This window comes from Elgaria multicarinata, chromosome 3 (genome assembly GCF_023053635.1).
Source record: "Elgaria multicarinata webbii isolate HBS135686 ecotype San Diego chromosome 3, rElgMul1.1.pri, whole genome shotgun sequence".
Taxonomy (NCBI): domain Eukaryota; kingdom Metazoa; phylum Chordata; class Lepidosauria; order Squamata; family Anguidae; genus Elgaria; species Elgaria multicarinata.
Genome location: NC_086173.1, coordinates 147,363,070 through 147,494,196, shown reverse-complemented (window position 1 = coordinate 147,494,196; position 131,127 = coordinate 147,363,070). Strand labels below are relative to the sequence as shown.

The window sequence follows — 131,127 nt, the reverse complement described above, 5'->3', positions numbered from 1 at the left end:
AACAACACGTGTAAAGGACCAGCGCTTGGGGCAGGTGTGATGCGGGGGGGGGGGAAGCAGGTTCACCCCACCCCACGGATCCATGAGCGTGTGGGGCGTCCGACGTCAGCCGTCCACATACTGCACGTTGTCGGCACTTAGCCATCCCCCCACCCACCGCCGTGTCTCTCTCTCGCTCTCTCTCGCTCTCGCTCTCTCTCTCACACACACACACCCCTGTCTAGGACTGCAGGCGAGCTTCTGAAACAACAGCAACAACAATTTTCTGATTTTCTTCCTGATTTTCTCCCACGATTTAAGCCCTCAGAAAATATGGGGCAGGCATTGCTTGGGATGGCGGCTTATGGGAAACGAGGAAGAGCGCAAAATGGGATCCGGGCACGCTTTCAACACACACACACACCCCACGCTCCCCGCAGAGGGAACCGGGAGACATTTGGTGGGGTAGGGAATCTGCCCTGCGAAAAAGTTCCCAGATCAGAAAGAAGTGCCCATAAAACCCATGCACGCTGGCTGGGGCGATCGAGCTCCCCTTGACTGCTGAGAAACTTACTTCTGAGTAGGCTTGCGTTGAGAGCCCTGCTGAGGCGAGGTAATCCTAGAAGAAACTTCGTTAAGATGTGCTCCCCGTCCGTCCTCTCTTCACGTCCTTTTCTGTGTTCTTTCTTTCGTTCTGTCTTTCTGTCTTTCCCTCCTTCCTTCCTTCCTTCCTATAGCTGAAGCTCTCTGGGTGGTTCACAAAAATTAAAACCACAAGGTATAGCGTAAGATAAAATATGGGAGTTTAAAACCACAATATAAAAGCACAGCCAGAACAAAACCTAGCTGCAATGTAGAGATTTAAAACAACAGAGCTAAGAGAATAGGGTGTTAAAATGCTAAAATGCCTGAGAAAATTAAAAGGTCTTCCCTTGCAGGAGTTCATTGCACAGGGAGCGGGGAGATGATCTTAGGGCCAGGCAAGTACATGTGGGAGGACACGGTCCTTCAGATAACCTGGCCCCAAGTTTGGAGCTTTGAATATTAATACCAGCACTAAAAAGAGCTGATTTCCCCCCCCCCCCCCCAGGTTCGTCCATTGCTGGGTAGGTCATTGGCCAAAAGCGAGAAAAGGATGTCAGACAGCAACATAAAAGTAAGGGACTCAAGAGGTGTTGCTGCAGAGACCTGGTGGCAGGAGTACACCAGAGGTCATGGGTCCCATCCAGCTGACTGCTGACGTTTTTGACAGCGAGTGAAAGTTTTGCTATAATTTCCCCTCTTTAATAGAATTTATTAATTTTTTGAAAATAATTATATAAAATTGTACAGTGGTAAAACTAAATTTACTCTTCTAAAAGTCCTCTGTTTTCATTGTGCTTTGTTCGTCACATTCAGCTCAGTGGTGTTTTTTTAAAGTGCAAAAAAAGTTTGCTATTTTTTAAAAAAGGATTCTTTCCCAAGAATTGTGTTATACTTCATAGTATTAGAAACTAACCTAGCTATTATTATTATTCTTGCAATTTTGTTTGTTGTGCTTTGCTTGTTTGTGCAATAAAAAAGAAAATGAAGAGAAGGAAAGGAAAGGAAAAGAAGAAAAGGAAAACTAAGAAGGTTGTGGTATTTAAAAGTATATTGAAAATGGAAGGAGAAGTGTTCTGAGAGATAATGGTGACATTTTAAAATGCAATATTACATATATCCAAAAGGTACACAGCATTCTGCCATTTTTCATAATGCTTTACGTTGTTGTGAAATTGATTTGTAGGTCTTTATAACTTCTTGAAGAAGAAAGCAGAGTGGCTGGAAACAAGTGGGATATTTAAGGGAATATTTTGTTAAAGTTGTTATAAGCAATCTGGGGTCTCTCCCTTTGTTGTTGTGGCATCAAAGTGCAGTATCTGAGGCAGTAATCCTGTATACACCAGTTGCTGGGGAACATGGGTGGAAGAGTGCTGTTGCAAAGTGTCCTGCTTGTACGTTTCTGGTCAACAGCTGGTTGGCCATGGTGTGAACAGAGTGCTGGACTAGATGGACCCTTGCTCTGAGCCAGCAGGGCTCTTCTTATGTTCTTATGCAGTTCTTCTCGCTTTGAGGTACTACATTTGGGGACCGTGGAACAGAAGAAAACATCTACTCTAAGCCGGACTTATTCTGGATCCAACCTATAGTGCTCTTCATGGTTTTAATTCTTGTGAACCGCCCAGAGAGTTTCGGCTATTGGGCGGTATAAAAATGTAATAAATAAATAAAATAGTGGACATTTTGGGATTTTTCCCCCGAGTTTATTTCTGGATTATTTATTTATGAAACGCTTTTTAAGATTTAACTGTGCTTAAAATGCACATTTGCACCTGAACAGCATATTTATTCTTTCCTATAGATAGCATACAGAGTTTTGTTTTGTGGGGGGGAGGTGAGAGAGGATTGCTCTTAACTATCAAGATAGGTAGAAACAATTGTAAAGCATGGCATTGTGGTGGAGACAAGAGAGAACAGCATAAGGTGAATTTTCCTGAGTCATAAGTGCGGTGGTGGGGACATGAATCAGGTGCCCTCTCCAGACGGGAGACAGAAGGCGGAGGGAGACACAGAATAGTCTATATAAGACGAGCAGGAATGTATCAGTGATTTGCTTGCTTTTCGATGGCATGGATGCTAGGTACACATACACTCCTTCCCTTCCTAAGCTGGTGCACCAGTTGCAGGGGAACTTGGGAGGGAGGGTGCTGTTGCACCCATATCCTGCTTGTTGGGTTTCCTGTGTGCAATTGGTGTGCAAACAGAATGCTGGACTAGATGGACCCTTGGTCTGATCTAGCATGGCTCTTATTTTCTCATGTTCTTAAATGTTTGTGGATTCACTGAAAGTAAGATATCTAAATACTTTGAAAGAGCAATTTATACCCTGGTGCTCCAGAAAGAGATGCAGAGCTATATAAAAAATGTAACAATTGTGGGCATATCTGTCTCTTTTGTCTCTTTTTATACATGGAGATTGTATGTGACTTATAAGACTCCCCTTGTATTTCTTCATTTATACCCTTAGCCTCAACTGGTTCAAGTTCTACATGTAATTTAAATTTATTTATTTACTTTAAAAATATTTTAGGGTAAATTATGTCTTTATCCCTACAATGAGGATGGGGTGACCTTTTTCAGATCATCCCCCACCCACCCCATGCACACATATTCTGTTTATATAGAGAGGGTAAAATATTGACAGATCAGTATGCTATGCTAATGAACACCAAGCTGGATCCTACCATACCTGTCCTTGATCTAGCTTCTCATGGGGAGAAAAGCTGAAGACATCCTCCAGGTGTCATCCACTCCAAGGGTGTCCTGCCTTTCAGGCAGTTTCATTCTTATGGCCATCATTCCATCTTCTTCAACACTGTAGACCTCCAAAAGCTCACTCCAAAAGGAAAGAGAAGGACTTCATGCTCAGATTGGCCTGACAGGGAGGGCGAGGAATGTTCTTCCCAAATACCCCTTCCTCCCAGCTCCCTTCTACTTATGAGATGGCTGAGGAGTGAGTGTGCAAGTGTCCTGTCTTTCGTTGTACAATCATCTCTCCAGCAATCTGTAGACCCCTTGGCTTTCCACATTTCTATTAAAGCCCAGTGGAGGGCATCATGAGGTAATTCCTCCTGGAGGGCTTTTTCAAATGAGGAAGCACAGGCAGCTATGCTCCAAGCCCTGTCAATGGTGAGCGCTGGGGCGACACAGGCTCTGAACACCAGACCCTGCCGAGGCTACTCCCTGCTCAAGCCAAGCACCACCGCTTGATACGCCTGAGGCAAGGGATAAAAACCACCTTCCTCCAAACTATGTGGAGAAAGGGGTTAAAATGGAGAAGGATTTTAATATATATAATACGCTGTGAGTTATATCTGCTTAGGTGAATGATTGTCAGAGTGGGTGCTGAATGTGTAAACTTAAGATGATAAATGCCAAACAGACACGTGGGATTTTTGTGGTAGTTTTAAAAACAAAACAATCAAAATTTATTTTTAAAAGTTCACAAGCTTTGTTTCCAATAACAACATTTAAAAACCTTTTTGAAACCTTTCATACAATCCGGTCACTCATTCACATTCGCGCTTTCCTTTTTCTCACACAATCACTCTTGAACTTTCTTTATTCTCAGTATTGATTAATATACATCCACTACGTGCACACCACACTCTAAAGACATCACTCACTACACTGACTCTCAAATTTCCCAGAACTTAAGTACCATAAACACAGAGAGCACTACAGACTCTAAGAGTACCTAACAAGTCTCCCTGAAAAAGGTTTCTTGAAAAGATCTCTCCATCCCCTCAGTCCTTCCCTTATATATCACTCCTCCCCCCTCCCAAGACATTCTAACTCCACCCACTCAGGCCAACATTCTAAAAACCACAGACTTACAAACTGCAGACATACATTTGGAATTGATTTGTGGGGTGTAACGCCACAAGCGCTACCTGTGAGGAATGGTTAGACAATTTCTCCACTCCTGGCAGAAGTTTTGTGAAAATTGTTTTCCCAAATTCTCTGCCCACAAATGGAGAGGTGAAGGTAAAGAGGCCATCTGTGCACAGTTTTTGCATTTACTGTCCATCCACAAACCAACAGACTCTCCCAAGAGTAACACTTCAGATGCCAACATAATGCTTTCTCCATTTGTTATTCATTTTATTATATATATTTATTACCCACCTCTCTCTTTGGATCAAGGCAGGGAACAACATTAGTACAACAATACAATATAAATCAAATACATAAAATTAATTAAAAGAGCATATAAAACCAATACAAAATAGCAATCAACACATCTTAAAAATTCTTGGTTTAAAATTCATCTGGGTAGGGCTGCCAGAAAAGGCTGATCTTACATATACATTACATGCATATAAATATATATTCAGAACTAGAACACTGTTCCCAGCATTCAGTTGGCCTCAATGTGTAATTTGAAGACACATGATATGGGCACTTTGGTGAACCTAAGCAGGTCTGGAGCTGGTGAATGTCTCAATGGGAGACTTCCTGAGAGCTGTGTTGCCTTTTGCCTGGGCAACAGCCTTATAAGGCTTCCATTAGTGCATGACATTCACAGTGCCCCCCCCCCCCTCTCTCTCTCTCTCTCTCTCACACACACACACACACACACACACTCACACACACACATACACACTGAAGTGCAATGGTTCTCCTGCAATGAACTGTTAAAAATATGATTTTTCAAGGGAACAGTTAAAGCAGCCATTCAAAGCAAAGAGCAACTGAGAAGGTGCGTATTCAGAAGATGCACAATCCATTCAAGTGCAAATCTCCCCAACAGTTTTCTTTTGTGTGTTCTAAAGCAGGCCTAACACAGCCTTAGGGTCTTCCCAATCAGACGGAAAGAAATAGTCAGGGACTATAAAGTTAGGCAGCCCAGTCAATACACACATAATGTGGCTCTAAGCAAAGCCAAAAAACACAAACCAGACACGCAACATTGGACAACTGTGCAAGTGCTGCTTACTTAGGCACTTATCTGGATCCGACTGAAATGGATCCAGATAATCAGTCTCATCCAAGAGTGTCTGGAGCTGGCCTGCAACCACCCTCTCAAAGACCTTGCCCAGGAATGGAATATGTGCCACTGGCCTATAATTATTAAGATTTTCCAGATCGACTCAGATTTCCCCCCTGGACCCAGCTATATGGAGAACCTGGTGAAATTCCCTCTTCATCGCAACAGTTAAAGCTGCAGGAGCTATACTAGATTGACCAGATTTAAAAGAGGGCAGGGCACCTGCAGCTTTAACTGCTGTGATGAAGAGGGAATTTCACCAGGTTCTCCATATATGCAAATGACACCTGCTGAAATTTCCCTTTCAATACAACTGTTAAAGATACAGGAGCCCTGTCCTCCTTTTCACATGGTCACCCTAAGATAGGAGGCTCAAAAGATAAAAGCGACAGTGAGAAATCAGCGATTTAAGGGAGAGGGCCATACAGCCCCCATGCAAAGACAGCAGATACACGAAAGGGCCCAATCAAAGCTTCCCCAAGATCGTCCCCTTTCGTGTAGACCTTTCGAGTACGCCTTTGGCCCACGGCTCTGCCTTTACCAGCCGCTTAATCATTCAGGCAAACGCCAAAGCGGCGCAAGGATGCCCCCTAGTGGCAATTTGCTTTTTCAGTTCTCTCTTGTATTTCTCCAGTGCGCGACGGAGAAGCTCCCGTCTTCTTGAGCTTGAGAACCCTCGCTTATCTGAACCCTCTCCCCTCCGAAATACGAAGGGATCATTCAGGTGGTTTCAGCTTTGGTAGGGATTCATCCTGTCGTCTTGCTGCAGTTGCTCACATCCCTTTCAAAGCAGCTGCCGCCTTGCCCTCTGATTGGCTACCCGTGTTCAGTGAAGTGAACGAGTGAGCAAGATTTTGACACTGTGCCTAGAGACCTCGCACTGGGCCTTTTGAGAGACTTGCCAAAAATACAGGGTGGGGGGAAATCTTAGGACAATACAACCAGGACGGCTAACCGCTTTACATATTTGTAGCTTTGTCTTTGGCTCTTGATTCTTCCAGGCTGGCTTTCCTCTTTCCTACTTGATACTTCAAGGGAAAGTTTGGCTTTCTAGCAACTTTTCGCCAGATCTCCATCTTCCTTCTCAGCCACTGCTTGCTCGAAAACCCCAGAGCCTTGATACCCAAGACAATTATTATTATTATTATTATTATTATTATTATTATTATTAATTTATTTATTTATTTATATAGCACCATCAATGTACATGGTGCTGTACAGTGTAGAACAGTAAATAGCAAGACCCTGCCGCATAGGCTTACATTCTAATAAAATCATAATGAAACAATAAGGAGGGGAAGAGAATGCAAACAGGCACAGGGTAGGGTAAACAGGCACTGGGTAGGGTAAAACTAACAGTATAAAGTCAGAACAAAATCAAGTTTTAAAAGCTTTAGGAAAAAGAAAAGTTTTTAGCTGAGCTTTAAAAGCTGCGGTTGAACTTGTAGTTCTCAAATGTTCTGGAAGAGCGTTCCAGGCATAAGGGGCAGCAGAAGAAAATGGACAAAGCCGAGCAATTTTATTTATTTATTTATTTATTTATTTATTACATTTCTATACCGCCCAATAGCCAGAGCTCTCTGGGCGGTTCACAAAAATTAAAACCATTCAAAGTATAAAACAACAGTATAAAACCATAATATGAAATACAATATAAAAGCTCAACCAGATAAAAACAGCAGCAATGCAAAATTACAAATTTAAAACACCATGTTAAAATGTATTTATAGATTGTTAAAATGTTGGGAGAATAAAAAGGTCTTCACCTGGTGTCTAAAAGCATATAATGTAGGTGCCAAGCGAACCTCCTTAGGGAGCTCATTCCACAGCCGGGGTGCCACAGCAGAGAAGGCCCTCCTCCTGGTAGCCAGGGAGCAAGGGAAGTAGAGACCCTTGGGCAGGCGAGAAACATGGCATCAGAGGAGCGAAGAGCACGAGCGGGGCAATAGTGTGAGAAGAGAGAGGAGAGATAGGAAGACAAGATAGGAAGAGGCAAGATAGGAAGATAGGAAGACAAGATAGGAAGACAAGATAGGAGAGATAGGAAGACAAGAGTGAATTCCCCTGGGTGCCTTAAATGGGTGCCTGATACTACCAATCCAAAGGCATTGTGTGTTTTCCCCCTTAATGGATGTCATTTATTTATTTATTTGGCAGTGGGGGGGGGGGCTATAAAGAAAATGGGAGGATTACAAATCACCTGAACCCCTTGTAAAGTCTGTGAATGAGGTGGGGGGACGGACTGCATAATAAAAGCCTTCCACCTACCACCCACACTCATGATGGCAGTAAATCCTTTGGCCCCACCCTAGCCCTCTGTCCCTAAAACTGGTGGTTTCCTTTGGTGTGGCATCCCTCTAGCCTGAGGGTGTTCCACGTCCTTTGGGCTAATATTTTGTTCGATGTCTACTTGTTATTCGCCAATGGCCTTTCACGGTGAGGTGGCAGGTCTCTGAAACATGCAAATTTTATCCTGGAAGGGGCATCAAACATAAACAGCGCCTTGGCTCAGTGAGAACGGAGATGAGTTATTAATGGCCCAAGGTGCCAGAATGCCACACCAGGAACCTGCCTGGCACTACTGCACCCCAGAGAAAAGGAGAGGGTTTTCCATAGTCCCAGGGGCCCCGCCAGCCTCCTCCTGAACTCTGCACGGAGGAGGAACAGCATCACAGCTACTATCCTGCCCTGCAGGGGTGGCAGACCTAGTAATATATAGGAGGTTCGCCAAGTCTGGATTGATCAGTGGACAGGCTCACAAAAGCAGTTTAATACTTGCAAAACCAAGCTGTGTTGTTTTAATAATGTATTCGTTTTTATATGTTTTAATCTGCTTCATGTATTTTATAATATTTTGTATTCCATGTTGTTCCCTGCCTCAATCCAGAGGGAGAGGCAGGTAATAAATAATATTATATTATTATTAAAGTAACATCAGTGCAGGAGTTAGAGAAGTGTTTGTATGACACATAGATGTACTTTGGAGGGCATACACCCTCTGCCTCCAGTTTAAAAGAAGAAGAGAGGGTGGTGCGTAAGTGCACTTTTGGTCTAAGAATTTAGCCAAGGAGGGTGGTGCAATCTGTATGGCTTTGCTAATAAACCCCATCTATTTTTGCTTGTCCACATGCGCTGGTGGGATTTTGCCTGGTTTCTCCACATTCATTTGTAAGAGGGTGCTGGAGGAAACGGCATGCCTAAGATGAGGGTAAGATTTCTCTCTTTCTAATGGACAAAAGCCTCGTGTTTAACAAGTGCCCAACAGGTACGAAATCAATAGGTGATGTCACCCCTCCAGTATGGAGGTACAAATTGCACTTGATGAGTTCTCAGGTCTTAAAAGGCAATGTCTGTCCTTGACAAATAGGAGGAGTATAATGTTCTCATACTTCCATGTGTGCACACACAAACCTAGGTACAATTAGGTTGAATTGCATCATATACATAAAAGGAGAACTAGACCTGGAAAATATAACCTACCCCTTGCTACCAGTTAAAAACTGGCCATAAATTCATAGAATCATAGAATAGTAGAGTTGGAAGGGGGCTAAAGGGCCATTGGGTCCAACCCCCTGCTCAATGCGGAAATTACAATATATCTTCTGCCTATTCTCACCATACGTTCTCAAGCCATGGCCTGAGCATATAAAATCCTGGTTTTTCATTTCCTCACTGAAGTTTCAGGACAGGGATGGGGTATGCTCAACTGTGATTTCCATTACGTCCCTCTTTATTGGCTATGCTGATGGAAGATGCAGTGCAACACCATTGGGATGGCCAAACTTTCCACACCAATTTCAAGGTAACTCCCCCTGCTCCAAACATCCCCCTCCCCACGTCCCACAAAACACACTTTGCTGTGAGTACTTGGAGGAGCAAGGCACAGAATGGCTATGTCCTTTTTGGAAAAAAAAAATTTAATGATGCTTCTTTACCTATCAAACATCGAGGGTTCAGTGGTCTCTCCCAGCCAAGGGACTGACCGCACAATGGCTTAATTTTAGCACCAGCTGTTTCCAAACCATTTCCTAGGCCCAAGTAGGTGCATCTAGAACAGGGATGCAGATATGCCCTCCACCCATCTCTAGTTTTTTGAAACACTTTATTGGGCATGTAGCTGTACTAGCCTATTCCATATCAGAATTAGCCCAATTATAGTGCATTCCCTGCTGGAGAGAATTGCTGGTTGGCAACCACTTCATTGCTTAAACTGTAATTTCCAGAGGTGGTATTTTTGGCAGTTCTTAACCCATTCTTGACTACAGAGGAATCTTCAGGCAACCCCCAAAAAGGCTTCTTCTTTCTCTCCATGTCTTTGTTACTCATCCAGAGTTACGGGCAGAGGGATACAATAAGCTCCCATCACCACTTTCCAACACTGAGTGAGAGAAGAGAGATACTGAGTCCAGCCACAGCTCTCTCAAGAACTGTGTTTCTGTCGCTTCCAGAAGCGCTTGACATCCGAGTGGCCGGCGGGGGTCACCACCATGAGACGCTTGGCGGGGTTCTCAAAGACGAGCACCCCGAGTTCCCTGGCGTGGTCACGCAGCAGCTCAAAATCCACCTGGGACAGGAACTGGTTGTAGAGGACACCTAGGAGAGAATACAGACACCGTGAAAAGGTGGAGCTTCTCTTCCGCCACCCCCACACTGTGGAATGGCCTGCCGGAGGAGATTCTTCCGCTTAATACTCTGAGTTTAAGACAGCCATAGAGACTAGTCTCTTCTGGTAGGCCTACCCAGATGAATTTTAAACCTATTTTTTTTAAGATGTTGTGATTGTTATTTTAATATTGTATCGGTTTTATATGCTCTTTTAACCAGTTTTATGTATTGTATTGTTGTATTTAATGTTGTTCCCCACCTCAATCCAGAGGGAAAGGCAGGTAATTAATTTATTCATTACCGTATTTCTTTGATTCGAAGACGCCATCGATTGTAAGACGCACACTAATTTCAGTACCACCAACAGAGAAAAAACCCTAAGACACATCTGCGATTCTAAGACGCACCCCATTTTTAAAGATGTTTATATGGGGGAAAAACTATGTCTTAGAATTGAAGAAATACGGTATTATTATTCATTATTCATTATTATTATTATTATTATTATTATTATTATTATTATTATTATATCTCTTTCTCGCTCATTGCAGTTTTTCTAGATGGACATGATGGGCTTTGTCAAGTCTTTTACAGATTCAGGAGTTTCCTGACAATTGAGCATGTTTTAACTATGACTGTTTCTGGGTGTTGGTGTGATGTATTTTGGTAGGCCCAGTTTCTGAAGGTTTTCTGTATAGTTTTTTGATGTGATGCCGGTGACTAATATGACTAACGGAATAATTGTGACCTTTTCCTGTTGCCATAGTTCTTTGACTTCCATGGCCAATGGTGTATATTTTTCTCTCTTTTCCTCTTCCTTTTCAACATTTTTGTCATTCAATATTTCTACGTCGATGAAGTATGTGTGTTTTTCTTTTTTGTCTATGACAGTTATGTCTGGTCAGTTGCAAGGTATTGTTTTGTCAGTATGAATTGTTCTGTCCCAGTATGTTTTATGATCTGCATTTTCCAAGATTGTTTTGGGTGAGTATGTACAGTATGGTGTAGGTTGTTTGATAAGGTTGAATTTGATGGCCAGTTGTTGGTGAATTATTTTTGCGGCTGTATTGTTTCTGTCCGTATAGTCCATTCCTGCCAGAATTTTACATCCTCCTGTTACATGGTCTAAGGCAGTGAGAAGACCAAGAATGGGAGAGATGGGATGCAAAGAGAATGAGTTTTATCATGGGGAAATGAGACAGGGGAAGAAAGACAAAGCAGAGGAAAGCACAGGTGAAGTGAAGAATGAATTAAAAGGAAGACAAGTGAAATGGATCAGAAAGAAGAGAGCAGTGAACAAATATGAGTTGTCAGACAAGTGGTGGTGAAGGGAAGAGAGCTATGGACTGAAAGTTTGATTGGGTCAAAGGGAGAGATTAGAATGAATTAAAAAACGAGATGATGAGGTGAATAAAAAAAGAAGGGCATAGAGGAGCAAAGGACGATCAGGGAAGAGGGGAATGGAAGAAGCAACAGGTGGACAGTAGAGCAAAGGAGTGGAAGAAGAGAAAGACCCAAAAGGAGAGGATGGGTTGAGGAAACCCGCCTTCTGAAAAGGGGGAAATGAAGCACAAGAAGGGAAGACCACAGATTGGCAAGAGGGAAAAGAATCTGTCAGAACACAAAAGACCTCTCTGCTAGAGACATAAATCTCTAACCCTTGTCTTCCGTTTACTCCCCCACTTGCCCAACCAGGTTTTTTATCTGCTCTGTCCTCCATGGATGCTCACCCTCAGAGAAGCGCAGCCTGTCCCGTTCAAGCTCCCACAGCCGGATCTGATCTGTGATCGTGGGGGGCAGCACAGGGGTCTGTTGGGAGGAGAGCAGAGAGGTAGTTATGGATGCTCAGCAAAGCACCCATCTCTCAAAGTGCAGGGGGCGGCGGAGGGGGGGATAACTATTCCTATTGCCATACTGTTGGGCTTTCCTTTGCTTAAGCAGACTCCTCCAGTCCACATTCCACATTCTCTCCCCTATGCAAATAGGAAGCACCAGCCCTTAGCCCTTCCAATCTCCTTGTGGGAAATGCCTCATTCCCAAGCCTTAGAGCAGCCTTCCTCAACCTGGGGCACTCCAGATGTGTTGGACTGCATCTCCCAGAATGCCCCAGCCAGCTCTGCTGGCTGGGGCATTCTGGGAGTTGTAGTCCAACACATCTGGTGCGCCCCAGGTTGAGGAAGGCTGCAAGGCTTAGAAGGAAACATTATTCTTGGATGCTCTAATCCAGACGGTATTACCTGTTCCCACCAGCACCGCACAGGCGCTCACAACTATTTCCTCACCTGTTTCAACATTACAGAGTGAGCTCTCGTACGTAGGAAGTGAATGATCTGTAGAAAAAAAAGAGAGAGACACACAGAGAGAACCAAGTGAATGAACCAGAACTGACCTCAAACACATTTTGACTGACACTGTACCTTGATCCCTTTGCCATTTCCAGCAACAGTTTTGTCCAGGCTGGGAAAAATCTGGTTGGAATCCCTGGGTGGAAAATACTAGCCTACCTGGCAAAAACAAATCATACCCCACATACCTCTCTGTTAAACTGATTCACCCATCCAGGTAGCCAGGCTTTCAACAGCCTCTTCCTGGGGTATGTCTATACGGCTTCTTTACCCCCGACCTAAATGCGCACATTCGTGTTTTCGGACACATGACGCAACCGCCCCTTCGCCGCAGCACTGGTTCTTTAACGCGATAATGCACATATTCGCATTTGCGATTTCCCACGACTTTTGGATCAACGTCCGAGTTTGCACCGCATTAGAGTTACGGTGTCCTTGGGGGAGTTAAACCGCATTTTGACATGTGGGCGTTACTTTCAGGGCAGGACAAAGTGATTAGCCGATTTCCCGCCTTCCCACCTATCGCGTCCTCTGAACTGTCTCGTTCCTTCCTGCTGTTTTCATGTCCGAAGATGGAGCTTTTAAAATTAAAACAAAGAAGGGGGAACGGCAGCAAGAGGGAGGAGACAGTCCCCAGCTCGCATCCTCGCCTGCTCCCTTGGTTCCTTTCCTCACTTGGTTCCCCTCCTATAAAAGGAACGGGCAGATACAGCTTTTAAAATTAAAACAAAGAGTGGGGGGTGGGCAGTGAGAGAGAGGAGTCGTGTTCAGTTCCCCTCTCGCATCCTCTGCAACCTCGTTCCTTTAAGCCCTCCATTTTCCACTTCTATGAATCTGCAGACCTCCGCAGATAAAATGTATAGCTTCGCCCATCTCTACTCCATAGCCTATTATATGTAATAATGCAATAATGCATAAAAACTGCAATATAAAAAATAAATCCAGGAGATAAATCGCTGTTGCTGCTGCAGTGTGACGCTCTTTACCTAGATTCAAATCAACGAAAACTCGGGTTTATATTCAATGAGGAGCAATCCTGTTGTCGTATAGATGGGGGCCCGGTCCTCACCTGATCTGCTGTGATGCCGTTGGCGATGGCCTGCTGCACACTCTCCCGGGTGACTTGAGCCACCACCAAGTTGGGGAAGCGATAGAGCATCTCAGAGAAGAGGGCGGTGAGGGCAATCTGCAGCTCAGAATCTGGAATCCGGAAGAAAGGGAAAAATCACAGCTTCATTTCCAAAATAGTCCAGTGTTTCCCTGGAAAGCACGTCCCCTGGAAGCCTCCCTGGAAAGCGCATCCTCTGCTACTTGTGATTCTAAAAATAGTTTAATTTAATTGAAACAACAGCAAAGTCGCTTAGGATGGCAGGCAGCTGGGGGTGAGCATTTCAATTTGGGGCACTCCCAACCACCACCACCCCCCAAAAGGAAGAAAGGGGCTAGACCCACTGATGCTGCCTGGTAAAGGGCGGGGGGAGTTTGTGGATGACAGTGGATAAACCAGAGGGCTGGGGTGAGGGGAGACCTGATGGAATGGGAGCAGGAAGTGGGGAGACCAGAGCTGAACTGGGGAGAGCAACAAAAGGGGTTAGGGAGGCCTTTGGGGTGACCCAAAGGGGGTATGGAGGGGTCTGTGTGTGGTGTACATGAGAGAAAATGTGTGTGTTGAAGAGGGGAATCAATCCCTAAAGGGAGAAATAAGTGAGTGTGTGTGTGTGTGTGTGTGTGTGTGTGTGTGTGTGTGAGAGAGAGAGAGAGAGAGAGAGAGAGAGAGAGAGAGAGAGTTCATAGATGGGTTGATTCTAAACAAGAAAGAGAACCATGGGTTCAAAGGACTGGTTTTGTCTTCTGAGGCTCAGACCCCGTCTCCACTTTGGCAAGTTACCTGTCCTTTAGCCTCACCAGTTTGCCTTTCTGTGAAATGGGCACTTTGTGACTAGCTGCACCCATTTTGTGAATGGGCATCCTCTTCATGGCAGCCATTTTGTGATGGCACTGACAGCAGTTTCTTAATAATAGGGGTAATTATAGTTAATTATGGACTGTTTGCACACCTTTATTTTGTCTCAATTTAAGTCACCTTGGATTACAAAACCAAGGTTATTATTTTGGATTTGCAGAGATCATAGAATCATAGAATAGCAGAGTTGGAAGGGGCCTACAAGGCCATCTAGTCCAACCCCCTGCTCAATGCAGGAATCCATCCTAAAGCATCCCTGACAGATGGTTGTCCCTGACAGATGGGAGGTAAGCAAAGACAGAGATACAAAATCATGAACATGAGGAAGAAAGTGAGCAAGGATCCTGTGAATGAAGCAAACTGATATGGGAGGGACAGACCGGGCTTCCATCTCTGACCTGTGTATGCGTAGATCCTGTAGTTCGTCTCCACAACGATAAAGCCCTGGTTATGGGTGTCCACGGTGGTGCCTGAGATGCCAGAGGAAAGGTTGATGGCCAGGCGGGTGGGATAGTAACGCCTGGATTTCCTCTGGAAAAGGAGAAAGATGGACAGTGACAGGAAGGCCCTTGCAAATTTTAAATCACTAATTTGGATCACATTCTCAATCCATCCCAACACACAAGCTCAGTCTCCTCATTGCTACTAAGAACATCTTCAGTTTGCCAGCTGGTAACTTCCTGTCTTTTCAGCTTTGGGATTTCCTCAACACCCCCATAAAAACCAACTCAACCAATGCTCTTATGGCTTTCAGTGTCTTACCTTCCTCTGAAAGACCAGACCAAATTCCCGAAGGTGCTGAAGGAAATTCAGCAGAGAATCGCTCATTCCTTCCACAGAATAATCCTGGGAACAGATGGTTGCCAAATTATGAATGCTCATTCTCCACAGAGGTCATCAAATGAGTTGACTAGCAGTAGGTTTGGGGGAGAAACAGAGTTGTTCCCACCACTATTCCCACCCGCCGCAACGTATAAATATGGAATTCACCCCTTCTCCATCATCCCTCCCTACTTTATAAGCTCTACTTTAACAACGGGCACTGAGCAGGGTGCTTTCCCTGTTCTCACCTTGCCAAGAGTGGAGAAGCTGAGCTGAAAGAGGAAGGAAAGAATCTCCACCAGGTCCATGCCCCGGGTCTGCAGGGAAGAGGCAGAGAAAGGAAAAGGCTGAGACGCAACTGGGAGACAGACAGCACAACTCGGGTCCGGGTGGTTGGTAGTTACTTCACCTCCTCACCTCAGCTGACTGAAGATACTGCAGCATGAAGTACCAGAGCTGAGACGAGGTATCCAGCAACAGGAACTGGAAGCCAGAAGACGTGATGCAGGGCGGTTCTCCGGGTTCGCTAAAGATGAGGGAACGGAAAAGCACACAGAGTTTAAAGGGAAACAGAATTCAGTATATCCGGGATGGCTTTAAAAGGGGGTTGGATAAATTCCTGGAGGCAAAGGCTATCAATGGCTACTAGCCCTGACGGTTGTGTGCGATCTCCAGTATTCGAGGCAGTAAGCTGTGTGCACCAGTTGCTGGGGAACATGGGTGGGAGGGTGCTGTTGCACCATGTCCTGCTTGTTCATCCCTGGCTGATGGCTGGTTGGCCACTGTGTGAACAGAGTGCTGGACTAGATGGACCCTTGGTCTGATCCAGCAAGGCTCTTCTTATGGGAGAGGCTTCAGGAGAGCGTATCTTACTTACACACTACTTTCCAGGCATTTGGCAGCATATGGTAAGTTTTTGATCAGGTCATGGGATATTGCTTAGATGTGCGTGCGAGTGCGTGGATAATGTGTGCCTGCTGTGTTTATATGTTCGTAACTAAACCGTTTTTATATTATGCATAATACTGCGTTTTAAAAAAATTTCATCTTTGTAAACTGCCCAGAGAGCTTTGGCTCTTGGGTGATGTAATTGTTCACACACTCAGTCCGTACAGAACCACATTTACCCCCAAACTTTCTGAGTATGAGCTTACACAAACTACGTCAAGATATCTCAGCATTCTCCTCTGCTGTTTCTACCACAGAGTTGTAGGCTACTTCCTGTCTTATAAAAAAAGACACTTGGGAAGGAGTGCAGCAGAAACTACTCGGGCAACAGTTACAAGAGCAGAAAGCTGAAGTGGAAATAGAAACAAAACATAAAAATACTAAAAAGCCACGAAATTATGAACAGAGAATGAAGCAGTCAGCAAGATTAAAATTGCAACTTAAAACTCTGGCAAATAATAATAAAAAAGCCTTTGTCCAGCACCAAAAAGACAGTAAGGTAGGTGCCAGGCAAGCCTCTCTGGGGAAAGCATTCCACAATGGGAGGGTCACCACCAAGAAGGCCCTCTTTCCGACAGCCACCTGCCTTGCCTCAAATGGCAGGGGGATCCCCCAGGAGGCTCTCCTGAAGAGTTCAGCATTCCCTTTAATTCTTCTCTATGGACCAGAATGCCTATTATTGCTAATACTACAGCCAGGTTTCAAATTTCTAGTCCTCAAGATTAGACTGGACTGAGGCTGTTATTCTTTAAGAGTGGAAAGACTCCATATGCCATTCACTGAATTCCATTCCTTGTGACTAGACCGGACCAGTATCAGAACCGCTAAAGAAGTTCTGAAATGTCCCCGGTATTTGCCCCAAGTCTCTTTATTGCTCTTGGTTTCTGCTTCTATGTTCTTTGCTACTTACCTCTTCATCAGGCCAGCTTCAATGAGCAGTTGAGCTAAGTCCTGGCTCACCGCTGCGCTTGGAGAGCCCACCATGAAGTGCAGGATGACCTAAGAGGAGGCAAAGTGGAGAAATAGAGGGAAGCTGTGGACCTCTTAGGCTGTGCCCACACTGAAGGCATTTCAGCAAGTTGGCTCATTGCTGGCTACACACCACCGTAAAGGAGACCCACACACATCCCCACTGTAGCTGTTGGACAACAGCCATAGCGAATTGCTGTGCAAACAAGAAGTTTTATTTCCTGAAGACCCAGACTGATGGAAGAAGATCCCTGGTCCCAACCGAGTCCTATGATGGGGCCCAGTTCAGGAATCCTGGAGCTGCAACCGATGGCAAATCTTGGCTGAACTTATGGGTTAATTAGCTGCCAATCAGCAGTGTGGTATTGTGGTTAGAGTGTTGGACCAGGACATGGGAAACTCACGTTATAGTCTCCACTCAGCCATGAAGCTTACTGGATAACTTAGGGCCAGTCTCTAACTCAGGATCCTTTGGCTGAAATAGCTTGTACATTTTCAGGTATGTCTTCATAATAATGATGGCTAAAACCTTGAACAGCGTTGTTGTTGTTTTTCCTTTTTAAATGAAAGCTGAGATTTTCAGGTGAAGTGTTTTTATTGGCTTTGAATTTTACTGTATATGTGCAAGGGCGGGGTTATAGAAGTTTGTTAGCACAGCATAGGGGAAAAAGCTTTGGGGGCATAAAGGGGGTTAAAGGGATATATGAGTAGTGGGGCTAATACTAAATTTTAGCCCCGAACTGAGGTTCAGGACCAAAATACTGCATGTGACATTGTAATGTAGTATGATCAAGATGACCATAGCTTTTCAACTTCAGTCTTGCCATTATAAAGCTGTTGGCCTGGTTCAGACAACACGCTAAACCGTGCTGCTTAACCACAAAATGTTTAATGGAATGCATTAACCTTAATGCATTCTGTTAACCTTTTCGTGTTTAAGCAGCATGGTTTAGCGTGTTGTCTGAATGGGGCCAGTGTGGTGTAGTGGCTAAAGTGTTGGACTGGGACTTGGGAGAGCCGGGTTCTAGTCCCCGCTCACCCATGAAAATCTGGGCCAATCATGGACTCTTGGCTTAATCTACCTCACAGGGATATTATGAGGATAAAACAGAGAGGAAGAGGATCATGTACACTACCTTGGGCTCCTTGGAGGAAAAGGCAAGATATAAATGTAACAAATGATAGATAGATAAATAAATAAATGGGTTGTGTATTCAGTGCTGCACAGTTTGTTTATTTATTTATTTATTAAAACATTTGTATACTGCCCTATATCACTAGGATCTCAGAGCGATGTACAGATAAAATGATACAATATAAAACAATAAATATGCACAGATAAAAATAAATTAAACCATTAATCAAGCTAAAACTAGTAAAGAATTTCAAAGCAGTAAAAACCAGTTAAAACAATGTGCAAGATTACTGAATTTAGACATCAATTTGTTAAAAAGCCATGTTTTTACTTGGTGTTGGAATAAAATCAGCACTGGCGCCAGTCGGGCCTCCAAGGGGAAGGCATTCCACAGTCAGGGTGCCACAACAGAGGAAGCCCTCTCTCATGCCCCACCATACATGTTTTTGGGTGCATTTTTAAACATACATTTAAGTAGTTTACGTTGCTGAAATGCCGTTTTGTGCACACTTCTCTCAAATATATGCATTAAGTGCACCCTTAAGCCAGCCAAAAGCCAAAGCACCACTCACCTCCCACCTCTCCTCAGCATACTTGTCTAGGGATGGGACGTCCCGGGCGTGCTTATCTGGGCCCAATTGGCTAGTGTCATCAGACCAGGCCTTACCTCTATAGAGACAGGATGGGAAACAAGAAATGCAGGTGAGCTGGAACCGTGTTTGAACCAATGCCAACATGAATGCTAAGCCATGGTTGATGCAAACCATGAACAGAAGGGGGGAATTTGCATGCAAGAAGGGAAGAGCATGTCTTTTCATGCCGTGGAATGAAAGCCCCCCCATCTACACCGATAAAAGAACCTACGACTCATTCCGAATGCACTGCAGTAAGGTCCTATCCGTCACGGACTTCTCTGTAGTGCCTAAATGCTTAGAGCCGCTGCCTTGATTCCTCTGGCCATAATTATCCTCATGGTGCTCACTTACCCTCCCAGGAGGGCAATGCGCAAGTTCTCCTTGAAGATGGGGTTCAAGACGAGTCCTTGGAGACCCCCCGGGAGGAACCGCGTGTGCCAGAGCCGCAGCCCAAGCAAGACGTCTGAACTCTCTTCCTGTTCCCTGAAACGAAAGAACTGATAACCAGCCGAGCAAACAGGAACAGAACCTGCCTCCATGCTCAGGCTTCGGGGAATAAATGGATAAAGATGAGACAGGGCATTTCTTTTTAACTGCCTCTGGATCAGGCTCAGTGCTAGGTTAATATAAGGGGCAATCTAAAAGCAAGTCAATGGCTCAGTTCAGATAACATGTTTCTCAACGATGGTTTTAGAACTCCACGGTGGAGTTTTTACATCACTGTTGAGCAGTGTGTTGTCTGGAGGGAAAACTCCATTTAACGGTGGAGTTTTTTAAAGAAACACCTCATGCAGAATATCCACACTGTGCAGAGAAGAGTTCCTGCACAAGCACTGTGTGGCGTGTTGTGTGGCTGGCTCCAGGAAGTGTTGAGTTGACTTTTCCCACTGGCTACAGAGTTCTCTGGCAAGAGAGGCAAAAGGAGGGTGTGCCGCTTTAGGAGGGCTACCGGGATTGTGGGTTTTTTGCAGCAATGGCTGATGGGATAGCATCAGGAAGACTGGGGAAGGAGAGAAAGCATAGGAGCTGTCAATCAAATATCACGATGGATTTTACTCAACTCCACGGTAGCACGTTCACACAATGGTGGAGTTAGAATGAACTGAGCCAATAAACAGGCAATGGTCAAAGGCACAGTTTTACCAGACAAGAGAAAGAATTCCAAAACAGTGGCCTGAAGAGCAGCCAAGGTCCAAACACAGATAAGCAATCAAATACAATGCTCAATCCAAGAAGCAAAGTCAGGCAGGAGTCCAAGGACAGTAGCACGATGGTTCGACCATGGAGCAAGGTCAGAGGAACAAGGAACTGGAGCTGGTAGAAGATGTTGTTTCCAGCAATGGCTAGATTGATACTGCAAGCTTATATTGCCAGAGCTTCCTGAACCCCACTTCAATTGTAGTTTATTTCAGGCCTTGCTCCTGAGGTGTCTCTTCCTCTCGAGGAGTCAAAAGCCAGCGTGACATAGTGTAGTGTAATGACACAGAGCATCACGCTAAAACTGCAGAGACCCCACAAAGCTACGCTCCTCACTGGCTGACTGTGGACTAGTCAATGGGTCTATTCAAACAACACGCTAATCCAGCCTTCCTCAACCTGGGGCGCTCCAGATGTGTTGGACTACAACTCCCAGAATGCCCCAGCCAGCTCTGGCTGGGGCATTCTGGGAGTTGTAGTCCAACACATCTGGAGCGCCCCAGGTTGAGGAAGGCTGCACTAATCCATTGTTACGCTGCCAACCCTTTTGCAACAAATGGTTAGTGAGTGTGTTTAAACCATGGTTATGTAGCCACCATAGTTAGGAATGGTTCACATGACACACAGACCCTGTTCAGAAGACACACTAAGCCACAGTGGTTAAGCATTTTGAACTAAACATTATGGCTTAGCATGTAGTGTGAACCACGACTTAGCATATTGTATGAACCATGCCTAACCATGACGACTACATAACCATGGTTTAAACACACACACCAACCATTTGCTGCAAAAGGGTTAGTGGCCTAACCATGGTTCAGCATGTTGTATGAACAGGCCCAGTAAGTCATGGTTCGCATGACACGCTAAGCCACATTTAGCTCAAAGTGCTTAACCACCATAGCCTAAAGTGTTGTCTGAACAGGGTCACTATTTCCCAACCTCACAGTGAAGTTGTGAAGATAAAATCCCAGGAAGCTCCAAGCTCCTTAGAGCAATGGCGGAATAAAAATGTAATAAACAAACAGTGTGCCAAACAGAGAAGCATTCAGTACAGTTGTTAACCCTCAAATCTGGAACCCCCTTCCCCTATGTATTTCCACAAATCCTATTAAGAGCTTGATTGGGCTGGGGGTATGTTCATTTATTTTAACCTAAGACCATTTTAATGTTAACAGTCATTGATCGTTGGTTTAATGCTATTTCATACAACTTGAGGTGGATTAAAAATTGAAACATGCAACAACTTACTTGGCATATTCCTTCTTTACCCACGATGCCACAGCTGCCTGAGGAAGGGGCTGCTCCAGAAACAGCATCCGCATGACATAGTTCTTAGCCAATCCTGGCAGCTCACTGAAGGCATAGAACACAAGCACAGTGACCAAAGCTCTTATTTATTTATTTTAGCATCGTGCCCCCTACACAGGAGAAGGTTCAACAAGAACTCCCACAGCTTGGCAGCAAATGCCTTGATATCCAAGTCTCCCATCTGCAAAGTGGGACGGATAAAGTCACCCGTGTAATAATTTACTTCTCACACCACTTTGATCACAAAAAGAATATCTAATGTAATTCAGGAAAGGGGGTGGGGGGGGGAAGGAGAGAAATGAGAGAATAAATTTATTTAACCACAAACGTGTGAAGTATAATAAGTAGGGCAGCTGCTTTCACAAATGATGCTGATAAAATAAAGGTATTTCCCTATTCTTAGAATTTAGGAATATGGTAAACGTTGCATTTAACTTGGGTAACAGCCATTTTTAATGACAGGTGTTTTTAGATCCATGGCTACTTAATCTGAACAGTGGGCACATGATCTCCCGTTTCTGTAAATGGATGCAGACAAATACACCACAGTACCTAGGACAAATTATCTATACAGCAGGCAGGGCCCTGTAGCTCAGTGGTAGAGCACTTGCTTTGCATGTAGAAGATCCTTGGTTCAATTCCTGGCATCTCCAGACAGGGCAGAAAAAACCTCTTGCCTAAAACTTTGGACAACAGCTGCCAGTTCGTGTTGACAATCCTGGGCTATTATAAGGCAGCTTCCTAGGCTGTTCTTACTCCATGCATCGAGCATCTTGGTTAAAATAGGTTGCCTCCTTAACTCATGCAGCTTTAATACACCAGGGATCTGAAATTTGGAGCTGTAGTTAAATCAGGCCAGAATTGTGAAATTAGAAGCTAATACTGGTACTTTTATTTCCTCCCTCACCCCAAAGGCAGTGAGAGAAGAGCTTTCCAATAGTTGGGGGGGAAAGGGGATTCTCACTCACCGGAAGACAGCCAGACAAGTGGCAGGATGATTGTACAGCCGGTCTAAGATCCCAGGGCTGAGACCTCGCAGGAATTCATGAAGGTTCTTGCATTTCAGCTGCACCCTCTGTAGCTTCATCACTGACTCCATTGTAATAAACGCGGCTCATTCATGACAGGACATTTCCCCACAGGTGCAATGGTAGCTGAAAGAAAGGGGCGATGCAGGGCCTCAAACAACTGCACACTCATGATGCAGTTAAACCAACACACGTGAAGAGGCTTAGCAGGGCACAAGTGCTACTTTTCTTCATAATTCAAACACAGTGTTGGACCCAGATGAGATTCAATGCAAAGGAGACTCTCACAAAGGACACTCTCCTGAAGATGTCAGTGCATGATTTGGGGGTGGCTGAAAGCTTCATATATGTCACTTACCACCCCACCTTCCTTATAGTTGTTTTAAAATGGATATTGTCTGTTTTTATGCTGCTTATGGTTTTTTTGTATATTTGTTTTTAATCTTCACTGTTTTAATCTTTGTAAACCGCCCAGAGAGCTTCAGCTATGGGGCGGTATATAAATGTGATAAATAAATAAATAATTTACTTTTCATCTGGGGTCAACCTGCTGAAGTAAAGTAAGCTGGTCTGTTTGGACTGGGTCCTGTTTCTATTATTTTATTGTTGCGATTTTAATGCTTTTGTTTGACGAGTTGTTTCCAAATCTTAATTTGGGGGCTTTTCTTCTTGTTCGCCACCTCAAGCGCCCTTTCTCGGTAGAAAGGTGGGGCATAATAAATACAATTAAAATAAAAAGAAATGTTGTTCCGATTCAACTGCTGGTCTGGAAGGGGTCAGATCCCCAGTCATGGGCATGAATGAGAGAAGTCCAAAGCTTACGTATTTGGAAGCGAAGATCTTTATTAAGTTTCCTGAAAACTGATAGTGCTCTTTTTCAAACTTTTGTGCAAATAAGGAGCTAGAAATTGGAAATCAACTCCTTCTGCATCTTCTATTTCCCCCCACAAGTAATCCTCTTTGCTACACCTTTTCTCTCTCTCCCTGGCAGCACGCTCGAAAATCTCCCTCTTCTACCGCCCTGCAACCTGCCTTCCCACCAACACGCTGCCCGGCACCCCAGTTTCCAGCCCCCAAGAGCCCCTTTTACCTCTTTTTCCTTACCCGGCTTTCATTCTCCCGCAGTCCGTCCCCTTCCGACGTTCCCATCATGCCTCTCACCCTGCAAACAGGAAAGCGACCATAGAGCGGCGGGTTGGACTCTCTTTTGCACGGGAGCGCGTTCCTCTGTCCTCCCCACGACCCCAAATGGGTGCGTTTGGAAGGCAAGTGTTTACCTCTCTTAGCTAAATTCATGGCTGGATGCATGTTGCCCTGGGAGTCGGACGCCTGGGTTCTGTTCCCAGATCTGACCGTGGGAAGGAAACGGGGTCCAGCGATTGGAGCAAGTAGGGGCTACCAAGCTCCCCACTGGATCCATGCGCTTTCACTTAGCGCGCAATCCTATGCATGTTAGATAGAACAAAAAGTCCTACAACTCCAAGCATTCCCCAGGCAGGAATGCTGGGAATTATAGTACTTTTTTTTTTTAGTCTAAACATGCATAAGATTTAGGTACTGGCCTGGTTCAGACAACACACTAAACCATTTTGTGGTTAAGCAGCATGGTTAGTGTGTTGTCTGAACCAGGTCACTGTGTAACTAGCTGAAATTCAGCTGGTGAAACTTTCCCCCTGGCTGCATAGGTGTACTTTTGTGTGTCTGTATATTTTGCTCCTATGAATCGTGGGAGATGTGCCTCACCTGGTAAAACCTGAAAAGGAAGCAGATCACACACAGCCAGGAAGTTCTATCAGGTCCATATGTATCGATGTTTCCTTACTATTTCAGGTATGCTTTTTACAAATGTGAATGATGACATCTTGACGTCATGGAGCAGTTTTAAACGTGGTCATAGAAATGGCTTCACTATTTCACATTTTCTCCTCCCTCCCATTGCTCCAAACAGGACCAGCCCTACTATTAGTCCTACTGTTAGTGAGATAGTGACCTCAGGCAACAGATTTTAGGTGTTGCGAAAGGGCAGCAAATTGTTTGTTTGTTTATTTATTTATTACATTTTTATACCGCCCAATAGCCGAAGCTCTCTGGGCGGTTCACTTTATTATTACTGTACTTTTATAGCCAGTATGGTGAGTGGCACTTGTGGGGTTCTGTGCCTCACATGCCAAAATAGCTTGGCTGACTTTGGATACTATGCACCTTGACCCAAGTGAGGTGCGCCATTTGCTGGTCAACCTCAGGCAGCAAAATGTCTTAGACCGGCTCTGGCTCCAAGCCAAATGGAAAGGGCTAAATTATGCTCTTGCATGTAAAGAGTGACCCTCAACTGGCTGGCTGGGGTATGCTGGGTGTTGTAGGGTTTTAAACACCCCCTTAATGTGGTGTAGTGGCTAAAGTGTTGGACTGGGAGTCGGGAGATCCGGGTTCTGGTCCCCACTCCGTCATGGAAACCCACTGGGTGACTTTGGGCCAGTCACAGACTCTCAGCCCAACCTATCTCACAGGGTTGTTGTGAGGATAAAATGGAGAGGAGGAGGATTATGTACACCACCTTGGTTTCCTTGGAGGATATAAAATGCAATAAATAATAAATAAAAAAGACAACCCTCACTGGCAATTGAGAGCTCAGCAGAGCCCCATAGACTTGCCCATCCCCGTAAGAACTGTCAGGCTCCAGTTTCCATAGTTTGGAGGCAAGCTGAGGGGGAGCTTGCTCCTATAAGAGTCATAAAAACGTTGTGAGGGTTGCCTCTTCCTACACTACAGTGACCGTTCACCATCTAGAATACTGTGCACAGTTCTGGTCAGGGCTTGTCCCCCATCCCATTTAGCTCTATATTCTAGAAGGCAAACACCTACATACGGCTAGAGAGGCAGGAGTTAACAAGCAATGGAGATTAAAGATTTGTGAAACTCATGTTATAACTTTACTTACTTTGTTTAGTCTTTCCTTGTGCAGATTCGTTCTGCTGTGCAAAGACATTGGAGAGATGATTAGCAGCATCTGACTGGTCTTTGCACTGCGCCTTTTGCTCCTCTCGCTCATAAGAACGGAACGTCTCCACTGCTAAGCATGTCGTCAGCCCAACTTAGATCTGGCCCCAGTCGGAACCTGTGTTGTCTCTGCCGCCTGCTTTTCCAGACTGAGAAGAGGCACCGGGTCGTTCCTGGTGGCTGTAGGTCTTATTCCCAAGTGAGCCAACCTGACCGCCATGGCCATGGGGGGAAAATGGCCCACCTGAAAAACAGGGCAGAGAAACAGAAGCGACAGCGGGAGAGGCTGGAGTCCATCGAAGCTGGGCTAGGTGCTGGAGTGAAGGTGAGGCAGCTGACAGGGACGAGTGATGTTGATGGCCAAATTTTGATAAAATTGGTGATTAATTGGAGTGAAGTCTGATGCCAGAGGAGCTGCAGAGCATGGGCAGAGCAGAAGGGAGTAGGGTGAAAGAGGAGGCCAGTTGTGGTCTGCTGTGCAAGGCCTTAAGTATGGGGAGGGGGCCTTGCTCTATGTTAGAGCACCTACTTTGCGTGCAGAAGGTCCTAGGTTGTTGTTATTATTATTATTATTATTATTATTATTATTTATTTATTTATTTATTTATTTATTTATATAGCACCATCAATGTACATGGTTCTTTCCCAGTATCTCCGGGTAGGGCTAGGAAAGGAATCCTGGCTAAAATCCCGGGGAGCATCCTATGTTACTAAAGTTGACAGAGTTTGAGGAAATGTCACTGCAAGCCTCTGGCATGATAGTTTACCAGCTTCACTAAGTTAGAGCCTTTTATCAAAGAGATGCCAGGGTTGGACATGGGACCGTTCGAATGCAGAGGATGTGCGCTGCCTCTGTACTATGGCCTCCCTCCCTTCCTTAGCAGAAGGGCCCTGTGCTTGTGCCATTCCCCATTCAAGGACTGGGGGATGTCACCACTTTCTCCTTGGCCCCACAGGTCTTCTAAACACGTCTCCTTGTTTTTAATTTTCGCAGGAAGAGCCGTCAAGCCAAGGCAGGGGGCAGGCTTCAAAAAACACGGCCCTGTACGACATCCCGACGGAAGCGGGACAAAAGAAAGGTATGGCTGGTAAAATTAACTCCTCGCCCTTCCCAGACCCTCCTTTGTCCAGAGAGGTTAGGAACAGGAGCTCTCATCAAGCCCCAAGTTTTGTCCTAAAATGAGAAGATTGTGCACAAAAATATCCAAATTCTGTGGCAAGGAAGCCGAAATTGTGGCTGTTCATTGGGCCTGTTCAGATGACACTCTGGGCTCTGTGGTTAGCAAAGCTGTGGTTCTCTGGGGTTAGCACTAACCACAAGCCGTGCTGTCGCACACAGCACTTTAAGCCACGGTTAGAGCCGCTAACCCTGCTGCAAATGGTCTGACTGCGGTTAGAGAGTGAGCAGAGTTTAGCAGAAAATACAATGTGGTGTAGTGGCTAAAGTGTTGGACTGGAGGTCGGGAGATCCGGGTTCTAGTCCCCACTTGTCCATGAAAACCACTGGGTGACTTCGGACCAGTCACAGACACTCAGCCCAACCCACCTCACAGGGTGATTGTTGTGAGGATAAAATGGAGAGGAGGAGGATTATGTACACTGCCTTGGGTTCTTTGGCAGAAAAAAGGGAGGATATAACTGCAATAATAAATAAATAAAAATAAAATGCATTGCACAAGACACCTTAAACCCTGCTGCTTAACCAGAAGCCAGAATCCCAGTTGCTGGGGAACAACAATGGGAGAAAGCCGCTCTTGCCCCCCATGTCCTGCTTGTGGGCTTCCCATTGGGGGCATCTGATTGGCCACTGTAGGAAACAGGATCATGGACTAGATGGACCCTTGGTCTGATCCAGCAGAGCTTTTATGTTCTTACATTTTGGAATTAGTATTCTACATAGAATTAATATTCTACATAGCAGCCTTCCCCAGTCTGGTGCCCTCCAGACGTTTTGGACTTTGCCTCCCAGCATTTCTGACCATGGTCCTTGCTGGTTGGGGATGATAGGAGTTGTAGTTCAAAATATCTGGAGGGCACCAGGTTGGAAAAGGCTGCTATATAGGAAGCTGGCCTATCATTCACCCATTTCTGCTTCGGTGTCGCAGGATGATGGACTTGACAAGCCTTTGATCTGTTCCAGCAGGGTACTTACAATAGACCAGGACAGCAACAGAGTCCTTACACATTCCTATACATGTTTATTCTGAAATAAATCTCATTGTATTTAATGGCGCTGCTTACTCCCTAGTAAATGTATTTAGTGCTATTGTCTTGGTCCATTTGTTAGGATATGAGATTTGGTCAGATTCTGCCCACATGTTCTCAGGACTTTTTCTCTCTGACCATCAGGACTTGCAACTTGCTTGTAAAAAACTGAAAGCTGTGAATTTCAAAATGGTGGCTTCTGTGCCCCATAATACTAAACAAAAAGTTAAGGAGATACATACAGTAAGGATATGTACAATAATGCAGGGCTTCAGCCTTTTCAAACCGCCTAGGCGGTTTAAAAAGGCTGAGGCCCTGCATTATTTTCAAATGGGAGTGACACCCTCTACCACATAACTGTGGGAACTGTAAAGTCAGCCCAATTAAATCTCCAGGGAGCGTACAGCACCCCGTATTGGCCACTAACAAACACTTTGTGTTGAAACATGTTTGGCCTTTTTTATTCTACATTGTTTCTGCTAGACATTTGTTTCTGTGCAACATGCTATTGCACTTTTAATGCAATATTACTGTTAATCTTAATTTTATTCTTGTACGTTAAATACTATTGTTCTACTGTGTATATATCCTTAACTTTTTGTTTAGTATTACATGGTTGTTTGTTAAGGACTTCACCTTTCTTTGCTCTTCTGTGCCCTGTACAAAATTCTGCTATACTTTTACAGAGAAACTCTGGGCATATGGAATACACAAATTCCTGCTTTCATAACAACTGGATACCATTCTCTGTATACCATTCTTTCCCACAGATACCTCAGGACCACTGCCCACCTCCTACAGCCCACGCTATGTCGAAGCTGCCTGGTACACTTGGTGGGTGAAGGAGGGATTTTTTAAGCCAGAGTATCAGGTAGGAAATTGCTCCTGTGAACTAATTATATTAAACAGATTCTGTCTTAAGCAAATATTGATTGATTGATTGATTGATTGCATTTTTATACCGCCCAATAACCAACTCTCCCCTTTATGATGAAGGGATGAATGAAAACAACAAAAATTACTATGGGGAGATAACGATGGCATACAGGATGGAGAAAGCAAATAGGGAGAACTCATCCCCCACTTCCCCTTCCTTATACTACTACAGTTTAGTCACCCAGTGAAATTGATTGGCAGAAAATACAAGACAGACAAAAGTTAGGACCTCACACAACATGCAATTAATTTGTGGAACTCACTGCTGCAAGATGTGGTGGCGGCCACTTCCTGAGTTGGCTTCAAAGGGGGATTAGATGGGGCAGCTTGTTCTCTGTGGCTTCAGAGGGCAGGACTGGAACCAGTGGATGGCAATTGCAGGGAAGTAGACTTTGGCTGAACATAGGGGGAAACTTCCTAATGTAAGGCCTGTTCAACAGTAGATCAGGCTGCCCCAGGAGGCAATAGGTTCTCCCTTGCTGGCTGTATTTAAGCCATGGCAGAGATGCTGTGGTTGCAAGATTCCTGCGCTGAGGAAGGGTTAGACTTGATGACCTCCAATATCCCTTTCCATTCCATGACTCTATGAAATTCATATAGATAGATTTATCAGCTGTTGTTAGCCACGATCACTGTATGGAACCTCCATGTTCAGAGGTAGGATTCCGCTGAATACTCGTTGATAAGAGGAAACTGTAGGGAAGAGCCATGGCCTTCATGCTCCATTTCAGGCATCTGGTTGCTCCCTATTGGAGCAGGATTCCGGGGTAGATGGGGCTGTGGTCTATACCAACACGGCTCCTTTTATATTAAGAACATAAGAAGAGCCCTGCTGGATCAGACCAAGGGTCCATCTAGTCCGGCACTCTGTTTGCACAGTGGCCAACCAGCCATTGGCCAGGGACCAACAAAGCAGGACATGGTGCAACAGCACCCTCCCACCCATGTTCCCCAGCAACTAGTCTTTACAGGCTTACTTACTTACTGCCTCTGATACTAGAGGGTGCACTTAGCCATCAAGGCTAGTAGGCATTGATAGCCTTCTCCAGGGATTTATCCAACCCTCTATCCAAATCTATCCACATCTTATGGTAGTGAGTTCCACAGTTTGACTATGTGCTGAATGAATAAAACTTTATTGAACAAGTCTTCCAACCATTTCAAAAGATCACGTCATTGTTAAAAACATACAGGCATTAATTAAAATTTACAATTTAAAACAATATACAGTTCCTATATGATATATCATTTAAGACTAACAGTTAATAAAACCCCTTGTGTTGTGAGATTTAATAAAATCTACTTATTAAGCCATTTTTCTAATTCTTTTTTCCTTATGCTGGCTGCTTTGAGAGCAAAAAGGGAAACCCACTGAGTCACAAAATAATTAGAACCACGTAGGAGGAAGGACAATTTATCCTTCACTGTCCAGTTTCTCATGCGTATTAAAAACATAGATAGATAGATAGATTTCTCTACATTTTTAATACATACAACAGTCAAGTAAATAGTGAGCTAGATCTTCCATAGCAGAAATGCCACATATACATAATCTGTCTTTCGATGGGATGCCTAGAAATCAACCCTGTAGTGTCATTGTATCCATCAGCTCGAGACGAAGCCGAGTAAAGGCTCCTCGATGGACCCATTTCATATTATTATTTCATATTATTTCATATTATTAGAATGTAAGCCTATGCGGCAGGGTCTTGCTATTTATTGTTTTACTCTGTACAGCACCATGTACATTGATGGTGCTATATAAATAAATAATAATAAAATAATAATAATCGAAGAAAAGGTATTTTTCTTCTTTAAAATGGACTTTAGATGTTGCTAGCCATTTCATGGCCCTTGAATTTGCCACTGCGGCTATATCACTCTGACTTCTAATATCTGAGATCCGAAGTTTAACAGCATTTCTTATGTTAGTATTGGGGGTGCTGATTGCCAGCAGACTGAAACCAGAGCTTGGTAACATCTTTATAAATTTATACAGCCAGGAGGTTTCCAAGGTTTTAGCCATCTGCTCGAGAAGACACCTCTTGGGCAGCCTGGCCTCGTTCATCAAAACTAACTTAAACCAATAATTGAATAGCCCACAATGTATTTGATCTAAGACTGCCGTAATACCGACTTCTAATCTAATGTGCTGTGTGAAGAAGTCCTTCCTTTTACCTGTCCTGAATCTTCTACCAATCAGCTTCATGGGAGGACCCCATTGGGTTCTACTATTATGGGAGGGGTTCTTATGAATCTCAGCATTAGTGATACCACCGTGGTACCCGGAGGGTTCACTGGCTGTCAAACTTCCTGACTGTTAGAGCAGTGCGACAATGGAACCAGTTACCCAGGGAGGTTGTGGGCTCTCCCACACTAGAGGCCTTCAAGAGGCAGCTGGACAAGCATCTGTCAAGTATGTGTAGGGTGGATTCCTGCATTGAGCAGGGGGTTGGACTCGATGGCCTTGTAGGCCCCTTCCAACTCTACTATTCTGTGATTCTTTGATTGTTTTGACCTCAAGCAATCCTGATCTCTTTTCCCCCTTTCCTTTTTTTGACAGCATCGCTTGCCCCACCGGAAGCCAGAAATGTTTTCTCTCTCTATTCCCCCGCCTAATGTCACAGGGTCCCTACACCTGGGCCACGCCTTGACTGTGGCTATTGAAGATGCTTTGGTACGGTGGTAAGTGATGCTCCAGGGGGCTTAGGAAATGGTTATGTGGACCCTTTGCCTCCAGGGGGTGATGGGTCCTATGCAGCTTCATGTTTATTACTGGCGCTCTCATTTTAGATCTATAGCCATCAAGCCCTGTAAGGTCAAGGTGGGTGGCTTACTGCAAAAATACCAGAACGTTGAAAAGAGATGCAGATCCTTAGCCTTGAAAGTCCCGCAGTCCAAATCATAGAGGAATTAGCGAGGCAGGTGGGGAAAAAGAATTCGCACCTTAAATATAAACTACAAACCTGAAACCCCCCTGGCTCTTTGGACTCCTGCTTCCTGCATGTGTTTAACAACTGGACACTTGTGCAGCTCCCAACTACTGAGTCCTCAGTGTGTGTTTTTGGTTATTGATGTGTTACAGGAAGAGGATGAAAGGCTATAAGGTTCTGTGGGTTCCAGGTTCGGATCATGCTGGAATCGCCACTCAGGTGAGAACAACCGATCATTCCCTCTATTCCCAATGGTCAGGCTTGCGAGTGCCATTGCTTATGTGGCCAAAACAGCAGCACCAGCCACGGACAGCAGGCTCTCAGGACCCCCAAGATTTGCAGAAAATCTTTAGGAGGAAAACCTGGAGTGGGGAGAAATCCCAAAACAGTTCAATGAGGACTGAGCATTCTCATTGGGCACGGAATCCTGGCTGACTATTGCAGGACCCGGAAACCAGGGTGGGGAAAGGGAGTAGAGTGGTTGGAATCCTAAAACTCCGCACTGCAGGTCCCTAAAGTGATGGGGGACACCCAAAGCAGCCCAATGAGGATTGAGAATGCTCTGTAGTCCCAGAAAGCAGATAGACTGTTTGCAGGAGGGTGGGCAGGAAGGGAATGGAGTAGCTGGGATCCTGAGCATCAACACGCCATGCTGCCACATTTTGTTGCAGATTCCACTTTTCCTAGCTGATTCATGCTGCAGACAAACATCCGTCTATCCTCTGCCCCTTGCTGTGGTTCTAAATTCTTTTGAATTTAAACTTGAGGACTGCTTCTTCTGTCTGTCTGTGTGTGTGTGTGTGTGTGTGTGTGTGTGTGTGTGTGTGTGTGTGTGTTTTAAAGAGATGCAGTAGTATTTCTATGTACAACAATTAATTTGTGGTATTTTAACCCATCTTTCTGTTTCAAAAGAGAAAATGCCACGGTGACGAACAATAAAATCAGATGACATAACATTAAATCAAATTGAAAACAAATAAAAAGTCAATCCGCTGCAAAACAGCAAAACCAAGCATGAAAGAGAAGGAGGGGGAAGACAGGTTTCCGTTTTGAATACAGGCCAAAGCAGTGGCCAAAGACGGCAGTCTGTACTAGGCATCTCAGCACCAGCAGAAAGAGGAGGCAGGCACATTCCTGCATTGAGTAGGGGGTTGGACACGATGGCCTTGTAGGCCCCTTCCAACTCTGCTATTCTATGATTCTATGATTCTGTGCTTAAGGGCAAATTCTCTTGGTCTCTCATTGTGGAAGTTCCCAAGATAGGTAGCGTAATCCTATGTCTGTCTGTTCAGATGTAAGTCCCACTGTGGGCCTGTTCAAAAGACACCTTAAACCATGGCTTTAACCATGGTGGTTAAGCCAGAAAGCCAGGCTAGTTCAGAAGACACCTTAAACTATGGCTTTAACTACGGTGAATAGTGCTTTTTGCTTTATTCACTATAGCTAAAGCCATGGCTTAAGGTATATTCTGAACACAGCCTGGCTTTCTGGCTTAACCGCCGTGGTTTAAGGTGTCTTCTGAATAGGGCCACAGCTAGACCTAAGGTTTATCCTGGGATCATCCAGGGTTCACCCCTGCCTGAGCACTCGATCCCCTGTGTGTCACCTAGATGAACAGGTTTGACCTCTGGATGATCCAGGGATAAACCTTAGGTCTAGCTATGGCCTTAGACAGGATTTACACTACTGCTTTATAACGGTATTGACAACTGTGGGGGCCCAGGACACATTCCTTATACCGTTTTCAAACTGCTTTCAAAGTGTTTCGTCCTGCTTGGCGTAGATCTGGGCTGACTCCCTAGTAAATGCGATGAGGATTGCAGCCTTAGAAGAGGGTGGGATGGGAGTAAGCTCTGGCCAAGTCTCCCGCAGGTCCTGCTTCACAATTCCTGTTACGTTCTCCTTTCCTCTGCCCAGGCGGTGGTAGAAAGAAAGATCTGGAAGGAACGGGGAGCCCTGCGGCAAGAGCTTTCACGAGAGGAATTCCTCCAAGAAGTCTGGAACTGGAAAGAAGAGTGAGTAGGGGAGGGGAGGCTAGGGCCATTGCCCAAATGTTGTCATGATGGGGTTTTGACGATCGCAGTGGCAGGGACTTAATGTCAAAGCGATAGTCTGATATGTTTCCGTTAAAGGTGTGAATAATCCATAGCAGACAACAAGGCCAGAAGCCTTGATATATATCTGCTCTGTATGTAGGCCTCTTTATGTGGTTTGGTTCTTGCAAGCGAACTGCATGATGGGATTGGAAGAATGTGTGTGACTGGATGTGCTGCAATGCTAAAACTGTTATATCAGCAAGGAAATGCTGTATTGGAATTTCTAACTGTCAAGCCCTCTTGATATAGTAGAAGACAAATAAGCTAGCTTGATAAGGAGGACTGACCATCCAGGTCAATCTGACATTGCCAGAAGAGTTATGGGACATCTGTTGATAAGGTATAATGAAAACGTTTTCTTTGATCTGTCTTTGTTTTGCTTTAGAACTTTGCCAACTGCTAATTGGTTAAGATGCTACTGTGTATAAATATACCTGCTTTCCACACTGTCAGTTGAGAGGTTCTTTGTCTGTAGGACTTTCTCCATACAGCTGTATTACGCTCAATAAAACAGAGTTGCCTTACAACCAAAGTGGATTTTATCTTTGGCAATTGCAAGAGCAGGCTTACTTCTTCCGGAGCTTCTGAGTCGAATACTTCCTGCATGGTTTTCATTATCTCTCCATATACAAGTGGTTTGGTTTTGTTCTCTTTTTCCCTGAGATCAGAAAAGGAAATGAAATATTCCAGCAGCTGAAGGTGATGGGAGCATCATTGGACTGGGACCGAGCCTGTTTCACCATGGACTCTGTAAGTAACAGAAAGATACCAAAAATACAAATACCTTCTGTGAGCCAGGATTTCTGAGTTCACAGCAGAAATTATATAGGGTTTTCGAGTTGGGCAGACCAGGCCAGCTGGGACCCCTAAAGTCTAACCTTATCTATGCTACTGAGTTGCTGGAAGAGCCTGAATAATTTCCTTTGCCTCTTTCGTTTGAGTATTAACAACAAATAGAAAGTAGCGTTTACATTTTTCTAATGAATTCATCCAAAATCTTGTTAGGAGTGCAGCATGTCCAATGTGGTTTTGGGGTTAGAGCAACGTCCCCCAATCTGGTGCCCTCTAAATGTGTTGTACTACAACTTCCCATCATCCCCAGATCTGGAGGGCATCAGGTTTGGGAAGGCTGCTTTAGAGCATTGGCCTTGAAGCTGGTTAGGTTGTGGGTTCAATTCTTGTTTATGCCCCAAGTTGGGTTTAGTGGTAATACAACAACAATGTCAGATTTATTGTGTCTTCACAAATTGCTATTATAGACAAACACAGAATAAAACGATGTACAATTTAAAACTCCACCAACAAACCATTAAGAGTTGAATAGTTTTCCATACAGCTTTTAGACTTCGTGGCACGTATTTGTAGAGCATTGACAAGGAATTTAGAAGTTCTAAAAGATACATTTGTTGTTGTTTATTCGTTCAGTCACTTCTGACATGTGTGTGAAAATGTCCTCTGGACCTCCTGAAGTTGCACCCCTGTTATAGCTGTGGGAAAAGCACAGGGGGGAAAATAGCCTAAAACAATTTTGCCTAAAATTAATTTTGAGTGATTCTTGAGTATTATTTGCCAAATAATTATCTCACATTATATTTTGAGGCACCCTACCCCACAAAGAACGCTGAGGATTTGGAACAGTCCAGTGTGTGGCTGCTGTAACAAAAAAGAAGAGTCGAGCTCTGTGTCAGGCATAATTAGAAAAGGAATTGAGAATAAAACTGCCAGTATCATACTTGTTGTTGTTTACTCGTTCAGTCATTTCCGACTCTTCGTGACTTCATGGACCAGCCCACACCAGAGCTTTCTGTCGGCCGTTGCCACCCCTAGCTCCCCCAAGGTCAAGTCTGTCACCTCCAGAATATCATCCATCCATCTTGCCCTTAGTCGGCCCCTCTTCCTTTTGCCTTCCACTTTCCCTAGCATCAGCCTCTTCTCCAGGGTATCCTGTCTTCTCATTATGTGGCCAAAGTACTTCAGTTTTGCCTTTAATACCATTCCCTCAAGTGAGCAGTCTGGCTTTATTTCCTGGAGAATGGACTGGTTTGATCTTCTTGCAGTCCAAGGCACTCTCAGAATTTTCCTCCAACACCATACTTCTCAGCATCAGACAATAGGAAACACGCCTTAACAAGGGATGGCCTTCCCTTGAACGATCTTAACAACGGATGAATGTATTTGGTTCTTAGATCATTATAAATAGAGCATTCTAGCAGTACATGAATAGTGTCTTCAATTGAATTCTCTCCCCACCCCTCTTCCCTTCCCTTCTCCAGGGTTTCTCCCAAGCGGTGACCGAGGCCTTTGTGCGGCTGCACGAGCAAGGCCTGGTGTATCGGGACAGGCGCTTGGTGAACTGGTCGTGTGCCTTGCGATCGGCCATTTCTGATATTGAGGTAGGCAGGATTATTATTATTATTATTATTATTATTATTATTATTATTATTATTATTTATTGCATTTTTATACTGCCCAATAGCCGAAGCTCCCTGGGCGGTTCACAAAAACTAAAACAAGTCAAAGTGTAAAACAAACAGTATAAAAACATGAGATAAAATACACATTAAAACGAATTAAAACATACCATACATGATTAAAGCATCCTGAAAACATTCTAAAATTTCACTGGATAGGCCTGCCGGAATAGATCGGTCTTTATTGCTTTTTTAAATTCTAAAAGACTGTCAAGTTGACGAATCTCCTCCGGCAGGCCATTCCACAGTCTGGGAGCAGCAGAAGAGAAGGTCCTTCTGAAGGTCCTTCAGAAGTTGTTAATCTAGTTTTTGCTAGCTGAAGTGGATTCTTCCCAGAGGACCTGAGTGTGCGGGACGGATTGTACGGGAGAAGGCGATCCCGTAGGTAGCCTGGATGGAACGGACATCCATCACGCTGAGTTGGGGGAGGTTTTGGTGCTGTTTGGGCAGAGCCGCTTCACGAATCGTGTCTCTGACAGGTGGAGAACAGGCTGCTCCAGGGGAGGACGGAGCTCTCCGTGCCTGGAGTCCAGCGCAAAGTGCCCTTCGGGGTCCTGGTGACATTTGCCTACAAAGTGGAAGGAGAGGATGGTGAGTTGACAACGCGGAGCGGGGTTGAGCCAGGAACGAACAGGAGCTGGCAACAATCTTATTAAATAATAAATATAAATTTGTATTTTAAATTTGTGTTTTTGCATTGCTGCTGCTTTTATCTTGGTTGTGCTTTTATATTGTATTTTATATTAAGGTTTTATACTGTTGTTTTATACTTTGAATTGTCTTAATTTTGTAAACCGCCCAGAGAGCTTCGGCTATTGGGCGGTATAGAAAAGCAATAAATAAATAAATAAAATCTGGTCCGGAAGGAAATGGTTAAACTTTGCCAAGATACTCAGATGCTACATTTTCAGAATTTCTATTTGGCGTTTTAACGTTGTGAGTTTGGATTTTATCTGCTTTCATTTTGTAATCCTCCTCGAAAGCTTCAGAGAATGAATGAATAAAATAAAAGATAAAATAAAATTATAAAATAAAATATAAAACATGAAATAAAATATTAAGTAAAATAGAAAATAAAACATAAAATGAAATATAACATAAAATAAAATAGAGAGATGGTGGCCCAAGATTTGTACACTTCGTGGCTGAAAGCAGTTTTGAATCCACGCTTTCTGGTCTGAGGCTCCATTTGCTGGCTCTGATCCAGTAGGAGTCTCCCAGTCTTTTGGTAGGTGCTGGAAATAAAAGCCTGGCCAACAGTAAGGTCTAAGAGGCCTGTGTGAATTGAAAGTGTACTCTGACATGTTTTCCAGACCCCTTTGCAATGACCAGGGGTTCTGTGGCAGATAAAATGGTTTTTATAGCTATAAAATTGATATGGAAAGTGTTTCTTAATGCAGGAAATTTTAAAAAATACTGAAATAAAAGGAAAGAAGTAATCTAGGGATGAGTGATCCTTATTGTCAACAGCTGCTTCTCCACTTCTACATCTCTGTTTAAACTAATCTTAAATGCTGCCCAAGTCCAATGGCCTTTCTGACCTTGTTGTTTTGTGTGTGTTTTACTCCCCCCCCCCCCCGGTCTGGTTTCTGTTCCTCTTGACTGAGGGCAGGACTGAAGCTTCCTGTGGCCACCACTCGCCCAGAGACCATGTTGGGAGACGTGGCTGTTGCCGTTCATCCAGATGACCCACGGTACACGGTAAGGCTTCTCTGCCCTATTCCCCTTTCTTACGTAGGAAGTTGCCGTAGCTCAGCCCGGGGGGGTGGGGGGGAGAGCACATGCTTTGTATATGCAGAGAAGGTCCTGGGTTCAATCCATGGCCCCTCCAGTTAAAGAAAGTTCTCAGTTTGTGGAGACTTTGGCAACTTTGGCATGGGGGAATGGAATTCCCTCAGGTGCTGTATTTCAGTGGTGGGTGGGGCCGAGGGCAAAAGGAGTGGGCCCCCAAACACAAGAAATTCCAGCATATTTTTACAGCATTCAACAGCATATGCTAATTTTATAACTGACCCGAGAATAGTTGTTTTAAATGGATATTGTTGTTTTTATATTTTTAGTGGTTTTAAATTTTGTATATCTGTTTTAATTCATTGTTTTTAACTTTTGTAAACTGCACCGAGAGCTTCAGCTATGGAGCGGTATATAAACGTAAATAAATAAATGGGGTGCAAACGTGAATCTGACTTGGCAACTTAGAGGCAGCTCCTTGAACTATGTTCTCCTGCAGCCTTCCGCAACCCAGTGCTCTCCAGATGTGGTGGACTGCAACTCCTATATTCCCCAGCCAGAGAATCAAAGTCCAACAAATCTGGAGGGGACCAGGTTGGGGAAGGCTGTTTTACTGGCTGGCTCACTATGGCCTAGGCCAGCCTCCCTCAACCTGGTGCCCTCCAGATGTTTTGGGAAAATGTCCTGACTGTTAGAACTGCATGACAATGGGACCAATGACCTAGGGAAGTTGTGGGCTCTCCCACACTAGAGGCCTTCAAGAGGCAGCTGGACAACCAAATGTCAGGGATTCCTGCATTGAGTAGGGGGTTGGACTCAGTGGCCTTATAGGCTCCTTCCAGCTCTACTATTCTATGTTTCTATGACAACTCCCATCATCCACAGCCAGCATGGGGAAGGCTGATCTACTGCACAGCCTGATACATCACTATTCATTGGGGTGGCTGGAAGCATTATTGGCGGCATGCTGTAACAGAATTTTGTTTTTACTGTAAAGGATCTTCTGCAACATGACCTGATTTTTTTTTCTGGATTCTTTTGTCAGCACCTTCATGGCAAGAGGCTCTGCCACCCGTTCACTGGACGCCTCCTTCCTGTCATTACTGATCCCTTGGTGGAGCGGGAGATGGGCACAGGTGAGAGCACTCATCGTCCCTCCCTCGCAGAGGCTGGGTGCTGATGTGCTGAATTCTATCGTGGCATCAGCATACCTGTTCTCAGGGACGTCCCTCCTCACATTTTCACACCATCTTTCAGGAGCTGTGAAGGTGACACCAGCGCACAGCTATGCTGACTATGACCTGGCCCGCGGGCACGGCTTGCCATTAGTTTCGGTTATTGCAGAAGACGGTACAATGACAGCGGAGTGTGGGGAATGGCTACAGGTAAACGTGTCCTTTTTTAAGGGCTATGCAGATTGATTTGTCTTTCGGCATTTCTGGTTATATGGAATATGGCGTAAAGAGCTGTAACAGTTCACATCATATCTTTGGATTGCAGCACCTTGTTTTTTAAGAGCATAAGAAAAAATATTATTATTATTGGTGTTGGTTGTCATGTTATTTCTGATAATGTATACATTATATCCTATACTGTCCATTATATAATCACCCAGGGCTAAGTTTATTCTCCCTTTCCAGACCACCTTAGAAGGCCGATCAGACGATTTTAAAATCAGATGGCTGTTGGCTGATGTGGACAAATTCATCAGCTATAGGATAGCTTTATTTGCGCTAGCTGCAAGAAAAATAAGAGCAGCTTTTCTAAACCATACCACTGTGGGGGCTAAACAGAAGGGGATGTTTTAAATCCTGATCATTTTATTGTAGTCTTGTTTTATTGTATCAAATGTTTTTCTGTTTTGTACTTGTGTGCTTTGTGTTTATATTGTAATGGCCATTGGCTATGAACAATAAAATCTTGAGTGAGTGCAGATGCAGCGCTATATTCTATACAAGGAGAAATGCAAAACACAACCAAGCCGTGATTTGTTCTTCATATCAGCCAGAGAGATGGAAAGGAAAAGATCCATTATTTAATTGTTAGGATGATCTTTCCAACATGATATCGTGGTAATTGCTTACCCAAAAAATATAGCAGAGTGCTAATAGCAGCAGTAGCGTGGAGCTGGAAATGGTTTCAGCTTGGAGTTAAGAACAAAAAGAAGCAGTCACGGTCTTTGGTCAGTAAGAAAACTTTACTGACACTAAATAAATTACTTACAGAATAAATGGTCATATATACAGTCCTTTCACCAACAGTACAGCAACGTAGCAGCAGTAATATATCATCAGTAAGATCACATCAGCAGTATAACAGCAGTCTGATAATGTCATAGCAGTAAGAAGCCTTACAACATGGACTTCTTAAATACACTTTTCTCCTTGGCCCAATTAACCAATAGTCTCTTCATCTTGTACTTCTCGTACCGCACGTAGGCCAGGGAAGAATCTGCTTCATACTGGACTTCTCCTGGCAGAGACAATCTGGCCAAGGACATCTTTTTAACTCTTTAGAGTCCTTTTCCTTCTGTGGGTAAAAACCTAACCCCAACACATGAGAGGCACCCTGAGGTCAAAAATCTCTTCGGCAGTGTCCAGCAGATACTATTCAACACATAGGATGAAATGGACAATTCCTCTTTCAGGGCCTGAATAGATTCCTGGCTCGTGAGAAAGTGTTGGCAGCTTTGGCGGAGAGAGGCCTCCATCAGGGTGCAAAGGAGCACCCCATGGCGCTCCCTCTTTGCAGGTAATGTTAGCAAATTACTTAAAATGTTTATACTACTCTCCTCCTCTTCCCTGCCATCCTTTAGTTTCATCTCAAGGTTTGTTTACATTACGAGAAGTAGGAGGAACTGGAAGAAATGGAATCGTGATAAATGTTGTTGTTTATTCTTTTTTGATAATAGATGATGGTGATGATGCACTTAAAAACAAAGTGCTACACAGAGATTAAACCATGACAAAACCCCATCTGCAGACTTAGGCCTAAATTACACCAAGCAGGATATAGCACTATGAAAGCGGTACGTGGTGTCAATGGGCCCCAACAGTTGTCAGTGCATTTCAATACCGCTATAAAGCAGTAGTGTGGCTCCTGCCTCTTATTTACCACTTCCATAGTGCAATATCCTGCTTGGTGTGGATTTGGCCCTAGTTAAAAATTCCTAAGATGGTGTTGGTTTGAGAACGTTACCCTCAATGTACACTTAAAAAAAAATAAACAGCCAGGGAATGCGGAAAAGCTGACTCCTTGTTGACTATCAGAGGTTACATTGTGTAGCAGTAAACTCTGAGACCTGCCTGCTTATTATCTATCCAGTTGGAGCATCTGATCAGGGGTACCCAATAATTATTCAGTGGGGGTGGGTGGGGGCTTTCTCCACCTGAATCTGATTAAAACTTTTAGTAGTGTGAATAGATGGAAGGCAGGAACAACTGGGGAAAAGATATCTGGGAATTTTATTGAAGGCTGCAATATAAATTGCTCTAAATATATTATTATTATCATCATCATCATCATCATCATTTATATACCGCCCCATAGTTGAAGTTCTCTGGGCGGTTTACAAAAGTTAAAAACAGTGAACATTAAAAACAAATATACAAAATTTAAAACCATAAAAAGCATAAAATACGAACAAAAACAGAAAACATCTTTTCTGATAATTTTGTATTACTATTGTATTACTATTGGCATGAAGAGACTCCAGTTGAATAAGGAAACAATTCAGGCTGCAAAATCCTATGCCCACTTACCTGGAAAGTAAGCCCCGTTGAACTCAATGGGACTTACTTCTGAGTAGACACGTATAGGATTGCACTGTTACAATGAGGAAACCATCTCCGGGGAATAAATTACACCATTTCTCTTTGCAGTATAGTATATACTATACTGTACGGTTTGAAAGAGAGAAAGTATTCTGTTTACTCTTATGCTTATCTATATGTTCTGAAGTCATTCGACATTTAAAATTTATACAAAACCTATATAGATTTGTATCTGTCATCTGTAAACCTTGATTCAGCTTCACATGTGAACAATTGGGCTGGTATGCCCCTTGGGGCAGGGACCTATCTTTTTTGCTTCTGCTACTTGGCAAAGTGCCATCTACATTGATGGTGTGATGTAAGTCATACAGACATCCTGTGCTGTGATGCTAGAGGATTATGGTTTTGCAAGACAGAAGGAAGGCAACCTGGCTGGGAAATGTGAAGTGTGATCCTTTGTCTTTCTCCCACCCACAGCCGCTCTGGGGACGTGATTGAAATCCTCTTGAAGAACCAGTGGTTTGTCCGATGTGAAGAAATGGCTCACAGGGCCTTGGAGGTAGCTCTCTTAATGTTTTGGCTTCTCTAAAATAATCAGACTGAGCCCTCAAGCACCTTGGTTCTTAGAATGGATGGACCTACAATTTAGAAATTAAAGCATGGGGTGTTAGATTGCAGGGATCTTTTGTACGCAGGCCTGGGGAACGAGCATGTTTTCAGTGGTAAAATTGCTAGATGATACGTCCCGTTTGGAATATAAGGATTTGCCTCCCCTTCCAAGACCTTAACTTCTCCTGCGCTTGGTTTATCTCCTAAGGCTGTAGAATCTGGAGGCCTGAAGTTCACCCCTAGATTTCATGAGAAAAAATGGAGGACTTGGCTCTTAAATACCAGGTAAGTAGGGGGAAATCCTAGCCCTTGACTAGTCCTTCCAGGCCTTCTCTCCCCTTCTGGGGTTGGCTGCCCGTCTGTCTTATGACGGGCCAATCAGGACTCACGTTGTTGCAAGCCAGATCAGACTATCAATATTGCAGCTTAAGGACATTGGAGGCTGACGTACGCTGATGTACGAGGAAATAAGTCGCATACTCTGTCATAAGAACATCAGATATTGCCTATTGCTCCCAAACTATTCTGTGGAACTATGAGATTTTCAGATGTGGTTTTTGGAGCGCTAACTAAAAGCTGAATTTCTCAGGATGCCAGATTTTGCACTTGTAGACTATACATAAACCAGATGAGATCCTGGTTGATTTTTCTCTTTTTATCATTCTGTCATGGGCTTCTATTGTCGTGATCAGTTTTCAGTCTGTGGGGGACACTACCATACTAAAAAGTGACGTGAATTATATAGTGTGCTGCATCTTACTCTTTTTATCCCTGCTTCTCAAGGGTTCCTTAAGAATCAGAATCAAAGAAGGTTCCAGAACATCTGTCTGGCCCCTGTTGAGCTAGATGGACTCTCAGTTGGATTCAGCAGGCTTCTTCTTTTGAGCTTAAAATCCTAACGGTGCCCATTTGTTTTTTGCTTCCTTAGAGACTGGTGTATTTCTCGCCAACTGTGGTGGGGTCATCAGATTCCAGCTTATCGAGTCACAGATCCTGGGGCACCTGTCAAAGGGGAGGTGAGTGTTGGCCTATCTGATTGTGAGTGATCCCCAGTAGCAAGTAGTTCGCTTGGGAGTAGGGTGAGGATCTTTGGCTCCTCCAGTCCCCTCTGCAATATCACTTGAGCTTCCGTTTGTCTGTATTGCTGCAGCAGGAGAGCGAGGGATTATGGGTAGTGGGCAGGACCGAAGCAGAGGCTCGGAGGAAAGCAGCAGGCATGCTGGGAAAATCAGAAGAAGACCTGGAGCTGGTGAGAGGTAAAACAGCAGTACTGTTCCTTGCCTTCCTGGAAGGGAGAGAAAGAGCCAGAGTGCCTGAATTCATGCAGGAAAGTGCCTGAAGAGTTGACGCTCATAATGGGTTGTAATGACCTGCACAATGGAACCTAGCTGGTATCGGTCCTCATCTGGCATCTTATCCATTGTACTTGGCTCAGGAATGTGCTCATATTGTCCAATATGGGAAGTATTCTGCATGTTCCCCTAAGGGAGCCTTGCAAAAGAGGGCCCAAGAGCCTAACCCGCCACTCACCTGACTCCACGCTGTAGCTGTGACCCACCCACTAGATCTCTTCACCATTTAGTGAGAGCACCACAGAGCTATTTTGCCTTGCTTTCTTAAGCCTTTAAAGCTGAGAAAGCCCGCTGGGAAAAGTTGGAACCGAGGTAATATTCCTGTTCTGGTCCAGAGAGTGAGAGGAACCCTGAGCTCTCCCCTGTATGCCTCCTGGCTTTAAAACGGGTGCCCTTATGTGAGAAAGCAAGGCCACAAGCCTTGATATAATTGCTCTGTATGTAGGCCTCTGTATGTAGTTTGATTCTTGCATGATGGGATTGGAATGATATATGTGCCTGAATGTGCTGTAATGCTGAAATTGCTTAATTGGAAGGAAATGCTTAATTGGAATTTCTAACTGTCAAGACTTTTTTGATATAGTATGAGACAAATAAACTAGCTTGATAAGGAGGACTGACCATCCAGGTCAATCTGACATTGCTAGAAGAGTTACGGGCCATCTGTTGATAAGGTATAATGAAGAAGTTTTCTTTGATCTGTCTTTGTTTTGCTTTAGAATTTTGCCAACTGCTAATTGGTTAAGATGCTACTGTGTATAAATATATCTGCTTTTCACACTGCCAGTTGAGAAGTTCTTTGTCTGCAGGATTCTCTCCATACAGCCCTATTACGCTCAATGAAACAGAGTTGCCTTACAACCAATGCAGATTTTTATCCTTGACATGTGAAGCTTTTTTTTTAAAAAAAGAAGCTAGATATTATTATTATTTATTTTTTCTCTGGTGCTGTTCTCGTGACCCTAGTGAAGTGCCACTGTCTTAGCTCCTTCCAGTTCCCTTTTACCCTAAGCTCTTGCCAGTCTTAAGCCCCCTTATTTGTATAATCCATGGGACTACATTTTCAATTTTAAAAAGATGTGTATTTTCTCCTGCCCTTTTCAGATGCCGATGTCCTGGACACCTGGTTCTCCTCTGGCCTCTTTCCTTTTGCCTCCTTGGGCTGGCCCCATCAGGTGAGTCGCATTGGCTATGCTGGCGGGGGATATCTTGAAATTGTACTTCAACGCAAGTGGATGGTGGCAGCAGTAGAGAGGCGAAGGGGGCAACCGCTGAAGACATCTTGCCCACCGGCCCACCAAACCTGATGCTGGCACTGTACCATACACACAGAGCGATGCCTGCACAGACGCACGCTTGCGAGGCAGCCCAAAGTTGGAGATGGAAAGGGCCCGTCCATCCTCCCATCTGAGCACACACACACATTTTTGGGAGGCAGTCAAATGCTGACAATGGAAAGGGCCCATCCTGTCCATCTTCCCATTTTCTCCCTGTGAGAGAAGATAGGATTCGGGAGGGGGGTCTCCAGTAGGATCCGAGCATAGGCACCACTCCCTTGGGGGAAGGCAACAAACAGGAGGATGCTATTTTATGTGGGAGACATCATTGTGCTTCCTTAACTCTTCTCATCTTACAAGTTGTCTGTTTGTTTAACCTTCACAATACAGAGAGAGGGAGAGAGAGAGAGATCCCTCTTTGTGCAGCACCTCACGGTCTTTATTCCATTTGCTTTCATGATAATCCTAGATGAGCCAGCTTAATATTCTTCCCATTTTACAGACCAAGCGGATGCCTCATGGCTCCCCAGTGAGTTAATGGCACAGGGGGGGCTTGATCCCAGGTCTCCCATTTTTAGATCAAAACACAGCTTCGTTAGAGCTGGGTGATCTGTTGTTCATGATACTGTTGTTCATGATCTGTTGATACAGAGGCAAAAGGGTGGTAGCAGGGGACGGAGGAAGAAGGGAAGAGAATACTATGATAGGTTTGTTGTAGTTCATGTGAGGATATGTGGGCCCCCTCTGTCTCCCCCACAGACAGGAGACTTCCAGCAGTTCTATCCCAATAGCCTCTTGGAGACGGGGAGCGACCTGCTGTTCTTCTGGGTGGCCCGGATGGTGATGCTGGGAAAACAGCTAACCGGAGAACTACCTTTCTCTCAGGTATGGGCTGTCTGCTAAAAATCCTGTACCTAGGAGATGTATTGTTCTACTTGCGCTAATGCGCACTGTTGCAAATGCACATGAGTTAATGTGAATTATTAGCGCCAGTACAAACTAGATAACCACCACCACCCCTGAAGTGGACTAGTCCTCAAGTCCATGAAATCGGCATGACTTGGGAAAAGCCCGTCCACTGTGGAATCTGCAGGTTGGATTCATGGAAATCCGAACTCAGTTGAATGTGAATTTCTCCAACGTCCCTACAATGGGTTAATGCACAAACCAAAGCATCATGGAACTGTCAATTCAAGTTATTACGCAAAGGTGCCTATATGACCTCCTGTTGCAGTTCTTTACGGTGCCTGTTGCCCTTGTTTTGCCTTGGATGTCCTGTTGATGCTTTTTGCACATTTCTTCAGTGCATCCATGTTCCTTTCTCCTTGGATCGACTTGGGATTCTTCGTCCATTTCAAATAGTAATTGTGCGAAATACGTGCTGAAACCACCATGTCCCTGCACTTGCCAACTAACTTTGCAGGGATATGCAAAAGTAGGAAAGGCAGAGGCTTGTGACAGCTCTATGGTAACCAAAGGAGCTGGGCTTGTGCAAGGTCAGAAACCTGTAACGCTGTCATAAATAGATAAATAAATCACTGTTTATTCCTGGGATTGTTGAGTAAGCCAGTATGCACGAATTTATTTATTTATGCATTTGTATCCTGCCTTTTTTCCTCCAAGGAATCCAAGGCGGAGTACATAATCCTCCTCCTCTCCACTTTATCCTCACAACAACAACCCTGTGAGGTGAATTGGGCTGAGAGTCTGTGACTGGCCCAAAGGCAACCAGTGGGTTTCCATGGCCGAGTGGGGACTAGAACCCGGATCTCCCAACTCCCAGTCTGACACTCTAGCCATTACACCACACTGGCTCTCTTAGATTCCCCCCCCCAAAAAAAATAATAATGGCAAACTTAATAAGTGCTTAATGAGGCACTACTATTCTTTCAAAGAACCGTGGAACTCATTCCAATGTATAGCATGGGAGGTAGTATGGAACGCACTCTCTATTTGTGACATCCCTAACTGCACATTCAATGAAAATCAACTGGTGTAAACATAACCTCTCTGTATTATTAGTAAACAGTGACATGTTTCGTGCAAATTACTCCTGTGTTTGGGATTGCAGGGGTCGTCATTGTGGGTCTGGGAAGGAGATTCTTAACAGAGCTTTGTGCGTCTGCCTTTCTCTCTCTTCCTCAGGTGTTCCTTCACTCAATGGTCTGCGATGCCCATGGCAGGAAGATGAGTAAATCTCTTGGGAATGTGATTGATCCTCTGGATGTCATTCATGGGGCATCTTTGCAGGTACTTCCCGTTCGGAGAATTATAACAGGGCCCTCCAGTTACTCCCGAGAGCACTCTCCTTTCCATCCTCAAGGAAGGTCCCTGTAATTCTATGCCCACTTTCTTGGGAATAAGCTGCATTGAAGTCAATGGGACTTACTTCTAAGTAGACATGTGTAGAATTACACTGTTACAGCCTCTTTTATGGCACTAAATCTGCTCTCTGGAGTCTCCACCCCTATTATTTTCCCTGTAATTGTATTACTGTGAGTCACAGAGTAGACAAGCTAGCCTTGAGACTGAGAGCTTTTCTACCCACAGGAAAAATCCCACAGCCTTAGTGGGGCTTTCGTCCTCTTCAGTCTTCCCACCATGATGATGCATTCTTTACACATCTCCACTGAGTTTAATAAAACATTGCCATCGAGTGTCAGAATTATAGCGCAATGCCAACTTTACACACTGGGATATCCCACTATTTCCCAGATAATATCACAGTTTCTGTTTTTTTTAAAGTGAGATTTCCAGGGTATAGTGTAGGAGATAGTCCTGGAAGTTAATGACATCATGTAGTGGACCCACAAACCTCCGTGAGTGGCCAATCATGAGAGTGCAATAGATCACTCATTTAGAGAAGGTCTTAAAGTTGATTAACACAAGCAGAATCAGCATCCTGTGGTAGAGCTTTTCCTTGGCTGTGCCCCTTTAGGTTGTTGTGGGGGTCACTGATGGTGATTGTATGTCTCCTTCCTGTTCCAAAAAATCCCAACTGTTTAAAAGTCTTAACATATCAAGGGGAGAGTTTTGAGCTGGTTTCCTCCCTGACATGCTAGTTCTCTGTATGCAAGGTGTGCCTCCCCTCTGCTCAGTGGGGCAGCCTCCAAACTTGTGATCCTGTCCCCGCCACAATCTGAAGTATTACAGTCCAGGGAAAGTAATATCATGTGATAATGATGCAGATATAGATCAGTTCTTGTTAGAGAGAACAAGGAACCTAGTGTAACGATTTAGGAGTACAATTTGCTGAAATCACTTTGAATTTTTAGGCAACTTGTTTCTAGGGTTTCTCCACAATCATGAGGACTAGAAATCTGCTTTAAAAATAAACATAAAGCATGATGTCAAATTCTGTCTCAGGTTCTGCATGTGTGGTATAATCTCGTATGGAATATTTAATTAGCCCTGGCTGCGATAGCATGTGAAGGGAACTGTTCGTGGGCAAGATCCTGAGAAAGCCACTGGTGATTCCCCGTTATCTCTGGCTATTTTTCTTCCTAAATTTGCTCTCCTGTTTCAGGTCCTACAGGGAAAGCTTCAAAAGAGCAATTTGGATCCAAGAGAAGCTGCCATTGCTATGAAAGGCCGGGTGAGTTCTCTCCCCCCCTCCCCCCCCACTTCTATCCTGACTCCCCGCCCCCCTCAAGTTATCCCTATTTGTTTCTGTGGTTCCTGAGTCTTCTCACCTCCCTGAGTCTCTGCTCCTTTCCAGCAGCGAGATTTTCCTCAAGGAATCCCCGAATGTGGCACAGACGCTCTGAGGTTTGCCCTCTGCTCTTACAGTGCACAAGGTGAGAAATCGGCCCTGTTTCTTCCATTCTTTAGTCCAAAGTACAGCCACTACTATCATTAATCCCAGGAGCCAATTTCTTTGTGTACCAGTCACAAGATCCATGGCTATGTTACACCAAGCACAGTCAAAGGTAGTTTAGGCTGCATCTTCAAATTTCATTTCCCATGGAGAAAACATGAAATGCATCTTACACATGCATTAGAAAAGGATAGTTCTCCATAAATACCTGTGTCCAAGGACTGCAATAGGGAGTTGTTCATATTCTGGCTATTCGATGACACAGGATGATGTTGTTTGCTTTTATATAGGGGAAATGTATGAGTAATAGCCATACTTTTAAAGAGAGAACAGATTCCAATGATGTGTGCTAGATTTCTCAAAATAAATAGTAAAGCATGGCAGTCATCTCCTGAGAGGTCACAATGGCTCAATTCAGACAACATGTTAGTCAATGCAGTGTGAAAACTCCACTCAAAGGTTGCGTTTTTAGGGGGTACCCCACACACAACATGTTCTAACTTCACCGTTGTGTGACTGTGAGCTACTGTGGAGTTGAGTAAAATCCATCACGATGTTTGATTGATAGTTCCTCTATCCTCTCTCCTCCCTCAGTCCTCCCGTGGTATCCCATGAGCCATTGCTGCAAAAAAACAATCCCAGCAGCTCTCCTAGAGTGGCACTCACTCCTTTCGCCGCTCTTGCCAGGGAACTCTGTAGCCAGTGGGAAAAGTCAATGCAACGGAAAACTCCACAGAGCCCGCCACACAACACAGCAGTGTTCTCTTCACAACGTGGATATTCTGCATGGAGCATTTCCCCCCCCCCCAAAAAGCCCGCCACCGTTGTGTGGAGTTTTCCCACCAGACAACACATTTCTCAACGGTGGTATAAAAATTCCACCATGGAGTTCTAACCACCATTGAGAAATGTCTGAACTGAGCCAATGTTTCCTCCATTCTTTAGGGGGTGTTGAGTGTAAAATAGCTGAAATCCAAGAAGAAGTGGCTGGCTAGAGGGAATTGGACATGAAATGGTTTCCTTTTGGGTCTTTTTATGTAGTAGAATTCACACTCGCACAGTAGTGGCTTTGGTATAAAATTACTCTGGGAATGTCTGTCAGTAGTTTGCTGATAAACACCTGATCATATGTATCCTATCTTTCTTCAAGAAGTTCAGGGTGACATACATGGGCTAATCCCATTGTACCTTTACTACAACCTTGTGAGGTAGGCTAGGTTGAGAGAAAGAATGACTTCATGACCATGGTCTCCTAATGAGTTTCATAGCCGAGTGGGGATTTCTTTTATCTATTTGTATTTTGTTTATTTAAAATATTCATATCCAACCTTTCTATGAAATTATCTACAAGGCAGATTGCATCAAAACGATAAAAAAAGAAGAAAAGACCTACATTAAAACAGTTGCTTTTAATGTGTCCTGGGAAAAGTTGCATGGAAATGTGTTTTCAAATTCAACAGAACCAGGATAGTAACACAATTACAACACAGAATAAGAGGGAAACATGAACACTAGTAAGAAAAAGCAAGAACGTCCCACCCTCCTTCCCAAAAGTCTTCAGAAAAAGTTAGATTTTACCATGCAGTCTGAAATCAACAAGGCAGTTGGGTGACTCTCCCCCAGGAGCAGATTCCAGAATTTAGGTGCCACTGTTGAGAAGCCCTTGTCTCAGATGGTGAAGGAGCACAAAGCAGGGCCTCCAACAGTCACTTGAATCTGGGTCTCCCCAGACTTCAATTCGCAATGTTCTATCCATTTCTACTAACCGGGCTCTAGTTTAAAGTTCTTTTCTTTCTCATCCTTGAAAGGGCCACGGTAGGAGGTTCTGGAATAGCTATTTGTGCCCAGTAGCTCACTTCAAATAATGAGAAGGTCTTTTCAAAATCATTATGGGAGTGTTCAGGCAACACACTAAGCCATGCTTTTCAGGTCCTATAGGAACTCCCTATATCTGGGGCATAAAAAGTTGTTTTAAAATTTGCATAATCAGTTTTTCTAAAAATCCGCATATAATTCTTTCCCCACTGATGAAGACCTTTTATGGTTGAAACGCGTTTGGGATTTATGTTTGATGTTTGTTGTATGTGGACCATTCTGTTTAAATTTTAAGAGTATATATTTGTTTTAAGATTAAATATATTTCCTACAAAGACATGATTTTATTTTAACAGGCATAGTTATACCATAAATTGATATATTGTTTTTACCAGTTTCCTTAAACCTATTGTGCTTTCAGACAACACAGCAAATGGTTTAACGAGCGTGTTCAAACAGTGGTCATGTAGCCAGTGTGGTTTAGTGGCTAAAGTGTTTGACTGGGAGTCGGGAGATCTGGGTTCTAGTCCCCACTCGGCCATGGAAACCCACTGGTGACTTTGGGACAGTCCCAGACTCTCAGCCCAACCTACCTCACAGGGTTGCTGTTGTGAGGATAAAATGGAGAGGAGGAGGATTATGTATGCCTCCTTGGGTTCCTTGGAGGAAAAACGGCGGGATATAAATGCAAAAATAAATAAATTAAATTAAATTAAATTAAAATAAATTAAATTAAAATAAAATAAATGTAGCCAGCGTGGTTAGGAATGGTTCACACGATATGCTATGCCATAATGTTTAGCTCAAAATGCTTATCCATTGTGGCTTTGTGTGTCATCTGAACAGGGTCTATATGCCATGCAATACAGCATAAGAGAATAAAGAATAGCTATTTCTCACAATGCTGAGCCAAGCCTCGAGGAACAGTAGCAGTTTTATTCTATTCTATTGTGACAATAAACTACAGCTGTTTTCAAAGATAAGATACAAACATACCTTTTAAGGTGAAGCGAAGAAACTGCACAACTTACGAAGAATGGGAATGCAAGCACTTGCTTACAAAAGCGTTGGGGATGGATTGGCTGACTTGGAAATTGAAGCTGATAACGTGTACACCCCTGTCTCAGGCGACAACGTCAACCTGGATATAGCTGCAGTGGAGAACGCCAGTCGTTTCTGCAACAAGGTGTGGAATGCCCTGAAGTTCACGTTGGCAGCCTTGGGAGAAGGGTTTGCCCCACTGGATCCAGAGAAGGTACCTAGGAATATGGGGTGGGGTGGGGTGGGGTGACAGAGGATGTTAGAGTATTACATTTTTTTTGTGTTGGGTAAAAGCGAGAGTGCAACGCAGACACCTCCTGAAGAAATACACAAATCCTTACAAGTGGTTGAGCTTGTCACTTGGATCCCCAGATGTTGGACTGCAGCACCCATCATTCCCATCCATCACGATCATTTGTCGGTGATGATGGCAGTTGTAGTCCAACAGCTAGAGGTCTACGTGTGGAAAGGCTGATCTAGACTAAACACTAGACCGCTTGCAACTTAGCCCCAGACATGTTGATTCACAAGTAAGTTTCATAGAGTTCGGTGGGATTTGCTTGAGAGGAAGCTTGACTCAGATGGCAGCCTTAAGCTACATGAAACGGACACTCTTAAGAGGATCAGCCATTTCAGTATGCTTATGGGAGAGATAAGCCAGGCTGCCCAAGGGCAACAAGGAGCTGACATCTTTTCATTTTGTGGATAAAAGGAGTGTTATATTACGTGAATGGCCCCTTCCAGAAACAAGCCTTTCCACTTGTTTTGGGTTATATATAGGAGCACCAAAGTCTCATTTCAAAAGCAGCAGATCCCCCATGCACATGGGCACAGTGGAATGCTATCCATAGAATACTATATCATATAGTGGATTGGGTACTAATATATGTAATGTTTTTACCATGTACAGAGAGATCTCTATAATAAAAATGCAACATGATGCAGCCCTTGGAGCAGAGGGGTTTTATTAATTAGATGATGATTTTGCTCCTTTCCAGCACCGATTCCATCTTGTGGCTCTTCTGCATATGATTGGAGGAAGATGGTTGGGAGAAGGGGAGCATTAAAGTAAAATCTAGGGTGTTGCCTGAAAGCACGATGCAGCAATTTTGCTGAAGCTAAGTAGGCTTGGGTCTGGTCAGTGCCTGGATGGGAAACCAGCTGGGAACCTCATGTACATTCCATGATAGAAGAAAAGTGTGGTATAAATTCTAAGAAACTGAAACTCTGGCCCCACTCCTTTATGTCTTCCTCCAGGTCTTCCCAAGCGCCCCAATGGACAAGTGGATCCTCAGCCGTCTCTATCACACAGCGGAAGAGTGTGCCCAGCGCTTTGAGGCATGCGAGCTGCATTCTGTCACCTCTTCCGTCCATCTTTTCTGGCTGCACAATTTCTGCGATGTCTACTTGGTGAGCTTCCTGTGGGTTCGGATTCCAGCCCCCTCTGGCAGTGTGATGAGCTCAGCTAGATTTTAGCCTTAGAAGCAAAAGCATGCAGGTCAGGATTAAGGGGGCGGTGGGGTAATCCAGGGAGTAAGGGGATTCTGAATTTTCTCAGTGGTAGAGCGCATGCTTTGCTTGCAGGAGGTCCTGGGTTCAATCCCCCAGCATCTTCCGATAAGGCTAGAAATATGGTTTCCTAAAACCCCGGGGAGCCACTGCCAGTCAGTGTTGATAATACTGGGCTAGAAGGACCAGTGGTCTAATTCAAGTCTTAAGGCAACTTTCTCTGTTCCTATGAGATTTTCACTGGAGGCAAGGCTGAGTAAATAGGGTGCTCCCTATGCTAATACATTTACAGACCCAAAAGGTTGGGTCTCCTCCCTCCAAGTCGGAGTGATATTAATGTCGCTGCCTATGCAGGAGTCTGCAAAGCCCAGTTTGAGGAGTGAAGATCCAGCTCGGCTCCATTCCACCCGTCAGACCTTGCACAGCTGCATGGACCTGGCTCTGCGCCTCCTGTCTCCCTTCATGCCTTTCCTCACGGAGGAGCTGTGGCAGCGGCTGCCCAAGATGGACTCCCAAGCGCCTCCCAGCATCTGTGTGGCCAAATACCCAGACACTGAGCACCTGGTGAGTCCCATTTCCAAGAGTGCAAAAGGAGAAATGGGTTGAACTGATTTCGACGTGATTCTAGGTTCACTTGTTTCCTTTTCACATGACAGGCCTGCGTAAGGCTACCTTTGTAAATGTCTAGTCCTTGAAACCGACAGTGCTCCTCTTATTGGTCCTATTCTGAATTTCCCATAATGAACAAATCATTGTTAAGTTCTAGTACTCAACTCTAACCTACAAGAAAGCAACTTTTCAACATCTCTTCCCCCATTTCTAGGCTCATTGGTGTCATCCTGAAGAAGAGGCAAACTTCCTGTTAGTACAGGAAGCCATCAGAGCAGTGCGTTCCCTGAGGGCAACGTATCAGCTTACCAAAGCTCGGCCAACAGGTGAGGCCTAGTAACAGTCTGCTGGTTTCCATCTATGCACCTCTCTGTTCTAGCAGTACCCAAAGCCCCTCCCCAAAGTGTCCTCCACTTGTTCATTGAACACGTGGCAGAGGAGCAGGGCCATGTCCGCTGACATTGCCCCAAACATCAACGTGCCACCAACCTCCCAGTGTTTGGCAGGAGGTGTGAATGGGGAATGAACAGTACTATATCTTTGGGCTCTTCTGTGTGACCAGGAACCCTGTGTAATTGGGGTTCCTGATTGTGCGGAGGAACCTGTGTGTATATCCTCCCCATCCTGACCTCCTTCCAACTGCGCAGAGATCAGGGGGTGGAGCCAGTGAGCACAATAAGAGATGGGACCAGTCGATGTGGCTCTGCTCCCTGTTCATTCAGTGAACACTTCGTAAGCACTTCTGAAAAAGGCTCTTACTAGGAGGGTGCATTCACTAAAAGGTCCTCCTAGAAGAATTACTGGGATTTCTCCGCTTAGGAGCAGAGTGATGCTCCTCCTTCACGGCCCTCCTCCTTTGAAATGGCTGCCTTTAGGAAGTAATACCATAACAAACAGTTTCTTTACTGTTTGTTTTATACTTTGAATGGTTTTAATTATTGTGAACCGCCCAGAGAGCTTCGGCTATTGGGCGGTATAAAAATGTAATAAATAAATGAGTAGAGCAGCCATCTTGTTTCTCCCTGGCTGAGATAGAGTTTCTCAAAATGACAAGCACATTGTGTTTTCTTACCTGTTGCTGTAATCACTGTAGCATGGTGGAGAATTTCATCTCCACCATCGGGCCCGTGTTGAGAACTATACCTTTTCATTGTGCATTGTGTGTGTAAATATAGGGCCCTCATATTTCAAGATCCAGCCATCTGTCATGCAGTGCATACATAATCCCACCACCATCCCCCAAACATTGGCAGAATCATTGACATGAGGACAGAGTCTGTTAGTTAACTTTCTCTGCCTGTCTTTTAGTATATCTGGTTTGCCCAGAGGCAGCTCCCTGTGGTGTGTATGAGAACTATCAGGAACCACTGCAGACTCTGTCCTTGGCTGGATCTCTGAGGTTCCTTCCTGATTCCGAGGGAGCAGAGCCACCCGATAGCTGCGTAGCTGCAAGGGTAAACAATCACACCACCATCTACATGGATATGCAGGTAAGAATGAAATTGGGGTATCTCTGGCTTCAAGGAAAACAGGTGCTTGAGGAAAATCAAGAAAGATGGCGGCCGGGTGAAATGCATGGTGGGAAAATTCTGACCAACATCAGATGGACAGAGGGTAGATTGGATTGGTCTGCTCCTGAGCAGTGATAATGGAATGGGTCACAGATGGGATATGGGGGTGTAAAAGGGGCAGGGCTTACACCTTTTGAGTGCACCATACACTAAACCAGGCCACCTGGGACTCTTCTCTCACTATAGGGATTGGTTGACCCACAAAAGGAGCTCCTCAGATTGTCTTCAAAGCAACAGAAACTGGAGCAGCAACTGGCAGGTCTCACAGCACGGGTTCAGGGGGCCAGATACCAGGAGCAGGTCTCCGTAAAAGCCAAATCAGATCACCAGCAAAAGGTATTGACAACTTTTCTACCTTGTAGGAGGTGGAGAGGGGAGAATTTTCTTTGAGGTCCACCAGACAATGTATGGATATTTCCAAAACTTATTTATTTATTTATTTATTTATTTATTACATTTTTATACCACCCAATAGCTGAAGCTCTCTGGGCGGTTCACAAAAATTAAAACCATAATAAAACAACCAACATGTTAAAAGCACAATTACAAAATACAGTATAAAATGCTTTACACATGTTCCAGAAGATGATAAAATTGATGGTTGGTTGGTTTTTGCATTTAGGCCAGAAGCTCATATGCTAGGAAAATCCTGGCTGCGGGGGCCTTATGAACTCTGCTCATTCTTCGTGTATGATGTAGTGGTTAGAATGTGGGACTTGGACTGGAGAGGCCTGGATTCAAATCCCTGCTGAGCCACGAAGGTCAGCTGGGTGTCCCTGGTCCAGTCACTAAGTGCCTTGCCTATTTCACTGGGTTCTTGTAATGTATCATCCACTTACTTAATCACCTCCTTCCCCTCACAGATTTTCTTGGTTCGGTCAGAACTGGAACGGATAGGATGGGCCACAGCAACCTTCCAGAAGATGGGTGGAAGGCAAGGATCATCTCCTGAGAGGACTGAGGACTGAGAATTGGCAGAATTCGTACTGTTACCTGGTAGCCAGATTAAGTCCTAGGAGACTATGCACCAGGGAAGAGGTTCATGAAAGTCTAAGTTATCAAACTCTATGATGGACCCCATCCATCAAGATCAGTGCATTGACTTGATTTGGACACCAGGGGCACCAGTTGAATTCCAGAAGCGTCAGTCAACTTATATGCACCACAAGTCATGGACCACCCATGGAAGGGACGATTCTCTCTAGCAGTTTTCAGAGCCAGCCTTTGCTACTGCAGGAGTTGTGGACTATAAGAACGTGCATGCCTCCTTCAGCTACAGGGTAACCATCCTTTTGCTAGAGGGTAACCATACATTGTTCCTGCTTCTTGGTAGCTCTGGGCCAGGTCAGAATGTACAATATCTCTATGCAATATGTCTGATTCTCCCCGGGGATGCATTCACATGGAGAGCGAAGCGCATGGCCTTGGCTAACCATGGAGACTTCTGCAGCTAGCCGTAAAATATTCACATAATCACAGATGCTGAAAAATGGGTTGCTGTGTCATTGTGGGAAAAGCTGCCACGTAGCTGTACCTGTACTGTCTGACTGCCCAGTTTTTCTACACTGAGTTCTCCCATGTGACTGCACCCCAGGGACCGACGAGGGACATCATTTGGAGGAGGATTTGACGCAAAGTGTGGGGCACTTCCCCACTGGCAACAGTTTTAAGAGTCCCTTAACGCCAGGACTTGAAGCGTAAAATTATGTTGCTTTGGATTTTATACTATTAAAAAGTTTTGGAGCATATCTTACTATTGTATTTTGAAGATGATGATGATGATGATGGTTTATTGCATTTGTATACCGCCCCACAGTTGAAGCTCTCTGGGCGGTTTACATAAGGTAAAAACACTTAAAAACAATATACAAAAATTAAAAACCACAAAACATACAATATACACACATACATTTAAAACCACTATAACAACTTTTAAAAAAAACCCAACAAGAACTGAATTGATCAAGTGCTAAATGGCTCCTGCATGTAAGAATGAAAACTGCAGAAAGGTGAAAAGGGGCGGAGGGCGGGGGAGAGAAAGGGCCTTTTTTCTGTTCCAGGCTGAAATCCACAGGGATGTTCCTGGACAAGCATTGCAAGAGTTCAGGACCATGGACAGCTCACTGCAGTGGTTGGTAGGTGACATGTCAGCAAGCAAACAGGCAGAGTGCTTGAAGCAGCCTTCCCCAACCTGGCGCCCTCCACATGTTTCGGACTGTATCTCCCAGCATTCCTGACCATTGGCCATGCTGGCTCGAGCTAATGGGAGCTGTAGTCCAAGACATCTCTGGGCGCCAGGTTGGAGAAGCCTAGTTTGCAACGGTGTAGGCTTGAGTCAGTTTTGAACTTAGGTAGATCTGCAGCCAAGTGGGATGTCTCAAGCCGTGCCTTCTCAGAGGAAAACTGCTCATGGCTAAAGAAGCCATGACTTGTTCTGAGAAATGCCCATCCTGCTGGTGGTTCTTGAGAGAATTCCTCTGGGTCAGAGAAGAGGAGCAGTGTTGCTTCTTAAGAACATCAAAACATACGAAGAGCCATTCAGGATCAGACCATTGCTCCATCTAGCCCAGTATTGTTGACACTGACTGGTAGCAGCTCTCCAGTTTCAGGTGGGATTCTTTTCTTGCCCTACCTGGAGAAGCCAGGCATCAAACCTGGGACCTTCTGCATGCAGCACATGTGCTCTATCCCCTGTAGCCCCTCCCATGAAACCCACAAGTAGGACATGGGTGCAACAGCACTCCCACCCACCCATGTTCCCCAGCAACTGCCTTTGATACTGAAGGTAGCACATAGCCATCAGGACTATTAGCCATTGATAATCACCTCCTCCAGGAATTTATCCAACCTTTTAAAGCCATCCAAATTGGCCATCACTCTTGAGCAGAAAGGATTGGAGACATAGCTTCAGGGGAGAGCAAACTTTCTACAGGAGCCTCTGGTGGGGCAGTTGCTATGGCTGTCCCACACTAGAGGCATTCAAGAGGCAGCTGGACAACCATCTGTCGGGGATGCTTTAAGGTGGATTCCTGCATTGAGCAGGGGGTTGGACTCAATGGCCTTGTAGGCCCCTTCCAACTCTGCTATTCTATGATTCTATGAGACTGCCTACTTAGGTGGCATCTGAAGCCAGTCTTCGCTATTATCCATGTCATCAGACCCTTATGGTTTGTGGTCGAGAGATGTTCTGAGTTCTGACCACAGCAGGGCTGTTGCACCCTTCACACAATGCAATGTGATTGCTACTTTACTCCAGTGTCCGCTTTCTTTTGTATGAGGGTGATGAGTGGCTTGTCCTTATGGTGGGATCCTAAAGAGCTGTGTAAAGGGCTCTGGACATTCACCACTGCTTCCGTGTTGCAGTGGCAAAAAGAGCCGGAGGCAGGTACCAATGTCTTCCCTCTGCAGGTATGCTGATGCAGCCATTGAAGCAGAAGACCCTATGGGTGCTGTGACAGCACAGGATAATAAAAATTGACCTGCCTTATTTAGAGCCTAACCAAAGGTCTAATGTGGACTTTCCCATTATTTTTATCCGATATCCTTCAGCTAGAGATTCCAAGGATTGGACCTGTCATGTTGTCATACATATGTATTATCAATGATCCTTGGTCCCCTTCTTTAGAGGGATACGCCCTTCATTAGTTATTTAGGGCACAATCCTATGCATGTTTAGACTGAAAAAAAGTCCTACAACTCCTAGCATTCCCCAGCCAGCTTTAGATTTTTAACCTGACTCTCTTCAGACCTAGAGGACCGGTGATAATTATTTACCCTAAAAGCACAAGTAAGAGTGTGATCTTATGGGTTCCTAGCTTAAACAACAGAGCACTCCAATCTTGGAAGCTTCTATCCATCCAAACCCCTGACAGGCTCCTGCTGACAGGGTGGGAGGAACAGTGGAGGCATTTTTTGCTTCACCTTTCTCCTGAAAGTTTTTTTTTAAAATATACAGGCCTCAAAGCCTTTCTAAATTCCCCTCTGCACTGGGGACAGATATGGGCTGAGTGAGCATTGGATCCAATGCCTCTCCCTCCTTTCCCGAGGTTGCAGTTTTGACCGCAGGAAAGAGAGCTGCTAAAGAGGTTTCCGTGGTGGCTGGAGGAGTTTGGGGTGGGTGGGTGGGAGAGAGAGTGTGTTGTTGGAGCTCTGTCCCCAGCCTCGGAGACGGAAGTCCACTGCAACCTGTGGCCCTTGGGACACTGCCTAAAGGCCCCAGAACTGTGCTCTAAGATGAAAAGCATAACACCTAACATGATTTCTGCTGCATCTACTCACCTTTTTTTAAAAAAAAATTTCTGCATGTCTACACAAGCTTCAGTTTAAAACAAATATGAGCAAAATCGGTCTGGTAGATCTTGAGTAATAAGCCTTACACTACTGTATTTTTATATAATTATAAACATTATTAGGGCAGACCAGTGCCACAATTAAGTGAAATTTCAGGTTACACAAATCTCAAAGAACGTAGAAACAGCATCTTGGGTTCTCTGATTTTTCCTTCTGTGCAGGAAGCCCAAAGTTTGTAACAATATATGTACAAAACCCACACATTTGTATGTGTGGGATATTATATAAACCACTTGGGGGGAAAAACAGGACAAATCAATGACTAAAATTTAGATATGAAGAACAAGTTGGGAATGGAAAAAAAACCACCAAGTTTTTAAAAACACCCACAAGCCCATGTTATTAATCAGTAAGGGCTGCTGCCAACATTTATCTAGCCCCTGCTTACCACAGCTGTTTGCCTTATTAGTAGCTGATAGTGGTTACTGCCATGTTATGAAGAAAACCTTGAGTAGTTCTGCTTAAAAGCAGAAAAACTGCTGAGGCCCCCTTTTTCTGGTCAGTTGGCAACTTTAACTCAAGAACTAGGTATCACAGCCTATCCTCCCCAGGAGACTGGAAATGAGGGCTCCTGTATCTTTAACAGTTGTAGAGAAATGGGATTTTCAGCAGGTGTCATTTGTATGCATACAGTAGCTGGTGAAATTCCCTCTTCATCACAACAGTTAAAGCTGCAGGTGCCCTCCTCTCTTTTGAATCTGGTCAAGAGGGCAGGACTCCTGCAGCTTTAACTGTTATAATGAAGACAAAATTTCACCAGGTGCTGCATGCATTCAAATGACACTTGCTGAAATTCCCTTTTCTGTACTACTGTTAAAGATACAGGAGCCCTGTCCTCCTTTTCATATGGTCACCCCACTTTTGCCCCACACCCTATCTACCTTATCAGCCAATCCGCCCACTACGCTCTCCCCAACCTCCCAGTTCCTGTTTTCCGAAAGCTCTTCGCAAGAGGCGGGCGGGGCCCAAGGCCAGCGGGAGGAACCGCGGCCCAGCGCCTTCCTGCCCGAGGCAGCCATGGCGGCCCCGGGCTCCGACAGAGCGCTGCATGAAGAGCTCTTCTGCCCCATCTGCCTGGACTACTTCACGGAGCCCGTGATCCTCAACTGCGAACACAACTTCTGCCAGGCCTGCATCAGCACCTACTGGGCCGGCCTCGGAGACAGCTTCCTCTGCCCGCAGTGCAGGAAGCGGTCCCGCAAAAGGACGCTGCGGCCCAACACGCAGCTGGGCAAGGTGGCCGCGAGGGCCAAGGAGCTGGCCTCCACCTCGGCCCAGCCCGGGGCTGCGCCAGGCTGGGCGCCCAAGGCTGGCGGCGGCTGCGGCGGCTGCGGCAGCCACCACCCAGAAGGCCCGGAAGGCATGTGCAAGAAGCACCTGGAGGCGCTGAAGTTGTTCTGCCGGGACGACGAGGCCTTGATCTGCGTGGTTTACGACCGGTCCAAGGATCACAGAGCGCACGCGGTGGTCCCCGTCGAGGAGGCGGCCGAGGAGTACAAGGTCAGCCCCGGCGGCGGCGGCTGCGGCGCGAGACCAGCGCTCCCAGTGCTGCGCCCAGTGGAGGCTGGTGGCTCTGATTTTGGTGCGGCTACAAATGCATTCTGGGTTTCGGTCAGGACTCCCATGGAGCCACCCAAGGCGCTGAACTCTACCCCCAAAATGGGCTCAGCATCCTGGATCGCTCCTTCCGCTTTCAGAGCGGTTCTGACTGAAACTCGGAATGAATTTACAGCCCCACCGAAATCGGAGCCCCCCGCCTCCTATGCGCCATTGATCTATGTTTACAAGAGAGGGTCCCGATTTTTCTCGAATCTTATCCTGCGAGCATTATTTTGCCATGGGGGTGGCGCGAGTTAGGGGATGCCTGGTTAATACGCACAGCGGGACTTCAGTTCTTCAAGTGCCCGCCTTCTCTCTCAAGTTTCTAGAACTTGGTGCACTCTAGTTTTTTTTTCAGACTACAACTCCCAGAATCCTTTACTGTTGGCCATGCCGGCGGGGGCTAATGGGAGTTGTCGGCCAAAGCAACCGGAGGGCAGGCGGTCGCCCACCTTTGCTCTAGTTAAATGTCTGCTAGGGCAGGGATGGGGAGCCTCCAGATGTTTTGGCTACACAGCTCCCATCAGCTTCAGCCAGCATGGCAAACAGTAAAGGTTTCTGGGAGTTGTAGTGCAAAACGTTCGGAGAGCACCAGGTTGCCTCCCTGTGGCATAGGGAGTGCACATGCATGTAAATATATACAGATGCAAAATGAAAGCGCGCTGCTTCCTTTTTGTTCTCCCTACGCTGTCTACCTAGATAATAGGCCCAGATCAAAAAGACTGCATGCCCTCGTTGAAAAGCCAATTTCCAGTCAATCAGCTGTTTGGTGAAGAACCAAATCCAGTCTTCCTTTCAACCCTTCGAATAGCTGATTTGTAAGATTTTTAGTTTAAAAAGAAAGAAAGAAAAGAAAAGCTCTCTGCATGCATGTAATTTGGCCTTCTGTCCTGCTTTACTGAGAGCAGAGCTTTATGTAAGTGACAACTCTAAAGCATAGCCCCTGCAGGTGAATAGGGGAGGGGAAGCAGACATGAGTATTAGGGGTGTGCATGGACCCCCCCCGCTCCGCTTCACTTGCAGATCCGCGATTTTCGGAGCGGGCCGCTTCACCCCGCCCCCGCTCCGCCCATTTCCGCTCCGCGCCGCTCGGCACTCCGGATCCGGATCGGAGCTCCGTTTTCCCCCCCCCCATAGGGTTGCATTGAAAGCTAAAAAATTATACAACTTTTTTTCTGTTCAAGTTAGAAACCTCACATTTGGCACCATGACACCTCATGGGGGTATACACACGCACGCCAAGTTTCAAGGCAATCCCATCATCCCCTGATTTTTGGGGAATTTTTGAAAATCGGGCACCCCATTCAGACCCCTTGGGATAGCTCCGTCAATTTGCACGTTAGAAACCTCAAACTCGGCACCATGAAAGCTTATCCACGTGTCCACACGCACGCCAAGTTTCAAGGCAATCCCATCATCCCCTGATTTTTGGGGATTTTTTGAAAATCAGGCACCCCATTCACACCCCTTGGGATAGCTCCGTCAATTTGCATGTTAGAAACCTCAAACTCAGCACCATGATAGCTTATCCATGTGTCCACATGGACGCCAAGTTTCAAGGCAATCCCATCATCCCCTGATTTTTGGCGAATTTTTGAAAATCGGGCACCCCATTCAGACCCCTTGGGATAGCTCCGTCAATTTGCACGTTAGAAACCTCAAACTCGGCACCATGAAAGCTTATCCACGTGTCCACACGCACGCCAAGTTTCAAGGCAATCCCATCATCCCCTGATTTTTGGGGAATTTTTGAAAATCAGGCACCCCATTCACACCCCTTGGGATAGCTCCGTCAATTTGCATGTTAGAAACCTCAAACTCGGCACCATGACAGCTTATCCATGTGTCCACATGGACGTCCACACTCAAAGCAGTCCCATCATCCCCTGTTTTTTGGCGGGGCTTAAACCTGCAAAATTTGGAACTTCCAAAACTCCAAGTGAGCGCAGGAAGGACTTCTCCCCTGAGTCAAAGCCACACACACACAACATCCCTGCGAGGTGGGCAGGGGAGGAGGGAGGGAAGGCAGGCAGGCATGCAGCTGGCATTTCTGGGGGCATAAGGAAGTGAGCCAAGGATAAGCCAGTAATGCATATAAAATGGAATAAATCAATCAATAAACAAAGGAGGGGTGGAATTAAAAGCAGCAGTGTTGCTGAATAAACAACAAGAAGAACTTTTAAAAAAAGGCTATATCTGTCTTTTACCAGTAATAGGGGGACGTGCCCGGGGGAGGGGGAAGCAGCTGCCAATTTGACTGGTCCTAGTGACCAGTCTTTTAAGAAGCAACACTGTCAGTTCAACTCATGAAAGACATTGCTCCACCACTAAGAAGTAAACGCTCACTTCAACTCATGATAGGCATTGCTCCACCGGGTTACTCTCTTTGGAAGGCTCTGATGGCCTTCCAGTACAGGAGAGAGTGGGGGCACGTCCACGATGAGATGCCCTAGGGGAGCTCATCCCCTTGCACCACATCTTTTTAGTTGTTCCCCAAAGTTAGGGTGGGTAGCAGTGCTGTGTTTCTATCTCTTATTATTGGCTTAGTATATGATTTCAGGTTGTGTTTGTGCATTTGGTGGGGCTACTGTGTTAAAAAGCACTGGGAAAAGTCCGTTCAGATTAAGAAAGAGAAGTTTCCCAGAAACCCAAGTTACCCGTTTTGCCTATCCCCTCCTCCAACTTTGGGATCATCATGACCGGGAGCTGACTCTGCCCCTCAGCCCTTTGAAAAAGGTATTTTTCCCACCGATTTTTTAAAAAATTCTAGCGCGCGACCCGCACCACGCAGAGAGGTGAGAGTAGTCTCAAAATGACCCCCATCCACGACTCTCTGTGCACAAGAATTTTCAGAACGATAGCTTAAAAAACAACCCAGTTATCCCCAATTCTTTTCCTCAATGCAATCCTATGGGCGAAAACCGCCGTTTGACCCGCGCTGTCCGTTTGTTTACCCGATTTTTTAAAAATTCCAGCACGCGACTCGCACGACGCAGAGAGGTGAGAGTAGTCTCAAAATGACCCCCATCCACGACTCTCTGAGCACAAGAATTTTCAGAACGATAGCTTCAAAAACAACCCAGTTATCCGCGATTATTTCCCGCAATGCAATCCTATGGGCGAAATGTTTTCAAGATGGCGACCGGAGCGCTCCGCCTGAACTAGGAGCTCTGAAAAATGGCCGCTTCTCTTCGCCTTGCTTCTAGGGGTCCGTGGTCCGCTTCTACTCCGCCTCTGGGTAAGGCGGAGCAGGCCAATTCGCTACTGCTTCTCCGCTCTTAATCGGAGCGGAGCACATGCCTAATGAGTATCCATTTACACATGCAGTCAGTCCCCCATCCAGCTTAAGGGACATGGACAGAAACTGTTTTTGAATACAGGTTCTGCTGATTGCACCACCACCCTAAAAAAAATACCCATTTAATTGGCTACCTCCAATTTAAAGGAAGTATTTTCATGTTCCACGTCATTCATGATTTTTCAAAGGATCACTAAAATTGCAATTATTTCCATTTCTGGGTTTCGGGGTTTTTTTCGCCACCTCGTTTGACAAAATAAACACTTGGAAAAAACATTCAACATGCAAACATCCCAGCACCCCATATGTGGAAAATCTCGGCGGGGGGTGGGGGGTATTTGGAGCACGGAAATGGCTGGTTCAGACAGAATTAAGTATCCATTTCCCTCAGCCTTTCTTCCACTTTCAGCCCACCCACCCACCTACCCTTTACAAATTGAAAAAGTCTGTTTGGCCATTGTCCCAAAGTACACATTTCATGCAAACATAACATTTAACTTTCCTCCATAAAAACACTTACCAAACTGCCAGCTGTTGGCATTTTGAGATGGAGGACCAGGGCCATCTCCAGGTTTCTGAAGGCTTTTGGACAAGACACCTCTCTCTATCTTCTCTGCCATTGTCACCAGCTGCTATTGTTTCCAGTCTCTTTTTCATCATTGTTACCATTTGCTTACTTGACAGGCAGAGAGAAAGTAGGCAGCAACATCTGTGTGAGAGCCAGTATGGTGTAGTGGCTAAAGTGTCAGACTGGGAGTCGGGAGATCCGGGTTCTAGTCCCCACTCAGCCATGGAAACCCACTGGGTGACTTTGGGCCAGAGACAGGCTCCCAGCCCAACCTACCTCACAGGGTTGTTGTTGTGAGGATAAAATAGAGAGGAGGAGGATTATGTATGCCGCCTTCGGTTCATTGGAGGAAAAAAGGCAGGATATAACTGCAATAATAATAATAATAAATAATAATCAAACAATCAGTAATCTGCTGTTCTTTCTCACCACAACCATTGTCTGTCCAAAGCGAGAGGCAGGTGAACGAGCAGGTTGCAGGGCTGAAGAGGAGGAGCAAGTCCAGGGGGCTTTTGTTAGTGGGCCCCTGCTGAGGTGTGGGCCCTCGACAGGTGCCCAGCTATGCCTACCCTTGACACTGGCTATTAGGAGGGCTTTGCAAGTATGAAGTCTGACTTCGACAAGCCATGTGGGACTCTTGACTGCTGTCAATACAAATGCTCCTGGTAGTTCCACGTGGACCTGTGATCCAATTGGAGTACACCTGGAGAAGAGCCTTCAGTGTGGTGGTCCCTTTCCTGTGGAGTTCCCTGCCTCTGAAGGTCAGGCAGGCACCAACCTTGTATTCGTTCCAGCATAGGGTGACCCTATGGAATGGAGGACAGGGCTCCTCTATCTTTAACAGTTGCATAGAAAAGGGAATTTCAACTGGTGTCAATTGTATGTATGCAGCACTTGGTGAAATTCCCTCTTCATCACAACATTTAAAGCTGCAGGAGCCCTGCCTAGCATGACTAGATACAAAAGAGGGCAGGGCTCCTGCAGCTTTAACTGTTGTGATGAAGAGGGAATTTCACCAGGTGCTGCAAATGACACCTGTTGAAATTCCTTTTTCAATACAACTGTTAAAGATATAAGAAACCTGTCCTCCTTCACCTGTGGTCACCTTATTCTGGTGCCTCCTGAAATCGTTGTTGTTCCAAGAAGCCTTCCCTGAATGACCAGCCGTGGTTTTATTTGCACTTCATTTCTTCTAAAAATGTGTTTTGAATGTGTTATTATTCTGGCGATTCCCCCCTCCCCTCCTACACTCACACCACGGCTCATCCCATTCAGCAGGGCCTCCTGGCTCTGTGTGGAGTGTATTCAGGGGGGTGGTGTGAGAAGGAAGGGGGTGAGGAAGTGCACTTCTGTCCCAGCATAAACCTGGATCACACTGCTTTCCTGCTACTTCAGCTGCTTGTTTACACACACAAATATAAAGATGGATTCATGCATGCAAAACCAGCATGTGTTCTCCGTGGCTTTCTATGTGCTGGAATAATAGAGATAGGTTCAAAATATACCCACCTCCACCTGTCTGAAGTGGAATAGCCCAGGAAGGATCTTACTGTGTGTGCTCTTAATGCTCATTTGATTTCCTATTATCACAGGCAGCTCTGATTTTATATAGGCCTATGGATTAAGACTCCAGGAGCACTTGAGCTTCTGCACCTCTCAGTAGTGCCCAAGCATCTTGTAAGAGCCTATGAGCTGCATACCCGTGTGCTCACAAGGAAAACCAGAATATCTCACTCCCTAAGATATGAACTCTTATCTATTTGTCACTTTTGGCAGGTTCAGTTTCAACACCACTTGGCCATGCTGAAAAGCGAGAGGGACAGCAGAGAGATACTTGCGGTAAACCAAGGGAGGAGACTGGAGATGCTGTTGGTAAGGAGGTCCCCCCCTCCCTATTGTTGACAAAGTTATATGGTTTGAAGCTTGAAGGATACCCTTGGAATTGAGCGGCATTTGAGAAGGTTTGGAAGGTGGGTTGATGACACTCCTCCCAGTTTTGCTCCTCCTTGTGGTGCTTCCTGGCCTGGAATTATAGAACTGAAAAGAGCTAAAGCGTCGCTTGTTAGTGCAACTTTCTGCTGGGCAACTGATGTGAAGGTCTCACTCAAGACTGGCTACATTGCACTACAAGCAGGGAACAGCTACAGTCCATTGCCTTATAGGAGGGCAGTGTTTATCCTTCCAATGTTGTAATATCAGTCTTTTAATTGTCAGAAGGGTGCTCAGAATTCTTTTGTGGTGACCATGCATTAACTCCCAGGAAGCAAGAAGATAATTTAAAAGAGCGTGCACATCAGTAAATATTAAGTGTTCCAATACAAAGTTTATCTGTGTAATGACTTCCTTCCAAAAGGGGCAGCTATGGGTATTGCCAAAAGAAGCACCTCCAACAATTAGCCAACTTAGACAAATCCTTATTAAAGAGACATTGTGATGTCCAATAAACACAAAACAAAGGTTTGTGATGAGATCCATAGACACATCAGATGCAGATGCCAAGGTGGCAATCCATTGATTAGTTCAGCAAAGTTGAAGAAACTCACAAAAACATGTGATGTACCGTATTTCTTTGATTGTACGACGCCATCGATTGTAAGACGCACACTAATTTCAGTACCACCAATAGAAAAAAAGCTTTGATTCTAAGAAAAAATAAATTTCTTAGAATATCTTTCATGAGTAGAATTTCCCTCTGGAACCCGGCGCAGCCCTCCGTCCCTGTGTGTCTCCCCCCCCCCCCACATGTCCTACATCGAGTCCCTGCTGGCCATGCTGGAGCCACCCTGAAGGATCCCGCACGTGGCATGGGTCGCTGTGCATGGGTGTGAGCGGCACGTGTGGGGCCGCGTTTGGGAGTTAGCCGGCACACGCAACAGGGAGAGGTGTGGCTTCGCCATTAGCGGCCCAGCAAAGCTTCAAGCAGCGCTTAGGGAGCAGCGTGAGAGGTTTGAGAGGGCCGGTTGGTCCACCCGTGCAGCCTGTAGCCGGCTTCGAGGCCCGGCCTGCTTTTGGGCAGGGAGGAAGGCGCGGCCCATGGAATCCCTCCACTCCTGGAATTCAGGGATCGAACCTCCCAAAACAAACTGCCGGTGGAGAGAGAGATGCCCTTCCGTGAGCGTGTGTCTGCTTAGGAACTGGAGGGGAGGGGAAAGCTAAAGGAACCTATAAAGGAATGTAGCTAAAGAGAATGAGGTACAGCTTGGGGAAGTTTGGAAAGAATTTGGGACACACACACACACACACACACACCAGCAAAGGATCTAGAGCTGAGCAGGAAACTGCAGCTTGTACCTACAGACAAGAGTGCAAAAGCCACTCAAAAGGGGCCGCTTCTTCATTCTCTTGCTGTGATTGGTAGAAGCGATGGGGGGGGGGGCGACGGCGACGAGCAAACGGCCGCCAGGCATCAAAAGCCATCAGTTCGTTAGTTGTGGCTTATTGTGTTGGCGGTGCTGATCTGTGGCAGACAGATGGTGCGTTCTGCAAAGCACGGATTTTTTTTTTAAAAAAACCTGCGATTCTAAGATGCACCCCGTTTTTAGAGATGTTTATATGGGGGGGGGGGGCGGGGAAGTGCATCTTAGAATCAACGAAATATGGTAATACAATTTTGTGTTGCAGTACTAGAAGTTACTGGAGGAATCCTAGAGTTGGAGGGGGCCTTGTAGGCTGTCTTGTAGGCCATCTAGTCTGCCCCTTCACTTGATGTAAGAAATCCAGAGCTGGAACATTCCCAACAGATGGGCCGCCCACCCTCTACTTGAAGACCTGCAGTGCTGGAGAGCCTGTTGCATCCCCACCAACAGTAACTGGTTCCATTGTCAAATAGAAGAGAACTGGGACAGACATGGCATTTTCAGACCACTGTCACTTTGCCAAGGGCATTTAACCTGGCGTTGGTTCTGGATTGGGGTGGTGGTGATAAGTTTGCTGTATGGCCTATTTCAGGCTCAAGCCAGTCAAAAGAAAATCTTATTTGGGTATGCCTCTACGCCAGTGGTCTTCAGCTGGTCCAGACCTGAGACCCACCTTGGACTCCCAACCTGCAACATGGGGCCCCGTTTCACAATTTTCTCCATGCCTAACTTGGTGGCAGTTGCTTTGACATGACCCTTCTGGACTGATCTTGCAACCCACTTCTGGGTTGTGACCCAACAGTTGAAGACCATTGCTCTCCACCACCAAGAAGTAAAGGTGTACTCCAGTGGGTTCACCTCTACTTCCAGAAGCCCCAGGGCATTATGAGAAAGGAGGTCCAATCTAAGAAAAAGCATTCCCTCCTAAATTAGGGCATTAAAGAAAATAGTGGCAGTAACTTTGTGGCATTTCTTTGTAAATGTAATGGAGGACACACAAGATCCAAAGGAGGGACACCTACGTGGGAGGAGTGAACCATACGAACAGCCAGAGTTTCCTTTCCTGGTTTAGGGACAGCAATTCCTATGGACAAAGAGACATTCTGCTTTTTAATGTTACCTGTCCTAATCCTTTGGGGTAAGGTGGGCTATTAAAGGCACTTTTTCACGTTCCCTCCTCTACAGGGTCGGGCGGAAGCCAAGAGGAAGCACACCACCCACATGTTCCAGCAGCTGCAGAGGGTCCTGCAATACAGGGAGAGCCACATCTTGCAGGGGCTGTCGAAAGTGACCACTGACTTGAAGAAAATGCAGCAGGAGAACAGCCACAAGGTCCAGCAGGGGGCGCCGCTTCTACAAGGACTGATACTTGAACTGGAGCAAAAGTGTCAGCAGCCAGATACGGAGTTTCTCAAGGTAAATTGGGAGGGCTGCAGAAAGGGAGTTGAGAAGGGGTGGATGACTTTAGTTTAGTGTAGGGCAGGCCGGAAGACATATCAGAGAGTTAAGATAGGAACACTGTCTCTCTACCGAGGGAGAATTCATAGTAGTTCCAGTATCAACATCTAAGGTCCTCCTCCGGGTGCCTACTCCGAGGGAAGCTCGGAGAGCGGCAACAAGAGAGAGGGCCTTCTCTGTGGTGGCCCCCCAACTGTGGAACAATCCCTGACAAGGTCTGCCTGGCGCCGACATTGTCATCTTTTCGCCACTAGGTCAAGACTTTTCTCTTCTCCCAGGCATTTAGCAATATGTAATGAGCCTGGGTCTGTTTTTTGGCTCATCGTTTCTAAAGTTCATACAGTGGTTTTAAATGTACGTGAATTTTGCATGTCTTTGTGGTTTTTAATTTTTGTATATTGTTTTTAAATGTTTTATCTTATGTGAACCTCCCAGAGAGCTTCAGCGAAGGGGCGGTATATAAATGCAAGAAATAATAATAATAAATGCAATAAATAAATAATAGTAGTGGAAGATATCAAAGGTCCCGTCACCACCACTTTCAAATAGATAGCATTAATTGCTTCCCGCCAATCTGTGCCAGCTGCAAAGGCGCTTGCATTGCTGGTTCTGTTGCCTCTGTCTCTTCTCTTGCCTTTGCCCAAGAGATCTCAGAACTCTTCAGGAAAGAGGGGCCGGCCTGTCCTCCAAGAAAAGAGACAGTGCTGATCCATTAAGATCAGAGCCCACGTGGCAGCTGACCAAGCTCCCGTTTAGACATGGTTGTGTGCAACCCAAAGAGGGTGGTGTCCTTTGCCGATGTTGATTGGCACTTTCCTCACAGGGCACCTTGCATGCTAACGCTGGGGGCAGTGTAGCTCGTGTTGATAACTGCAGTTTTCACTGTTACTTGCATGAATGGCAGATGGTCAGTATTTCCCGAAATACAGCTGGAGAATAAATAAAATAAATAAAATTTATGGATGCGTTGCCATGGTAGGGATGCATTTGATTCTGCAAATATTCTCAGACCTGGTTCATTCGTTACCTCAGGGCTATGGTCCTCTTCTCATTGTGGAGAAGCGAGTTTAATTCTATTTTACGTTTGTAAATTTATATGTTTTAATTGTACATGTTTTGTAAACCGCCTTGAGTCCCAGTACTGGGAAAAAGGTGGGATATTATTATTATTATTAATAATAATAATAATATGTACCCTCTTCTCCACTCTACTGATGATGTAACATATGGAGTGCCAAGTGCTCCATATCACCAGTGGTCATGCAGAAGCCTGGAAGCCCTGCTGATGTGCGTTACATAGGGACATGCCTTATCTAGCCCAGTATTGTCAACTCTGACTGGCAGCAGTGGCTTTCCAGGGCTTCAGGCAGGATTCCTTCCTAGCTCTACCTGGAGATGCTGGGGATCGAACCTGGGGCCTTCTGCATGCAAAGCAGGGCCTCTCTCGCTGAGCTACAGCCCCTCCCTCAAAAAAAGACAAGAGTTTCATAAGCAATTCCTTCACACAATCAGGCGTCGGTGTGCAGAGCTCAGATGTTCCTCCTCACCCACCCCCGGCGTCAAGGAATTTTGAATGTAGGAATCTGCATGCTGTGAGGGTGTATCCTCAACCAGCCTCCCTTCCCTCTGAGAATCCCAGTTTCTCACCATTTCTCTCCTTTTCTCGCTCCCTTTTAGGATGTTGGAATCCTATTGAACAGGTGAGCAAACTTTTCTTTTAGTTTGATTCTTTCTGTTATGTTGACTAGGTTTCTAGAGGGTCCTGCAGTGCAAAAACTGGGCTTGTTCAAATCAGTACTTTCCCCACATACTCACCTCTTTGGCCTTAATGCTCCCCCTGCTCTGCCTCTGAATTATTATTATTATTATTATTATTATTATTATTATTATTTCATTTCTATACCGCCCATAGCTGAAGCTCTCTGGGCGGTTTACATAAGATTAAAACAATTAAAAACTATATACAAAATTTAAAACCACAAAAACATGCAACATACACAAAAATATACATCTGAAAACAACTATAAACAACTTTAAGCTATGAACCTAAAAACAGATCCAGGATCCGTGGAGCGCATCACATATTGCTAAATGCCTGGGAGAAAAGTCTTGACCTGGCGCTGAAAAGATAGCAGTGTTGGCACCAGGTGGGCCTCATCAGGTAGATCATTCCATAATTGGGGGGCCATCATAGAGAAGGCCCTCTCCCTTGCTGCTGTCTTTCAAGCCTCCCTCATAGTAGGCACCCGGAGGACCTTAGTTGTTGAATGTAATGTATCAGGAAAAACTTCCTGACTGTTAGAGCAGTACGACAATGGAATCAGTTACCTAGGGAGGTTGTGGGCTTTCCCACACTAGAGGCCTTCAAGAGGCAGCTGGACAACCATCTGTCGGGGATGCTTTAGGGTGGATTCCTGCATTGAGCAGGGGGTTGGACTCGGTGGCCTTGTAGGCCCCTTCCAACTCTGCTGCTCTATGATTCTATGTCAGGAAAGGCATTCCATCGGGTATTGTGGTCCCAAGCTGTGTAAGGCTTTATAGGTTAGAACCAGCACCTTGATCAGGCTTGGAAATATATAGGCAGCCAATGCGAGTGGACCAGAGTGGGTCTTATATGTTTGCCTCTTGGTCCTCACTATTAATCTGGCTGCTGCATTTTGCACAAGCTGCAACTTCCGAACTGTCTTCAAAGGCAGCCCCACGTCGAGTGCATTGCAGTAATCTAACTTGGAGGTTACTAGATAGACAACTGAAGCCAGGTTATCCCTGCCCAGACAGGGCCAGAGCTGGGCCACCAACTGGAGTTTACAGTATCCTCCCCTGCTTTGTACAAGCCTCCCAAACTGCCTTGATGTTTATTGCCATCTTAGCGTGGTACACAGCCTCTCTCTCCCTAGGCATTATATGAAGTTCTTTCCCCCACTCCTTTTCTCATGGGTTCCTTCTTTCCATCATTCCACCTCTGCTTCTATTTCCCCCAAGTCCCTTCCTGTTTCTTAGACCACTGCTTACTCTGTCCTTCTTCAACCTGTGGGTTCCGTATCAGTGTCTCCTGGGCCGCCTTCCTGTTAATTAATTCATTTATATCCCACCTTTTTTTCCTTCAAGACAGCTCACATGGTTGTCCTCCCCCTCTGTATTTTATCCTCACAACAACCCTGTAAGATAGGTGGGGCTGGGAGTCAGTGGCTGGCCCAAAATCACCCAGGGAGCTTCATGACCAAACGGGGACTTGAACCCAGATCTCCTGAGTCCCAGTCCAACCCTTTAAACACTACACCACCCTGGTCCTCTTGTGTGTCTTTTCAGATGTCCAGCACCATGCTTCTGTGTCTCCATCTGGCCAATAGAACCCTCAATATTTCCTAGGGCCTGTGTGACATTTTCCACTCAGCCAGACTTAGATTTCACTTCCTTTTCTGCTTCCCTGGCTTTCCAAGGGGGTGCTAATAGGTGGTAACACTGAGACTACAGACAACCACCTCTCCGTGCAGTTACAGGTGCAATGTGGTAGGCTTTTAAGCAGCTATGTGCATGGTTCCCATTGACTGAATCTGCCCAGACTTTCTGGCTTGTTTGCTCAGCCGTCTGCTGCCAAGGGATGGCTCTTCTGCCTTCTTTCTCTGCTGTTGTAGGTGTAAAAACTGGAACTTTCCAAAATGGACGCCGATGTCCACCACAGAACTGGAAGAGAGAATTTTCCATTTCTCCCGGAAGAAGACAGTCCTGTGGGAGCACATGACTGAGATGCGAGGTGGGTGGTTATCAAAACATGAACATCAAAGGAAAGGAAGGGGTCACGGCCTCCTATCTTCCCACAAGGTTCACTGAATAAGCTCAGGCAGGGTTTGGTTTGTGGTGAACCTAAGAGGGGGAAGTGGCGAACCTAAAAGGGAAGCCAATTTCTCTTTCGCATAGATCTCCCCATATTTGTGCACATCATATCCAGAGGGTCTTCTCTGCAATGGCCCCACTCCTTTAGAACAAGGTGCCATTGGAGATCCGCCATGCTCTGTCATTGCAGGCTTTTAAGAAGGCCTTGAAAACATATTGATCCTGTTCAGACGATGCGCTAAGCCATGGTGGTTAAGCATTTTGAGCTAAATGTTATGGCTTAGTGTGTCATGTGAACCATTCCTAGCCATGGTGGCTACATAGCCCCAGTTTAAACATGCTCACCAACCATTTGCTGCAAAAGGTTTAGCGGCCTAACCTTGGCCTAGCGTGTTGTCTGTGCAGGCCCGCTATTTTACTGTGGCCTTGTTGTGAAATGACTACTGTTGTTGTTGCTCTTGCCACTGTTGTGGTTGCTGTTTTTATTGTTGACTTCTACTGTTTTTATTGCTATTTTATTGTGTTTATGTTTTTCATCACTTTTAATATTTTAACTTTTTTTATCCTGTAAGCAGCCTTTGGAGGGCTTCTAGCCTGAAGGGCAGCCAAGAAATGTTTAAAATAAATAAATAAATCTAATGCAGGTCAAGCTTCATATGCCACAACTGGAACGTATTAAGCCCGCTCTGTTCCTTTCTTTATTCCAGAGATCTTGACCCTGGATCCCGATTCGGCTCACCCCAACCTTGCAATTTCAGCTGACCAGAGAACCGTGAGTCGCCAGGGTGCTTGTCCGGCCAATCGCAACACTTCTCAAAGGTTCCACCCCTCCTTTTGTGTGTTGGGCTCTGAGGGCTTCACGGACGGCTGTCACCACTGGCTGGTGGACGTGAAAGGCCAGTGTGGTTGGGCCCTGGGCGTCGCTCAAGAGTCTGTGGAAAGGAAGAGGCCAGTGGTGCTTCAGCCAGAACGTGGAATTTGGGCTGTGGAGTTGGGCCCCTACCAGCTCCATCAGGCAGCTCCAGCCTCTAATGCAGAGGCAGGGATTCCAAGCCGTAGGATTCTCGTCAGCTTGGACTACGAAGCAGGGCGCTTAGCGTTCTCTGACTCTCAGAAATCGGAACCTCTCTTCACTTTTAGGGCTTCCTTCAAAGAGAAGCTTTACCCTTTCTTTTGGCTGTGGTCCCCTGAGGCCTCTATCACTCTGTGTCCCTGAGGAAAGAGGAAGAGTGTGGGGTGGGGGCACGGCATGACCTCATCATCTGACCTGGAGCAGTTGAAAGAAAATGCAACCTGCATTGGTTCACGCACAGTCTCTTGCGGGGCCGTAGAGACTAAGAACTTTATTCCGGCGTACACTTTTATGGATTATATCCCACTTCAAGAGTTATTGAGGTTTTCAGGTGTATGCATACTCTCTCTCTCTCTCTCTCTCCAAGGAAGGGAAGAAGAATTGTAAAGAGTAAGGTCAGAAGGACATGAAATGCAGAAAGCACTGACCGTGTTACTAACATTGACTATTCACTAAAAGCAGAATCATAGAACAGAGTTGTTGGAAGGGGCCAACTTGCCCATCTTGAAACCAACCACGACATTAAGCTCTTCCCTCCCAGGAAACTAGCAGATGAGGGTATAATATTCCTAACACTGACGCAGAGGAGAGGGCAATTTGGCCTTCCACTGAAAATTAGTTCTGTACCTCTGCTGTAGTGGTATCATGCCTCCTATTCAGGTTTGTACACGGTTTCTACTTACTTGTGGACAAAACCTTTGGATGTGTGCAAGAAGGAGGAAGGAACCCGGCATATTTTGGTTACGCTACAGGGCTTAAATGTGCTGGTGATAAATGCTTCAGTCCCGTGGCTATAACTATGAGTAATTCAAAGTCTCTTCCGTTTCCTATTCTTTCATGCGTCAGAGAGTCAGATGACACTCCATTTTTTATTTTGTGTTTCCTGGAAAGATTTTACAGCGTGGGAATGAAAAAAAGAGAGATGTAATAAATATCCAGAGAAACCTTTGGGCTCACTTGGAAGCAAAGATGTGAGAAATAAACCCCAGATGAAAGGCTGTTTATTGCACTTTACTAGCTTATCTTTCTTGCTGTCCTTCACCACAGAATAAGCTCCCATGTCATTAGGCAGAAGCATCTCCATTTATAATGGGAACACTCTGTGGTGTCACAGGCTACCACACATCCGCCTCATAAAATCTGTTCCCTGGAACTCTTGCTACTCTGAGGTGCTGGGGTTACTGAGGAGCAGTTACAATGGAGCCGGTTCTGGCTGCTGTTTGGGAGCTCCTCTTTCCAGCAATCTGCTGCCCTTGTTTTACAGCCTAATCCTAACCATGTTTACTCAAGAGATATCTCCCAATGTGTTCTGTGGGTCTTGCTCCCGGGCAAGTGTGCTTAGAGTTTCAGCCTCAGTCAGATGGGATCAAGAAGCCATTTGTCCATTGTATGAAGGAGGCCAGGATCTTTGAGGAGTGACCTGGAGTCAAAGTCTGGCCCTCCTAATTATTTATTTATTTATTACATTTCTATGCCACCCCATAGCCGAAGCTCTCTTAGTCAACAGCAGTTGAGGGGGTACTATTAAAGGGCAAATGGTCAATTATTTAGTTTTTTTGTGATACTTTGAGCACCATTTTGATATTCTACCTCAGGCACCAAACTGTCTTGTTCCACTTCCAACAGCAACTCCTCTGTTTTTCTCCCTCTCTCAAAATACTAGAACCCGGGGTCATCCCGTGAAGCTGATTGGTGAGAGATTCAGGACAAATAAAAGGAAGTACTTCTTCACACAGCGGATAGTTAAATTATGGAACTCACTACCACAAGATACAGTGATGGCCACTAATTTGGATAGCTTTAAAAGGGGGTTGGATAAATTCCTGGAGGCAAAGGCTATCAATGGCTACTAGCCCTGGTGGTTGTGTGCTCTCTCCAGTATTCGAGGCAGTAAGCCTGTGTGCACCAGTTGCTGGGGAACATGGGTTGCACCATGACCTGCTTGTTCATCCCTTGCCGATGGCTGGTTGGCCACTGTGTGAATAGAGTGCTGGACTAGATGGACCCTTGGTCTGATCCAACATAGCACTTATGATCTTATGTTTCAGTGGAGGGTGGTGGCTCCAATGACAGTGGGACGATGGATCAACTCTGGGTTTCAGTCAGAACCAGCAAGAACTTCGTGCCTGGAATAGCTCCTTTAGAGTTCTGACTGAAACCTGGAGCAGATTCACTGCCCCACTGACATTAAAGCCATCAAGACCACACTCCTCTGTTTCTTTTTTACTTATTTTCTTGTACACAGGAAATACTGTATTTTCTGGCCTATAAGACTACTTTTTAACCCAGGAAAATCTTCTCAAAAGTTGGGGGTCGTCTTATACGCCCAGTCGTCTTATATGCCGGAAAATACAGGTAATATGACTTAATTCTGAGAACATTATGATATCCTGACTCATTTATAGTGTTGTATGGGTATGTTTTTTCTGCCCTTTTCTACATTTCCGTCCTTTCATCCTTCCTTCCATGTTCAGCAACCGCCTCAGCTTGGATTCGGGTATTCCGCCTGAGGCAGTGTACAGCCCAAGCCATAAGCCATGAAACATTACACCTTAGGTTACATAACATAAGTGTCTCCCTTTTCTTTTCCCAGTTTCCTTCGTGCCAAAAGCTCCGGCACCCTGCAGCTACGCCGTGCAATTCATCCCCTCAATACTCCACTTAGAAGTATTCCCGAGAAAGACGGTTTTGTTCGTTTTGTTTTAGCTGCTCAAAGACGTGAGCTTAAAAAGAGAATAAGATCAAGACAATAGCTATTTTTCTAACCTTGGAAAGAAGTAGTATAGATAACAGTCTTCGTTTAAGCTAAGACTCCTCATGGTGTAGCCCCAGAACCTATTCTCTGTGCCAAAGCTCAGTCTGTGGGAGGTTATACAAAAAGAGAGGGTGGCTGAGAACATGCACGGAATGCCTCTCCATCACTATTCACTAACCTAAACCTGTACAACGTGTGACCCTCCAAGTGAAGTGCAGCCCACCTATCAGATTTGATGGTCCACTCAGGACTAGATAAATCTGCTGTTTGATTCACGCTGTTTGAGTCAACAGTGAAGGTGAGGTAGGACTGGGCTCTTCAGCAACTGAAACTTTTCACAGCATGGAGCTAAATATCGTTGCCTGCAGATTTAAGCAGCTGCTAAAGTCTCAGGAGAAAGGTTTTAAAAAAGAAAGTGGTCAACCCTCATACAAAAAGAAGGAGCAGAAGGGCCGGCCCTACAATTAGGTAGAGTGAAGCAGTCGCCTCAGGCAGCAGAGGCTGAGAAGTGGGATCAAGGTGTTGGAGAAGAGACCTGTGTGCCATGCAGCCTGCTCAGTTCCCCCTAAATTAACCTGCTGCCTTAGAAAGTATTAGAAACATTTGGTATTTTCCCCCAGTATCTGTTTATTAAAAAAAAAACACAAGCTGAGCAGTGGGTTGCAGCAAGACAGGCAGTGATTGTTTTTAGAGTAACACCATATTATTATTTTATTTATTATATTTATATCCCACCTTTTTTAATCTAAGGTGGCGTACATAATCCTCCTCTCAATTTTTTCTTCACAATAACCCTGTGAGGTAGGCTGGGCAGACAGTCTGTGACTGGCCCAAAGTCACCCAGTGAGTTTCCATGGCCGAGGGGGGACTAGAACCCAGATCTCCCGACTCCCAGTCTGACACTCTAACCGCTGCCAGACACTGGCTCCACAAATCAACTGCATGTCTTTTGCAGCTCTTCAAAGCTGCCTCCTGCCAAGTAACGGCAAAACCTCAGACTTCTCTCAACTTTGGGGGCTGCATTTCAGCTGAAAACTCCTCTCCCATTTATCATATGCACACAGAGACAGAACACTCGTTTCAGCACTCACGCTGGATGGTGATTATGACTACTTCACAGCCCGGTGCAGTTGCCTGGAGAAGTCATAAGCTGTAGCCCTCCAAGCCCAGTAAGAAAACAACACAGTTAAAACAAAAGCTCAGAGAAATAGTTTTCCCATCACTTGATGCATAGAACTTTTATACGGTAGATGCAATATTTTGCGCCCTCTACTGGACAATGCTAATTATGCCTTTCAAAATAAGTCACATAGGTTAACATTATTTTTTAGCATGACTATAATAGTGCAGCAGACCTACTTATTGCAACAAAGTTATGATTAGTTGCAGGGCAGCAGCAGTGACGGAGAGGAAAAACATAGGAGTTTATTGCAGGATACAAGAAGCCAGCCCAGTATAAGCCTCCCTTGCTGAAAAAAGGCCATTTTAAAAGGTTTTTTTTCCTTTCAGTTTGCAAATAGTTTACTATTTACTATTTTTCAGCACCTACTAAATGCATACCTTTTCCAACAAGCATTCTCAGGAAGGTCATCTTGTCCAATGTACATTGCCTAGAAATTTCTTTAATATGGATGATTCATAAATATTGTTAACTAGATAATCAACACTGCCTAATGCCAAAATACATCTTGTCTCTACAGTAAAGTAAATGGTAATGCAGAAATAATTCACAGGAACTGCTGACTCAGATACAGCTGTCAGTGGGAGGAGCTACTTTGTTGGGGCGTACACCAATAGGCTTAATTATTATTATTATTATTATTATTATTATTATTATTATTATTTATTTATATAGCACCATCAATGTACATGGTGCTGTACAGATAACACAGTAAATAGCCAGACCCTGCTGCATAGGCTTACAATCTAATAAGTTGTAGTAAACAATAAAGAAGGAAGGAGAATGCAAACAGGCACAGGGAAGTGTAAACAGGCACCGGGTAGGGTGAAGCTAACAGTATAGAGTCAGAACAAACTCAATATTTGAAGGCTATAGGGAAAATAAAAGTTTTTAGCTGAGTTTTAAAAGCAGTGATTGAGTTTGTAGTTCTCAAGTGTTCTGGAAGAGCGTTCCAGGCGTAAGGGGCAGCAGAAGAAAAAGGACGAAGCCGAGTAAGGGAAGTGGAGGTCCTTGGGCAGGCGAGAAGCATGGCATCAGAGGAGCGGAGAGCCCGAGCGGGGCGATAGTGTGAGATGAGAGAGGAGAGATAGGCAGGAGCTAGACCGTGAAGAGCTTTGAAGGTCAGCAGGAGAAGTTTATATTGGATTCTGGAGTGAATTGGAAGCCAATGAAGAGATTTCAGAAGTGGAGTGACATGGTCAGAGCGGCGGGCCAGGAAGATGATCTTAGCGGCAGAGTGGTGGACAGAGACCAGTGGACTGATGTGAGACGAAGGAAGGCCAGAGAGAAGAAGGTTGCAGTAGTCCAGCCGAGAGATAACCAGTGCGTGAACGAGAGTCTTGGCAGAAGAGACAGACAAAAATGGTCAAATCCTGGCAATATTATATAGGAAGAAACGACAGGATTTAGCTACTGCCTCGATGTGAGGAGTAAAGGAGAGCGAGGAGTCAAATATAAAGCCAAGACTACGAGCTTCCTTGACCGGAGTAAGCGTGACATCGTTGACAGTAAGAGAGAATGAGAGGTGAGGAGAAGGTTTAGGAGGAAAAACAAGCAGTTCAGTCTTTGCCATGTTAAGTTTCAAACGACGATGAAGCAGCCAGGCTGAGATATCTGAAAGACATGCCGAGATACGATCGTGAACATCTGGAGAAAGTTCCGGAGATGAAAGATATAATTGTGTATCATCGGCATACAGGTGATATTGGAGGCCGTGAGATTGAATAAGCTTGCCCAAGGGCAGCATGTATAGAGAGAACAACAACGGGCCAAGCACCGAGCCTTGAGGAACCCCAACTGAAAGGGGAAAAGAGGAGGACGAGCTGCCGTTAGCCGACACGCTGAAAGAGCGACCCTCTAGATAGGAGGCAAACCAGTTATAGACAGAGCCACAGAGTCCAAGGTCATGGAGGGAATCTAAGAGAAGATCGTGATCAACCGTGTCAAAGGCTGCGGTTAGATCAAGGAGAATAAGAACGGAATAATGGCCTTTAGACTTGACAGTAAGAAGATTATTGGTGATCTTGGTAAGGGCTGTTTCAGTGGAATGCAAAGGACGGAAGCCAGATTGAAAGGGATCCAGAGCAGAGTTATTAGAGAGAAAGTCAAGACAACGAGAGTAGACCAGACGTTCAGCAGCAACCTCAGGGATGATGATGATTGCATTTATATCCCACATTTTTTCCTCCAAGGAAATGCAAAGTGGCATATGGCACGAGCCACACCAAGCACGATATAGCACTATGAAAGTGGTATACGGTATGTGTCAATGGTATATGGTATGTGTCAATGGGCCCCAACAGTTCTCAGTGCACTTCAATACTACTATAAAGCAGTAGTGTGGCTCCTGCCTTTTATATACCACTTTCATACCACTTTCATAGTGCAATATCCAGCTTGGTGTAGATCTTGCCCAAGATAACTTACATGGTCCTCATCCTTTCCATTTTATCCTCACAACAACCCTGTGAGGTAGGTTAGGCTGAGAGTCAGTGACTGGCCCAAAGTCACCCAATGAGGTTCATGGTTGAGCAGGGACTAGAACCCAGGACTCCTGAGTCCTAGTCCAACACTGGCTCTCTATAGAGTAAGTTTTGTATTTGAACACTTTTTTTAAAAATATAGAAACAAAACTTGTATTGACTTTATTTGCAGGTGAACAAAACAGGCTGTTTATTGCTGGAATAACACTTAGGCAGGAACTGGAAATCTTTCCGGGGTGCAGTCTTGCTGCTGCACATAATAATATGAGGTTCTACATTTACCCCAATACTGATCATATTCCTACAGAAACATCTGGGATTTTGATGGGCGAGAATAGAGCTGATCAGGTCACATTCCCAGAACTTTCCCCAAACCACGGTTCCTTGGGAGAAGCTATGACCTGACCAGGAAGCAAACCTACTTTCAGATCTAGTGTTTTTGTGCTCGTGCTGTAGCATGATTAATAAATATACCCACGTCATGTGTACATTACTAGACAGTGCTTTCCACAACAAAACTCTGTGTGATCTCTCAGTGATCCGTAGACTTTGTGGCCTACTCTCCCTGAAGAGGGCCACCCTACAAGGAAGTCCCGTGCCTTCCCACACCCAACATTCTTTCCAAAGTAGCCCCCAGTTACCATTTTTCAGGCCGTCTATAGCGTAGAGTTCTTTTGAAGCTTGACAAGGTCTTTGTTTCAAATGGGTTTGGACAAGTGGGTGTGTTCAGTTACGAAGTTGAGTAGATGACCACAATGAAGAACATTACACAATAGATTACCTTGGAGAGGAACAGAGAGAAAACCAATAAGTGTTGTTATGTGTAACAATATATTCAGCTGTAAGCCAACAAACAGAACCCTGCAGTCCTGACACCCAAAATCCCTTCCTTCTGTTTAAGCCTCTACACAACACTTAATGTTTCTATCTGACAACATTCCTTCTCACCGTGGATGTAAGAAGAGGTAGTATCCAGGAGAATATATATTCTGTAGATCCATGATTGGTCCACACAAGCACAAAATCTGATATTTGGCACAGAATTCAACACTGAGAATATTACCTTTCATAAAAAATAATAAAAGGTTCTAGTCCCCTTAGTCCATAGATATGCAACTTATGGCCCTTCAGATCTTTTAGCCTATAACTCCCATCATCCCTCACACAATTATGCTGGCTGAGGCTTATGGGAGTTGTAGGCAAAGTATCGGGAGGGTCACACTCCTGCTTAGCCGTAACTCGTTAGACCTCAACTTCTGTTAAAATGGATCCCGATTGCAAACAACTATATATTTGCTGACATTCATTCTCTTGCCTCTACATTCTATCCCACACACCCTGGCTGGCTCCATGTATACTCAGGAGTAACTCCTCCATTTCACTTTGAGCATGTGAGCAAGAGAAGGAGTCTGTTAATTAAAATCTTCACAGCTACAAAGGAGCACAGCTGAGAGAGGATGGGCGCTTGTTGATTCCAAGCTGTGTAGCGGCATTCTTTTACTGCTGCGGAGGTGAGCAGAAGCGGGGGGGGGGGGGACGACTTTCAGAGCCCAATAGTTAGTCACTATCTGCTGTGCACTGTGGCTGTGTATCCGATCCTGTGAAGTTTCGGGATATTCCAAATTAAATCGTGCACATGTATCACTGTGGTTGTCGCTTCACAACTGCAATGCTGTGGGGTTTTTTTTGGGGGGGGGGATCAGCAGTGAAAGTGGTGCTGTGTGGATGTCCCTCAGGTGTGTACGGACCCTCAGAATGTGCCAACCAGTGTGTGGAGCTCCCATTACAATTGCCAACAGGTGGCTCATGTACCTATCTCTTGTCCTCCTGCTCCCCCTCCTATTAAGGCCTATTTTCAGCAGATAAACAGGAACTCCCTGCGCACAGCTTGCAAGGAAAGGAGACAGTGGGAGTGCAAGCAGATAGGGAGGATGGGGAGGAGGAAAGGCAGTTAGATCAAGGCCCAAATTATCCCTCCCAACTATAGCTCCACCCACCACCAAAAATTCCTCTGCCCACTCCAGGTGCTTTGATGGTTCAGTATGGAGAAAGAAGGCAGAGAAAGAATCATTTTTCATCTTCCTCATGCGACTATTCTATATCATCCTTATTTACTTATTTATTTATTACATTTATATACTGCCCCATAGCCAAAGCTCTCCCATTATTTAAGGGTACCAGATCTTACAATCAGCCATAATCCATGCGGCACGTCCATCCTTACCATGCAAAGTCCTACGGCCAGGACAAGGGTGACTGTGATGCCGATGAGCATGATGGACCAGTATGACAGAGGAATCACTGCAAGCAGCAAGAAGAGAAAGGATGAGCAGTCAAAACCTTTGCAGGCTTTTCAGTGTTTCATTCAGAGCTGAACCGGGGCTCTGCCCTGTGCTGCTATGAAAACTGTTCTCAATGCTGCCTTAGCTTATTCTTTGATGATGTGAACTAAGCACAGTACTCTGGGCATGTGCAGAGTCCCCTTCAGCTGTAGGACTGGGTACAAACTTTCTGTGGTGTTTTGTGCTACCATCCTTACTCTGGCCTATGTCGTTGGTATTGCTCTAGCTAACTCCTGGCCTGCTGATTGGATTACCAGCAATCAACACAGACCCCATGTGGCTTGCAAATGTGAGGTGCTCTGTACAAATCAACATTTACAATTGTTTTAGCCTCCCCAAAAAAGTACACTAGCATTTTCATCTTCATTTCTTCTCTTCCACCGCACACTCCCAATATGCAATTTTTTGAATGAACTGATAAAGCTTTTCTAAAACGTTATCAGTAAAATTGTGTGTGGGGATTGGGTGTGTCTGTTTCATGTCTGAATAAACTGTTGTCGATAACACTCCCCACTCATAGAAAGCTAGCGTGTCAGAGAGAACGCTTCAGCATAGCCTCCTCTACAACTTGGTAGTTTTCTATATAGGGAGGGGTTCTTTTTCCCACAGGGGAGTACATGCAACTCACCACCTGCATTGCAATGGTACAGCCCAGAAAAAGCATTCCCACTTGACTGTGTTGATTGATTGCATTAATTGGCCCAGGCTGGGAGCGACTGAGTGTGCCAAGGCCAGCGTTATAGGCATTGTGACATGGCTTGAAATGCGACTCTGTCTGCTACATTGGATCCCTGTGCTTTGGGGCACTGCAGCCCACTCCTCAACTGCCCTGTGGCTTGGTGAGCCTCAACAAGGCCTTTTTTATCACTCTGACTCCAGAATACCTCAATTTCATCCTCTTCTTCTTTCACGCCTGACTGTAAACTCCTCCACTTAGAGCTGGATGAGCTACATTTCTACTCCCTGGACCCCAAACAAACCTCACCTATAGATCCAAGCCAGTGCATCACCCACTGCTCTCTCTGCTACCACTGGGACCCTTTGCCCATCCCTTCCTTGCATTACACACATGATCATTCTTTCATCTCCAGGTCTTCTTGACCAGAAGAAGGTTGGGCACGAAGGCAGCATTGAGAAAGTGAAGCCCCACCTGCTGCAGTAGCAGAAGAACTGCACACAGAACAAAGTCTTGCCTAGGAAGAGGCCTAGCATTGTGAAAAGGATCAGCTTAGAGCGTGCTAGGGCAGCCCATGCAACAACTAGCTGAGATGGATTAATGGTGATGACCTCCCACATAAATTAAGGAAGGAAAGGAACCTCTCGTGCAAGCACTGAGTCATTACTGACTCTTGGAGGGACACCAGCTTTTGCTGACGTTTTCTTGGCAGGCCTTACAGCGGGGTGGTTTGCCATTGCCTTCCCCGGCCGTTATTACCTTTCCCCCAGCTAACTGGGTGCTCATTTTACCGACCTCGGGAGGATGGAAGGCTGAGTTGACCCAAGCCGGCTGCCTGAAACCAGCTTCCGCTGGGATCGAACTCAGGCTGTGGGGAGAGTTTCAGCTGCAGAAACTGCTGCTTTACCACTCTGCGCCACACGAGGCTCTACATAAATTAAGCACACACAAATTCTAGTCCAGATCTACACCAAGCAGGATATAACACTATGTAAGTGGTTTGAAAACAGTATGTGGAATGCGTCATGGGCCCCAACTGTTGTCAGAGCACTTCAATACCATTATCAAGCAGTAGCGTAGATCCTGTGGAAGTTTTTCACAAAAGAAGAGCTCATAGCTCCTCAGCCTGTGCGTTTTTAGGGAGGCCTGCCAGTGCCTTCCAATCTAAGAACCAGGACTCTTATGCTTCACAGTGGTTGCCCAATCACACAGGATTATCCCAAAGATCAATATAGGACTCCTGGGCTCCATATTGCCAACAGGCATCTTGGGGCATCTGGCAAGGGATGGCCAGTTAGCAGGAAAGCAGTTAGCATTACAAAACCCAGGTTGTTGACAGAATATCAACTAGAGCAGATATGGGCAGACTTCAGTCTCATGGGATCGACTTGGTTTTTTTTGGCTAGGGTGAAGCTAGATGCAAAAATAGAAAGGGTGGTTCAGAAGGTGGAGCTAACTACTTACTGTATGTTGTGAGCTGTACTGGGATGATTACATATACAAGTACAAATCTATATCTGATTTAGTACAGATCAGTGATGCTAACAACTTAATTTAGAGTGCGGGAGGCCTTTTTTGCTGCTCAGTAACTGGAAGTTGGAAACCCTTGCCAATCTGTTGTAAATTATTCAATGATCTACTAGTAAATCCCAGGCCAGATCTACACCAAGCAGGATATAACACTTTGAAAATGGTTTGAAAATGGTATATGGAATACGTCCTGGGCCTGAACAGTTATCCTAACCATTTTAAACCATTATAAAACAGTAGTGCAGCTCCTGCCCTGGTCTATCTTCTGCTCACGACTGACCTAGAGAACTTGAAGCAATCAGGAAACAATCAAACACACACACCAAGTCTTGCTTACCTGGCTTGATGGTGCTGGCTTTTCCTTGGGAAGCTGAGGTAATCCCTCTGGGGGTGTCCATTGGAGTCTTTTTAGGAGTTGGGGCAATGGGGGCATTTTCTTTAGGTGGAGCAGGAAGGATCTCTTTATGAGTGGTGGTTGCTTCGACAGAGGGAGTGGCAGGAATCTCATCAGGAGGGAAAGCTGGGTGTGCTCCAGAAGTGGGAGTGGTGGGGGTCTTTCTAGGGACTGTGGCTGATGTCTTTCTGTGAATAATTGTGGGGGGTTCATATGCGGCAGTAGGGGTCTCTCGAATGGTGGTTTCAGTGGCATTTCCAGCTTGGGTGACAATGACTTCTACTCTTGGGGTGTCAATAAGTGACTCTTCTAGAGTAGTCAAGATGTGTTGATGAGCATCCTCAGTAGTATCAGTGGTTTCTCTAAATATGGCAGCAGCAAAAGTCTCTCGAGGACTGAAGGCTACAGTCTCATTTGGAGCCATGGGTGACCCTACAGTGGTGGGTTCTATGGTCTTTTGAAATGTAGCAATGTTGATCTCTCCAGGGGTTGCAGGTAAGCATTCCCCAGAGCTAGTACCACTGGTCTGTCCTGTGGACATGGGGACCTCTGTACTGATATCAGTGATCTCTCTTGATATGGCAGGGTTTGTCTCCTCTGGGCTGATGATGGAGGCCTCTTCTGGGACAATTTTAATCTCTCTAGGAGTGCTAACCCTGTTCTCTATAGCAGTAGTTTCTCTGGATTTGGAAGTGGGTCCCCTTGCACTATTGGTAATGAGTGCGCCTCTCATAGTATTGGAGCTCTCCGTATTGGGGGTGTCATTGGAATTGTCAAGGGTGGTGACAGCATCAGGGGCAGTGCTGTTGCTTCCAAAGACAATGGTGGTGTCCTCAAGAACTGTGGTGATTGCATTTTCAGGTGCAGGTGTGGTATTTTCAGGTGTGGTTGGGTGTCTAGAAGCACTGATAGTAGCACCATCTTCAAATCTGAGAGCCTCTCGAGGGAGACTGCTAGCTCTGGGACGGAATGTCTCCCCATGGACACTGATGGTGGTGACCTTTCCAGAAGGAAGTGCCTCATCCGTTTTGTTATTGTTGAAAGGTGTGAAGCTGATTTTCCCAGAGGAAGATGTACTGTTGATAGTAGTAGACATGGAAGTGATTTCTGCCGTGTCAGTAATTTTGATGAAGGGGATATTTCCAGATGTGTCCATCTGTTCAGAAAAACAAGTAGCTCCATGGGTGGATGTTTTGACAGGGATGATGATAGCTTCAGAGATGATGCCAATGGCAGATGTAGATATGGGGGACTCTATGAAGCTCATGGTTTCATGAGCAAAGGTCTGTCTAGGGGAAGTGATAATTCCAGATGAAGTAATTCCTCCAAGGACAGTTTTGGCTTCTGAGGTGGAATATTTTCCCAAGGCTGTCTTAGCACCAGACATGGGGGCCTTTCTGATGTCAGTTATGGCTGCCTTAGTGTTAGGGCCTTCAGGAGCAGTAGTGGCACCAAGGGCTGCAATCTCCTCAAGAGGAGTGGTGAATTGAGAAGAATGAGCCTCAGCAACTGCAAGGATGGTCCCAATAGCGGAGGTCTCTTTCATAGCGCCTTCAGAGTAGGGGCCAGGTGTTACACTAGAGATAATGTCTCTTGGATCAGTGGAGGTTCCAAGGACAGGCTCTGCTGAAGAGATGGCACTCAAGCTTAGCTCTTTTGGTTTCCTTAGAGATGCAGTCTCACTATGGGAAATGGTAATTTCATCAGCTAGAGTGACAGCAGCATCAAAAGGGAGTAATACAGCATCTTCTGTAAGTGCAGTGGACTCAGAAGTGGTCTTGGCAACTTCTTTAAGATTCATTTCATCTGCGGAATTCACTTCTGTGATAGGTGTCACTGCAAGGGGAATGGCTACTCCAGAGGTAGCGAGGTCTTCGGAAACAATACCTCCAGAGACAGAGGCAGAGTTTTCACTGTGGGCTGTGGTGGTATTGTTTATAGCATTCTTTATTTCAGCAGTATCTGAATTAATGACAGCTTGGGAGAAGTCACTGACAAAGGTTCCTTTGGTGGCCAAATTAGCCACAGGCAGGCATGTGGATTCAGAAGTTGATCTCTTTCTACAGGGTCTGGGGTGGTTAGTGGTAGAAGCTTCATACTGGGTGCTGCTGATGTCTTCAAGCATGAAACTGGAGACCTTTTTAACTCTTTTTTCTGGGCTGGTGTTGTCTCTGATAGTGTTTGTGACGACTCCACAGGCAGTCACAGCAGTACTGTGAATGTCTCCAAGAGCAGTGGTTATGTTTGTACCTCCTGGAGCAGTTATGTCAGTGATGGTGTCCCCAGGGGCTGTGGTAGCATCTCCAGGGACAGTGGCAGTGATCTCTTCAGGGGACTTAATAGCTATGATTACATATTTGCCATTAGGGAGGGCAGTGGCACTGTCATCAGTAGCTTCAGAAGTGGTGTGGTTATGTCCGGAGGCATTAGTAGTTACAGTCCCTCTGGATTCATTGGTACTTGTCCTTCCAAGAATAGGGGCAGCTCCAGGAGCAATGGTGATGGTGCTGAAGTCTGAAGAGATGGGAATGCTGCTGGTGGTGGTTCCAGTGTCAATGGACAAATCAGTTCCTTCGACAAATAGGGTGGGAGTGATGGGATTTCCAAAGGTAATACCTGTCCCAGGTATCCTAGAAGTATCACCCAATGAGGAAATGGTGCTCAGGTTTGGAGATAGCAGGTGTCCAGTGTCCCCATGGAGGCTACTGGCTAGAGTGCTGAATGTCTCAGCAGGAGAGCAGCTGTCAGAAAGGGGACTGACTTCCCCTAGAGGTGTGGTCACACAGATAGAGTTTCCAGATGAAAAAGTCTCTCTTGGTGGCACTGTCTCTTCAAGGGCAGGGGCCAAGGTCATTGTGTCCCATGGGACACTAGGAGCAGCGTTGAGGTCTCTTGGGCTGACACAGGGGCTGGTGATGTGATTGACATTTTCAGGGCTACTGGTGAAGGTGACATTGTTGGTGACTATGGCATCTAGGATATTAGCCATGGTGTTATCTCTGGTGACAGTTTGCATTTCAGATGTGGTGATAGTGGTGACATTTGCTCCAGTAGCAAAGCAGAATTTATCAGGGACTGCAGTGGGAGACTCAGAGATTGTGGGTTGATTCTGAATACTGATGCTCACAGAGGTGGCTGTGGAGTCATTCCTGGAAGTCAAAATCCTTTCACAGCTAGTGGTGGTCTCAAACACAGAAGTGGCATTATCAGGGCTAGAAACACTGTCACTCAGAGTACTGATGGTACTAACAGTGGCTGGTGCATCTGTAGTTTTGTAGTACTCAGAAGAGTAAATGCTGAGATTCTCTTTTGGAACAATGTTATCTACAGGGTCAGGAGTGTCTTTGAGGACTTGAGCCTCTTCAGTCCTTGTCCCAAGAGAAAGGGCTTCACTATGGGTTCTGGTATCTCCAAGACAACTAGTTACAATATTTTCTGAAGTAACTGTTTCACAGAGTTTAGGGCTCTCTTGAATGGTATTGGCAAATTTATCCCTAGAACCAATGGCAATATCTCCAGGGAAAACTTGGGTAGCCATGACAGCATCTCTAAGGGAAGCATCTGTGGATGTGGTAGAGATGATGAAACTATCTTCCAAAAGAGTAGTGGTGTTGACGAAGTCTTCCAATGGATTGAGAGCAGGAGACTCTCTGGATTTGTTGGTTGGAGGGATGTTAGGGCCTACAGAAGTTGCAATGCTGATGGTGTCTCCAGCAGCAAACACATAATCAATATTTCTGGAATCAGTGGTGTGTCTGGCATCTTCAGGGGTAGGAATGGCTTCTGATATACTTAGAGTAACTGAAGTCGCACTGGAGGCTGTTGATACAGAACTGTATAAAGATACAGCATCCATGTAGCTGGCAACGTTTTTTGTTTCTACTACCATGGGAGTATCACTCCAAATGTTTCTGTCTCCAGAGGTGCTAATAGCATTTTCTGTCAGGGATCTCTCACTTAGCATAGTGGCCTCAATAGTGATACATCCACTGCTGGTGGATTTATTAAAGTTGGATTCCAGCTCCAGGGTGGTGGGGATCTCACTGTCCACAGAAGCAAGTGTCTCCTCAAGGGTTGCACCCTCTGAAATATTAGTGGTGTAACCAAAGGCACTGGTGGTATCTCCTGGGTAGGTGCTGGCCTCTTGAGTTGCAGTTCCTACTGAGAATGAAGAGTTAGGAGTGGATATATGCCCGAGGACTGTGGTGGTTCCACTGTGAACAGAAGTAATTCCCTTTACATAGTGCATCTCCTCTGGAGTTTCAACAGAGGGATCTCCACTGTTATTTGTGTTGAAGAATACAGAACCAGCTGTGTTGGTAGTGGTTTCTTCCACAGCATCTGTGTTGATTTCTTCTAAGAGCAAAGAAATGTTAGGAACAGGACCACTGTTTGAGTTGGCAGCCACAGGAACAACTGTGATAGTATCTGAAGGTATTCTGCTGTCACCAGCAGTAGTAGCAGCACTGAACTTTCTGTCCTGTGTTGTGTCATGGGTAGAAGCGATGTCAGGACTGACAGACCTCTTATGGGTGTCTCCATAGGTGCTAGTGGAGTCAAGGACAGTCATTCCTCTGGAAAAAGTGAACGTCCCAGGTGTGACATCAACTGATGACCTGGAGCTCAGGTCTGAGGTTATTAGTTCTTCCAGGAGTGTATTCCCACCGTCACTGCTGCTGGCATGAGTTCTCATAGTCACAGCTGAAGGGGCAGCCTCAGTAAGTGTGTGGTTTCCTCTAAAGCCACTCATCTTTCCTAAAGTTGTGGTCAGAGTTGTGGCTGTGACACCATATGCAGAAGTCATGATATTATTACTGTCTTTTGGGCTGGTGACAATTTCAGAAGGGTTGGCAGTGATATTGTTGCCTGTGGTGTCTCCAAAGTCAACTGTGATTTTAGAGACTTCAGACATGAAGTTGGTAGTGCTTCTTCCACTGTGAGTGGTGGTCTTGCCAAGAACAGTGGGAGTCTCTGTAAGGACAGTGGTAGAAAACTGCCCACTAGCAGAAGTGGTGCCATTTCCAGAATCAATGTCCATCGCATCTCCTCCTGTGCAGAGAGCAGTATCTCTAGGGTCTATGGAAGTGATAGCGACATTCTCAAAAGCATTAGAGGCGCTTGGTGTGACAACCTCTTTCTCAAAATTAATTGTAGATGTTTCTCTAGATGCCATAGACTTGATGCCACCCTTAGAAACTGTTTTGGCAATAATATCTTCAGATGTTGTACCACTAGTGTTCTGAGGATCAGGAACAAATCTCATTGAAGTAGCAGTGTTACCATCTTCTAGGATGGTGGCTGTATTTCTAGCAGTAGGCTGTCTGGCAGCTTCAGTGACAACAATATTTGTAGGGATCATGTGGGTGATATCAGTGGTAGCAGTGTCCCCATGAGTAATGGTGGCATTTTCAAAAGCTATAGTGGTCTCACCAGTAATGATTTCTGAGGTTTTTCTGAGTTCTATGTTGGTAGAGTATCCTGTGGTATCCTGTGAGGAAGTAGTGGCAGTAAAATGTCCAGGAACATTCAAGATGGTATCTTGGGATGCACCAAAGGTTTCCCCAGAGGGAGTGGTGATAGTACCACCATCAAAAAGAGATTGGTTGATCTCGCTGTATACAGTGCCTGTATAATTCCCATAGATAGCATTGTTACCAAAGCCATCAATAGTAGTGTTGTGTCTAAGGGCAGTGTTCTTGTCAGAGGTAGTGCTAGCTTCTTCTTTGAAAACTGTAGTGGATTCACAGTTAGCACTGCCTTTTCCAGCGGTGACATCTCCAACTGTGTTTGTCAATGTATTTCCTTGAGTGGCTGTAGTTTTAGTACCCACAGAGATGGGGTTGACAGTACTATTTCTGAAAGAAGTAACAGTAGTGGTGTCTCCACAGGACTTTTTAAGGGCAGTGTTGAGAATCTCACCAGCTTCCTTTCCAGCAGATACTGTTAGTTCGATTTGGTTGACTTTTCCCGGAGGAGTGGTAATGGTGTCTTCTCTGGTTGTGTTATCTCCAGGACCTGTGATAGCAATATATCCAGCAGCACTAGTATTCTCAAGAGCATTAATGGAGCTAGGGGTAATACTGGAATTTTCAATATCAGGTGTGGTTTTCTCTTTAGAGATGGAAGACTTCCTGACATCTCTGGAAGGCAATATAGTGATAGTTTTCTCAGAACGGCTGAATTTGTTGCCTTTAACAGTAGCCATATTTCTAGGGGCTTTGTAGAAAGTGTCACATGTGGTGTTGGAGTTGATTATATTTTCAAGAACAGTGATGGTCTCCCTGATTGTGGAGGAAATGTTGTCACCAGAGCTAGTACTGATAAGGTATCTCTTCTTAGGTACATTACCAAAAGCTGTGGATTTATTATTTCTAGGAGTATTCAGTGTGTCCTCTTTGGAGATGAAAGAGGTCTCCCTACAGGAGACAACAGCTTCTCCAGAAATTGACTTGCTAGTCTCTTTGGAAGTGCTGGCATGGTTATTTCCAAAAGTGACATTGTCAACAGTGGAAGCTGTTTCTCCCAAAGCAGCTGTATTGTTCTCAAGGGTGGTGCTAATGTGGGTTTGAGATATGGTGTTTAAGTTAGGATGGGACATCATGGTATTTTCAGGTGGTGTGTCAAATGTGGATTCAGAAGCAATGGTGTCTTCATTACTGGCAGCTGTGCTCTGAAGTGTAGCTGTGATTGTTGTCAGCTCAGGCACAGTGTTTGTGCCCACTATACTAATCTCAGCCCGGTCCTCTGCTTGAACAGCGATGCTCCTCTCTTGAATGCTGGTTATCACTATCCCAGTATTGATCATTTCCCCTGTTTCTTCTGGGTCCATGTTCTAATCTTCAGAAATACATTCAGTGATAACAAAACCTGTGAGAGTACACAACAACAACAAGACAAATCCAACACTGAACCTTATTATTATTCCATTATCCATTTTCTTTAAAATTTTCTTGGCTCGCTGCTCTGACCATGTAACTCCACTTCTGAAATCTCTTCATTGGCTTCCAATTCACTTCAGAATCCAATATAAACTTCTCCTGTTGACCTACAAAGCTTTTCACTGTCTAACTCCTTCCTATCTCTCCTCTCTCATCTCACACTATTGCCCCGCTCGTGCTCTTCGCTCCTCTGATGCCATGTTTCTCGCCTGCCCAAGGGCCTCTACTTCCCTTGCTCGGCTCCGTCCATTTTCTTCTGCTGCCCCTTACGCCTGGAACGCTCTTCCAGAACATTTGAGAACTACAAGTTCAATTGCAGCTTTTAAAGCTCAGCTAAAAACTTTTCTTTTTCCTAAAGCTTTTAAATCTTGATTTTGTTCTGACTTTATACTGTTAGTTTTACCCTACCCAGTGCCTGTTTACCCTACCCTGTGCCTGTTTGCCTTCTCTTCCCCTCCTTATTGTTTTACTATGATTTTATTAGATTGTAAGCCTATGCGGCAGAGTCTTGCTATTTACTGTTTTACTCTGTACAGCACCATGTACATTGATGGTGCTATATAAATAATAATAATAATAATAATAATAATAATAATAATAATAATTTCTTTATGAGTTGTGAACCACAGCTGGGCCCAGGTGGTACTTCAACGTACCCAGTAATTTCACACCAACCATGGTTAAGACATCTGCCCAGCAAATGTTCACTGATTTGCCAGAGAAAGTTCACAAACAGGCAGTTTTAAATTTTGAAGTTCCAGGTTGAATCGTGACAGTCACCATAGTCATACTCTTGAAGGAGAGTCCAAAAATGCAGGCAGCTGTTTTGATCCAGTTCTAGCAATGCTCATCTCCACCAGAAGTGGTACTTTTGTTAAGCTAAAGGCTCTTAATTGCCCGTTTAAGACCAAGACACACACCCCTCAAATGCCTCACATTACAACAAAGGACAATATATTGTCCCAGGTTAGAGGCATCACTCTGACCTCAGACTGGATCCTAGGACCGAGGCATTTGAGCTCAGTCCTCCTTGCCTTCACTCCCTCATTGGGAGAGAATCACACCAGAGAGAATCACACCAGCTGCCTCTCTGAGGTCACAAGAGTGACCTCAGAGGGAACCTAAAGGAAACATTCCTGTGGACAGGGAGGGGCTTGCAGAGGTGGGCTTATGCCATATCCTGAGGTCTCTTTAGCCTCTTGCTTCCCCTTCGTGAAGCCTCAGTTAGATGGGCAAAAAAGCTCATCTAGCTGAAACGAAGAGTGGGAGGCACGCTGGAGGCAACATTCACCTCCGCCATGCCTCCCAATCTACACTGGATAGTCATAAGCATGTGACTTTGGAGGCTTATGGGTATTAAGGGTGGATCCCATAGGATTCTGCCCTTTGTCACTTAAAAGGCATCTAAGGTAGTGGACACTCCCAGACCCTGTGGCAGTAAACTCCATGTATTGTGTAAAGAAGTCCTTGTTTTTAAGCAGCTCTAAACCTGCTCCCAGTCAGTTTCCTAATCTTTAAGGAAGCATGAGAAATCATTTTTTTAACCAGAATTTAACCCGTGCTCATCTCCTGGAACCGAATGCAGACCCCAATGCAGTACATTTCCAAACTTGTGATGGAATTTGCAGAACAATTTCTTTTAAGTGTTTGCAAAACGTAATACATTTGAAAAATAAGGATGAGAAATGCATTCTTTTGAGAAATGTGTACGAACACGCTTTAATCAGTGGGAGAAAAATACATCCATTTAAAAATGTGCACAATTAATGCATATATTTGGGGAAAGACACACATTTTTCATGCAAAAAGGGGGGGGAAAAGCCTACACTCAACACACGCCCTGACTCCACCTCCTCTGTTCCATCTCCCTCCCACCCTTACTGACCCCACTGCCCTCCGTGCATTAGAAGAGAAGATCTGGAGCAAGAAGCCTGCTCTACATATGTAGGCTCCACCCCCTATGATTTAGAACCCAGGGTTCATGGAGGCAGCAAGCCCACATGCAGCTTTAGGCCTTCTCCAGTGCATGGAAGGGTTCGTGTCAGGGATGCCACACAGGGGGCAGCAGCAGCAGCAGCAAGCACAGCCCTGCTCTCCCCTCCCCACGAACCTAATGGTGCCAGGGAGTGAATGCTTGAACAGGGCTCATGTATCATGAGAAAGTGAGAAAATATTTCCCTCTCTCCACCCTGTGCATAATTTTAGAAGCTTCTGCCATGCCTCGCCACCAGGGACAGTGGTGTGGTGAATCTGCTCTAGATTTCAGTCAGAAAGAGACAGAACTCTAAAGGCTTTGCAAAGCACCTTGGATAGCTCATTTAGAGTTCTGGCTAAAACCAGGAGTGGATTCGCCACCCCACTGACATCACAGCCACCAGTCTCCACTGGACATGTCTTTCTTAGGGCTCCATCACACCAGCAATTTATCACACACTCCCCATGCCTGGTATGCAGTTTTGCAGCCCGATACCCACATGACGTTGTCCACATCCTGCACTCATTTCGGCTCTTATCCTCCATGTTTCATTGCTTTTTGGAGTGCAGAAAGTCTGGATTGTTTCCCTTCCCTGTGAAATGAATGCTCTCCTCCCTCCTGTGTATTTCTGTGGTTGTGTTCTGTTGACCACCCCGTTCTTTGTTGGGGGGGTGTTTAAGGGAGGTCTCACTAACAAAAGAGGAGGGTGGTGCAGTTCTCCACTCAACCATGAAGGGGGAGGGAGAGAGGTCCCATTTAACTCTGTGTTCTTACTCCTGAGTAGGCATGACCAGGGGTACATTTTCACCTTAAAAGCAATGTGGAAAATGCACCCTCCTTGCTCACAGCTCCCTCATTTTTAAAGATAAAAGAGATCAAAATTGGCACAGTGATAGCTCTTAAGTAGAGTTTTCAGCATGCTAAGTTTGAATGAGATTGGTCCATCCCTTGATCTTTTAGGATTTTAAAATCCCTCCTTAAACCCTTTTCCTGGTAGTCTGCAAGTGCGAAGGATCAATCCTTTGATCATGCTAAGCTGTGCATTTCCAAGTTTATAAAATAGCAACCTGCTGGTCCCCTCACTCAAGAGTAAATCCCATTGATTTCAACTGAATTTACATCTAATTCATACTGAAATCCCATGCATGCTTACCTTTGAGTAAACCCCATTTTAGTAAGTCTGTCTCTGTCCAATGGGGTTTACTCAAAGATAGGCATGCACTGGGTTTTAGTATGAATTGGATGTAAATGCAGTTGAAATCAATGGGATTTACACAACCCTGCAACCCTTTCCAGTTTGCTCTCCAAAGCCTCCAGGTAGGGTGAGGGGAATGGGTGTATTATTATTATTATTATTATTATTATTATTATTATTATTATTATTATTATTTTATTTATATAGCACCATCAATGTACATGGTGCTGTACAGAGTAAAACAGTAAATAGTGAGACCCTGCCGCATAGGCTTACATTCTAATAAAATCATAGTAAAGCAATAAGGAGGGGAAGAGAATGCAAACAGGCACAGGGTAGGGTAAATAGGCACAGGGTAGGGTAAAACTAACAGTATAAAGTCCGAACAACATCAAGTTTTAAAAGCTTTAGGAAAAAGAAAAGTTTTTAGCTGAGCTTTAAAAGCTGCAAATGAACTTGTAGCCTAGGCAACAGGGAATAACAACAAAAGTATGTGGTAGAGAGACACAGTTTTCCCAAAGTGAGTTCAGTAACAAGAGAAGCTACTTCCTTGGGACCACAATACCTGACAGAACGCCTCTCCCAACATGAACCTACCTGCTCACTATGCTCAACAACTAAGGTCCTCCTCCGAGTGCCTACTGCGAGGGAAGCTCGGAGGATGGCAACAAGGGAGAGGGCCTTTTCAGTGGTGGCCCCCCAATTATGGAATGATCTCCCCGATGAAGCTCGCCTGGCACCAACATTGTTATCTTTTCAGCACCAGGTTAAGACCTTTCTCTTCTCCCAGGCATTTAACAACATGAGCTGAGTTTGTTTTTAACCGACCCCCCCGACTCCAGAATAGCTGTTTTTATAAGGATACTGTTGTTTTTATGCTTTTTATGTTTTTAAACTTCGTATATTTGTTTTTAATGTTTAATGTTTTTAACTTTTGTAAACCGCCCAGAGAGCTTCAGCTATGGGGCAGTATATAAATGCAATAAATAAATAAATAAATTCCTAGGAAAAAGCAGTGCAAGACCAGGAGTGCCCCATGTCGATTACTAGGGAGGGGGAGGTGTCCAACTACCACCAACCAATGAACTGCAGGGGGAGGTACTAAGGAGATCCGAGAGTGCATCTCAACGGAACAACAGCAATACGCTGGTGCGCAGGAGAGGAGAGGTGTAAAGATGAATAAAACGTAAAAGTGCAAAGGTGTAAGTGCTCAGACTTTCATACGCTAAGGCGGATAATTCGAGGGCAAACCAGGTCAAACGTGCAGGTGTGATGGAGCTCTCAAACTAAAAAAGCTTCAAATGCACTTTAGCCTATCCTTGAAGGTCCCTGGTCCCTGCTACATCGCAGTCTGTTTATCTGGTACATACCTACTCTTCCTTCCTTGTTCAGGAATCCCAAATGATTTTGTTGTTCAGTTCTGAAAGAAACCACAAAAATACATGCAACTAGAAGAAAGAGTAGTCATTATTATTATCATCATCATTCCTGGAGCATTTAGCTTTGCTTGTTTGTTTCCTTACCAACACCGTATCTTAGAGTGTTTGTCCCACATCTTATTCCCATTGGAATGCCGTGCGTCTTCACGTCCACATTTGCCTCCTAAATGCATCTTCCAAGTGTGCATTTTGGTTGCATACCTTAATGCTCTCCGGGGAAGAACCTCTGCATATCAGGTTATTTAGGTTGTGTATAAGGCTGCCGTTTCCACAAAAACAGTCCCTGAGGAAACAAGCACAACAGCCCTGCCTAGGGATCTAAAGGGGTAAATGCAATGAGAGGTGTTACACTTTAATATAAGAACATAAGATAAGCCCCGCTGGCTCAGACCAAAGTGGTAGATCATCTGCTTTGCATGCAGAAGGCCCCTGGTTTGATCTCCAGGTAGGGCAGAAACGAATCCTGCTTGAACCCTGGAGAGCTGCTGCCAGTAAGTGTCTACAATACTGGGTAGATGGACCAATGGTCTGACTCAGTAGAAGGAGCTTCCTATGTTCCTGATTGAGTCCACAATGGCCAACTAGATGCTCCATCAGAAGCCCACAAGTAGGACATGAGGGCAATAGCCATCTCCTGCTGTTGTTCCCCAGCAACTGGTATCCAGAGACAAATCGCCTCTGATCCTGCCTTCATGATTTTTTCAAACTTGATGGACATCACTGAGTAGAATAAGACGACACAGATGCCTACCTCTGGAGTAAACTGATCTACTGAAATATGTGTCCATGTCAGTACAGGCGAGTCCTTCAGTGAAGGAGAGGAAAAGAATTAAAGCGGAGAAAGGGGGCAGGGGCAGATCTTAGTAACATCCATGAGAAGCTGGAAGTTAGTATTTCATTGATGTGATTTGAGAACTATATGATGGATGGATAGACTGAAAATACAGAAAAAAATACTGTTGCTAGTTTAAGAGAGACATGGATAGGATCAGGCAGATAGACAGAAAGCAGAGGTGCATGATAAACTGAAAAGGGTATCCATGTTCTAGTGATAAATATAATAGAGAAACAGTTTGAAAATCCATGTGAAAGTATATTGAAATGGACAGATATAAAACAGAAAAAAACAGATTGTATGGATGGAATAACAACAACAACAATGATCATAATGTTTATTGTTTCAATTGGGGATTATAACAGCTGAATACTGAATGGATAAAAGATCAGCAGTAAAACAGATATAATAAGTCAGAAATCATCACTATACAACACGCAGCATAGATTAGATAGACAGACAGATATACGTACTTTCCATTTTCCAGGCGGCATTCAGTCTGAAAGCAGGAGTAGAAATAAGACAATCTCTGCAGTGTGTCACCTAAATATCTGTGAGACGCATGCAGCCTTATTTCTCTTTAAATAGAAACTGTTCATCACAGGGAATATAAACCAATTATTTCAAGCCTCCTTAATTTTGCCTCCGTGACCCCCATCAGGTTTGGCACATGGCAAAAGATGAAGACAAGGACAGGCAGGTGATGAGTTTACAAACAGAGGCAGCATTGCGGAACCTCCTGGGCTCTTTCTCAAACTTTATCATAAGGTCCTTCTATAAATCAAGCCTCCACAGCCAGCAGTTTATTCTTACCTGAACTGGCAGGGAATGATGGGTGCTGTAGCCCAACATATCTGGACAGCACCAGGCTGGGGAAGGCTACTCTAGGAGCTGAAGCAAAAGCAGAGGATTCCACAGAACATAGCAAAAACAAACAATGCAAAAAGTACTAAGGACCCTAAAAGTTGTTGTTGAAGAATTAATACAATAATGTTTGTGAAAGTGAATATATTTGAGTCCAATACAAATATAAGTACCTCAAAAGATGTAGAAATATATCAGTGGAATTAGGAATGTGGAATTTTACAAGTATACCGGTTCTTATTCTGGTTAGTCTCAGTTGGTTCCAGTGAACTCAGGGTTAATTAAAACACATTACAGTTCTTAAGAATTTTGTATTAACTACACACTGAGAGTATGTGAAGGTTTATATACTGCGATTAAGCAAAAATCTCACCCTCGAGGTTATGAGGAAACTCCCTGGAGAGAACTTTCCATAGGGAGATAATTCTCAACTCATGGACATGCCCCTTGTTTTAACCTTCAGTTGTCGAAATAACAACAACCCACCAGTTAGTAAAATATTAATTTTTATAAACTCGCACAAAACCTCCTTAGAGAAAATTTATCTTTAGAGGAGAATGGGCTACTAACTGAGACCAGTATCATGCAAGAAACAGTTTACTCTAGGAGGTGGCCAACACTTGTACAAAAAGACCCACTTCTGTGATCCATGTGTGAAATGCAGCTGAGTAACAATGTATCCAAGAGGCTGAAATTTCTTTGCATCCAATTATCTTTCCACTGATGCGGTAAGAATGATTGAAGAGTTAGGGAAACAAGAGGTAATCACAACCGCCACCTCATTCCGGTGTCTGACACTTGATAATTCAACCTACTTTTCCTTGAGAGAAAGGACAAACTTTGTAACTGGAGCAAACAGCACAGGGCAGGAACAATGCATAAACTCATTTAAATTATGTCCTCAATTTTGAGACATCCCTGCCCCCAATGTTTAAAATGTCTTGCTCCAATTTCTTTTGTTCCAGGAAGAGGAAGCAGGATTGGGTCTCCTGGAGCACTGAAGAGCCTCCAGTTATTTATTTATTTGCTAGATTTATAACCATCTTTTTGACCAAAGACTTCATAGTGGCTCACAATATTAATAATTATTAATATATTTTAATATAATTGTAGGGGAAATTGTTATCCCTCTCTTTGGCACACTTTCAGTATTGGCATACCATGCTGAGATGTGCTAGAACACAGGATAACACTTTTAAGATAAAGCCTTGCTAAGTAACATCTTGGTACTTGCTGGCCAATGCCTTGGAATGTGCTGACGCACTGACTCAAGAGCCACAGAATACAATACAGTATTGAAGACACTATGCTGTGATCACGTATTTCCTTAACCCTTATATGGTATATTCGTGCTGAACACACACTAACCAACACCTCTTGTGCACCCCCTGTGCACGAGGTAATCATGCATTTAACATGCTGTACTTAACAACCAATCATAGCTTGTATACAAGAAATGTAACCACTTAGTTCTTAATAAAACCAGGACGGGGCCGCCTGTTTGGGATGCCTCCCCTTCATGCAGTTGGACTCCTTGCCAGTTATTCACTACATATAATTATATTAATATAATTATTAATTACTAATATATTTTATTATTTTATTATTTTATTATTGCATTTATATCCCACCTTTTTTCCTCCAAGGAACCCAAGGTGCCATACATAATTCTCCTCTTCTCTATTTTATCCTCATAACAATAACCCTGTGAGGTGGGTTGGGCTGAGAGTCTATGACTGACCCAAAGTCACCCAGTGGGTTTCCGTGGCTGAGTGGGGACTAGAACCCGGATCTCCCAACTCCCAGTCCGACACTTTAGCCACTACACCACACTGACTCTATTAATATATTAAAAGCCATATGCTTAAAACAGAACATAACCAGCCCATCTGGGGCAGGCGCCTGATGCTTCCTTTGCCCACCTCCTGCCGTCTCTCTCCTGTTGCTTTCCATAACACAAGTGGGCTAGATCTACGCTGCTACTTTATGGTAGTAGTGAAGTGCGCTGATAACTTTGGGGCACAATCTACATCCTATATACCATTTTCATTTCCTGCCTTTTATTCCACATTCGTAATTATTTGACACAAGGTCCAGATCTGGCCTTGGTTTTTAGATGGCCCTGTGGAACAATTCAACTGGAGAGGAAAGTGACGTCTGGTGTTAGGATCCTAGGCATACCTAAGTACTGGGTTTAAAGGAATAAATAGATGGACCTTATTAGCGATGTGCTCTTCATAATTCTTTTCTTTGTTTTCCATATCTTATTGTTTGCTTGCATCTCCTTTGTGCCAGCTTGTGCTCCCTTTTATTTTCCTCACTTGGGCAAGACTTCCATTTTTTTTTTTGGAAGGAAGCCCTCTTTTCTACAATAGCTTCTTTGACACCGCTTGTTAGCCATGCTGGTGACCTCTTGGACTTGGTGCTACCTTTCCTAACCTGTGGAATACATTTTAGTTGAGTTTCTATTATTGTGCTTTTGTGTAAGCTTCATGCCCCAGAGAGCCTGTTCGTGCCGCAGAGGCGGCCAGGATGCATGGTAAACTGCACTGACTATGGGGGTGGGGTGGGGGTTGTGGAACCACACAGTGTTGCATGGCTCTGCAGTTGTGTGGCTGGCCTACTTGCAGTGGTGCTACTAACCCTTCCCTCTCCATAGTTCCCCTAACCAACCCCCTCCTCTCACCTGTGAATGGGGCCATGGAGGAGGAGGAGGAGGAGCTGAAGACCTTTTTATTCTCTCAGTATTTTAACATTTAATTTTAACTTAAATTTAAATTTTATTGTTCTAACTCTGTATTTTAATCTTATATCAATTTTTTCTGCATTGGTTTTATCCTGGTTGGGCTTTTTATACTGTATTTTATATTTGTGTTGTTAACCTGTTGGTTGTTTTATTATGGTTTTAATTTTTGTGAACCGCCCAGAGAGCTTCAGCTATTGGGCGGTATAAAAATGTAATAAATAAATAAATAAATAAGAGGTAGATAGATAGATAAGTTAAAATGTGGTCACACCTTAAAGGTTCGAGATAAAAGTGAATCCCAGGTCTGGAAAGGCTGCCCTATAGCCATTTCCCTTTAGGTAGCTTCTACCTTCATTTATTCATTTATGGTTAATGGGTTTGTTGCTCTATAGCCACTGGCATGTAAAACATTTTTTAAAAAGTTTCATTCTGAAGGAGTAACCACTGGGGCTAATGACTTAATTAGCAGTTCCAATAATTAGGGCATTTATTGAAGCAGGTGTTGTCTGCCTGAACTTGCTTTCTAATTGAAGCAGAGCAGAACTAGCTATGTATGTCTCCTGGAGGGAAGATCTTTAAAGTGTTAAAGCAAGTGAGACGCTTCAGTGTTGTTGCTCATAAGGCTTTGTACCAGCTGACCGACTTTATTTATAGCTTGATCTATCATTATGACCTTGTTGGGTTTTTTGACTGCCAGGTTTGTATATTGTGACAACTCAGAATTCAATGAGCCATGGGTTAAATAAACCAAGGCTTAGCATTATATGCAAAACAGGTCATTAAAAATTTAGCCCTGTTCACAGAAAAAGAAAGATCTAGGAAATTGCATTTATGTTTATGAATATGTAGTAATAATGGTATACATTTGTTCTACGTTTAATTAGGTACTGATACTTGGGTCTACAGTAGATACAATGATGTTTATTTAACTTTATTAAAAACAACACCAACTACCGTACCAGCCTCTTTGTTTTGCTCATCCTTCCCACTGGCCAATGAACAGCTCTGATGTCATAATTTCCTGTATTTGCATATGGGAGGGAGGGACAGCTCACAAAGGCATATCATGAAATACTGTTGGCTCTTCAGGTACCACTGCTACATCACAAGGGGGCATTTTTCCAGCCAAACAATCAAACAGCCCAGTCCTTCATTTGAATACAAACCAACAGAGGTAGAGAGAGCAGAGAGGCATTTTGTCACTAAAAGCTACATCTGAACGTGAGCAAGAAGACTGAAGGGAGATGGCTGCTGCCCAGAATGGAAAGAAAAAGACCCAGGCCGAGAAGAGGACGAAACAGCCCCTGGGTGTGAAGACCCTACGTAAGAAAGTGCAGCCCAAGCCGAAGAAGGTGCAGCTCAAGCAAAGAAAGCAGGAGATCAAGAAAGTGGCGGTGAGGCAGGGGGGGAAAGCAAAGGATCCAGGGCGGACCTTGGAAAGGTCTAAGATGCCTCAAGTCATACACCAAAGAAAAGCACCTCGGCCAACTAAGGGAAAGGGAAAGGCGGCCTCCTTTGGGAAATGTGCCAACAGCCACCTGTCCTCGCAAGCCAAGTGTGCCAAGTTGGGCAGGAATATCTGCATTTTCAGCTCCAAGGACCTTCAGTATGAAGTCAATGAGATGATGCGCAGGGACCTGACGGCGCACCTGTTCGCCAACAAACCCCGTGTCCTCCATTAGCAGAAGAGCATCCCCCTTTCTCCCCGGGCTGGCCTAAGCGGTCTCTATGGGGGAGAAGGGGGAGAAAAAGAGGCCAGCCTGAAGAAAAATCCCATCTGATAGGAAGACCTCACACTGCCACCCTTATAAGGTGCTAAGAAATCCGACGCTCTACGGAAAGGACCTTCCAGAGTGACCACAATCTGCCACCTCATCACAGTGACCTTCCCAAGTGTGCGAGCGAACCACACCTTGACAGACGAGGGCCTTAACATGGGAACTTGACCCGACACCATGTCCTCCTTTTCGTTAAAAGGAAGAGATCCTTTTGCTCCAAAGGTTGTCGGATTATCCAGATTGTATGTGAGAGATTTTTTCTTCCAGGGGAAGAAAATGTGGCTAGTTGTTGACGTACAAATAAAATGGGATTTTAGAATTAGTGTCTTTGCTTTAGCATGGCCTTCTTTATTTGACTTTCATCCATAGTACAAACTATTTGGGCTTCTGCTGCAGACATGACTTTTGGTTTCCATTATAGGCAGCCTAAAATAATAATAATAATAATAATAATAATAATAATAATAATAATAATAATAATAATAATATTTCTTACCCACCTCTCCACTTGGATCGAGGCGGGGAACAACAGTGATTATAAAACACACAAAAACTGATTAAAAACATAGTATACATGATTAAAACATCCTAAAAACCTTCTAAAAACAGTATGTAAAGTAAGAACTAAATGAAAATGGTACCATTATTGATTCCAAAAGTGGTCATGATGGTGAGATGTTGGGGGCAAACATGATCACCCCTGATCAGGCGGATAAATAAAATAAATTATAAAATACCACAAATGACTCCTGGTCAACACATAGAAGGGTAATAAATACAGAATCTCAGAGCCAAACTAACACCTTCATTTTGGGACTGTGTGTTTAGGGTAGCCATGTGTCCTCTTTTATAGAGGACACTCCTCTATTTGAAATGCTGCCAGGAACCATTCTCATATTTCCATGGCTCCTGCGGCTTTAACTGTTGTGATGAAGAGGGGATTTCACCAAGTGACACCTTCAAGTCCCCTTTCTGTACAAGTGTTAAAGATACAGGAACCCTGTCCTCCTTTCCATATGGTCACCCTATCCCTGAGGAAGACAGGCCCATCCATCACATTGTCATTTGCGCTGCTTAATAGAGGGATCCTATACATGTTTACTCAGATGTAAGCCCCATTCATTTCAAGAGGGATTACTCCCAGGATTGCAGTATAAGTCATTCTGGTGAATACAGGATGTCAAAGAATGGTGGGAACCACACGGACTTCCCAATCTATAGGAGTCTCAAAGCTGGGAGATCAGGTAACTTGCCAAGGAGAAGATGTCATGCAGTGGCCTTCAACTGGTGGGTCACGACCCAAAAGTGGGTCACGAGATCTGTCCAGATGGGTCATGGCAAAGCTGTTGTCACCATGTTGGTCATGGAGAAATGCCAGGCACAGGTCCCATGTTGCAGGTTGGGAATCCGAGGTGGGTCTCAGATGTGGACCGGTTGAAGGCCACTGAGACATGGGATGAAGAGAAAGGAGTAAATATCAATTCCAGATGATGATGATGATAATGATTAAAATTGTAAGCTTAAGGTGTTTGAACGTGCAGCAGTAGTTTGATTAGAGGCTTTACTTACCTGCACAAGCACAAATCTTGCATCTGTGACTCTGCTAAAGCAGAGGTGAGACGCCATTGCAGCCTGAGTGGTGAAAACATGTGACGGCGAAGGCTCAATCATGAGTATGTCAAAGATGTAGAGGATCTGTCTCATTGGCCAAAAGAGAAGACCATGTTTAATACCAGCAGTAAGGAAACGGGGGGTGGGGGGGTGGAGAAAAAAGGAGACGCGTGTGTTATGTCACATAAAAAGGTGTCATGATTCATGGGCTTTGGCACTCAGCACTTCCCATATTCCGCGAGAAACACCCAGGGGCCAAATCCAGGTAATTGTGACTCTATGGCCCCTGTTCAGCCTTCACTGCAGCTCATCTTTTGCCACCACTCGGTTCTTCCTATACCCAGGCCTGATCTCCATACGCAGCAGAATGAGGTTGGGATAAGGCACAATAGTGTCTTGAGGTGGAAAGGAGGACGGCACCACTTGGGAGTACAGGTAAGGGATACCACTTCTGAATGCTCTCTCACATTAAAAACTAAAAACCACCTTGTAAAGAGAAAAGTAAAGGATAGAAGTCTTAGGACCTAGTCCAGGCCTTAGGTTTTCTATTGAGGTGTGTGTGTTGAACACAGGCAAGCATTCAAAAGTATAACACACCAACCCTGCATCTTGAAGGGGTGCAATTCATTCTACTACCTCATTCTATGGCAAGGATGGAGAACCTCAGAAACAGGACCCAAATCATAAGAACATAAGAAGAGCCCTGATGCTGGATCAGACCAAGGGTCCATCTAGTCCAGCACTCTGTCCACACAGGGAGCAACCAGCCATCGGCCAGGGATGAACAAGCAGAACATTTATTTATTTATTTATTTCACTTATATACTGCCCCCATAGCCAGAACTCTCTGGGCGGTTTACAGAAATTCTAAAACTGAGATAAAAACAAGTATACAAAATTTAAAATTTTAAAACACAGAACATACACACATAAAGCATTAAAAACTAAACATGTGGGTGATTAAGTTGTGCCGCCATATGCCTGGGCAAAGAGGAAAGTCTTAACCTGGCACCGGAAAAATAGCAGCGTTGGTGCTAGTCGAGCCTCGTCAGGGAGATCATTCCATAGTCTGGGGGCCACCACCGAAAAGGCCCTGTCCCTCGTTGCCACACTCCGAGCCTCTCTCGGAGTAGGCACCCGGAGGAGGACGTTAGATGTTGAACATAGTGACTGGGTATATCCACGTTGGGAGAGGCATTCCATCAGGTATTGTGGCCCCAAGCTGTGTAAGGCTTTATAGGTTAAAACCAGCACCTTGACATGGTGCAACAGCACCCTCCCACCCATGTTCCCCAGCAACTGGTGCACACAGGCTTACTGCCTCGAATACTGGAGATAGCACATAACCATCAGGACTAGTAGCCATTGATAGCCTTCGCCTCCAGGAATTTATCCAAAACCCTTTTAAAGCTATCCAAATTGGTGGCCGTCACTACATCTTGTGGTTGTGAGTTCCCTAATTTAACTATGCACTGTGTGAAGAAGTAGTTCCTTTTATTTGTCCTGGATCTCCCACCAATCAGTTTCAATCCTGCCCTCTTGATTCCCCAAAAGGCCACACTCCTTTCCTGAGCCCTCCTCTTTTTCCCTGATGATTTGATGGCTACCCAACTTTTGTGCTGTTTTCCCCCCTCCCTCTCCTAAGGCAGTGGTCTTCAACTGGTGGGTAATGACCTAAAAGTGAGTCAAGAGGTCAGTCCAGATGGGTTGTGGCAAAGCCATTGCTGCCATGTTGGGCATGGAGAAAATTGTGAAAGTGGCTCCCATTTTGCAGGCTGGGAGTCTGAAGTGGGTCTCATGCCTGGACCAGTTGAAGGCCATTGTCCTAAGGCAGCGTTGCTGGCAGTAAGAGCTTTAAGCACAGATGGTCAATGGGATGGGAGGTGTAGGCCAAAACATTGGGAGGGTCAGCAGTTGCTCACCCCTGATTTCCACTATTCATAGGGCAGCCACCTCATAATAAAAAGCACATTCTATTAACTCCTTCACCACCATTCCCCCACCTCCTGGTACTATCAAAATAAGGCAGGGGGCTGAAGCACAGGCCTCCCAAAGTAAGTGGGATGACCGAAGGGGCAGATACGTGGGGTTCAAGGGATACAAGCCAAGATGGAAATGTTGAGGAAGGAAAGAGGTTGATTTAGGACATCACAGAGGTCAGCCTCCCATCAGCCCCAGATAAAATGGCCAATGGGCAGAAATGCTGGGAGTTGTAGTCCAAAACACCTGGAGGGTGCCAGGTTGGGGAAGGCTGATCTAGGCATTCAAATATATTGGGCCGGATGAGGTAGTTTGTTTAGAATAGGAGTACCTGTGTTTGCATTCCATTAGTTACAGAATGCAAAATAACATGTTGAATGAACACTGCTGAAAGATTATTAAATGTCTGATTGTGGAATTATTCTAGAAGAAGACTTGTGATTATTGCATTTTCTATTAATGACTCATTGTTTAAAATGTGTAGTCAAACCAAAAATAATAGCAAGGATTTTCGATTGCGGCCTGGTAATTTTTGTCCCATCTCCTTTGGCTCCACACAAGCCTGTAGAATGCATGCTATTTCCTATGGAAGTGCAGATGGGCTATAATTAGGACACAGAGATCATCCTAAATAATAAGCTGTGAAGAGACAAGATTGTCCTTCCCTGTTCTGTCAATCATGTAGAAAGAAGGCGTGTATATAGGGAGGGTTTGCACACTTACAGATGTGAACCTGTGGTTGCAAGAATTTGGGTGAGGTCCACGCTATTGTTTGTAGCCAGTGTAAGTAACTCAGTAAGTCACTTGGGAATGCTATGTGCAAAATTCCAAATAAGAGATATCACCCCTTTTTTCTGGCCCTTCTTCTGACACAAAATATTTAACAGGTGAATCTTTTTCCGGCAGCAAGGTAACTAAGTTTGTAAGCAGGGTTTTTTATTTTAAAGCTAATAATCCTACTCCAAACCAGGCTGAAGAATAGGTTCCAAGCTGAAACCAATCAAGACCCTTGTAAAGATGAGGCAGAACCTGACTCTCTCTCTCTCTCTCTCCCTCCCTCTCCCTCCCTCTCCCTCTCCCTCCCTCTCTCTCTCTCTCTCAAGCCAATCAACTAGTTCTTATTGGAGACACGAAGAATCTCCACATTAGTCTGGGTGACCATATGAAAAGGAGGACAGGGCCCCTGTATCTTTAACGGTTGTATTGAAAGGGGAATTTCAGCACAAGTATTTATATGCATGCAGCACCTGGTGAAATTCCCTCTTCATCACAACAGTTAAAGCTGCAGGACCCCTGCCCTTTTTAGCTAAAGTGACCAGATACAAAAGAGGATAGGGCTCCAGCAGCTTTAACTGTTATGATGAAGAGGGAATTTCACCAAATGCTGCATGCATACGATGTAAGGGGGCACATACGAACACTTGCAATGCTATTTAAACATCACAACAGAAGAAATACAACGAAAGAAGGAAGGAAAATACAACGATGAAAAAACAGAAGAACCATAGCATCATGTGACCCAATAAGTTATCACAACCCTTCCTTAACATGTGTAGATCCCATCCAGGTGCCCTTTGCAGTGATTTCTTACACACAAAGGCTAAAGTGAGGCTTCCTTGGAGAGATCTTTCCCTGCCCTTGTTGTTCTAGGCATTCTCAAAGTCAAAGGTAATAAGGCAGTGGTGACTTGTTTTAAAGACATGGTCTATATACAGAAAAATAATAACAGGACAGATTGAGAACATCTTTTGTCATCTACAGAAACACCCCTGACAGAGTACAACTTGGGCTCATTCCGGCACATCTATTAATCACCCTGCTCTAAACTTAATTTTTTGCTTCAGTAATGAATGGCATGGGGCTATGATGCTCGGTGATTTCATCGTTCTGGGCAATGTTTTGTTTTTGTTTTTAAAAATCTCTCTCCCCCCCCCCCCCAGCTCCACAAAGTGGAAGAGATGCTTATCAGGAGACAAGAAATATCCGGGTTTATGACTACATATCAGGCCCTTCCCTGTTTTATTGTGTTTTGTAATGCAAAAGAAATATATGTTATTTTCTGAAGGCAAAATATGACAATTATCATGTTTTACAGCATTTCTGTCTTGCTGAATTAGGAAAACGCTGGCGCTTGTGATAGCATATATAAAAGAGAAGCAAACATTACAGGAGACCAGCCAGGAATACCTCCGCTGCACCTAATATTACTTTTCCACACTATTGTGTTGCCATGGAGAAGGAAAGAAAGAACTACAGGGACCCAACATGGATTCTCCTTACGTTTGCGTTCCTGTTTCTGTGTACAGCAGGTGAGATTCTTCTTGACACACCATTGGATTCAGCCATTTTGAAATTGGATCTCGCCAACATTCGAGGGACTTTTCATTATTTCAATATTAGAAAAAAGGGTCAGAAGGAAGATTTCATTGTCAATGAAATGGCTAGAAATTGATGTCCTTTGATTGGGGAAATGTTCTTCTTCACACAGCGCATAGTTAAATTAAGGAATTTGCTGCCTCAAGATGGCCACCAATTTAGATGGCTTTAAAAGGGGATTGGATAAATTCTTGGAGGGGAAGGTTATCAATGGCTATTAATCTTGATGGTTATGTGCTACTTCCAGTATCTGAGGCAGTAAGCCTATATACACCAGTGACTGGGGAACATGGATGGGAAGGTGCTGTTGCACCCGCGTCCTGCTTGTGCGTCCTGACAGCTTGTTGGCCACTAGTGCGGGACTAGATGAACCCTTTGTCTGATCCAGCATGGCTCTTCTTATCTTCTATGTTCTTAAAATCAAATCACCATTCACTCTAATCTAGATTTGGGGTGCTTCCAAGCAAAGCTTTATTGTGAAATTGTGTTGCCTCATGGAATTTCATGGAGATGTTGTTGTCTTCGATTTAGTTTTGCATTTATATCCCACCTTTTTTTCCTGCAAGGAACCCAAGGCGGCATACAGAATCTTCCTCCTCTCCACTTTTTCTACCCCCCCCCCCCAAAAAAAAATCAGTAAGAAAAAAATGATGGAATAGTTGCACAAGGCCTTTAATTTGTTAGCACTAAGAGCTATCAGTCTGGAAGCACTTGAGGTCAGTCAAGGGACAGTGCCTAGCCCAAGCTCACTTACAGTTCATGCCTATACACTTCTCAGAAGTAAACCCCATTGAGTTCAAATTTACTTTCAAGAAGGTGTGGATAAGATTGCAACCTGAGTAACTTTGGACCCCTCAGCCTGGCCCAACTCACAAGCTTGTTGTGGGACCTCCTTAGAGCAGAAGTGGGGGCCTTTTTTAAACCCAAGTGCTGCATTCGCTTATAGCTAGGGATTTTACAGGCGCCATTTGTGCAACAGGGAAATTATGTAATTTCAGGAGCCTCCATTGTTTTGCACAATGGAGACTCTGGATGAGGGTAGATGAGGTCATGATGTTGTCAGATGCTTACCAAGCTATAAAGGAAGCTCTCACATGGTGCCATGAGTGGGGGTGAACATCGGCGGGCCAGGCAAGTATCCAACGAATCGGACCTGGGTGAGTTCGCCCATCCCTACTTATAGCTAATTTTCCAGGGCTTCATACCAATAGTGGACAGGGCCAAAGCATATATACCAGTGGCACCACCTGGTCTTTTATACATTACCACACAGGTTTTTATACACACACACACACACACACACACACACACACACTTGTACATAGCCACATGTAATACATCCACATCTCTCTCTCTCTCTCTCTCTCTCTCTCTCTCTCACACACACACACACACACACACACACACACACACAGCACACCCATTCACACACACCTCTTTTAAGGCTTAGAGGAAAGGCAAAATACAAATACATTTATTTGTGCTATTTATATACCACTCAATATAATAAATGTAAGCAAATCCCTAATTCCTAAATCCATGAAAACAGAACCACGGTATTTTTAAAAGAGTTTTTGTTACTGACTTCAGACTGACTTGTGAAAAAGGAAAAGCATAGCAATTTTTCTTCTCCACCACCTGCCATTGCTTCCAGATGCGAACCACCCTTCCACAACCACATACTGTGATGAAAATACTTCTCCGGAAACGGTGGTGCATCAGACGACCACTGCTGTTCCTGTCGCTTCCACCACTCCTGCAGCCACCCCTAAAACGACAGCCTGCGCTACAAGACCCTTCACCACCAACCCAGCAGGCCTGCTAGATACCACAGAAAGTGCATCCAAGAATGTCACAGAGAGTGTATCTAACACCACTCATCTATCAACCTCCAGCACTTCACCCAATGGCACTGGTAAGTCACTGGATTTGTGGGGCCTGGCGAGTTTGAATGATTTAAAGATCCTCAAGTACTGTGATGCATTCACAAATGATACAAAGAAGGAAGGAGAAGGCTCTCAGTGGATACTAGTCATGATGGCTAAATACTGCATCCAGGATGAGGCCTCTGAATACCACGTTATTGGGGAACATCAGTGGGACATTGCTATTGTGCTCATGTCTTGCTTGTCAGCTTCCTAGAGGCATTTGATTGGCCACTGTGGATGGTATTGGAAAGGAAAGGAACCGCTTGTGCAAGCACTGAGTCATTACTGACTCTTGGAGGGATGCCAGCTTTCGCTGACATTTTCTTGGCAGGCCTTATAGCGGGGTGGTTTGCCGTTGCCTTCCCCGGTCGTTATTACCTTTCCCCCAGCTAACTGGGTACTCATTTTACCGACCTCGGGAGGATGGAAGGCTGAGTCGACCCAAGCCGGCTGCCTGAAACCGGCTTCCGCCACACGAGGCTCGTGGATGGTATAGAGATATAATAAATAAATAAGCAAGCCTGAACACACCATGTTTAGTTGCGGCTGTTGTTGGTGCTTCAAGTAACAGTTCTGGGTCCAAAAGTACCCCCAAACTATGAACCTAATCCTTTAGGAGGAGTGCAACCCCCTCCAGGACTGGTTGAATATCACTTAGCCAGACAGACGAGCCACCCAGTAACAGTACGTCTGACTTTTCTGGATTGAGTCTCAGTTTATTGGCCCTCATCTAGTCCTTTACTGTGCCCAGGCATTGATTAAGAAAAGCCACTGTTTTGCCTGAGTTTGTTTGTTTATTTATTTATGTATTTATTTATTACATTTCTATACTGCCCAATAGCCAAAGCTCTCTGGGTGGTTCACAAAAATTTGTAGCGCAAGGCTTATTACTCAAGGCCTACTGGACCAATTTTGCTCATTTTTGTTTTAAACTGAAGCTTGAGCAGTGTAGACATGCAGAAAATTTTGAAAGTTCAAAAAAGTTCAAAGTTCAAACTTTAATAGCAATTACTTTCTTCTGCACCAAACAGGTAGGGCAGCCCCTCCACCAACAGCATGATGGACAAGGCTGCTCGGCCAATCTGTAGTGTACAGGTGGGCCCCAGGCGCAGCTGAACAATTAGGTTGTCACCAGCAATGGGGAGGCTGAAGGGGATGGAGGCAGGTAATTGGGGCATATAAGGGAGGGGGTGGGGCCTCACCACATGCAAATTTCAAGGGGGGGATTCACTGTGCATGAACCACAATTGCATCATTCATGAACCACTCTGCGGTGTGGGGCCTGAGGGGCACAGGGGATAGAACAGAGCCCTGTGGAACCCCATAGCATAACAGCCAAGGCACAGAGCAATATTCCTCCAACTCCCAACCTAAACAGAAGGATACCATGGTCAATAGTGTAGAAAGCCACTGAGAGGTCCAAGAGAATCAACAGGGTCACACTGCCCCTGTTCCTCTCCCAGCAAAGGCCAGATAGCAAAGGACATTCCATATAGCTATACTAGAGTGACCAGATACAAAAGAGGGCAGGGCTCCTGCAGCTTTAACTGTTGTGATGAAGAAGGGAATTTCCCCAGCTGCTGCATGCATACACCTACTGAAATTCCCTTTTCAATACAACTGTAAATGATTTAGGAGCTCTGTCCTCCTTTTCATATAGTCACCCTAATATTATTATTATTACCGCCTGAGCCCTTTAAGGGCATTGAGGACTTCTGTGGGAACACGAGGCAGGACAGAAATTCCAAAAGAACTAATAATATATAGATGCTAGAAGTATTCAGATGATATTTGGACACCATTAACTCAGCTGTATTTATACTTTTGCTGTTAGCCATCTTGCTAATTCTTGGAAAGGAAATGCAGGATAGAGATTTTAGAAACAAAACCTATGAAAAAATTATTAAGACTCTAATCCTAAACACACTTACCTGAGTGTAAGACAGTAACTATGGAGTTATTTTTTAGCAGACTTGCATGGGATTTCACTGTGAATATAGTGTTTCATTCCATGCCTTATCTCCCACAGATACCATGCCACCAAAGCCGGTATGTTTGCCGGGCTGGGCCATCTTCCTCATCTCTTTAGGAGCCATAGCGACAGTATTCCTGCTGGCTGGTATCCCACTGATGGTAAGTGACCCAGAAATACATTAGTAATCATAACTCCTTGCTTGCTGCCATAATCATGCTAATAGCTTCTCCCTGTGATTTTGATGTCTAGCTCTATTGCTTGCTACAAGACCGATACCTGACGCCTCAGCAGTGCCCCCAATACAACCGCAAAATCTATGTGCCTCCGGAGGAACAAGCCATACAGCTAGAATGAGGAGAGAGAGAGGAAAGAATCGTTGGAGACCCAGCACCTCTGCTACTACCTCCAGTGCTGCCGCTGATACTCTGCACTGATGGGACATTTTTTAAAAAAAATATTATTTGGAATGCAGCCACAACAGAGGTTGAGGCTCACTGTTATTTTAGTAACAAACTAGGTATATTTAAAGAAGTAGAAGAATCCTCATGCTGTTGTGAAAAGCTGGTATATAGCAAGTTCTGGTTTGGATGGGCTCCATGGAGGAGCCAATCCACAGTTGCTCCCATTGCAAATAACACAATAGTCCCAGGAAATCCATCCTGCTGTAATGTACAACTTGTCTCATACCAGCCAAAAAGAAAAAAGAAAAAGAAAACTAATAATTCCAGTAGACACTTCTCCTATCTTTCCTCTGTACTCTGATGGTGGGAACAGAACCTGCAATAGCTCAATCCTCTCATTGCACGGAAGGGAGCAAGGTGCAGCTGAGTTTTCAGAAGAGATCACAGAGGAGGCGTGTGGGGAAGAAAGGGAAGAAGAAATGGGGAAGGCAGCACCTGCTGGATTTCTGCCTACCATGCAGCTGTTGAAAGAGCATAAATTCTTTCAAGATGAAAGACAGCAATAAACCGATTTCACGCTCTTCAGCACTTGTCTCGTAAAAATCATTAGATCCTCTTCTTTTGCATTGTGAAGACAGTGTTCATTGTACATTAGTGAACAAGACAAATGGGTAAGACCTTTGAAGGCAAGAGTTCACTTCCTCGATTAACTGATGGTCATTTAATCATCTTACATGATCCCAGCCTGGACAGTTACAAAAGAGAAGATGGTATGATTTACAAGGCCACAACACCAGCAATGGATTTGGTTTGTCCTTCATAGAATCATAGAGTTGGAAGGGAGACCAACCCCCTGCTCAATGCAGGAATGTTGTCAACAAGCCTGTCTCTATCATACCAGTCTCCTATGCAGCTGTGGTTGAGGCAGAGAGACTGATAGCTGACAAGAACAGGGCAAAAAACCATTTTTGTCTTGTTGGAACAAGGAAGCACTCTTGGCTGGAATGGCTGGTCTCCCTACAGCTCCCCTATTTGGCCAGAGCTGAATGGCAGAAATCCTGCCATTCCCACCCGTGCTGTGCATGAAACCTTATGTGGTATTGGCCCAAAACCCATGCATAGACTCAGGAAGTTCGTATGTGGAGCAATATAGGAAGGTGCCTTAGACTGGGTCAGATTGCCCACCTGGTTTAGTATTTTCTGCTTTGGCTGGTAAGAGCTCTCCAGTTTCCAGGCAGAGGTCTTTCATAGCACCTGCTCCCTGGCCAGGATCTCTTCTCGATCCTCCCAGAGTGCAGGACACGGAATAATGGGCTCAAGTTACAGGAAGCCAGATTCCAGATAGACATCAGGAAAAACTTCCTGACTTTTACAGCAGTACGACAATGGAACCAGTTACCTAGGGAGGTTGTTGTGGGCTCTCCCACACTAGAGGCATTCAAAAAGCAGCTGGACAACAATTTGTCAGGGATGCTTTAGGGTGGATTCCTGCACTGAGCGGGGGGTTGGACTCGATGGCCTTACAGACCCCTTCCAACTCTATTATTCTATGATTCTATGATCTTTAAACTAGAATTGCCAAGAATTGACTCTTCGATCTTCTGAATAGAGCATGTGTTCTGTCAGTGAAGTACAGCGCCTCACCTCATGGAGTGACAGTAGCTAAAGTAGTAATACTTCAAAGTAAATTATGTGTTAATCTCTAAAGCGTTAGCATATCAATTCCTACTTGTTCACTGAAAATGCATATATTTCTCTACTGTTTCATAGAATAGTTGATCTGGAAGGGTCCTATAAGACAAGATGTCTAGCTGCATCTTGAGTACCTCTAGTGTGGGAGAGCCCACTACCTAATTGGTTCCATTTTTGAACTGCTCTGTCAGGAAGTTTTTCCTGATGACCAGCTGGAATCTGGCTTCCTGTAACTTGAGCCCATTATTTATTTATTTATTTATTTATTTATTATACTTATATACCGCCCCCATAGCCAGGGCTCTCTGGGCGGTTTACAGAAATTCTAAAATTGAGATAAAAACAAGAATACAAAATTTAAAACTCTAAAACACAGTACATACACACATAGAGCATTAAAAACCAATTAAAAACTAAACATGTGGGTAATTAGGATGTGCCGCCATATGCCCGGGCAAAGAGGAAAGTCTTAACCTGGCGCCGGAAAGATAGTAGTGTTGGTGCCAGGCGAGCCTCATCAGGGAGATCATTCCACAGTCTGGGGGCCACCACCGAAAAGGCCCTATTCCTCGTTGCCACACTCCGAGCCTCTCTCGGAGTAGGCACCCAGAGGAGGACCTTAGATGTTGAACGTAGTGACTGGGTATATTCACGTCGGGAGAGGCGTTCCGTCAGGTATTGTGGTCCCAAGCCATGTAAGGCTTTATAAGTCATTATTCTGTGTCCTGCACTCTGGGATTATCAAGAAGAGATCCTGGCCTCCCTCTGTATGGCAACCTTTCAAGTATTTGAGGAATGATAACATGTCTCCTCTCAGCCTTCTCTTCTGAAGGCTAAACATGCCCAGTTCTTTCAGTGTCTTTGTTTCTACACCTTGATCATCCTCGTTGCCAGGTCTCCAGAGGCACCACATTGGAGACCCCAGCTCTAACATATAGGCCCCGTTCAGACAACATGCTAAATCATGCTGCTTAACTACAAAATGGTTAATTGAATGCTTTAACCTTAATGCATTCCATTAACCATTTTGTGGTTAAGCAGCATGGTTTAACGTGTTGTCTAAACAGGGCCATACTAGTGTTCAATTTGCTGGTATGCTGCAGCTGCATATACTTTAAAAAGATTGGTCATAGCACACTCGCACTGTGATTCTTTTTCCGATGTATGTGTGTCATAGCCATAAGTCTGCTTGAATAAACAGCAACCAAGCTCAAGGGTGCCCTGCCCTTTTATGACATCAGGGCATGTAAGCCAATAGCAGCTGGAGGGACTATAATACCAAGCTCCTGTGGCATCAAAGTGGCACACAAGTATTTTAAAATAATTTCCGCAGTTGGTCTAAGTTTTTGATGTAAATGTCACGTCTTCTCCAGCATGCTCACATCCACCAAGGAACAGAGTACCATGGTTCCTTTTAGCCACACAACGTTCCTCTGAGGCAGATTGGATGAGAGATGTTGACATGTCCAAAGTTATCTACTAAGCTCATGTCTGAGGGGGCCTAGGTTAGTATTGCGTCAATAGCTTGTCAGGGCTCAGTTCAAAACCACTAAAGAGACCTTGTGTGGAGGTTCAGTGATCACCCCCAAGACACAGGAACAATGTTCATGACATGGGTGGCAGAAAAAGGGGGGAAAGGCTGAGTTGGGTGGGGAGCCATAAAGAAACAGAAGGAGGCCTGACTGCCTCCACCCACCCACACACCCTGTGCTGGCCACCAGTTCTCCTGAGCCAGAAGAAAAGCTCTTCATGAACAATAGCCTGTTCAGGAGTCAGGACCTACTCGTGAGGAAGGCAGGAAGTGAGTGTTGCTAGAAGGCCAAAGTGGGAGGAGCTTGTTGTCTCTCTGGGCAAGGAGAGAACAAGGGAGTTATAGAAGAGCAGGAATAGTCAGTGAGTAACACACTGGGCCAGTTCATATGATCAAACAACCAAGGTGCGGCTTGTTGTGTCATTTGAACCATTGGAGTCTGGTGGCTCCAATTTTGGTGGGTCTGTAAACCCATTCTGGGTTTCTGTCTGAACCATCCAGATTCTAAAGGTGTTGAACATACTTTGGAGATAGAGTCAGCATCTTGGATAGCTCTTTTAAACTTCTGGCTGGTTCCAACTGAGATGGATAGATACACAGCCCCACCAAAATTGGAGCCACCAGCCTCCAATGGTCCAAACCCTGGTGACATGGCTTGTTTGAGGTGGATACAACTGTCAAGTAACTCATGGGTTCTTGTAGGGTTATTCCCCCCTCAGGCCATTATCACCTGGGTTCAGATGGGGCAACAAACTGTACCTGGGTGGGTAATTAGGGGAATGGTGCTCAGCATGTGCCATGGTTTAAATAAACCACTGGGATTATTTAAACCTCAGTTGCTTGTTTTGATTGTGCGAACTTGATCATTGTGATAATACTGTTCAATCAATAAATTGAACACTACTTCAAGTAATTAAACAAATAAATGTGAACAATGAACATCGTTTATTGCAGTGAATGTTGATAAATAAATAAATAAATAAATAAATAAGTGTCAGCAAGGAAAAAATGAAAATCTGTGGATATTTTTTCACAGATGAGATTTAAAGCAGCTTTGTTCACAATAGACTATGCAAATGCTACATTGGTGAGAATGCCTAACAGTATTGCAAATGTCCTCCCTCTGTTTTCTTAGCAGCAAAGAGGCATTAACATTAATTGTGCAAGGGAAGCTCAATGCCAATTTAAGGTTCCTGAGTGTGTTGGCCACTGTCATTTCTTGTTAATATTGAAATTGTGAATGTTGACCTCTAGCAAAATGTGACTGTCAATATAAACTGGTCTGAAAATGGATAAAGACTTTATTCACATATATCTTAATATCATAGCCAACACGTTCTGACATTCCTTTGAACACATGTACACCCTTGAATCAGATCTTAAATAAAAACAAAGCAGAACTAAAACATAGTGACCCTGTACAGATAATATGCTAAGCCATGGAGGTTAAGCATTTTGAGCTAAATACTATGGCATAACATGCCGTGTAAACCATGATTTAGCAAACCATGTGAACCATTCCTAACCATGGTGGCTACATAACCACTGTTTAAACACATCCATTTGCTACAAAAGGGTTAGTGGCCTAAGTATGGCTTAGCATGTTGTATGAACAGGCCCAATATGAGCTATTATTGAACCACCAAGTACTACAAAGCAAGTATTTTGTTGACCTGACCAGTTTAAAATCGGCCATACCTTTCCCTCATCACACCAGGAAACAACAGGATTCTGGTATCCCGACTCCCAACTCCAGATTGGCACCACCTAGGAAGGGCATTTGGGTTTTAGTGATGATAGCCCAGATTAGAACCTTTCAGCTCCTTTTCTCAGACACTTGCTCACTCCTGAGTGTCTCATCCAGCATGTCCTTATTTAACCACATTCACCCTCAGTTACCACTCTTGAGTCATCAGGGCCCAATCTACATGCAGCCACTTTCTGAGGCGATTCAGTTTAAAACTAGATTTTCATCATTTCAGATTTGCTGCTCCTGTGGCATATGTTGCCAGCTAATGTGGCATATACCTTGGGGGGAAACACTGTCACCGAGCAAATATTAGCAGGAGAAACTGCATTATTTCATGCATATGCGCATTGGAGTCCCGTGACCAAATGACACGTCATCAACAAGCTTCCTTCCATTTTTTAAAATTTGCATTCATTACACTTAATAATAATAATAATAATAATAATAATAATTTATTTCTTACTCGCCCCTCCGATGGGATCGAGGCGGGGAATAACAGCAAGCATAAAATACGTAAAATACATAAAATGCTTTAAGGTGGATTCCTGCATTGAACAGGGGGTTGGACTTGATGGCCTTTTAGTAGGGATGTGCTCCGCTTCTAATCGGACCGGCGAATTAGAAGCGGAGAGGGGGGCTTCGCCTGCCCTTAAGGCGGAGGCGAAGAGGATTGGGGGGCCGGCGGAGCGTGGCGAAGAGGATCGGGGTGAAGACGGATCCTTCGCCCCGATCCGGAGCTCCGCCGGAAAGGTAAGTGGGGTTTACCGGGCCCTGCCGCTGTCGCCCATGCGGCGACAGTGGCAGGGCCCGGTAAACCCCCCCTCCTCTCCCTTACCTGCGTCCATCCGCGGTCTGTTGGCTTCTTCAATTGAGCCCGCGGTTCAACCAGGAAGTCTGGGCTGCACTTGCGGCCCAGACTTCCTGGTTGAACGGCAGGCTCAATTGAAGAAGCCGATGGACCGTGGATGGAGGCAGGTAAGACCCCCCTCCCCCTTGGTCCCTTACCAGGCTCTGCCGCCATCGCCGCACGGGCGGTGACGGCGGCAGGGCCCGGTAACCCCCCCGCCCTCCTCTCCCGGCCTTACCTGGCGCCACTCCCCTCCACTGCGGAGCTCCGATTCGGAGCCGGAGCTCTGCGGCGAAGAGGAGCGGAGTATGGGCGGAGCGGAGCAGGCCGATCCGAAATTTTTGGATCGGCCCGCGGGGCAGAGCGGGGGGTCCGTGCACACCCCTACCTTTTAGGCCCTTCAACTCTGCTATTCTATGATTCTACTGATTAAAAACATAGTATACACTGTTAAAAAAAATCCTAAAAGCATACTAAACGCATCCTAAACTCTTCTGGCAGGATAGGCCTGCCAGAAGAGATCAGTCTTGACAGCTTTCTTGAATGCTAAAAGACTGTCAAGCTGATGTGAAAGAGCGGAGGTTAAAAAAGAAAATCACCCCAAAAGCAAAATTCTCACTTCCTCAGGAGTAAACCTTATTAAAGAGAATGTGTTTTACTTCTGAGGAGACATGTTTATCAGCATATTTTCAGCTAGTTGTTCTTGGAGGCAAAGGAAAGTATCAGGAAAGCAGGGGGAGTGGGGGAAGGTGTATTGCACAAATGGATCAATAACTTCTCTCCATCTGGGGATATCAACAAGTTTTCCCCCTCCTTTTTGTTTATTTTTTGTTTGGTTTGGTTTGGTTTGATATTCATTAAGCTTTTGCAGATGTGATGTTGTGACGATGTACGGAGAGTTTTAAAAAAGGGGGAGGCAGGAGAGAAAAAAGGTGTCCCAAAAGCAACATGCTGACTTTCTCAGGAGTAAATTTCATTAAAGAGAATGTGATTTACTTCGGAGCAGACATATGTATCCATGCCAGCTAGTTGTTCCTTGAGGCAAAGAAATAAAAGGACAAAGGAGAGAACATGTCTCATTCATTAAGCGTATTGAAAGGTGCGGATGCGCAGGTACGCATTAACAATCAATCAAACAAAAACCCAATAGCCAGCTGAGTGTAAAACCAACAGGAAGGATTAGTTCCTTCCATTTTCATCAGGTCCTCACTTAGCTGATGCAACTTTCCATTCCTCCTCCTCGCAAAAAATATGTTTTTTATGGCAAGAAATCCCAGGACAGATACAGTTTGGGAGTTACATCCTGTGTCATGCCTGTGTGTGAGGCACAGTTAACATTCCAGTAAATTCCCCATATAGATATGGTTCCAGTCATCTGTGCTATATTCCGATATCTCACTGTCTAGCCCTTGTCTTACCTCCATGGGATTGCATGTACACACACACACCTTTGGTAGTCTAACAGCCTAAAGGACAGCAGGCCACAATTTGGAATACCTGCTCAGACAGACACCTGGATGGACATACAAAAGGGCATCGATGATAATATAATTGATTACTTACTTACATTTATATCATGCCTTTTCTCCAAAGACATCGAGACAATATACGCGGTTGTCTGTCCCCAATTGTATCTTCAAAGTGTCACTGTGAGGTAGGTTAGGCTGAGAAATGGTAACTAGGACAAGGTCATCCACTGAACTTCATGACTGAGTGGGGATTTGAACCTGGATTTAGCCTGACACTCTAACCACTATAACGCATTGGCTTCTGACAGTTATTAAAATAATATCAAATCAGTATCTATATTCTTTTTAATATAGAATAATTCAGTGTGCTTTCAAGCTGATAGGTAAAAAGCCAGATATCAGAATGCTCAGAGGCTGAGGGAGGGCAGCAGGCCAGACAGTGTTCATGTTGAAACTTCCTATTGGGCCAGTGCTTGCAGCTTAACACAGTAAAGTACACCCAGTCATTAAATATTCCTGGAGGGGAGAAAAAAAATAGAACAATGTGACATGGGACCACAAAAGCCAGCAAGACAACACTTTCTCAAGAGGAGCAGTCTATCTGACCAGCATAACTTTGAATTTCATTTGCGGTAACCTTAAAACACCACAACCATTATTAACTGCCCCTGGTGCCAGTTGTCAGTTTGGGATGGAAGTCTAGAACTGGAAGCCAGACCTGGCCTCCATTTATACGACAGAGGGATTGCTTCTCATTTAATTTTAACCTGAATTTTAGTTGATTCAAATCTAGCCAATGAGCGTCACACTGCAGCAGCAACAGCAATTTATCTCCTGAATTTATTTATTTTGTAGTGCAGGTATTAATGCGCACACGCGCATTATCGCATATACGGTGCTATGGAGTATAGACAAACGAAGTTATAAATTGAATCTGTGGAGCTCTGCAGATTCATAGAAGAGGAAAACTAAGGGCTTAAAGGAGCGAGACAGCAGAGGATGCGAGAGGGGGACTGAACACATCTCTCTCTAACTGCCCGTTCCCCCCCTCTTTGTTGTAATTTAAAAAGCTCCATCTGCATACCTCCGCAGATTCATATAGTTCAACATGAAAACGGCGCAAAGGAACGAGGGAGCCAGTGAATGTGCGGCTGTGTCATGTGTCCTAAAACACAAATATGCACATTTAGGTCGGGGTAAAGAAGCTGTATAGACATGCCCTTGAACATAGAAATGACAAGTTATAGCACTAGTACTGTGTGCCCCGACCAAATGCCCAAGCCTCCCCCCACCCCATAAAACATGCCACCTTTGGAAATTGGATGTTTTTCCAAACCACTGCAGGGTACAGACACCTGGTGTTCCATGAAACAAATGCCAACTTTTTACAGGTTTTGTGCATGCTATTGGGGGTGCCTATGTTCTTCCAACTGTGCCCAATGAATATTACCCTAAGTTCATGCAGACTTATTTTTCTGGATCCCTAATATCTAGGTGGAAGAATGTGTCAGTTTCCTGTGATGTGCACCCTTGGAATGAGCGGACAGGGATTTTTGTTTCCTTTTTTCCTTAAAAAAACACTTGGAAAGGGATCCTGTTGGGCAAAATGTATGTCAGCAACCAATCTGATGATGACAGCCTGAACTGGTTAGATGGATGTGGTGTCACTTTGCTCAGGCATATTTAAGCAGCGTGAAGCTGGAGGAGCCCAGAATATCTGAAACTACCACCAGAGCATTTGAAAGACAGCTGCCTGTCTCCTCTCCTTTTCACTTGCCAGCCATGGGCCATTCCAAGAGGTCGTTTGCGTTTCTTTCAAGATGTGTCTTCCTATTTGCCGCTATATACTTTAAGTTGTCAGGTAAGGTTTTATGTCTTCATCGTTGGTCAATATTAGTTAAATTCTGGAGGTAGATCGCTGGGGTGGTTAGATGCAGGGAGGGTGAAGTAATGAAGCCTCATCCAGAAGCACGTGCAGGGGCCATAACTCAATGCAACAGAGCACATGCTTTGCGTGCAGAAGGTCCCAGGTTCGATGCCCAGCTTCTCTAGGTAGAGCGAGGAAAGAATCCTGCCTGAAACCCTCAAGAACTGCTGCCAGTCAGAATCGACAATACCAAGCTACCCTATTTCTTTGATTCTAAGACGCGTCTTAGAATCGTGGGTGTGTCTTAGGGTTTTTTTTTCTGTTGGTGGTACTGAAATTAGTGTGCGTCTTACAATCGATGGCATCTTACAATCGAAGAAATACGGTATATGGATCAATGGTCTGATTCAGTATAAGACAGCATCCTATGTTCCTAAGCTGATGGGAAATAGTCAAAGAGGCTAGTTCACTCTATATGTTTTCATCCTCCACGCTTTGTGTATCAGCCTACCTGAAACATACCCATTACGAATACGAGTGGCAGCAATTCTTGTGACCACAGGGGTGTTTTCTTCAGTCTCCTCAGTCGCCAGAATTTCTGCCCACCCTCTTTATGCTCTCCAGGGCCGGATCTACACTGCTGCTTTAAAGCGCTTTATAACAGTTATAAAGCGCTTTAACTGCTTTAAAGCGCTATAAAACTGTTATAAAGCGCTTTAAAGCAGTAGTGTAGATCCGGCCCAGGTTCACACATGTTCTATTTGTTCCACACAAATGTGCATCTGGGGGAGTTTGTGTTGACTCTAGGATTAAGAGTGGGGGGAGCTTAAGCAAGGTGCCCTCTGTGGAGCTCCTTAATGTGGACATTGTGGGGCAGAATCTTCTGAGGCTACTTTTAAACTTTCTGAGTATCCTTTGAAAAGCAAGGCTAGCCGTGCTGTTTGGGGACAATGAAGCTCTTTGATGTACCTTGGAGCCCTGGGAAATCCCAGAACCCACCGCTATCTGGAGCTAGCCCTTTGGGGACAGTTTGCGTCGGCAAAACAAAAGAGAAAGTATTTGTGAGCCACAACATACGAACAGTCAGATTTAGGCCTCAGATCAGCTTCAGGTTGCTTAGTCAGACGAGTATCTCAGATATGCATCTTTTTTTTAAAAAAAGCAAAAACAAATCACATTGAGTATTTATGTATTCTCTGGAGGCTACCCCAGAAGCAGGGTCCCAGGAGTGCATATGGGAAGGAAAGGTTTCCTGAGCGATTGGTATTTGTGAGTGACTGTACGTATCCTTGTGATTGTGGCATAGCTGGACGAAACAGCTCTGCTGCAGAGGAGCAAAGCTTATGACAATGGGAGTTATGTATATATTCAGCCAAGAACAACAACAACAAAAGATTGAAGGGGGAAATGGTAACGGTCTATGAATATACAAAAGCAGATCAGACGAAAATAATTTGTTCAACCTATGAACCCTTGGTATTAGGACAAGGGGCAATGGGTTTAGTTTAGAGGGATAAAGGTTTAACTCAGTCATTAGGGTAAATGGCATAAGAGCATGCTTCATGTCATGGTATCCTGACTGCCCATCCAGCCCAGGGTTACCTAGTCCGACTGGCAGCAGGTCTCTAGCATCTCAGGCAGAAAGAAGCTTCTGCCATCACCTGCAACCTGATCCTTTCAAGTGGAAATGCCAGAAACTGAACCTTGCAAGCTCTGCCTATAAAGCAGGTGTGTAGAATCTTTGGCCGATGGGCTAAATCCGCCCCCCAGATACCCCAGAGGCCCTCAGATACCCATTTCCCTGCCCCCCCTTCCCCTGACCACTGATTGATTTGTGGTTTCCCAGCTTTTCGGCAGCTGAATGAAAATGTCAACCCAGTGTGAAAAGGGCTGCTGTGAAAAACACAAATTCTATGTTAGGTATAATTAGGAAAGGAATTGAAAATAAAACTGTCAAGATCATACTGCCCTTATACAAATCTAGGGTGCGAACATACCTGGAATACTGTGTGCAGTTTTGGTTGCCACACCTAAAAAAAAAAGATATCGCAGAGTTGGAAAAAGTGCAGAAAAGGACAACTAAAATGATCTAGAAGCTGGAGCATCTCCCCTATGTTACAACATCTGGGACTATTTGTCTTAGAAAAGAGGCAAGTAAAGAGGGACATGCTAAAGGTGTACAAAATCATACATGGTGTGAAGAAGGTGGATAGGGACACATTTGTCTCCCTTTCTCATAATACTAGAAACTCGGGGACATCTCGTGAAGCTGATTGGTGGGAGGATCAGGACAGCTAAACTGAAGAACTGCTTCACACAGCACAAGATGTTGTGATGGCCACCAACTTGGATAGCTTTAAAAGGGGGTTGGACAAATTTCTGGAGGAGGCTATCAGTGGCTACTCTGATGGCTGTATGCTACCTCCAGGACTGGAGCCAGTATGCCAATGTACACCAGCTGATGAGGAACATGGGCAGGAGGGTGCTGTTGCACTCATGTCCTGCTTGTAGGCTTCCTGTGGGAAGCTGGTTGGCCACTGTGTGAACAGAGTGCTAGGCTAGATGGGCCCTTAGTCTGATCCAGCAGGGCTCTTCTTATGTTCTTATGATAAACACGGGCACTCCTAAAACATCTCACCACTTGAAAGTGGGGAGCACACACATAACACTAAGGGTATCTAAATGTTTGTCTGAGCTGTCTGACTAATCTAAGAGGTTTCAGGACATATTTGGGCCTCACCAAAAGCTATGTTTTGATGCCAAATATCTGTCATCCCCATCCATCACCTGTGCTTTCTTGGGCCTTCTTAGCTCCCATGGAAACACATCACTAGGATGCTACTCAGCTATTAACTGTCAGGTCATAACAGCACTGCTTCAGGGCATCCATAGTGATAGCTCTCATTACGGAAATATTTGAGTCTAGAATTACAGGCCTTAGCTAGACCAGGCTATATCCCGGGGCGAACCCCGGGATTGTCCCTGGGCGTCCACATGACGCACAGGGGATCCTGGGATCAGGGAGGGATCATCCCTTCCTTGCCCTGGGATAAAGCCTTCCCCTTTGGGCCCGCTTTCTCCACGGTCCCGGTCTGAGCCCAAGACCATGGAACGTCTGGCCCGTTTCCACGGCTTGACCCCACTCAGCGCGATTACTTGCATGGAGCCAGGAGCCGCTGCACCCATCGGGGTTAGGGTGGGGGGAGCAGGAAAATGAAATTTAATTTAAAAAAGCACCTTCCTTCAGCAAACGAGCATTCATGCGCTCCTCTCCCTTTAAAAATAAAAAATGGCAGGCGCAACGCCTCTCTTCCTGAGGGCGTCGCGCCTTACATGTAAACAGGGGCGAGACCTCGCGTTAATCCCAACGCGAGGTCTCCCCTCCTCAACCCTGGAACAAAAGGTAGGTCTAGCTAAGGCCACAGAGTTGGAGGAGATTCTGAATCTCTTTGCCATCAGATGCACGGACCCTAAGGAAGCCCTGAAAAATCATTCAGACCAACCCCAAGCTCAAAAGATTACGGTTCCCTGAACCAGTAACAGTTTATATTTTGGTACAGATGGATCCATCCTAGCTGCTTAACACTGGGATCCAGATGCAAACATCAGAACCTTGGTTTAAAAAATTCTGCTGCAAGATGCAGACATGCTTCATTACTGGGGAGGGGAGGGGAGGGGAGGGGTTTCCCCTCTGTGATGTTTACAATAAGAGGTAGCTCTGCCTGTAATGACTTGTGGTTGTCTCTCATTCCGTGATTTGTTTGTCTTTCAATATTGTTGGGTTTTGCCTTGTGTGTGGGTGAACCACCCTAGTGCAGAAAGACAGTGCAGGCAAATTTTAAACGCCTAAGCAACCCAAATATCCAACCCTAAGCTTAGTCACTCATTTTAAACTAGATCAACTAGTATTTTGCTGTTTGGCTGAAGCTTCATTTTGGCTCACCTTTAATGCCCAGCGATAGGTGATGATGTAAAATTTGCTAACGCCCAAGGACCCCAAAGTGTTCAAAATGGCATAGTGGGCATAAAGGGCAGCCTCCACTGCTAAAACTAAGCCATCGGTTCTGTTCCCCCTTGGCTACCATATCAAGCTGCTTAGGAACATAGAGCTTCATCCCACGTACCTGTTTCCCTTGAATTATCCCTGCAGCACTAAGCTGTCGGCATTGTTGTTGTTGTTATTGTTGCTACTGGGCGGCAAGATCCTTTGCATTCCAGGAAATGCGTTTAAGGGGGGAAATGTAAAAAAATCATTACAAAATCAACGGATGACCCAAGCAGATTCAAATTTGGTATGCTGAAAGCTCTCCTTAATATCTATTACTGTGCCAATTTTTGATGTCTTTATCTTTAAAGCTTACGCAGTTGTAAGCATTTGTTTAATTTTTTTTCAAATCCTGCTCCTGCGCCCCAGTGGCCGCTCGGATGATACGCTCGAAAACTAGTATCAAAATATGGCGAGTCTTTTGCTTTTATAGCACAATTAAAGCAGGAGGCATGGGAGTACTTCACAATAAAAGCAGATTATAAGCTGGAAAACTTCGGAGTCCTTTGCATGCAATTCGCAGTGATTGCACAGTATAACGCTGGTGTGATAAAGCTCATAGGAAGCTAATTTATACTGAGACCCTTGGTCCATCTAGCCCAGTATCATTGACACTGACTGGTAGCAATGGCTCTCCAGGGTTTCAAGCAGGGTTCTTTCATAGTCCTACCTGGAAATGCTGGGGATCGAACCTGGGGCCTTCTGCATGCAAAGCATGTGCTCTATCACACTGAGTTATGGCCTAATCTACACCAAGCAGCATATTTCACTACAAAAGGGGTATGAAAGTGCTATATAAAAGACAGGAAGCCACGCTACTGCTTTATAGCGGTATTGAAGTGCACTGACAACTGTTGGGAGGCCCACTGACACATACCATATACAGCTTTCATAGTGCTATATGTTGCTTGGTGTGGCTCCTGCCGTTTATATGCCACTTTCATACAGCTTTCATAGTGCAACCCCTCTGAGCTCTTAAAAGGAAGGCTGAGGTAGAAAGTTTCCGAAGTTGAATTGGCATGGAAAATAACCCAAGCTATTTCCAACTTCTTGGAAAATAGCTCGGCTTACTCCAATCTGATCCAAACCAGGTTAGGGAAGACTGCTCTTGGCCCTTAATCCTCAAATCATCTTGCAATCCCATCTAGATTTCCACTGTTGAGGTGTTAAGCACAGCCATCCCCTAACCCGGTGCCCCTCCAGATGTGTTTGGGCTGCAACTCCCATCATTTCCAGCCTAATGATAAATTATTGAAAGCAAGATTGAAATAAAACTAAATGAAAAGTTAAGTAAAGACCAGCTTGATTTTAGGAAATTAAGAGGAACAAGGGAGAGTATCTTTGCAATTTGAATATTGATAGAGAGGAGACTATAAACGAGAAATGCATTTATACAGCATTTGTTGATCTAGAAAGTCTTTGACAGGCTTTTTCTGGAACAAAATATCCACTATATTACAGATGACAGAGGTAGACTATGAGAACAGATAATAATAATTATAATAATAATAATAATAATAATAATGGTTACTATTAGAGTTACTATTATTCTGGAGGTGACAGACTTGACCTTGGGGGAGCTAGGGGTGGCGACAGCCGACAGAAAGCTCTGGCGTGGGCTGGTCCATGAAGTCACGAAGAGTCGGAAATTACTGAACGAATAAACAACAAATTATTGAACAAAGAGAAATAGAACAGGTGGTGCCAGTGAGCTAGAAGTGAACCTCTTGTGAAACAGAGGTGTCTCCATGTGGGACGATTTTAAAAGAAAGACCAATCTAAGTGGGAATTTCTAATCTAATGGGATGATGTGGGTATGACTTGAATGGGGAAACAGGGTGGTCTGAGGACGGCTCTACCTGGCTTACAGGCATTGATTGTTGTCTTTTCTCAACAGCTGCACAGCTAGGCGAACTTTTAGGAGGAGGGGGAGCAGCAACTGGAGATGCAGGAGGATTACTTGGAACAGGATTGCTTGGAGGAGAAGGGGGAGCAGCAACTGGAGAAGCAGGAGGAGGATTACTTGGAACAGGATTGCTTGGAGGAGAAGGGGGAGCAGCAGCTGGAGGAGCAGGAGGAGGAGGATTACTTGGAACAGGATTACTTGGAGGAGAAGGGGGAGCAGCAGCTGGAGGAGGAGGAGGAGGATTACTTGGAACAGGATTACTTGGAGGAACAACTGCACCAGCACCACCGATTACACTGCCCCCCATCCCTGCCATTGTACCAGGATTAACACTGCCCCCCATCCCTGCCACTGCACCGGCAATAACAGCAGCCCCCATCCCCGCCACTGCACCGGCAATAACAGCAGCCCCCATCCCCGCCACTGCACCAGCAATAGCAGAGACACTCCCTCCTCAGACAACGACACCAGTGACAACACACAGTAAGAGTAAAGCTCATTTCTGGGGGGAACAAAGGCCGGATCTACTCTACTGCTTTAAAGCGCTTTATAACTGTTACAAAGCGCTTTAAAGCAGTAGTGTAGATCCAGTCAAATAAATCGACAGGCAATGGCATGGAGTTGAGATGGAAATATCTGCAAGTCTTTCCTCTAATAGTCTTTGACCTTATACCAGGAAGAGTTTCATAGACATTTTGTGCACGGCGGGTGGGGATAAGGAGGTGTTAGTTCACCCTGTGATTCTCTCCTCTTCTTACTGTTCTGAGATCTTTCCAGAGGAGGGGCAAGTGTAGAGACCCAACACTGTGCTGCCAGAGCATTGCATGAAGCGGAACGGTTCAAGCTTTCAGCCAGAGGGTTAAATTTTAGGGAAGCTCTTGGTGGCTGCATTTCATGGCAGGGCTGCAGGGAAAATGGGTGAGGCCAAAAGCAAAAGGGGCAGGGGATGATGATGATGATATCTGTATACTGCCCAACTAGCAAATGCCCTTGGGGCAGTTTACAATCATAAAACCAAACAACAACAACAACAACAAAATAACCATCAATAAATAAATGAATGCACATACTAAAAATAACACAATAACAAAATTATCAAAAGATACAATACTAAACATGAAAAAAAATTAAAAAACCATTGAGGAGGCAATGGTAAAATTAAAATTAATAAAACAACAGTGAAGATTAAAGGCCTGCTTAAAGAGGAAGGTCTTAACTCGGCATCTAAATGTTTACAATAAAGATGCCAGGTGTTGCTCTCTGGAAAGGACATTCCGTAGATGACAGGCTACTGCAGAGAAGGCTCTTTTCCTGGTAGCCACCCACTGCACCATTGTGGGAGGTGGTACTCAAAGATGATCTTTGCAATCAGGTAAGAACATACAGGAGAAGGCATTCCTTCAGCTAGACTGGTCCTAAGCTGTTTAGGGCTTTAAAGAGCAGCAGCACAGCTTGGGACCTCAATACCTGAGGGAGCATCTTCCCAACATGAATCTACCCATATGCTACGATTGACATCTGAGGCCTTCCTCCAAGTGCCACCTCCAAGGGAGGCTCAGAAGGTGCCAACAAAGGAGAGGCCTTCTCAATGGTGGCTCCCCAATTGTGGAATGAGCTCACCACTGAGACCCGCCCAACATCAACACTGCCATCTCTTTGGCAGCAGCTTAAGACTGGCATATGATGGGGGCATTTATGCCAGCTGATTGAACAGGTCTGGTATTTTACTGATTCTGTTTTTAGCTGTTTCTATTGTTTTAAAACGTTGTATAATTAATTTCTTATGCTGTGTTTTATCTTGCTGTGACTCGCCCAGACAACTTTGGCTATTGG

General features: G+C 44.9%; 4 protein-coding genes and 1 long non-coding RNA gene across 7 annotated transcripts; 2 read left to right on the top strand and 3 right to left on the bottom strand.

The window, feature by feature from the left end:
• Window positions 1–9,782: 9,782 nt before the first annotated feature.
• Window positions 9,783–23,650, bottom strand: GTF2H4 (general transcription factor IIH subunit 4). Of its 2 annotated transcripts, none has more exons than XM_063122275.1 (14): window positions 23,614–23,650; window positions 22,450–22,635; window positions 21,422–21,526; window positions 19,325–19,456; window positions 18,911–19,007; window positions 17,145–17,233; window positions 15,704–15,812; window positions 15,535–15,603; window positions 15,227–15,310; window positions 14,863–14,995; window positions 13,571–13,701; window positions 12,439–12,486; window positions 11,887–11,965; window positions 9,783–10,144 (listed from the first exon to the last, which is right to left on the bottom strand). In XM_063122275.1, the coding sequence occupies exons 2-14, from the start codon at window positions 22,578–22,580 to the stop codon at window positions 9,972–9,974; spliced, it is 1,380 nt and encodes a 459-aa protein (XP_062978345.1). In that variant the 5' UTR covers window positions 22,581–22,635; window positions 23,614–23,650; the 3' UTR covers window positions 9,783–9,971. The 2 variants fall into 2 exon arrangements, with proteins under 2 accessions (XP_062978345.1, XP_062978346.1); XM_063122276.1 differs by having other exon boundaries at window positions 23,600–23,620.
• A 53-nt stretch (window positions 23,651–23,703) lies between these two features.
• VARS2 (valyl-tRNA synthetase 2, mitochondrial) lies at window positions 23,704–56,915 on the top strand. Of its 2 annotated transcripts, none has more exons than XM_063122274.1 (30): window positions 23,704–23,761; window positions 25,457–25,831; window positions 26,501–26,585; window positions 28,482–28,582; window positions 31,211–31,332; window positions 31,733–31,799; window positions 33,498–33,595; window positions 34,345–34,426; window positions 35,950–36,069; window positions 36,627–36,738; window positions 37,760–37,848; window positions 38,924–39,014; window positions 39,136–39,263; window positions 40,526–40,629; window positions 42,129–42,210; window positions 42,469–42,545; window positions 43,189–43,276; window positions 43,414–43,516; window positions 44,717–44,787; window positions 45,649–45,774; window positions 47,035–47,139; window positions 48,416–48,484; window positions 48,608–48,686; window positions 51,649–51,776; window positions 52,820–52,972; window positions 53,426–53,635; window positions 53,895–54,006; window positions 54,989–55,170; window positions 55,438–55,587; window positions 56,115–56,915. In XM_063122274.1, the coding sequence occupies exons 2-30, from the start codon at window positions 25,586–25,588 to the stop codon at window positions 56,217–56,219; spliced, it is 3,285 nt and encodes a 1,094-aa protein (XP_062978344.1). In that variant the 5' UTR covers window positions 23,704–23,761; window positions 25,457–25,585; the 3' UTR covers window positions 56,220–56,915. The 2 variants fall into 2 exon arrangements, with proteins under 2 accessions (XP_062978344.1, XP_062978343.1); XM_063122273.1 differs by having other exon boundaries at window positions 43,411–43,516.
• A 1,618-nt stretch (window positions 56,916–58,533) lies between these two features.
• LOC134395503 (E3 ubiquitin-protein ligase TRIM39-like) lies at window positions 58,534–75,785 on the top strand. Its single transcript, XM_063121666.1, has 7 exons — window positions 58,534–58,659; window positions 60,526–61,101; window positions 66,843–66,938; window positions 69,608–69,838; window positions 71,558–71,580; window positions 73,516–73,634; window positions 74,422–75,785. The coding sequence occupies exons 1-7, from the start codon at window positions 58,534–58,536 to the stop codon at window positions 74,928–74,930; spliced, it is 1,680 nt and encodes a 559-aa protein (XP_062977736.1). The 3' UTR covers window positions 74,931–75,785.
• A 6,122-nt stretch (window positions 75,786–81,907) lies between these two features.
• Window positions 81,908–86,684, bottom strand: LOC134395979 (uncharacterized). The gene is made up of 3 exons (XM_063122272.1): window positions 86,090–86,684; window positions 83,429–83,505; window positions 81,908–81,985 (listed from the first exon to the last, which is right to left on the bottom strand). The coding sequence occupies exons 1-3, from the start codon at window positions 86,568–86,570 to the stop codon at window positions 81,935–81,937; spliced, it is 609 nt and encodes a 202-aa protein (XP_062978342.1). The 5' UTR covers window positions 86,571–86,684; the 3' UTR covers window positions 81,908–81,934.
• A 5,967-nt stretch (window positions 86,685–92,651) lies between these two features.
• LOC134395980 (uncharacterized) lies at window positions 92,652–99,080 on the bottom strand. The gene is made up of 3 exons (XR_010025239.1): window positions 99,002–99,080; window positions 97,625–97,674; window positions 92,652–93,013 (listed from the first exon to the last, which is right to left on the bottom strand). It is a non-coding gene; the product is annotated as an uncharacterized LOC134395980 (long non-coding RNA).
• Window positions 99,081–131,127: the final 32,047 nt, after the last annotated feature.

Bases quoted from the DNA above. Each gene is read 5' to 3' on its own strand.
- VARS2 (XM_063122273.1), top strand. From the start codon at position 25,586: ATGTCGTCAGCCCAACTTAGATCTGGCCCCAGTCGGAACCTGTGTTGT. The intron at 33,596-34,344 runs GTGAGTAGGGGA...CCCTGAGATCAG, and splicing joins GTCTGGAACTGGAAAGAAGA to AAAAGGAAATGAAATATTCC. The intron at 37,849-38,923 runs GTAAGGCTTCTC...TTCTTTTGTCAG, and splicing joins CAGATGACCCACGGTACACG to CACCTTCATGGCAAGAGGCT.
- LOC134395979 (XM_063122272.1), bottom strand. From the start codon at position 86,570: ATGGCTCCAAATGAGACTGTAGCCTTCAGTCCTCGAGAGACTTTTGCT. The intron at 83,506-86,089 runs GTAAGCAAGACT...TGCTGCTTGCAG, and splicing joins AGCCAGCACCATCAAGCCAG to TGATTCCTCTGTCATACTGG. The intron at 81,986-83,428 runs GTAAGGATGGAC...TTCCTCTCCAAG, and splicing joins TGGCCGTAGGACTTTGCATG to GTAATCTATTGTGTAATGTT.
- GTF2H4 (XM_063122275.1), bottom strand. From the start codon at position 22,580: ATGGAGTCAGTGATGAAGCTACAGAGGGTGCAGCTGAAATGCAAGAAC. The intron at 19,457-21,421 runs GTAAGTTGTTGC...CTTTCGTTTCAG, and splicing joins GTAAAGAAGGAATATGCCAA to GGAACAGGAAGAGAGTTCAG. The intron at 19,008-19,324 runs GTAAGTGAGCAC...CTGTCTCTATAG, and splicing joins CGCATTGCCCTCCTGGGAGG to AGGTAAGGCCTGGTCTGATG.
- LOC134395503 (XM_063121666.1), top strand. From the start codon at position 58,534: ATGAGTGGCTTGTCCTTATGGTGGGATCCTAAAGAGCTGTGTAAAGGG. The intron at 58,660-60,525 runs GTATGCTGATGC...CCAACCTCCCAG, and splicing joins CCAATGTCTTCCCTCTGCAG to TTCCTGTTTTCCGAAAGCTC. The intron at 73,635-74,421 runs GTGGGTGGTTAT...TCTTTATTCCAG, and splicing joins GCACATGACTGAGATGCGAG to AGATCTTGACCCTGGATCCC.